Consider the following 144,179-nt stretch of genomic DNA (forward strand, 5'->3'; position numbering starts at 1 on the left):
GTGAATGGTTTTAAATGCGGTATAAAAAATTTACGCAATAGTACACTTGCGAATTTTACCGTAACAATTTTAGGTTTCTAAAAATTCTGAATCGTTAGATATTCGTTGAGGAGTTAACGGTACCACAAAGCCAGAATCGCCAACGCTATGCAAAGTCGCGAAGATTCCTAAAAATCTGGGGTTGTTTGTCGAAAATAATATGCTAATCCTATGGCAAGTAATTGGAAAGCTTGAAAAGCAATTGGAACGGTATTCATAAAATACTCGCATGAGAACAGTGTACATGTGTAGCATTTTTATGGATATATATACCTTTACTTTTTAATTTAAGTGCATTTTATACTTCTATCAGAAAAAGTGTCTTTTAATCACTTTATTTCTCCCTCTAGTGATGACACTAGCTATTATTTTGAAAATTTCAGGATGTATAGAGTTGACCAATTTCAGGGGGAGTGAACTCTACCACAACAGCTGTGGAATTTTCCGACCGTTGCGCAGCAGATTACAGGGAGCGCTCAGTAATTTCTCGGACGTGTCTTTTCGGACGCCACTTGCCAGAGCACTTTTGGCTGATTGGTGGGAGATGAACTATTAGCTCTAGTAACCCAACGGTGTGTTCCCAGATAGTTCAAAAGGCCCTAAGCAGTACCCACTCAACTTTTCCCATCAGGGGAGGCGGTAAATATGCTACGTAATGGTCCGTTTCCATGGTGAGCAATAGCTATGAGCACTCACACCTCCTAATTGCGTCGACTGTCGACATTTTTCTGTATCTCAAATATGAAAACTTTACATTTGAGAAAAGGCTCAGTAAAAATTTTCAGATTTTAGATATGGCCAAATGTTGATGTCGATAAATTCTATGCGCCCTGAAAATGCCAAGATGATAGTTTAAGTTTGGAGGAAAAAAATAGTCACGATTAAACATGAAAGATCTGGAGGAATGCGCTTCATCCTCACAGATTTCTGCAGCGGATTTATACACGGGAATTGGGATCCAGAGCCAACCTCGGCTATCCAGCCTACCTGCAAGCATGTTGTTTTAGTTAAAATTTTAACGCATGTAGTTTCAAGTGCCGCGAACCTATATGTCGGCCTTCACTTTTCAGCCGATAAGTGCCACGAGCCGAAATTATGCCTTTGTGGCATTTAATTGCTCGAATTAATAATTTTGTAGCTGCTAAATCCTTGAATACAAAATCAGAATTAATTGTTTCTATCTGTACTTAAATACCTTTTGCATTTCTCGCCAGTGCAAAAAAAGAAAAAGTATTTTCAATGTTTGATTTGATTAGAAAAAAATCACATTTTTAGCATACGTTGCATGTCATTCGATCTAATTTTAATTAAATTGTAAGCAATATCATAATAGAAATGATTTAGGGTTGGATATCTGTATTTTGAACGTTAATTTTGAAGAATTGGAATTTTCTATACTCACAGTTAGCAACAAACCTGCACCTGCAATAGAAATAGGAAAAATATCAGCATTGAGCGATTACAATGTGGCTATAGGGTTGAAATTCAATGGAATGGTTTATTTTTAGCTATGTTTAAGACGAATGTCGTTTTCCAGGTATTACATTTGGCTCTAAGAAAAGAACTTCACATTGTATTTATGGGAAATAGCACTAGAAATGGCAATTTGGAGCATATTGAAACTTATTACCTCTAGGTAACTCTGAAATAGGTTAACCATCAGAAATTCTTAAAAAATACCAAAGTTTTCATCAAGTTTTTAAGCGAGAAAATCCGGAGGCTTTTAGATTTTTTTCTTGCCGCCACGTTGCTGGGCCGGAAAATCTGGTGTATAACTTTAGCGTCGACTATATTGACTGCCCCTTTCTCTAACGCCCAAAATATTATTTGTAATTTCCAATGATGTCAGCTGTATGGTTATCCTTAAAATTACGAATACTGCACCATTTAATTCAAAGATTTTTTTCGTTTACCGTTTTGGCTTATTTATAGGGTGGCACAATATTCAATTACGACCATTTTGACTGAAAGGAGCGGATAGTACACTTTAAATTTAAGAATTGGGAAATGAATCTATCTTCACCTGTAAATGAATTTAATTTTGAACTGATGATACAACTGAAAGCAGAATATCAAACAAATGGTACACCTTCATAAATTATACTTGAATTCGAATAGAAGGTAGCAATTATTAGGAAAGGATGCTTCTTACTTCGGAAGCCATATCGATGGCTAAGTTCTAATAACACGTATCTCAAAATTTAGCCGCTCTGAGTAAATACTCCTAATACTGTTAATAAAAAATAAAGTTCAAGCAAAAAACAACTCTCTGTTGGCAAATGTATACTTTTTTCCAGTTTTGTGCATTTTTGGTTTTTAATTTCACTTATTATTTCATTCAATTAAAACAATAACGTCGTGTTTTTTGCTCTCCTAAAAAGTTGCTATTTTTGAGATACATGTTGTTAGCTTAGCCATCGATATAGACGTGGGAACTTTAAATGTTTGGAACCTTTTTCTGAGCCACCTCTCGTTGTAAGGGCTTTCTTTGCGTAAGAATTTCATGGTTTCAGCTGGATTAGAACCCCAGACACAGTGCGTTCCAGGTACCAGCTATGATCTAAATACTTCCTGTTTTGCGGTTCCTTTCAGCGTCCTATCAATGTTAAGCAGAGTTACGACAGTTAATCGTGAGGTTTTTAAATGCGTTTTGGAATAAAATCTAGAGGTTCTCATCTTATTCTTAGGGAAGCATTCTCTGGGGAATCTGGAATCTAGTTCTGTTTTCATGGCAATGACAATTTTTTGATCTCCTACAATCGTTGAATAGAAAGATAAGGAATGGTGAGGGAATTGAGGAATAAAATAAATAGGAAGGAATAATATTCTTTCATTATGTTACTTTAAAAGTGATTTTAGAGAAGAGTTATTGAGGTTAGCGAGGAAGAGTGAAGAAAGGGAATGCTAGATGGCGTAATGATTTTATGAATTATATGCTAATAATAGACGATATTCGGGACTTAGTGATATGGAAGGGATTAACCCCTTGCAAAATACAGGTTCGCCTTGCACTACGATTCCTGGAATTTTTTCCTGCCTTGAATTACTACGGTGTGCTATTTGAGGAGATTACTTTAGCCCGCAGTAATTTTTGTACCATGCCGATTTTTTCGCGTTCCGAGATTGAAGTTGGAATTGACTGCACGGTCATGTTTCAATTTACAGTTTTAATCCATGACAGTAATGAAAATGTGCATGCTATCCTACGTGCTTCACGGGAATAAAGTTTTTTTTTAAATAACAATATCATCAAATCGAACCTTGAAGCTTGTACGAGGTGGAAGGGCTCCATATTAGCAATAAAGGACACTTTGTTACTTCCACGATATATTTTAAAAATTCTGACCGGTTTCGGCTGTTACACCATTATAAATTACATTCAAGTACAGTTTACATTTAATACTTAAATGTACTTTATGTACTTGATAATGGCGTAAAAGCAGTAACGGGTCGGAATTTCTCAAATATATTGTGGAAGTAACAGAGTGCCTTTTATTTATAACCATACTATCAATTAGCACCACAAAATAATAATTTTTGGATAGTTTCAATGTACTACATATTTCTTTAACAAAAGCATAAGGGCACTTTCGGTTTACAAAACCTTAGAATTACACTTGTATGACACGTAATTGGGAAACTAATTTACTCATTGGTTGGCTGTCAATGAGATATTAAAGAAGGCTACCTTCGGAAATCTATGTAAGTTCTTAAAAAAGAGGTAAATTAATTCAAATGAGATCACATTTAATCGTATTGTGTTAATGCATTCTTAAGGAGATAATATTTCTCGTAAGTATTTTTGCTTTAAGCCGTGAAAGAAAAATTAATCAAAAATAAGCATCCGAGAAGAATACGTCGGGAATTCCAATGCTAAATAGATAAAAATAAATGTGTCATCAATTCTTTGGTTATAATTATTCGCAGTTCTATGACTTTCTGTTGTTTATAGTATTTGCGTATGAATTTTATACTCTGTAATGATTGCAAGTCATTCAGCTTGCTTTAACAAGATTTTTATCATTACTATTGCTTTATATAAAAAACTATAGTCATAGCTTCATATATGAATTAACAAGAATTAGCAGAAGTCAATAAGTATTTACTCACCATTGCAGCTGCTGATGGCGACCATCACGCCTGTAATAGACAATAATAATTAATGTCTTCCCTGTTTTTGAAAGTTAGTCATCAAGGAAAATGAAAAATTGATGTACATGTAGCAAATTAATTTTGGCCACTTATTATCCTCACGATCATAGTATCTATTAGAGTTCGGCTATTAATTAACATTTATAAACATGAATTATTCTCCAATCACTATGTGTTTTCCACAAAGTATTGATTATATATTCAAATATTTTTTTGAACTCCAATTTTTCCTATATTTTTCCTATTTCATTAACGTATGATAAGAATCGTAAAGAAGGCTTTTGGTAGGGCTATTTTTTACACGCCGGTGTATTATTGTTTCATGGTTAATTATATTTTGCAATGACTATTTTAACAATACCAATTACATTTTGATATTAACAGAATGTGAGTTGAAAGGTCGTATATTTCATTAAACCGGTTTCGATCCGTAATATATCACTTTCAGGCCGATTGGATGTTTTAAATAATATTTTAACTGTAATTGAGGCTTATATTCAGCATTGTCTTCTATTATTTCACGAATAAAGCAGTCGCGGTGAAAGCATGAGACTGATTTATCGTGGCTAGCGGTGGGCTAAGTATGAAATCTTAATATGGACGGGTTGATGTAGAGGAGTAAATGCAAGGAGAAATCTGTTAGCAGTTACCAGTGGCCTCATTTGCTTCTTGATTGCAAGGAAAGAGAAACAAATTCTCAATAATGTCCGCTTATTGTAGTTTATGTCCCATTTATTCTCTAGAGCAAAAACAATCCGATGCTCCCTGAATAAAGTCGAGTGCACTTACCGAAAATGACTGCTAAGGTGAAGGTTTTCATTGTGCTGGCTTTACTTTCTTCAGTGAGCGTATGGTAAATTGCCCCCAAGCGTCTTTCCTATATATACTGTCCGAGATAGGATTCAATCGGTCGAATTTTTTCATTGATCATTGTTCGTAATTTTCTTATCTCTTGACACAGTAAATGAGGGAACGGGTCACTCCTTACTGAGAATTCAATTTTCTTTCATATATCAAGGTGAATATTGATCAGTATCATGACTCTTGCGCCTTTATCATCAACAAAGAATCTCTCAATGAAGTGGGCTGGCTTAATTTATCCCTTAAGTCAAGAATAAAACTCTTGCGCTCTAATGATCATTCATTCTTTTAGTACTGTTAAACGATCATTATCATTCTGGTGAGCTTAATGACATATTTTGGGTAATTTCGAACGCCTTGTACCTTTATCTCCCTTAGCATTCTGTCAAGATGCCACCACGATTTTGTTTTATTATCCTTTCACCCACGGGCCAATCGTTAGACGCCAACGCCGGGAAAGCCCCAACTGAACGTCATTGTGAACTCTGTGATCCGATATTAATACGCCATCTGCAACGTAGGTGATACTAATGCCACCGCTCAGTAGCTAGGCGACGGCACCCCGAAATAATGATAGTATAGTGTAAATATCGAATTAGCATCTCAGAAGCTGCTTTTACCTGTTGTTTCTTCACAACTATTCAAATAGACATCACTATGTTCCTTAAATATTTAACTTTTAAATTTTTTTCTCGCATTTCTATTTTATGTACCTCCGATAGGAGATGAATTATATTGAAAATGATTTTAATTGTGCCTTTCAGTCATGTTCTTGGCAATGATAATGAATTTTACTTCTCTTAAAAAAAAAACACCGGTGAAGATGTTCTCCTAGAATACATACTTAGGTACCTAAATATCGTAATAATCTGCACATTACTTGCGTGAAAATCGTCCTTAAAAAAATGCTTCGTTGAATTTTGAATTAATTATCTTCTACTTAGAGCATAACTCTTAATAAAGTTGAAACTATGGCAACCATGATAAAATATTAGATTAAAACGTCTACGGGTGATTTAAAATGTGTTGAACATGTAGGCATACATATTTTCTGAAAGGGAAACAAGCTAGAGAAAGGAATAAAAACCTACGTGGTTTTCCTGCATATTTTCAGCCGCCACATTTTCCGAAAAGGAAACTAGCCAGAATAAGAAGAAAACCTGAGTGTCTTGACGCATATTTTTACCCATCAAATAACATCACATTATATATATATCCGTGTATATACCTCCGCCAAAATTGTGGTATATCAATGCGTTTTGGTGGCGCAACTAATGGAGCACCCGGCCGGTATCCGGGAGGTTCTGGTTTCTAGTCCATCATGCATGCAGTCAGCCGTCATTTTTGCCCTCTGATTTCCGGATTTTTTCATCTACCATAGCACCATTGCCCTCGTTCTTTTTCCGTTACATGTTCCAATACCTTTCTTCCCTCCTATCCCTTTTACTTTTATATATACATATAAAAACTATATGTGCACTATTATAGAGCCCTGTCTCACTCATTGACAATAGTGGGCCTCCGTAATGTCTGCAAAACATTTTGTGAGTGTCCATTTTTCTATGTTTCTATTTGTAGTAACACAGAAAAATGGAAAATATTTTTGCGTATTTATATTTTTATAAATGCTACATAAAGATTATTATATATTCATAAAGTTATATTGATATTTTATACAATGAACTTGATCTTCAGGAAAACGCCTCTTGCGGTAGTACTTAAAGTTAAATAAATAAATACTTATACGACCACACATAGATACACAGAAAAAGGGACACTCCCAAAATGTTTTTCACATATGTTTTATACATATACTAGCTGAACCGGCAAAGGCTGTTTTGCCGTATAAATTATTTCTAGAGAATTTTTTGCTAGTCAAATAAAAAATAAGTCACTTATTTTTATGAGTAAGCTTGTGGGGATGTGGTATATAACTGAAAGAGGAATGGCACGCTGTGAATGATGACGACCTATAAAAATAACAATGCACCAAAAATTCATTTTTTGAATTCATCATATTTTTATTATATTCATCAATAAATTTTAAATTACATCTCTATAACAGATTATGAAAACAAAAAAATAAATATTATCCGTCTCCTTGTGGAATGTAGTGTGCGATATTTTCTGTGAGTCCATCCTTAGCCTTCACCACCAAAGTGGATATTTTAGCGCGAGAACATGGAATTTGTAATTGTCCGTGTGAAAATAATGTTTTCTTTAAATCTAGGCTTCAAAAAGTAATCGTTTGGCCTTTAGAATTACTGATTGTCATTGCGAATGTCAATTAAATTAGAAATTGAACCCGTTTGAATTCAATTGGCATATTTTTCGGAATAATTTGGGTTCATATTAGTAATACATCTTCTCTTTGGAACGCTCTCATTCAAAATGATGGCTTCGACAACGTTTTTCATCAATATTTTAATGACTAATCGCGTGGTATTGCATAGCCGTGATGGGTTCAATATATGAAGCAAAATTGAAGGTAGTTAAATAGCATAGCGTAGTATTTCTAACTATAAATTACATGTATATATTATAGGTAAAAATTATAAATTAAATGATTAAAGTAAATTTTTATATAAAGAATTTTCAATGATAATTTTTTGTTGGTAAAAAATTCCAGGCATTGTATTGCAAGGTGAACCTATATTTAAAAATTCCGGTAATTCAATGGGCTACCAACAATGCGTGTTATTTCGTAATTATTGAGGGCTACATGTGCTCTTTCAAGGAAAATAGCTGCATAAAACTGCCAATTGATATCGACTCATATTATTGCACTCCAACAATAATATCGGTTAGGTAGTAGATACTCGGGAAAATTATGAAGTACTTTAAAAATGCTTAATCCTCTGAGTTTAACTTTGGCCTTCCTTTAATTTTAGACCCTGACTAAAGTAAGCGATGACGTGTATAGCAGAATGGACGTGGAAAACGGTTTCAATTAGAAATATGCAGATTGAAAATCAAAGAGTGAAAGCTATGGTAAATAACAAAAACTGATAATCATCACAAAGGGAGAATTTTTTATGGTGAATAAGCTATGATTGAGAAATTTACACCACATATTGAGGGCTACATGTGCTCTTTCAAGGAAAATAGCTGCATAAAACTGCCAATTGATATCGACTAATATTATTGCACTCCAACAATAACATCGGCTAGATAGTAGAAACTCGGGAAAATTATGGAGTACTTTAAAAATGCGTAATCCTCTGAATTTGATTTTGGCCTTCCTTTAATTTTAGACCCTGACTAAAGTAAGCGATGACGTGTATAGCAGAAAGGACGAGGAAAATAGTTTCAGTTAGAAATATGCAGATTGAAAATAACAGAGTGAAAGCTATGGTAAATGACAAAAACTGATAATCATCATAAAAGGAGAATTTTTTATTGTGAATAAGCTATGATTGAGAAATTTACACCACATATTGAGGGCTACATGTGCTCTTTCAAGGAAAATAGCTGCATAAAACTGCCAATAGATATATAGCTGCCTAAAACTGCCACATAAAGCACACGGAACTGTTAGATGCCCCTGCGATGACGTAGCACGCATGGCGCACAGTGAGCTGAAATCGAAAAAATATGGCCAAAAATCGCTGCAGCCTTAAGTATTGATACTCGTAAATTCATGAAACTTTTTGCGATTTGTGTATTGTAAAGATACAAAGAAATTTATTTATGATTATTCAAACCACAACAACAATTAAAAATAAGGAAAAGTGAAACGAGAAACATAGGAGTAAAAAAATACCACAGGAGGTTGAAAATCTTCTGGCATAAGGAGGAAATATTTTGAAAAATTAGGAGTCTTCAACTAGGTAGTGACTCAGATTAGGAATTAAAGTGGCACGCCTCGGGGGGAAAGTCGAAATTTTGATACTGGAACATCAAGGGAAAGATAGAATTTCATCTAATGTTAGCAATTTTAGAGCTATCAAATAACTGCGTATAAGGTAAATGATGATTAAAATCGGTATTAAGTCTTTAAACTTGAAGTTTTAGTCATTGAAGCATAATAGTATAAAAATACCATTACCAAATATTTTTATTGCTAATTGCTCAAAAACTGATGCGTGCCACTTTAATTCCTATTCTGAGTCAAAATATGAAGGCTCATCATATTCCAAAATATTTTTTACTTAAGCCAGATAATTTTTCACCTCCTCAGGTAATGTTTTTGCTTTCAGGGGAACCCCCGCAGAACTAAAAATAAATGGGTCTCATGTAAGCAGAAGTCTATTGAAAATATCATGACTCGTGGCAATACTAGACATTTTTCTGATATGTTTTTCACGATATCTTCTTTTATCCAAGTGCCAGGATTCCAACGCATCATCGGGAAGCTGTCCAATAGGAAGAAGAGATTGTTTAAAAATTCGCGCTCCATTTATTAAAAAATTGCGAATAGTTAGAGGCAGGGGCGGATACAGGATGTTTTTAAGGGGGCACAAGGGTCTGACAGGTTAACGATCTCTTCCTACCTGAGATTTAAAACAAGATTCCACTATTACTGTATGAAATACTCTCGTTATTTTAATAATGAAAGATATTAATATAAAATTAACAAATTGGTTCTCCGTAATACACAAAACAAAACGAGCGTAATGATAACCATGTGAAAAATTTTGTCTATTTTTTATGCGTCTGGGGGGCACGTGCCCCACTCCCCTAAATCCGCCAATGGTTGGTGGCATGTAATACCATGGATGAAGGTTTACGTAAAGTTTATCTGTTTTCAGGCATATAGCTAACGATACCATTTAATTGAAGTCCAGTGGATACAGCTCTCAAAATTACTGAGAAGTTGGTTATCCGGAATTCCTCGAAAAGGATTTTACTCTCTCGTAGGATTGTTGGAGTATATATCATTTACCAATTCGAAGATATGTGGGAGATATTTCAACACAGAGGCAGGAAGTGTAATTGGCAGTTTAACCAAATTTTATTCAACTTCAGAAATTTAAAATTCACTCTGAGGCACTCGTCCCTTTTTCGAAAATATTGATGAAAAAGCACTTTTACAGTGAAGGCCGCAAGCGAATTTTTTTATTCCTCGCCTCCTGTCAATTAACGTTTTTTGTGTAAAAACTCGAATACAAATTTATTTATTTAATCCGGTCCAAAAACAGCACGAGGCCAATTACAGAGGACTACAATAGCAGGAGAAACAATTCAATAATATTAAGCAACGTAACCAATAATGAACAAAAAATATTCAACAGTAATTACAAATAAATAACAAAGAATAGTAAGTTTCATCGGATGGTGTGAGGAATAGGGGGAACATTACGATAGTGATGGTGCAAGATGGATGATGGATGAAAAAAAGGATTTCATCTGCTTCATTGACCCCTATCTAATTGCTAAGACCATACTGTATAAATCTTTTCGAGTCACTTTTGTTGTATGCACGACTGGATAACTAAACTGTGAGTGTCCTATAGCACATACTTCGACCACGAACACTGAAGGGAGACTGATGATAAGCACTCGGCTAGAAATGAACGAGATAATCGCTTATACGGAATATTTTGGGAAAACCCTATTTTTAGAATGGAAAATTTTTCACATGCTCAAAGTAAAAGAACAAATAAGGGTGCATAAAGGGGAAGCCGAAGATGATGAAGGGCTTGGGAGGGGCGCGAACCCTTAGCTTCATTTCCGTGCTTCCGCGCGAAGACCCTAGGATAAAACTGTCAGCAGAGAATACGTATCATAATGGCACCGCAAATAATAAGTTATACTGAGTTCAATGCCCTCAAGATTCGAGAAAATCGAGTCTGCCAAACGGACTGCTACATATATCACGCTAATTATATGTTCACGAGTGCCTTCCCAGTGTATTGCGGGTCACGGGGCACGAGAACCCCCCGAAATTATTTCGATTTACCACGAAAAAATCGTATGGGTGCAAGTTAGAGCAAGATTTTTCGTTTCTCTCTAATAATTTAGACTTCAGTCTAACTTTTGGTGACAATATCTCAGGAGCGGCAAGCGGCGTTAACTACTTTCATTCTAGCATTAGGCTAAAACATTAGCGAAAAATGGTGATATTTTAAACAAATCATAAAGTTAATAAAAATAAGGGATTGATTATTACTAAATCTTGCTCATAATTAATGAATCGGACAGTGATATCATTAAATGTCCTTTATTAATTATATTCCATTGCTTCGGGAACTAACATTGAAGTATTTCGCGTCGGGCGGTTGGATCACTCACGCACTTAACTTGATAGGAGAGGTGGGATGGCAGATTTGGGCAGGATTTTTCTTTTGAGAATTAAAATTGCCATTTTTTTTATTGTGATGTATAACGATTTGCGTAGGAAAGGAAATAAACAAAAGTTTTTCGGTACACTATGTTAAAAACACGTGAAAAATAGGACATTTCAATGGTTTAATAAAAAGTAGTTAAAACTATGAATAAAACAGAATTTTTCAGTGTAACATATTTTTAAAATGATCGTTTATTATCATGGTATGTTTTAACTTTAGGCGTTTCAAAATAAAACGCAGCTTCAGCAAAATACTTCATTCAATTTGCTCAAAAAATAATGAATAAAATTTTTAAATCATTTCATAGTACTTGAGAGACGTCTCTTTCTCTAAAAATCTGACTTGGATACACAACTATTTCAGTAATGTATATAATATATTATATACATTACTGAACATATTATCGTATTTTCCTAAATTAAAAGTGAAAAAAAATCAATTTTGACCAGCTTTTTAAGATTTCAGCCCACTGTGAGGCGCCTCCTTAAAACGAGACCACATACATATAGCGAAGTCATGATTTTTCCAGTTCCAACTAATTCGCTGTATGGAGGTTTCACTGTAAGTGGAAAACCAACTCCTAAATCCCTTAATTGTACTGAAATGTTTCTACTGTCTAATTGAAAAGTGAGGTATTGAGGGATTTGACATGCGTGGTGCATTAGAATGTTTTTGCATGCTGCTACAGCAGCATTTTTCTGTGCAGCTTTCAAAATGATTTTAGTTTCTAGCCTGACATCCAGTTTGGAAAGGATTTGGATGCCCATTTGTGCTCTTTTGTATGATTATAAAATATTTATTCCAGCTAGATATTTGCCATAGGTAAATATGATAAATGCCTATTGATAATACCAGAGTTTTGAAAGTGAAAAGCTTCTACTCCTTGACATTGGCATCTTTCATAACAATTACATAGCATTGAAGTTCATTTGCACTGTAAAAATCATACTATATCATTCAATAATAGCTTTATGAGGATAGAGTTATTGATGATTGATAGAGTAAAAAGAATGAGTGGTAACATATTATGCATTGCATTTTGTGTCTGACAAGATAGAACTCTTGAATATTCATATTTTACTCCAGATATTTCTCTTAAGAGAGGAGGAGGGGTGGTCTGGCCAGGTTGGCTGTTTGGCAATCACGGAGGGCCCTAAGCTAAGGGGATCCCCCACAGTGTTCGCATCTATCCTGAAGCGTGTATGAAAGGTGCAATTGAAAAAGACTGATTTCTTGAACCTAAGTTTTTCTGCAATTATAAAATTTTACGTTTTCATTAATTGCTTCATTAGCAACGTACTCAGCATAAAAAATAAATAAATAAAATGTTTTCAATACAAGGTATATTGTACCTATGTATGTAATTGTTATGTGTTTGTAGAAGTAAGTTAGTTACCATGTGCAGTGGCCCAGCAAGGGGAGGTTTTGGGGGATAAAACCCCCCCAGATCTCAGAAATTTTTTTAAGTTTAATCCATTTCACTAAATTGGATTAAAATTACTTATAGAATAGTGTAAATATTAATAAAATATCCCTCAGAAGGCCGTAAAACTCACCATTTTGGACTATTTATCTGAAAAACTTTCTAGGGGAGGGCCCCCGCACCTCCTGCTTACCCTGGTGGGTATTCCACACCCTCAGACACTCCAGTGTTTTGCGCCTAAAACCCCCCCTAGCCTTAATTCCTAGCTGCACCCCTGACCATGTATATTAGTATTGTTTGCATGTATATTACTGGAATATCACAATTGAATGGAAATGATAAGAAAAAATATATCACTGAATTCAACGAAAGAATTTTACTTGTCATGTATTGATATCACCAATCCTGTACAAACAGTGTATGATGGGAGCCCCAAAACGATTTTACAAGGGGTACCTTTCCACCATTCTTCAAGGGTTTTCGGTTGTAATGTAATTTCATACAAGTGGAATAAAGTTAAATGTATAATTATAAAAAAAAGATGACATAAAAATAAATTAAAGGTGTTAATAGATAAAGAAGAACCAGATACTTTATTGAAAGGGTTATTCGAAAAATTTATTTTAGAGGTATTTAAGATTTTAGTGTAGTTTCAAGGACCAATTCACCATACAGATAATAGAACCATAATACATTATTAAATTTTTATAATTATTTTTAAAATTCCTTTTTTATTAACTTTTATATAGTTTTTAAGAGCCAGAATAACGTCGAAATCCATTTCCAGGCATGTATATCCCAAAAATTCTGGGGGAGGGCCCCATCATCCTATCCAAGGGCCCCCAATCATCCCAGACCACCGCTGCTTGAGGGGCCTTAAACGTCATCCTCTTCCTCAGGACACTCCATCCACTTCTGCGCCGACAACTTCTGTGCCCTATGCCGTACACGCATTTTGCGGTTATCAAATGCCCAGTACCCTATGCCCTTGAAGAAGTAGGTGATTCCTGCAAGGAATTTTCAAAAGTTAGGCAAGCATTAAACCATGAGGAAAGAAAGATACAAATGCTACCATCCCAAGGAGAAGGCAATAGAAGGGGATAGGATGAGTAGGAGTGATGTTTAGTGGTGGAGATTCGTTCCCTCATATCTCACTGTAAGATGAGTTTTTAGAGATAACTAGCCAAAAAAAAATGGTTAAACGGAGAAAACTTTCTGCTCTGATTTTTTTCTTGTTAAATTGTGCTGTGGATTTGTTGTTTTAACTTCTTTTTATGTTTTTAATTTTTTAATAGTTTTGTAATATTTTAAGAATTTGAAATAAATTTTAATATTGTTTATCTAATTTTTGCCCGGTATAAGAGATAACATATTCACCGCATTGGGTTCCTTATGATAATAATAATCCACTAAGAGCCTGATTACATGATCAAATTGCAAGTAATAAATTTCAATTTAATGGGTAATTATTTGTACGTTTGTTAAAGAAAAAATATTTATGTTTTCAATGCCAAGATATCTTCTTGAACCAACGAATGCCAATGGAAAGTGTTTCGCTGGCAAGATTGAAGGGATCAACCCTACTATCAATACTACAGAGAGTCGATAAACATATGTATTATCAAGGGACTGTTTCCCAGCCTCAAATGGGTCTTTAAGTTCTAGTGATGACGTTCGCCCCTCTCATTCTCTGTACCGTGTACCCAAATACAGCAAAAATTAAATGCCAAGCAAAAACGTGATATGAATCTTGATTGATGATATCCAATAAACTGTATTTGTAGTATCAGAGAGAGGATTTGTAATAAAAGAGTTGGGGTTGGAACAACAAAACCCATTGGGCCCTTTGCAAGGCCAATAGCTTTGGTTTTATCTGACTTCTGCTAAGTTGAACATCAAATTCAGCTTGCAATAATCAGTTCTCTCAACAATCTAAGCAAACCTTCACACAACAACAAATATGCTTTGACAATGTGTGGCAAAAAGGGTATTCCCCTGTTTTAGAAAAATGTGTTGCAATTGATGGTTTCAAGCGTAACTTTGTGAAAGCGTTTCATTTTAAAGAATGAAAAAGAAGAAACTATGTGATTCCACATGAAATATTTATTCACGCATTTACACAACCATGGTGTCAACGTAAGATGTCATCATCCGGTGATCAGGTGATGATGACGTCTTGCGTTGAAACCATGCTCGTGTAATTGCGTGAATGAATATTTCATGTGGAAGCACAAAGTTTCTTCTTTTTCATTCTTTAAAAGGTTTTGCATAACTTATTGAACTCCACTCTTACATTAATGATGAAAGAAAAAGAGAAAATGCATTACTTACCATCAGTGTACTTAAAGACGCTATCTATATTATAGTCGACTCCCCTCCACATTTTCATATCCCTAGGGTAGTCAAGTTCCACCTTTTTCGTTGTTTCATTAAGCCTGCAATGCAGAAGAGTTCCACATAAAATATTAGCCCTTAAAAACAATCTAATTGATTGGATAAAAGATATGGATTGCTCAAGTGAAAAATGTTTATCGTTCGATATTAAAATAATAAAGCAACCAGAGAGTTCCAATCGGAGATGTAATTTTTTGATTGATGAAATTAATTTATTTCACCATTGGCAGTACACACATCTGCAAGGCTAAAGTCAAGTATAAAATTTACAAACGATTACATTCATACATGAATATTGAAATTACCAGGATAAGATTCTTGGGAATTCCCAAGATAATCATTTAACTATGAAATGTACAACATTAAAACAGAGTCCAGAGGGTTAATAAATACTAACAGATGCATGGAAAAAATAGGCAATTTTAGTTGCCATCTAGGAAATTACCTTACAATACATCCTCCAGATATTCATTAACACTGTAGTAGCATTTTTCAGCTAGGAGAAGTTTTAGTTTCTTTTTAAGTACGGAGAGTGAGTTGCTATTTTTTATTTCTTCGGGAACTTTATTGTAAAGGATCAAGGCAGAGTGGTTGGTACCTTTAAGACAGAGAGAGCTGGAATACTGGTTTTAATGGATGTTATTTCTTGAACAGGTGAGGTGATCATGGTAGGTAGAATTTGGAAGAAAATGGGAAGGATTTGCTTTAACAAAGCAGACACATATAAGGATATACAAAGAAGGGAGGGTGAGGATTTTAGATTGAGCAAAGAAGATTTTACCTGGAGTGCAGATAGGGTCATGGTACATAGCTTTAATAGCTTGTTTTTGGGCTGAAAAGGCTCTTTTAGCCACAAGTGAGTTTCCCCAAAACAGAATGCCATAAGAAATATGAGAATGGATTTTATCATAGTATACCATTTTTAAAGTATCCAATGATACAATCGGAAACAACCTTATAATCATGAATATACCCACAGAGATTTTTTTCAGTACAACCTGTAAATTTATATGAAGCTCATGGAAGGAAAAGTTGGAGTGAGGCTCCAGCACAGCAAAGGTTCTCAGGCAGAAATTAAAACTATTTATAAGGCTATATAAAGAGAGGAATTAACTTGTTGTGAAGACCAAATGAAATGACAAAATTTTTGAAATGTCAAAAATTGAATTTTTCATGATTTTAAGTGTCTTGACAGATTTCTTATCAATATGGAGCTGGATGAAGTCTATAAGAGGATTTGTCTTATTGTAAATTTCTGACTCCGGGGAATTTTGCATCTGCAGGATTCCCCAAAGAGGCATGAAATATCTTTGACAAGAAAGATACGACCATTCAAGAAGTCAAGAGCAGGAAATGAGAGACTATTGACAGGAAACTAATTTTGCAAAAATGAAGGTATTTCGCAAGTACATAGAGGAGGCTTTACAATACCTCCACTGCACAAGCACTCAGCAATCGCCCACTTAATCAAATCCGCTCATCTAGCAGCCCAACAGTATGAATGCACTCAGCTGGCAGTAGCCGGAGCATAAGCCTCCAATGCTCGAAGCTTTGAAGGTGAGCGTTTGTGCTCCGGCTAATGTCAGCTGAGCGGATTTGATTAGGTGGGTGATTGCTGAGCGTTTGTGTGGTGGAGGTATTGTTTAGTCTAGCCAGTAGAGAAGTGAATGCCACCGTAGAGAATGTGTTGCCACTTTGTGCTCATATATGTAAACGGTTTTCAAAAGTATCCAGTGTGGCAACAGGGGCAAATCGGTCTATTTCTTCCCAACTTTCAAAAATATTCTGCACACATGACGAATAGCATTGATAAGTTAGGAATTTGATATATCATGGCAAATATGAATTTTGGTTAGCAGACCTAAACAGGAGCAATCGCTGAGAGCCCCAAACTTTGGGGTCCCCAGCAAAGTTGGCATCTATTGTGAAGAGTATACGTTATAAAAAAGTATATGTGTTAGTATAAGGTGTTATAAAAAAAGGCAGCTTACCTGAGACAATTTATTTTCATTTACTATAGAAGTCTATGTTTTCATTTATTTTTATTTATTTACAATATACTCAGTGTAAAAAGATTCCATAAAAAAAATATAGGTATCAGAAGAATAAAAAGAGCCTGATTATTTCTTGATTGGTTATTAGAAAAGGTAATTTTAGTGATATTTTTAGATTTAAGTGCAGTTTCAAGGAACAAATTCACTTAATACATAATGGAACCACAATACATTATTAACCCTTAGAGTGTGGGAACGTTTTTATATGTTTTGCATGCTAACTGCGGCATTTACTGAAAATTTTTATTGCTACCTGGATATCTTGCACTTGGGCACTTTCCCTCACTTTAAGGATTGCTAAGAAGCTTAACTCTACTAGACCAGCCCTTGTGGCAGGGGGTGCCTTCTGTACAGGCCTCCTCTTCTCCATTGGCTGGCAGCTAAAATCGCAACCTCCCACAGACCAAGGGTTAAATTTTAATTCTCACTTTTTACACAATTTTTCTCATGATTTTGCTCTTTTTTTATTAAATGTTATCTTGCTTTCAATAGACAGAATAGCATCAAAATCACTTTTCAATCATGCAATTTCCTGATATTTTTCGATGGAAGGACTCCCCCAATCCCTTGTAAGGAGGGCCCCATCATGAGCTGCAGCCGAGGGCTCCTAATCACCCCAGACCACCCCTGGTCCTAATTATATACATAGCTTATTTCCCCATGTTATTTGAATCACTATGGTAGTGGAAACTTTTGTAAATATGTACATTAAAATTCATGTTCAGTAACAGTATATTGGACCATTGAATTTAGAATCCTTAAATGTAATATTCATGGCTATGGGAGAGGAAAAAATAGGAAATATGAAATTGAATTACATATAATGAATTCAAGTCTTGAAAATGGCCTAACAGCTGAAACTGGATGTGAGTAATAAATCTGTGGAAAATAATTAATTGAAGCTTTTGCGGACCATTGAAAATAAATAAACTTCGTTTATGGATGTATGTTATTCCAGAGAAGCCTCCAGCATGCAAGAGGAAAAATCTGTGGATGGGATACAATAATCCACTGTAAACACCCAAAAATAAATTTTATTAAAATCTGTGGAAGCTAGCAACTGGTTCCCTTATTATTATGGATTGCTTCCACCTAACAATAATTTCAAGCATTGATTTAAATATGAATTTAATTACAAATGAGAGATGCATAGAGCAAGTGGGTGGGTATAGGTTCTTGGCTTGGTGTTAGGGGATCATAAGAGTAAGTTAGTTATAGGAAAGCATGCTTCCAGCAGAAATAGAAATGCAGTGTTTAGAATCTACATCTGTGGAACAGACTATACTATGTATGTATTCATTTCTGTTTACTGTCAATTATAGGGAGATCAATTAGGCATCTCTCTCAATAGAGACACATTTGCCATCACCACTTCAACCACATCAAAAACTGAGCATCTATGGATTTTAGATAGTGTACAACAGATTTAATTCTTCAATATCCAAAACTATACATATATGTATCTTCCTTCTGACAGGTAATAATTTTGTGAGAAAATTTTCATATGCATCTCCATATCATGGGAAACAGCACACAATGGCCATTTACTTTAGGGTGTTCAACAGGATATCAATTACATGTGAACGAACAACCATAGGCTTTTCATAATTAATGACTTTGGTTGTGAGTTATGAATGCCATTTAAAAGTTGTATCAAGCCAACAGATGATTTTTATGAGTTCTCAGTTCCATAATTATGCCAATTTAGAGGTTTAATCGGTTGTAAACATCTGTACAAACATGTAAACAAACTCAATAATTTTTTCATGGTATGACTTACTTCCAATACATTTTGCACCTGAATAAGTAAGTCTTAGAGTTATGACCCCAAACCATGGCACCATCGATTTTGTCCAGAGAAGACGGCAGGCCCATATCAGTCAATGGTTTAGGAAAATCAGGCATAATGTTGGGGCCATTATACAAGTAATATTTATCACCTTTAATAAAAAAGATTGCAAGATTAAGTTTCACCATATGAAATATTACTGTCACCAACATTCCACTTTGTAACAACATCAGATATCGAGAAAAGTATTAATAACATATTGTACTATGTACGTATGCATATGAGAGCAGCCTTATCAATTATTTCATACTTAAATATTTCTTTTTTTAAGTTGATTATTGGAATGGATTGGAAAATATTTTTTTATCTATTCTGTTAAAGTAATAATGTTTGCTTGTCATCATGTAAATTATAAGCTGCATATTTTAACTTTAATTTTCCTTAATAATACGTAAATTATTCCGAATAATTAAAATATTACCAATAAAAAATACGATCTTCTGGTCACTCCTCTCATAAACTGCATCGATGTGTGAAAAATTCTCAGGCAGGTTATGGAAGAAAGACTTTGTCTGGATTAGTTGAATTTTAGGGTCAGCATGGTCATTGATTCTCCAGAAATACTGTAAAGAAGTAAGAGATATTTTACTGCTTGCCTGTTGACTGAACAAGTACTATTGTAGCCTTATTAATCATGTACATGATTACCAATCTCTATTATTCCTGTTCTGAAGGCAAAACTTATAAGAACAGCCATTACAACTTGAGAAGCATCAGTAAATGTGAGTTTCTTCCCATGGTAACAAAAATTCATTTTGTACGGTGAAACCTCTCTTAACCCTTTCGAGGCAGCAGAGTTTTCGTCTTAGCATGACTGCTGTACTGAGCCCCAAGAGACTCTTCTTCCTCGTGGTATAGAGCATTTTTGGAGGACATTTGTTAAGAAGGGTCTCGCTGAACCTTTTTCGACCCCTCCTCGCTGAAACTCCACATTATCTTGCACTCCGAGAGTAGTTGTGCTCCCTCATTTCCGGGTTTACAACCATACCTGCGGCATTGGTTCGCGGTCAACTTATGTATTGCTTATATGTATTTAGCAAATGGATAATTGTTAATTGTACGTTAATTGCAGACTTTGAATTGAATTCCTCATTTTTTTCTTAGCATTGTCAAATATTAAGGTCAATTTTAACGCAGTTAATGCAGCAACAACTTCCATGTTGATGTTTATACATAACTTGAGATATAAGTTAATATTTGTCGTAGAATTTAGTTTGAAAATTGTAAATGCTGCTCAAAAGACAAATAATTCAATTCTGAGTTTATTTTTTATGAGAAATGAACAAATATTTATTTCGAAAACTGACTGGATAAACAATTGTACGACCACTGTCCCTTACCGTTAATAGGGGTTATACCTGCTCCCGGATTCCGAGGGTAAATCCTAAACCCCGCAGGGTTGGGTCCCAAGACAAAGACGACGTAAACCCGTGACCGTCCTAAAAGGGGGAGAGCTAGAAAAAATATATATACGGCTTTCGTTATCCTGGCCAGAAAAATCTCACACGTAAATATACGGCCGTCGTCTCCTGGGCCAGGAAACGTCCACACGTATATATACATTTATAGTAGGGAAAAGGTTAACCACCTCTCCTATTAAATATCACCCATAATAAAGACCAATATCTCATGGAACCAATTATAGTATCTATTAGATATGGCATTCAAAGGCTCTGTCCAATGACTACCACTTTGAACAATATTTCTCCTTTTCAGCAAAAAAAAACAGCTACAAAAACATTTGAAGGACAGGTTTTTTTGTGTAATTTTGTCTGTGGACTGAGTGGGACAAAGATATAAAAATTTTCCATCCGCACCTGCACGTTCATCAACAACTACATAATATCTTGCGATCTCTTTCATCATTTCAGCATTTCTCACCAGTAGGTAAGGAAGAAGGATAGCACTAAGAGGGTTAAAAGTATAGGTGTGGTATAATATAATATAATTACAGTGAATTTCAAAGTAAAAATTTTGCTAGTAAATTTTTTGGATCATTTTTTTTTCAGTCTATTTCAGACTATTCTTAAAATCTACAGAGGCTTAGTGACCAACTGCTCAACATGTAACAGCCTTATCAAATTTTATTACATTCACATAGCCTACTGGCAGTACACGTGCTGACTTATGAAAGATATTGGGGGCATTGGCGCGGTGAGGGAGGGGGGGTTTGGGGAATTATGTGTTTAGTTTTTTAATATCCAAAACTACATACCTTCCTTCTGACGGGCTTCATTTTGTGAGAAAATTTTTACATGTATCTCCATATCACGGGAAACTGCATATAATGGCCTTTTACTTTAGGTTGTTCAACAAGATATCAATTACATGTGAACGAATAACCATAGGCTTTTCGTAATTAATGACTTTGCTTGTGAGTTATGAATGCCATTTAAAAGTTATTTCAAACCAACAGGTGATTTTTCTGAGTTCCAATTTCCATAATTATGCCAATTTAGAGGTTTAATTGGTTGTAAACATAATTTGTAAGAAGCTCCACCCCCCCAGAGCTCACAGAAATTTTTCACATTAATCCATTTTACTTAATTGGATTGATATCGCTAATAGAATAGTGTAAGGATTAATGAAATATCCCTCAGAAAGTCGTAAAATTCACCATTTTAAACCATATATCATAAAATTCTGCAATTCATTAATCTCGTACCTACCGCCTATCCTGGTGGGTATTCCATACCCCCACACACCCCAGTATTAGTTGCACCTAAACCTCCCCCAGCCTTAATTCCTAGCTGTGCCCCTGATTGGGGGGGCCCACATGGGAGTCCTGCCCTGGGAAATTTTATAAATAGTGAGTTTTCAAGTTTTTGTAGCATTTTAGAAGAGTCACATTATCAACATTAGAACCCTGAAAACTCAACTCTCCCTAACATGACACTCCAGGGAAAATCAAAAAGTCTGACAAATCTTTAATTCCTCCCCCCATATCGAATTTTTGGGGGGCTTAGCCCCCCCTCAGGCCCCATGGAGTCGGCGCCACTGCCTACTGGTGAGAAATCTCCAAGGGAAGAGAACTGGGGACATAGGTTTAACAGAAAAAGTGATTTACTAAGCTGAAAAATTTAACTCTGTACCCAGGTGTCATTTCAAGATCACAAAAAGAATATGAATCCCTTGCAGAGACCCACTTTTTGGGCACACCAACAACATTCTTTTGATAATACAAAATTTGCAACTAGAGCCTTGAGTCCTTAGCGTATCTCATTAGCAAAGTACCCAATAATGTTTTGCAAAACATCATCAGGTACTTTGCATGCATATTGTCTCAACTATTTTGAGCCTCATCCCTGTTCCCTACTCCATTGATAAATGAATTTATGTATATTTAAAACTGAGAATCCTCCTTCCATGACTCGTGTTTTAATTGATAAACACAGGAGAAGAGTAATTAGAAGAAATGAGTAAGACATCACAATTTCCAAAATTGTTATGCTAATTCATAATTTCGACCTCACTCCCAGGTCAATTTTCCTGTTATTTTAACTAGGATCTACTAATTAGTAAATAGGGTGATTTTCTTTGACCTTTTTTATCTGGAATCTGATGCCAATTAATTGCTCCCTTAAATTAATTTACAGTTATATTTTCTATAAAATGTCTTTAATATGATGACCATCTCAATTGGAGCATATTTGGGACAACCCCTGCCATTATTAGCTTTTAATGAGAAAATATGTTGTCAATCATTAACACTTGAATTCAACTCACCCTATCCTTGAATATATATAGCTCTCCTCTTATCATTGAAATGGCATCATAGTTTGTGTTACATCTGTCAGGTATTTCATCCGAAGGCTCTTCTATGCATCCATGACCCCAAACCATGACACCATCTATTTTATCCAGGGAAAAAGGCAGGCCAAGTCAATGGCCCAGGATAATTTATAACTTTAAGCTAAAAGTATACACATACAACTGATAATACATCTATTAATGCCTTGTAGTAAAATAAAAGACAATTGTGAAGTACCTAACTCAATATAAATTTGCATATTCAAATTGAACATAGGTGTGGATAGGAGAAGAGGAATCTTACTTTGGAAGTCAGAGATGTGCAAATTTGTCATATTCATGTTTGGAAAATTTATCTGAGCCACATTACATAACAAAGACTCGTGTGAATACATGTTTCACCCCACTTTGAACTCATAGCGTGCTCAGTATTCTACCTACTGGATCACCTATAGGTTCTAAATATTTCTTATTCTGCAATCCCTTTCAGACAAAGTTCAATATTATGCAAAAAGGAATACCACAGTTACCAACAAGGTTTTCACATATGTTTGAGAACTGACCCAGGAGATTCTTGCATCATCTTACAGAAACCGTCTCTTGAAAATCTAAAATATTGTTCTATTACATTTGATTATCTTGCGTTGTAATTTCCGAGAAGATTCATGGAAGTAAATGAGGAAGAAGATGGAGAATTAGAAATATGAGTGAATAAGTGATTTCATCAATTATTGGCCAATAATAAAAGATATTCTGGATTTAGTGGGAATGAAGAGTTTGGCCACTTGCAAATAAAGGTTCACATATCACTACAATGCCTTGAGTTTTTACTTACCTTTAATTACAAAGGTTAGGTATTTTACTACCCCCATTTTAGTTGGTAATTATTGTTATTTCCCCCTGTGTGACTTTAAAATTGCAATGAACAGTCACATTTAAAATTTCTAGTTTAAAATATATCACAGAAATTAAATTGTGTAATCTTTCTTTCTTTCTTTATGGGAATAACGATACCTCCACTGCAAAAATGCTCAACAACTGCCCACCAAATAATATCCGCTCATCTAGTAGCCCAACAATATGAATCCGCTCAGCTGGCAGTGTCTGGAGCATAACCGGTCATCTCCTATTCTCCAAACAAACGCTCACCTCCAAGTTTTACCAATTACCAACTAACATTGTTGACCGTTTTTGCAGTGGAGGTATGGAAAAGGAACTTTATAAAAGAACCTTAGTGCCAATGAGCAGCAAAAATCATCATAGTTAAATAGTAAAAAGTCACTACATACATATGTACTTGTTGTAAATGTGCATTTGGCCAATTTTTCGGTCTCAAAACTTTGCAATTAATTTTTCGTGATACACAATTGAACAATTAGTGGCATCGTGGATCTCAAGGAATTATTTAAAAAAAGACTACAATTGGCATCCTGGGTAAATTCTTTAAAATAAGGTAAAACAATTCATGTCAACTAATATTTAACTGCATTAAGTTGTTACGCTCTTAAGGAAATAAAAATTCACCAAAGTCATTACCTTATATGTCTGAATATAGTCCCTCTTTTTTTCCAAAAAAGCCTGTGGTAAAAGTAAAGGGGGGGACAATATTGTAACACATTTTTTTCACTTTTCCCAAAACTGAAGCCTCAAAATTAGGGGGGGGGGACTATATTCGGAGGGGGACTATGTTCGGAGATTTAAACTAAACTAAAACCCTAAACTTTTATCACGGGCATTTTTGAAAAAAAAGGGGGGACTATATTCAGATTTATATGGTATGTAATAAGAGAAAATTTTAGCCGTGTAAGAAAAAACCAAATCAGCTGTACATAACCGAAAAGAATACTTTGGGCATTCTAAAGTGAAGGAAATGATAATAAATCTATCCCAGTTCTTTTGATATCCTTCACTATCACTAATCGCTAAATCAAATTGCTATCAAAACCAGATACTTATGTTTCATAAATATACTTCATGATGTATTCGTTTTTATTCCCCTTCGTAATTATATATCGTTTAGAGTAAAGAGTAGTTGAATGGCAAAGTTCTATTTTACATTTTCTAAGTTAAATTTATACATGTCATTTTAGATATTTTTTACTTTATTGGCATTTCAAAAAATGAATACCGTGACCTTTAATTGGAAAATTAGGAGGGATGATGTTCAAAATGTGATTGTCCCATCAAAAGATACCTATGATTCTCATGCCAGTGGCACAGCGAGCGAGGGGGTATTGGGGGATAAAACCCCCACCCCAGAGCTCAAAGAAGTTTTTAAGTTGCTTTTGCTTAATTGGATTGATATTATGTACATATAGAATAGTGTAAGGATCAATAAAATTTGCCTCAGAAAGCCGTAAAACTCACCATTTTGATCCATTTATTTTAAAATTCCTCAGTTTATTAATCTCGCAACTACCACTTATCCTGGTGGGTATTCCATACCCCACACACCCCGGTATTGGTTGCATCTAAACCCCCCTAGCTTTAATTCCTAGCTGCACCCCTGCCTCATGCTGGTGAAAGCTTAAGCAAAGAAGATTTGGAATCTGAGATACCTGATGACTTCGAGAGTGCTTAAGAAAGTTTTTCTAAAGCTTACAAAATGCAATGTACTCTTGTGTTTGGATAAGAATTCCAGCTGTTTCATTAAATTTCATGAAAAATAACTCGGTTTGTTGTTATTTATACCAAAAATCTATGGAAATTCTTCTAATACTTCCCCTTCATTTTAATGTTTTGCTGAAATGATTACAGTACACGGTGCATCCTTTTTATAAGTGTTCGATAAATACTTCTCTCCAAAGTGCTGTAACTCTATCCAAATTTATTTCACTTTACATTTTTGTTTGCTTTTGGAAAAATAACTTTTTTTCCTAGCATATTCTTTTCATGCTGCTAACTGATGTTTTATTGTAATGGAGTTATTAATGATTTCCACATAGTGCATTGACATAGATTATGGAAGGTATAATTTTAACAGGGATGTTCCAATATGTTTTGTTGGTAAGACTGACTATTGTAAGTAGGCAGTTTATTAAGATATATTTCTTTTTAATCTAACAATTATGTGGCAAGTTGTCTACCTACAGGTAAAGCCTAACTGTGACGGAAATACCCAATGTACCGACTTTGACACATACCTTAATTTTAATCAGCTTTGAGTAAAAAGTTTTTAAAAATGGGTGGATGTTCTTCCTATGGACTAGCTTGAGTGAACTTTGGAAGGAAAATATTTTTTCCTTAGGTAAAAAAATTGTTGTCCAGAATGGGTTTTTTTATTACTATGGAGGCACATCAGAAGCCATGAATTAGCAGAGTTAATAAGAATATACTCACAGTTGCAGCTGGTTATGGCAATCACCACACCTGTAATAAACAATATAATAATGTATATTTTCAATGCTTTTGAAAGAGTGTCAACATGAGTGGTAGATCCAGAGTAGGGGATAAGTGGGGGGGTAACCTCCCAGCAGTATTGGAGTTTGAACTAAATTACTATTTTATCTAGTGTAAATTGTATACCCAAGGGAGCGATTATAGCCCCCCAATGCCCCTCTCTGGATCTGCCACTGGATTGTAACATACCAAAAGTGTATAAAAGGGCCCTAAATTTAGATGTAATTATGTACTTTTATAATTATTAAAGAAATATAATTTTTAATGCAAGAATTAATTATAATTTGTATTTCAATTCGTTTAAGTAGGTATATATATTGCAAAATATAAATAAATACTTTTGTACAAAGTGGCAACCTCCAAAAACTTTGATTTCATCTAGTGTGTGTTTTGACCATGGGCGTCGCAACCATAGGAGACATGGGGGACACGTCCCCCCCAATATTTGAAAAGCCAGTTTTGTCCCCCCCCCCCTAAATTGTATAAAAACATTAAACATAACCCCATTTGTCCCCCCCAAAGTGTTGATGCTGACAACGCCAATGGTTTTGACCCAATGGTGAGGGGAGGCTAGCTCCCATAGATCCCCCCCAATTATGCAGCGAGCGTATGGGATCCGGTGCAGAAAGACTTAATCCGGGAACTGAATAAAATACAAAGGAAGGCTGCGCGTTTCCTCAAAAACTGCTACCGGCATACAGACAGTGTTACCCAGATGTTAAGCGAATCAGGCTGGGAGCCACTGGAGACTCTGGCGCTGCGCGCTAGCCTTAGATTGCTTGAACAATTGAGAATGGATACCTTTAAGAGGAACACAGAGAACATAATATTAGAGCCACACTATATTTCAAGGTCCGATAGAAGCGATAAATTAAGAGAGATGTTTTGCCGAATGGATAGATATGGTAATTCGTTTTTCCCCCGACCATAAAGGACTTAAATAAATGCTAGTCCCAACCTCTTTAGAGTCTTTCATTTTTTTAGCTGTAAACGGCTGGTGTCCTAACACCAGGCGCCTTTTAGGCGGCTTGCGGGGTATTATGTAGATATAGATGTAGATGTAGAATAGATCTGCCACTGGTCAACATGATTAAAAAGGGAAATGAATGACTCCAGTATTTAGCAGGTACCTTACTCATGCATATAGCATGTTAATTTTGGCCACCATTTCTTATGTATTAATTTACCCATCATAATATATCATTGAGCTTTCATATTATTGACTATACTCACATGAAGTATTTTACATTGCAATATGCTTTTGCAACAAAATATGGATTTACAATACACCAATGTGTATAATTTCCATCAATTATTTCTATTTGCTCACATGAAGGTGCAAGTAGAATCTAGAGGTGGGCTATAGATATTTTTTCACGTACCTACGATTTAATTGTAAATTAAATTGTCTAGCTATTAGTTTAAAATTGCTGATTAAGTTCCGATTACGAACGTAGAATATGATTTCAGGGGCCTGCTATTTGAAAAAATTGGTGTTGGTCAGTAATTTATCACTTTTTGGCAATTTAATATTTTAAATATTATTCAAATTGCCAAAGAGGCTTTTTCGACATTTCTGGTGCAATGTCATCGTACTTCGTACATCGTATTAGGTGCAGCAGCACAAAAACCAGTAAAAAGTTTCTTTTTCGGCAAAAATGGTTTTATTTTCCGCGAAAGTCGTTTTTGGTTTCAGAAATTTAAAATAAAAACGTTTTCCAGAGTTACTCCTTCCAAGGAAAAAGTTTTTCTCAAACACGATTTTAGTTTCTTTTATCACGTTTTGAAATACGTTGCTATAGATGGCTTGCTCTCCTTGCTCTGCTTGCTCCATATGAAACAATGACATAACGTTATTTGCATTTCGATCCACGAATTTAAAAAAAAGAGGATCCTCAAGATGTTCTTCAAATGCCTTTTCAACCACCGCGCATTTAAATAAGTTTACGAAAATCGTCACTCGCGTCGCTGACGGTCAAATTTATCGTGAGTTTCACGGGGTAATAAAATATAATTAGGCTGGTGAGCAAAAAAACTTTTCTGCCCCAGACATGTTTTTGGGTGATCGTAAAGGTTTTTTTCTTGCTGATTACGAATCTGTCTTCAGAATTTTTCTATCACGTCTAGTTTCCATAGGACAACCGATTTAATTAAGAATTCAAGGAAGTTTCTACTAATAAATCGTGATTTTTGAAACTGAAAAATGGGTACTTTTTAGGATTTTATCGCATATTTATCATCTGACAAGTACCCATTCAATATTCAGTAGTAATCTGCTGACATGTTGCTGATCATTCCTTGGTGCCATTTTCCATTAGTAAAATATCCTGGTGGAAATGGTCACTGTGTTCATTAGGAACAGCGCCAAGGATTGGTGGAAAAAAAGTTAAGGCGTGAGTCGAGAAAGTGAAGTTTCAAATACATATTGCAGCCCATTATTTGGTACAATTAAATTAGATTAGCCACCAGATCGCAATAATTTTGAGCCATGACATTTCCTTAAAAATATACAGATACATTTTTGAATACGTTCCACGCGCTTATTTTCCGTTGAACTCAAGTGATCTTGAAATTCCGAATCCTTCAGCACTTCCCTAATCTATCGTTCAATACAATTCCTTTTTTTATCTTTGCCTCACTGATTTTAGGGAATTTTTGTTTCAAACAAGTAAAATCATTACCATTTTTGTGCATGGCTTTCACAAAATTTAAGAAAGTCCTCATTTTATACGTATTGGTGGATAAAGAATATTTTCGGAGCGACCAAAGGCTGAAAAAGGACATTTTTGGATCCGGGAACGAGTCCCTTACGTTACGACCAATTTTTTTTAAGCAATGATTTTTTTCTGTCTCTGCTATCCCACTCGCAGATGAAGCAACAATATTTCGTGTAGCTAAGCTGTAAGCGTAGTAAAATCGTAATTACTTATGAGTCGCCACAATTTTTCCACTTATATTTTTCTTAGTGATTCTTTTTAAAAGTAACTGCATATTCTCGTAAGATTCTTTTATGTCACTTCCATGAGCTATCAGTATTGAGAGGAGCTCATAGTCATTATGCACGATATTAGCCTTTAAAATAACCTTGGGGGAATCAATGAACAAACGCCAATTATTTATGTTGAATTCAAAAGTACGAGTACTCATAAAAGAGAGAACATCATTGCAAAAATTAAAGTTGTTTTCTTGAGAAAAAAAACTAATTTAAATTCGTCATGGCAAGATCGATACATAAAAATTTTCGTATTTGGATCCAGCCATGTCCAACCCTTTAATCGTGATCCTAAGATTGCACTCTGCTTTTTGGACAAATACAAATCGTATACTAGGCCATTTAAATCCTCTTTCGTAATAAAATACGTTCCACCAGATGAACTACAAAATTCTCAAACCATCTTCGGAGAAAAAAACAATCATCTTCACGCACCGACAGTTGGTCATATACTGGTGCGAAGTGGCAGCTGATTCACCATTGCTTTAAAACAAATGATGCGATAGTGCAAGTTAAAACATTTTTTGACAGTATATAGGAAGACACGACATCGTAAGACAACATGTGTTGGCAGGAAATATTTATTTTCACCTGCTCATGCTATGATGATATTTAAATGAATTAAACTATAACTCTCGTAAAAGCAAAATGACACATTAAGCTGTCCTAAGAAAACTGGACGTGATAGAAAGAATCTAACCACAGATTACGAATCAGCGCGAAAAATACATCTAAGATCACCCAACAATGTCTCTAGGACAAAATCTATGTCGACCAGTGTAATCGAAAAAACTTCTTTTTAAATTCAATAAAATTTCTTTTCTTTAAAAAATTAATTAAAATAAAAAATTTCTACAATAAAAATTCTGTATACATTAAATAAATCTCTCGTAAATTATAATTTTTCTATATTTTGTTCTCTATTATGAAGGGAAGTAATTGTGTTTTTATATTTCGGGGGTTGGGGGCGGACCTCCCGTACTTCTCCCCTAGCAACGCCACAGATTTGAACAAAACGATAGGATAGTGCAAGTTAAACCCTTTCTAACCCGGAGCAGCTCCTGAGAAAAATTAATTCTAAAGACTCCTGACTTTAATATAGCAAAAATTTTCACTCTATCATAAATATTGTAGTATCTACATATTTCACCATTAAACTTTGCAGCACAAAATAGCACGTAGTTCAAATCTTTCCTGAATAGAGCTGAAAATGCATACATTTTTCATGTTAATTAAGGCCGGTTTTACACGGGGCACGGATTTGCGCAGGTTAGAGCTGCCTGAATTTCTAAAATGGCGTGGAATTGCGCGAATGCATAAATGAAATTAGAACAGGGGCTATTTTGCCGTCTCGCATCCACGCATTCTCGCATGTGTTCTAGCAATTCACTGCCTTACACGACGCAATTTTGAATGCGCCTTCGCACGCACGCCAGATTACGTAATTCCGTGTACCGTGTAAAACGGCCTTTAGAAGCAACATTGGGCATGGGCGTACCCAGCAAGGGGCAGGAGGGGGCATCTGTCCCCCCCTAGAAGCAAAAATCGCAAATGCCTTTAAGGAAAATAATATTTTTTCAAGCAAATAATTTAAAAACTAATAAAGAGCTGTTACAGCTTCCTTAAAATGTTGATTTCATTCACCTTTTCCATGCTTAAATCTTACCTACAACTTGAACAACAATGGCTTGACCCCCCCTAGTTTTGATATCCTGGGTACGCCCTTGACAATGGGTTACATTGTGATACACATGCTTCGACAAAATAATGTAGGACAACATGTTTTGGCAGGTAAGTTTTATTTTCACCTGGTCATGCTATCACTATATGTAAATGAATTAAATTATCAATAAATTATTATTGTTTGAGCAAAAACTTACATTAGGCTGTACTAAGGAAACTGAAAGGAAACGTGGTAGAAAGAATGTAAGCACAATTAGCGTAAGCGTAATTCGGAATTAGCGCGAAAAATGCGTCTCAGATCGCCCAACAACGTCTCTGGGGCAAAATTTATGTAGACCAGCGATACCGGTTTTCACCGAAATTTATATACGAGATGGTGTGATCTATCAAATCATAATTTTTTGCAATGCTATTCTTCAGAATTATAAGCATTATATTTAAAAATATTGGATAATATCGGATCGCATGCACTCATTCCCGCGCCGCGGACATTTTTTAAAACAGATTAAAATGCGACCGAAGTGGAGGCAGGAATCACCCTTCAATGGCATGTAATTGGTCCTTATTTATGCAGTCTCTTTGGTTCGAGCCATGAGGAAACGGATATTACAAAAGAGGACCCGCAAGTCTGCCTCTAAATGTGTCGTCACCCACCGCGCACTTAAATGGGTTTACAGAAGACGCCACTCGCGTCGCTGGCGGACAAATTGATCCGAGTTTCACGGGGAAATAGGTATTATATGTCTATCGAAATATAATTCATGATGATGTGATTTATCAAATTTATAACTCTTCAATGCCATTCGTTACACTTGATATATCCTTGCTGCCAGTGATTTAATGGTGCCGGAACGTTCCGGAATGCCGTTACGGAGGACATAATGGTCAAATAACACTTTTTGAGATATGCAATTTTGCTGCCTCAAATTTTCTAATATATAAATTCGTTACCATAACAAAAGAAATTGTAATAAAATGTAAATATAATAACTTGTAATAAAAAACAGACAGTAATATTTCACTTCTGAGAAACGTTACGGAAAGTGCGTTCCGGCGTCGGCAACAAATTTTAATATTTTCCATGACGTCACTGCTTTTTGCAAAATATTGGAAAAATGTGGATCGCATTTCTCTCATTACCGCGCCGCGGACAGTTTTGAAAACCGATTAAAATGCGACCGAAGTGGCAACAGAAATCAGCCTCCTATGGGATGGAATCGGGCCTCATCTATGCACTTCCCTTGCATGAGGAGCTGTCAGCGTCCAGTTCTCCGTTCCTTTGCCGTGTGACTGTTCGCGTGCAGTATTTGCCTCACATTAAGTCATTTTTCTTTTGCCTCATTTGCCATGCGCTTTGAGAACATTACCTATCATATTCCATTAGCCTTTCATTCATTAATTTCATACACAACTTTTTTTCCTTTACTAAAAAAATATTTTCAACGAGTTTCTTCATTAGTGTCGGTTTGTAGAGGCGAAGACAACGGTTTTACTGGCACTACTGCCAACCTATGCAGGCCGAACATTTACTACTATTACTCCTAAGAATTACTAAGCTACTATTCATTCCTCGACCTGAAAAAGCCCACAGTAGTGCCAGCGAAAATTTTGTCTTCTTCATTGGCGTACCCAGCGAGAGGCATGAGGGGGCAGCTGCCCCTCCCCCTCCCCTAGCAAAAATCGCAAATGTCTTTAAGGAAAATCATACTTTTTCAAGCAAATAATTTAAAAAACTAATAAAGAGCTCCTACAGTTTCCTTAAATGTTGATTTCATTGACCTTTTCCATGCTTGCATCTTACGTACAACTTGAACAACCATGGCTTCCCCCCCTTCCCTAGTTTTGATCCTGGGTACGCCCTTGGTCTTCTCCTCTACAACGTAACGGAAATTTAAGAATTTCATCGTGCACAGCGGAAATCTCCGTTCTCACATATTCGCGGGGTCTATAAAATGCTTTATTTTTTATTTAACGTACCTTTTCCCGTTTCTTACGTTTGCTTTGTTTTATTTTACCGTCATGAGGGCAGAGAAAACGTTATTATAATAAAAATAACGATGTTTGGGGCATAAAAAGGCGTTTTTTAGGACTGAAAAATGGCGTTTTTATGACTGCATGAAAACGTTTTAGACGCAATGGAAAGACGTGTTCAGTGTCGAGAAAAAAACCTTTTTTCGGACGGACTGATGTAATGTTTCAGTACGTTTTCCGCCGTTTTTTAAATGCCTTAAAAATGGAATGAAACGCTTTCATGACGTTGTTGTGCTGTCTGGGGTACTAAAGAGGAAAATCACGCAAAATGCACGAGACTGATATAACGTGGCCAATGTCGGTTCAAATAAAATCATTATGAGGACGTGTTGATTGAAGGCAGTAAATACGAGGAGAAATGTGTAAGGGGTCACTAATGAGCTCAATTGCTTCTGATTACCAAGGAAAAAGAAAAAAATACCTTCTCAATGATGGCCGATCATTACCATTATGATCAATATATATTCGGGAGCATAACCAGTTCAATCTATCCTGAATATAGGTGTGTCCACTTACCGAATAAAACAGCTGAGGTGAAGACTGTCATTCTGCGAGATTTACTATCCTTACTGAGCGTGTTGTAAAGCTTACCCGAGCATCCTTTTTCTAGATAGTTTTCTATCAGTTAAATTTACCTTTGATAACTGCTCCTCAATTTCTTATCTCATTACACGGTTAATTCAAAGAGTAGGTTACACCTCAGTGAGAACTCAGTTTACCTTTATATCAAAGCATGTTTGATCAATTTCATGACTTATGTGCCTTTATCACAGTCTTAGCGGTTTAAGCAAATAGTCTGATTGCTTCCGTAGAGCCTTTGGGAAACTAGTGACTGCAGGAGCTCGCCGGCGAGCGTAAGCCCTAGCGGTGCTCTCAATCAGTGGTACCAAATGTAAAGTGTTTGGCAGCACATGTTGGCAGTACCGTGGAGCGGAAATTTTAAAATGTTAGTCTGAATGGAATTTGAATGCATCCAAAGGAAGATAATATATTCCGAATCCAAACATCATGTGCTTTACCTTTGACAAGTATTACAGTTGTTGATTTTAATAGAGAAAAGGGAGACTATTCACAAGACTGATGATGCCTGCGACTTAACTGTTACAGGAATGCGAACTAACTTTTTATTCCTTTTCTACACTGCAGCTCAACTGAAAGTAATTTAGGGATGTAGAAGGAAAAGAAAGAAGTTTTTTTCATTTATTACTCCCTTATTTTAGGTAATTTATATTTACATTTCACATTGATGCAAGATAAATCCTCGGTAGAATTATGATCAGGGGTATAAAGTTAACACTTCATAGCACAAGAATATATTAATCGTAAAAGCCTTTATCATTATCATTGAATCTCTCCGTGAAGTGGGTTGGTTTTGTTTATCCCCATTTGGAAAAAATACGTGTAAATTGAGGGGTTGAGAAGCCAAGGGGTACAAGTGATTTTTTTCTCAACAGAGTTAGGTAAAGTTAATTCTTAGAAGAAATACACAAAAACTTGGTTGCCAAGAGATACGAGTGAGTCTCTGTTCTCTGCTGACATCTAGTGGAAAATAAAATGCACTACGAAACATCTAATTGATCTCGCTTGTTTTCTATACTCAATTTCCGTACCTAACTCTGTATAGAAAAAATAAATCACTTATACCCCTTGGCTTCTCATCCACTCAATCGATAAGTGCCCAAATTTCATCCCTGAAAATGACATTTTCACTCTAACCAAAGACACAACTTCCAAATTTCACTAGGAGGTGAAACAATCTAGATCAGGGATCTCCAATTTACTAAGCCACGAGGGCCACATTCCAAGTTCCGAATCGCCCCGCGGGCCGGATAGCAAATTTCCGATAACTGAAGTATTCGATACCAACGTCTACTGAAGAATCCGGTGGCGTATTTCTTATTTACGAACAGTTGAAGGCGACTTTGACAGCAATTCTCCTAGCGGCGTCTCACAGAGTTAAACTAGCGAGAATCGCGCGCTACTTGAAGCGAGTGCGCGGGCCGGATGAAAGCCCTCCGCGGGCCAAATCCGGCCCGCGAGCCGTACTTCGGAGACCCCTGATCTGGATGAACGCCTCTTCTCCCAGTTTAAACGGGCTTCGTGGACTGCCTACACAAGAAAATCATACCTATTCGGCCTGTTGTTTCCGAAATGTCTTCGCATCTCCATCTTTCGTCTCGTGAATGAAATGTGTTGCTCCGTGAATTAAAAAAAAATTTTGGACAAAACATGGCGTCAAAAACTCGTTTGATCTTTCAAATAATTGAAAAGGCTAGTTAAATCTTTCATAAAATGCTAGAGTAGTTTGTTTTGGTATTAAAACGTATTTACCATTGGGACAGGTTAGAGAACAAAAGACCATGAATGACGCCACGTTGAGCAGCAATGGGGGGGGGGAGGTTTGGGGGATTAACCTCCCCCTCCCCAGAGCTCAGAGAAATTTTTAAGTTTAATCCATTTTAATTAATTGGATTGATATAGAATAGAGCAAGGATCAATAAAATATCCCTCAGAAAGCCGTAAAACACACCATTTTGAGCCATTTATCTTGAAACTCCGCAATTTACTAATTTCGCACATACCGCTTATCCTGGTGGGTATTCCATCCCTCCACACGCCCCGGTATTAGTTTTACCTAAACCCACCCCCAACCTTAATTCCTAATTGCGTCTCTGATGACGCCAACATAGACCAAAACATTGCTGTAGAAATTATCTCCCTCATGAAAAATACAGTTGCGCAAAACTATTGTATTTTCAGCAACTGATTTCATGGCCAATTAGAAGGACAAGCCATATTTTTTACACTTTACCCCCTTCTTGCTGAGCTCTTATTAAATTCCACAGGCACGATCCTTGTCCACCGAGAAAACAAGCACTGTAAAAGTTTGAATTATTGGTTCGGTAATGACGATGATATTTTATGCTTTTTACGCTTTCCCGGCGAACAGTATAAATAAAATTTTCTCGGATTTCGCGCGGGTAAGACATTTAAAAAGCGCAAACGTTTCGAGTTCCGTCTCTTCACCCAATCTCAATCATTATCAATCGAAACGTCGCACAATGGGCTGAAATCGAAACGAGCAGGACAAAACCTCAAAATCGAATTTTTTGAGTGCGGAAATTGACACTTTGCTCAGTTGTTTTCAATACATTAGTGCATTATTTTACGCAATCCATTTTTCTTAGGTAAATTTTTTAAGCAAATTACTTGACCTCAAAGTTGAACAAATTTCGCAAAAATTGCTCTCATTGAATTGTTTTCGAAATTCAGCACGTCAAAACTATTTGCACACCGTCTGTGGCAAATCGATGGAAACAAAAATTTACGACATTATTATGCGGTTTAATATTGTTAATTCTTGGCAAATTTTACGACTCAGTCATGGTATTATTTGTGGCCGATAAGATACAAAATGGCGGACCCTGTTTTTCATCAAAAGTTTGCGTTCATGTAGGATTATAAAAAAAGATCATCGAGTTACCTTGAGATATTTACACCACATATACAGCAGAACCTATAAAGTATGATGTTAAAAGGAGAATTGCGACCACCTGCGAATCCGAAATTAAGATCGATTTTTCGAACCAGCTTGTTTTGATTTCAGCCCACTGTGCGTCGCGTCGGCGCTCTTAAAATTTCTTACCCGCGTGGAAACCCGATAAAATTTTAATGATGATGGCATTCTTTGCCCGTGGGCAGGGACTAACCGCCAAGCTGGTTCTTTTCTAAATGAAAATGGACGTCATGGGACAAATTGGAATTAAATGATTATTTTTACACCCAAAAACAGCCCTCAGCAACAAATATTTATTTCGGTGACCATCACCTCTATTTTATGAGTCTCTACATTCACATCAAACCAAAATTAAAAGTAAACCTCCAATGCCATTCATATCCTACCCTTGATTCAGGCACGCACTTCGTCCAATATTTTTTTTCAATTTTTATGTAACTAATTTTGCAAAAATCCTAGTATTATTATTATTATTGTAAACTCATCATTTGAAAGTCTATCGCATGGTATTTTAAATATAGTTCTTCTCACCCAGTTAGTCAAATTAAAAATCTATGCCTATCAATGGTCACACAATAATGTAACAAAAACAAACAAGATTTCTGTAATTTAGATGTGACTGATTACGCCGATAAACATGCGTGCTTTAGAAATTTTAAGTTTAGTGGAGAATTATTACAGTAATCATATATTCATCCATAAAAATAGTATCATCGGGCCAGATAACATTCAATTCAAAGATTTATGCTGAGCGAAATGTAAAGCATATGATGAACATTCCATCAATTTAAACTTTGACGATTATTTCATCAGAGGTATGCCATAATGTATGTCTCTTTTGATCTCCAAATGTCACAACCGCCACTGAAGACAAAATGATAGTCAAGCATGCTTTAAAGAGATTTTATTGAGGTCAAAGGGTGATTGAAAAACACAGACATGAAAACTTTTCCTTCGTGTGCGGCTTTTGATGAAAATACGTCTCACTGAAATGGGGTCCAGGTGTTGCCTTCCCGTTGCTCGGTATGCTGTTCCAACTCATCAATGCATTCAATAACCTTGTCTGAAATTAATAGACAAAAAAGTTAATGATAGAAATAAGCGCTCTTAATATTAATATTTTAATTACATAAATTCATTTGATTACCTTATAAATATGATTATTTTATGGGGAAACATTTTTCATTGCATTCAACCTGAGCCATTGGCACGCACTGCTGGGACTTTATGTCAAAATACTGCTGCAAAGGACAGTTTTCAATGGCAATATTGCCTCCTTCGCATAGAATATATCTTGCACAGTCAAATGGGTATGAGAAGATGCCGTGTGCGCATGGACACTGTAGGAAGTAATGAGTTATCGATTAGAAAATTCATATTATCACCGCTCCACATGACCATTTATTTACCGCTCAGAGTTATAGCAAAAATTTCAAGTCAAATATTTAAGCATGATGAGTGAAGAATGATGTAGCTCTTTCCCCGCGAATTATTTGCATTAAGTCTTCTCGGTATTTCCACCATTTTAATTCGGTGAATATCACCCACCTACTTTTTTTGCCAAATAAATTCTTGTAAATCGCCTTGAGGTGTGCGTTGTATACCCGAAGGTGATTTACAGCCAATTAAAACCCGTGGAAATCCCGAGAACAATTCACGTAAATGATGAGTTAATCTTGTCTTTTAGATTTTCTGTTTCTCCATTTCAAAAATTTTGATATCGTATGTGTTGAATGCTCGTATAGTAAGACCCTGGTAATCGTGAATTGCATTTTTAGATGCATTCCGTAACTTATCAAAATTCTCCAGTGCGCATGATCTTAATTCTGCATAAAATATTCCGCGCAAAAAGTGCGCCGATTGAAACTGCAGATCATTGAAAATGCTTTGAAGAATATACAGTCAAACCTCGCTAAGCTAGGACTGGGTAAGTGGGAAATCTCGTAACAGGAGACTTATTGCCAAATCCCATCATTTTTACTCATGAAAGTAGCTTTTATAAGTGAGAATCTAGGAACCTCCATAAGTGAGAAATTTTTGTAAGTATGTGTTCGCCAAGGAGGTTGCAAATATACTGGAGGGGGTAATACTAGTTCCGTGCGTTGAGCGCAGTGTGGCAGGAATGGGGGTGCTTGGGTAGGATAGCCACGCCTACTTTGACCAGAACATTGATAACCCCATAAGAGTCAATGCTAACTATTTGGTGAAATGTTCGGTCAAAATCGATGTTAGCTAAAATAAACTATCGCAAGCGAACACTGTAAACCTTTTTTATCATTATGGGAAGGCTTCGTGAAAACATGCGTCGAATATCTTTTCCCAAGGAAAGATTATTGCCAGTCTCCACGGTTCCGCTGTGTAACTAGCTAGCCGAAATTAACGTTTTACAAGTGTAAAATATCCATTCCCCTGCCCTTCTACTCGTAATTAATAAGATTACAGCCAATGAAAATCTTACGATAGCGGACCGGTTGCAACAATAGTACGAAAGTATGTTCACGACGATATATTATTACCACGATATGACAATATGTACAGTTTAATTATGTACTCAGTAGTATGACGAACGATCGGAAAACTCAGACGACAATCAAGAAGTAATTGTTGTATTTTCATTTTATAAATCAGAGATCAGATAACAATATATGGGGGATAGAATACTTAATTATATACGCAGTGGCGCAGCGAGGGGAGGGATTTGGGGGATAACCCATCCCACCCCCAAGAGCTCGAAGAAGCTTTTAAGTTTTATCCATTTTACTTAATTGGATTGATATCGCTAATAGAATAGTGTAAGGATTAATAAAGTATCCCTCTGAAAACCGTAAAACTCACCATTTTGAACCATTTATCTTAAAATGTTGCAATTTATTAATCTCGCACATACCTCTTATCCTGGTGGGTATTCCATACCTCCACACACCCCGGTATTGGTTGCTCCTAAACCCCCCCCCCCACCAGCCTTAATTCCTAGCTGCGCCCCTGTATGTACGTACAGTATTTGAGACTAAGTCCGAAAATTGTCAAAGCAAGATGGCGGAATTCTGATCACGCTTAAAACTCGACTACAGCGCCCCCAGATGTTTGCAACCCCCTTGGTGCACGCTGCCCAACTCAATATGGAATGATGGAAAACCTATCCCGCACTCAAAGTTGAGATTTGTATACATTTTACTTTACTTTGGTTTGAAGGAAACATTCTTCACGACTCTATCAATTCCTAACACACACTTTGAAGGAAGTTGAGGAAGAATGAAAGCGACATTTTTTTCGAAGAAAATTTCAAATGTTCACATTGTTGCATCTTCGAATCCAGCGAATCGAGACATGCTGTGGTGAGGTTTCCAACGGTAACAATCTATTTATGACAAGAGGAACGAGTTTTAAAAAACATATTAATAATATCACAATGGAATTTCAAAAGACATCAACTGATTTCTCTAATTAAACACTGTAAATAATATAAAGTATATAGATAATTACACATCATTAATGTGTAATTGTGAATTCCCTGCAATCTACTCCCCCTACTTCCTTATTTGCACCTGCATAAGTGAGAGAGGTCATTCCCGTACCTTATGAAGAAACAAGGGTAAGTCATAATAAGCGAAAACGAAAAAAAATACCGGTGCCTTGAAATCTCACTTATCAAGGTTGGACTATATACCTATGCAAATTTTACAGTTAAATTGACTGACAATGAGAACCGATTTATTGAGTTTCTGAAAATTCTGTATCTTTGCCTTTTCATAGAGGAGTTAGCCATTATGATTTGGTTATAATGAAACTAACTTTCGGCATTATCATGTCTTCCTTTTACTTTTAATCAATTGATTAGCAATATCATAATGAAATGATATAGGTTTGGCTATCTGTACTTTAAACGTTGATTATTGTACAACCAATTTTCAATACTTACAGTTACATTCAAGCCTGCGCCTGCAATAGAAATAGGAAATATATTATCACTAAGCGATTAACAGATGGCTATAGGGATAATATTCAGGGGAACTGTTGGTTTTTATTTAATTCTAAGACGAATTTCGTTTTCAGGCATTATATTTGGCTCTAACATACGAATTTCAAATTCTATTTCCGGCGAACGGTACTAGGAATGGCAAGTAGGTACTAGGAATCGACACTTGGAATTACCCTGGAATTGAATCCCCACTCTAAATGTACCAAATTGTCAAATTTACTTTTTTAGCGAAAAAATCTATAGGTTATTAGATTTTTCTCTTGCCGCCACAAGTTGCTATCCCTGGGCGGCAAAAATCATCTGATTACATAACATTTGCGTCGCCTAAATTGAATGTCATTTTATCCATCCACCGTAGTATCATTCATGTTTACCGGAGTCGTCAGCTGTATGAAAAGTTTTTAAAATTACTACTATTGCATTATAAGACTTACGTGTTTTCTAGTTCAATTTTTCGGATTCCTTATAGGGTAACCCGACATTACGACTATTTTCACTTAGTGAAGCAGCTATTGTAATTATGATTGTTAGAATTGGGAAATGAATTTATGCCTCTAATTGTAATTACAAACCATTTTGAAGTGATGATACACCTATTGACACTTTATATTACGGCAAAAAACAATTGTGAAATCACACACTATACGTTAATACGAATTGAAAATTGTTGTGGAAAGGGTAAGACGAATCTTACATTCTAGCGAAATAAAAACATATGATGAACATTCCATTAACATAAACCTAAGTGATTATCCATCAGAGGTACTTCTATGCCATAAGTATGTCTCTTTTGATCTCCACCTTTACCCACCACAAATTATACTCGTTGAATAGTTTAAATGAGCTCTATATTTGTTTTAAAAATGCATAATGGAAATTTCGGGTCTTAAAACCTTACAATTAGACTTGTGTGAAACACAATTGGATAATTAGTGGCACGTTGGATCTCAAGGAGGTATTGAAGAAGACTACCTCATGCAATTCATGTAAGTTCTTAACAATAAGGTAAATATATTCAGTGAGTTAGTGTTTAACAGCATCGTGATAACTCACTCTTAAGGAAATAAAAATACACGAACGTATTTTTGCTTAAAATTAGAGAGAAAATTGTAGCCATGAGTAATGCAACTCTATCTAAAGTAGGTAGCCAAAAAGAATACACTGGGAAATTAGTGCTACGGAAGTAATGATAAATATTCCCTCCATTCTTTGTATATCCTTCGATGTCCTAAAGGCTGTTTTATAGGGGGCACGTACTTGCACAATGTGACTTGTGTACGAAGGCGCAATCAAAATTGCGTCGTGTAAAGCGGTGAATTGCTAGAACACTTGGCGAGAATGCTTGGATGTGAGACGGCAAAATAGTTCCTGTTCTAATTTCGGTCATGCATTCGCGCAATAAGTTATTCCTACCTGAAGTTATTTTTAAGATCTTCCCTGCAAATGCGAAAATTTTTAGGAAGAAGTGTGCATCACTAATTGACTAATTACATAATGGTTTAAAAGGGAGAGTGTGAAATTGGGTCAATGTTCATTTTTTAGTTGTATTATATTAGAATTAATGTATTTAATGGATTGTTTGAAATTGGTTTATTTGGGCAATGTTAAATTCTTAGTTGTATTAGATTGGAATTAGTGTATTATTTTTTCCATGGATATCTATTCTGTTTCTATGTATTGTTCAGAATTTGTTATTCATGCACATGTAATGCTGACACCAGGCAATAGCCTACTTGCAGCAATGTACAATAATAATAATAATAATAATAATAATAATAAATTCCACGCCATTTTAGAAATTAATGCAATCGAAACCTGCGCATTTCCGTGCCCCGTGTATAATGGACTGCCGTTATTAATTATGTTTACGTATCGATTTTATGCTCTTCAACCATTTCAAGTTCGCCTTCACCATGATTTTTATCATTATTATGGCACCACATTAAAAGACATGAATTAGTATGAGTCAATAAGAATATACTTACCATTGCAGCTGCTGATGGCGATCACCACCCCTGCAATAAATCACAATAATTAATATTTTCCTGCTCTCGAAAGTGCGTCATTAAGGGGAATGGAAAACTCATGAACGTTTAACAGGCTAATTTTGGCCACTTATTATTTCAACCATACAGATGTGTCATTGATTTTTCGTATTATAGGCTAAATATGGATTATATCTCATATACCTCCTTTTTATCCTGTTTATTCCTATTTATTCCTATAAAGTTTTTCTTTAAAAATCAATTTTATGCATACTTTCCATGAATTAATCCTATATGCCATCATAAACGTGAATGAAAAATCCTAAGGAGGGCTAGAGATATTTATGTTCTCACTCCAATGCATTAGCAGTTTCATTTTAACCTAAACCTCCGTTGGTCTATCAGTCGCCACTCCATTTTCTTTTCCTTTCCCACATCGTGTTTTCAAAGTAAGGAAACTTTCCTTACTCGTATCATATTATTTAATTCTTCTGAATTAGTCAACAGTATGATTTTATGTTTCGTCGCATTTCTGGAATTAATACGAATATTTTGCTGCTTTTGGCGTCTGGTAGGTAACTTGAGCCACAATAATTTATATGCTAATTCCTTTAAGATATCTATTGCAAAGTTTTTAAATGCGTTTAATTATTTAAAAAAAACATTATGCACAACTATTTAAAGCATTAAATTTGGGTTAAACGCGACTTTTTGCATCACATTTATGATTGTAATCAATGTATCACATGAATGAAACTATTATTGCTGTAAAAATAAACGTGTAATGAGTATTTTATTAATATGTACATCTCCATTATTATCATTCATATATTTGATGCCCATGCATGAAATTAAATATTATATGAATGATTTTTTGTAGTTAAAACAGTTATTTCTACTGGCATGTATTTTCTTTAACCATTACTAAGTGGCGTCTGTGAGACGCCGCGCGACAAATTGCGTTCCAAAATAAGACGCGACTGACGTGGGGTTAAATTGTGCGATCATTTTATTAAAACTACTGAGCATATTGTGATAGAAATAGAGTATGATCTCAGGAGTCTGACATATGACTATACCGACGTCGGCCCGTAATGTATCACTTTTTGCCATTTGAATGATTTAAATATTACTATTACTTGCATAGAGCTTTTTTCGACTTTGTTTTCATTGCGTACTATAGAAATTAATCAGGCAAAAATCCACGAGACTGATATAACGTGCCTATTTGTTGGTTAAGGTAAAACTCTAATGAGGGCAGATTTATTCAATGAAGCAGTAAATACGAGGAGAACTCTGTTCATGATCACATGGAAAGGATAAAATGCTCAATGACGAATGATTATTACATTTTATGTCCCAATATATTCGAGAGCAAAACCGATCAAACAAATCCTGAATTAAAATCGTGTTCACTTACCGAATAAAACTGCCAAGGTGAAGGTTTTCATTGTGCTTGCTTTACTTTCTTAGTGAGCGTATTGTAAATTGCGCCCGAGGATCCTTCCTATATATACTCTACGAGAGGGGATTCAATCGGTCAAATTTTTTAATTGATCATTGTTCGTAAGTTTTTTTTATCAATTGACACAGTGAATTGAGAGAGTCGGTTGCACCTTAGTGAGAATTCGGTTTACCTTAATATCAAAATATGTGCGATAAATATCATGACTTACGGACGTTTATCATTATCATTGAATCTCTAAATGGAGTGGGGTGACTTGGTGAATCCCTCGGATCCAGAATAAAATTTTGGGACCGTAATAATCATTTAGTCTTTTATTAGAGTTAAACGATCTTTATAATTTTGATGAGCTTAAAGACATATATTTCGAGTACTTTCGAAAGTTCCGCGATGTCTTTGTCTCTCTCTTGGCATTCCGTCAAGATTGCGTCGCAATTTTATTTCATTTTCTGCCCAGCGACGGGGGCCACATATCTTAAGTCGCCATCGCCGGGAAAAACCGCCCCAGAACACCAAAACAGACGAGAATTTCAACCTGGTGATTCGACCTCAAGACGTCATTTCAAAAATTGGTGATACTGTTGCCAATAATTAACAGCATCGCGACGGTAACCCCAAAGAAAGTCAACAGAGATATAAATGTCAAATTAACATTTAATAAGCTGCGTTTAACTATTCAAATGGAATAAAATGAAAAAAATTATACTGTACGACTTAGGTTACGACGTGGCACGTCATTGCCTTTTGCCACCACCAGCTTTGATAAGGTATGCAAGGGAATGAACCAGTTTCCTAGTGTCACTAAATCAAACTGAATTTCAACGCGTATTGGCATTATTTGCGGTGACATTGCGGCGGATATTTTATTTACATGTTATTTTCGCTCTCATTTAAAAACTTCAGCGTTGATTATAAGAAAATATACTTCGACGGATCGGCCAATTTACGAGAGAAAGTAAATTGAAGTTCTGGAGTTGGATTTATTATCTAGCATGAGCTGCACAATTTAAATGGTATTAAGGTCTGGTTACACGATACATTAACACGTATGGGTTAATGTCTAAGTGTATGAACGCCAAAATGCTCCGTGTAACCACCCTACTTGTGCGAATGCATTCACAGAAAATAGAGCCTGTTTTAATTTGGTTCATACATTCGTACATGATCCGTTCCGGTCCAACAAAATCAGTCACGCCAACGTACATTAACATTTACAAGTTAATGTACCGTGTACCCGGGCCTTTAAATATTGCACATATCCCTCATACATAGTATCTCTTTAATGATGTTGTAATAAAAATATTGCGGGAGTTGGGAGTGTCGTTCAATTTCCCTCCTACTGATTAAATAGAAAAAACCGAAACTCAATCTCCAATCTGCGGCGGAAGTGGCGCCGCTTCATTCGTTGCAATACTTTTGAATCCGACTGTACATTTGCATTCAAGTCACAGAATAAATGGTCACACACAAATTCTTGTTAAAAATTTCAAAAAACAACAACGATCATAGCTGTGCTTTAAAGTTGGGGATGGGAACCCTAAGGAGCCTTTTAGATTCCATGAAGTTACGCCAGAAACAACGTATTACTGATTAGAGATTTGTATGTCACCACTCACTATCTAGGTTACGACATCCCGAAATAATGTCAGGAGAGAGTAAATATCAATTTAACATCTCATAAGCTGCTTTTAACTGTTGTTTCTTCATATATATTCAAAACGTCATTGCGATGCCCCTTAAATATATAATGTAGGCATTTTTTCTCGCAATTTTATTAAACTCTAAGCAATATATTGATTTGTGTAAATTTTGAGACGAATCAATTTATATATTTAGTGGCATAAGAAAACGTTGGTATATTTTCACCATGAGAATTAACGTACGTACATCAGAATCTTTATTCTAAATAAGCATTGTTAGATAAAAAATTGAGGAATCCTTCAAATAAAGTTAAAGATTATGATATCATTTGTCATGCTTCGTAACCGTTGTGCAGATTTTGAGAACTGAGAGACCGGAAATCTAAGTTTAGCATTTCCTAAGAAAATGTTCCAATTAAGGAACGAGATGAATGCTAATTTGAAATTACGTCCGTGTTTTCGTTATTTTCATTCGCTACTTGTAAATATTCAAAAGGGTTTAAAGAAAAAGCCACAAAATGTCAGCTGCGAATGCGCGTATACAAAATCTGTACCTGTGAGTCAAAACGCACCCCAACCAGCCAGATTACAAAATGATAATTAAAACAATGGCGCATGTGTATCTTTGGCAATGTTAATGTTGTTTGCGTGAAAAAGGAAACTTAAAACTAATGCCAGAGACTATATGGCAAAAATTATTTTGAACAACTGTGAGCAGTTTGGTTTCTTAATATTCAATGTAACTGATATGCCTTTCCTGCTAAAAGGAACATTTCCAAAAATTTTGACATTGATAATTCCAAATTTAATGTAACTATAACGTGTTTTTCACCGGGTGAGTTGTTTTAGGCCGACAAGAAATTCACCCGGTGGAAAACCCGAGAATATTTCCAGTATCATACGCCGTGAAAGAATAAAATCATATAATTCCGTAATACTCTTCCTATGGAATACCCTCTTGAGCATGGTCCCTGCCCTATGTAGGAGCCCCTGGGCTTGGTCAAAACATTATTCGTTTAAAACCAGTAAAAAAATCTTCATTCCGTCATGCAGGGAACACACGGCGAAGATCGAAAATAAAACTATTGACTCTTCGTTACTAACTGTAAATTTTTATATGCACCTTCGTGTTCCCCGAATAATTATCCTTAGATTAAATTTTGGCATTAATCTTGCAAGGTTCCGATAAATAACAGGAGATTATTATTAAGTCTTTTCTTAAAATAAAAAAAATTATTGATAATTGAGAGATCGAGAAATCTACGTTTAGAATTTCGTAAGAAAATGGTCCAATTATGGAACGAGGTGAATGCTAATTTTAAATTACGTACGTGTTTTCTTTATTTTCATTCGCTGCTTGTAAATATTCAAAAGAAAAAAAAAGCCACTAAATGTCAGCTGCGGAAGCGCGTATACAGAGGCTGTACCGGTGAGTCAAAACTCACCCCAACTCACTCAATTAATTTATTTATTTTCTTTAAATTTTTCGTGAGAATATCTAAATTATGGAAACTAATACTATAAAAGCGAAACAAAGTCTCTCGGTGAGTAATAGCTGCCAATCAGGATACGGCAAAGGATGCAGGTAAGCAAAAGAATTTATTTCTTTCGTGAAATCCGAATCACTGACACACTAATCATCTATCACTAGCATCTAGCTGATTATTTGACCTTAAATCATTATGTTTGAAGTGGGATGTAATGGATGTTAATTGTTGCCAAGGCTGACGTGTTCTTGGAAACGGTAATGAATTAAACTCTTTATAAATTAAAAACACCGGTGTTGATGCTCAGCTGGGACTCAATCAGCTCAAGTGGAGAATATGCACATTAATTGCGTGTATGTTGTCGTTGGAAAATTTCTCTATTGAATTAATTTTTGTCTACTCAGAGAAGTATTATAAATAAAACCAATATAATGCCATCCAACGTAATATATTGGGTAAAAAGGTCTAGCGGTGGCTTAAAATGTGTTGGCTATGTAGGAATTTTTCTTTACTGAAAGGGAGAAAAGCAAGAAAAAGAAATAAAAGCCAGAGGGGTTTTCATGCATATTTCTTACCCACAAAATAACATGTGCCTAGTGATAATTCTTGTGTAAAGATTCTGATTGGCTTCATTGAAATTAGTAATTACGAGGCATAAATTTTCTTTTTCAATCTCCTTCTCTGCATCAACTGATTAACAAATAATTGGCTCTATTTTGATGATAAGTGAATTGGTCTACTTCACCACCGTTACTTTGATTGTTTAACTAAACGTATTTCACAAAAATTATTTGCAGCACCTGAAATGCATGTCATGCATCGCATAGTAACCACTCACTGAGAAAAACAGAACTATCTTTCGGAATTCAGCGAAATGGGGCACATTTTCGTATGACACACATTGCTGAAGCAAAAACCTGTGTTAAGAAATAATAGAGGCAAAAAAGCTTAGTGTAAGTACATTTATTTTTGTACAACCGACTTAAAGATCTTTAATGTCGTGCTTGGCATCTGTTTTGGCAATTTATTATTTGAAATATTTGATGTTGTTTGGTTTCTTTATGAGTGTTTTCACTGTCCGTTGAACGACTCATAATGGAGAAGTGAGGGTCGTCGTCGTAGTTACAATTTGGTAATTTATTCGATCACGCGTGTTTGGTTGGATGAGCTTTGCAGTCAACATTTCCCTTGAAGTCGCATAGATTCTTCTCGGGGTTGAACAACAATTTTCCGGGACATTTCTGCGCCCATGCAGTCAGCTCCTGGTTTTCATCCATGATGCAGACGAAGTATTTGCTGCAGTCATAAGGGTTAGGGAAAGTTCCAGCTGACGGGCACTGTAATTGATGAATTATTTCCAATAAGTGTTGTGACAAGTTGAAGAAAGTCGGGAACACTTTAATACCTTCTTACTCCGTTATATTTCTTTAAATCTTATTAAGTGAAAGTTTAACTTACCCGAAACCATGGTGATGGAGTTGCTATAAAGTAAAAAAATCTATTAGTCAGAGTTTAACTTGGTTTACATCATGATTTGCTGGGGTATTTTTATTTATAAACACATTCAGTAGTTAAATATCATGAATGGACGTTGACTTAACATACAAGTGGAAGGAAGGAAGGAAGCCAGAAAATTTTTCTATCTAAGTTATTGGTTTAATAAATAATTATCTGTAATTATGTCATAGATATTGTTCATAACTTCCTAGTTTTATGATATTCAAGCTCAGAATTGTGAAAAAATGATTTCTGATGTTGCCACTGCAGTACATTCTTTCATTCATTTAGTAGGTATTTTTATATCCGCCGTTTGAGCCAAAAACGTTATTTTCCCCCATAATATTTTACACCGGCAAAGGTTTTCCATTATGATTTTTAAGACTAGAAATAATAGGCTGTGAATGTAAGGCTGTTGTTGTCTTTTCAGGCTATATTTATCGCATTCCTCTCTTTATTGGGTTGCTTTTAGAGTTTGTATTACTCCGATCTTGTACTTGAAATTAGTGTATTAGATTCGAGCTATCATTCGATAATTCATAATTTTGTAAATAAAAGAATCTATATATTCTAAAGAAATGATTCATCCTTATAGTTATTACGTTTATTTTTTTCTATTCTTATAAATAAAGACGTCAAATCATTGCATGATAAATTCGCAGTCAGCGAACTAAGGGGGCAATTATGTAGCATGTTTTCTACAAATTTCATCGTGCAGATTCAGAAACCGTTCATCGAAGAAATGGATTTCTATCGTGCCTTGTAAGAAAATATGTGAAACATTTAAAGTAGTTTTATTTCATTAGCAAAGATTGAAACCACATCGAAAGCAATAATGTTACATTTTCGCCCAAATATTTTACATAAGCCAAGATTTTTCATTCTGATTTTAAAATTAGAGCGAAAATTCTTTTAGTCTCTGTTACGGCCAAAATAATTAATAGCATTATTTTTATATTATTAATGTAAAAAATATCATGGTAAAAATTGTTCATCCCTTCATGAATCATTTTTTGTAGCCATTATTTATGTCCCTAATAATATAAGAAAATTTCAATTCACTGACCAATACTCTAAGACTATATCAAATACTATATAAATTGATGTAACATAACGCTGGCCTCGCCATTTTTCTTTTTCCACCTCATGGTTTAAAATAACAATAAGGGACCCACCATATTGGGAAAAGATCAAACCGTCGCGTCGGAGTGTACGGATGTGAAAAGAGTTTTTTTTTGCAGAGGGAAGTTCCAGAGTGTGGCATCGGGTGAGACACAGCCCACGTAAAGAAGGAGAATTTTAAAATGAGCTGGAATTTAGAGGGGAATGGGAGATTTTACAACAGGACGAGACCCACAAAGCTGAGGGCCCGCCAAGGACGAACACCACGCAGGCTGAGAGGATTTTCCAGACCGCAGATCGAATTTCCAAGGCGAAATAGTCATAAATGGAAACCTTGTTAACGACATAACCTTTCCCAACCATTATTACTCATCACCCTCACAAATCCTCCACCCCAACAACCCACCTGACAAACTGTTTCCTTCCCCCCCCCTCAACGAATTACCAATCCCAGCTTGAATCCAAACCTTTTCCCCCACCCCCACATTAACAACCACTATATATATATTTATAACGCAAAAAAACCCTATGATGGGCACTGGGCAGTATCACAGAACACACAAGATAAAGATTAAAAACTCACATTAATAACTAAATTTTCGGTGGCATTACCACCTTCCTCGGAGTTAGGATATATATATACCTGCCCCCACCATATATTGTATGTATTTGAAAATGGTGTAATAGCCTAAACCGGTATTAAGACAGAAACTCTGTGAATTTTGTGGAAGTAACAAAGTGTTTTTCATTATTAATATGGAGCCCTTCCACCACGTAAAAGCTTCAAGTTTCGATTTGAATAAATAGATTTTCGTGTTAAATACTTACCCTACGACGTGGGGCATAATAACACGAAGTGGAATAACAACTAAATTCTTGTTACATTGAGGTCATGGAGAAGAAATCGATTGAAAGCAAGTGCCCATATTTAGACAAAATGGTAAATTAACTGGCTTATCATTTTCTTGGTGGTTCTTGTTTTTTTCAAATACCTAATTTTGGGACTCGGCATTAAGGAACAAGGAACACTTACGCTTTGGCGTCGTTAGACCGGCAGCCACAAACACTGAAAGAGAAAAACGTAACTAAGTCGGGTGCTGATTGTTCAGGTTTTCAAGGTGTTGACATCTACAATTGTAGAGTGTACTTCAAATGGATTTTCCTCATACCTGTGGCGACACATCCCAGGGCCAGCACTGAAAAATAGAAGCAAGAATATTATTCCTGTTACATAAGAAGAGCTGCGCATATTTTTTTTATTTAAGCAGCCTTAGCAGCCACAAATTGAATTAAAATACTTTTTATCGAATGATCTCTCAGTCATAACGGGGTTTGAAAATTTCCTAACTCGGTGGCGTTCGTCAGCTTCATTAAAAAAATCCCTTTCGATGCACCTATCAATTGCCAAAAATTTCATCACAAATTAAGAGAATACCTATCTCAACGGTAAATCAAGTCACGTACACTGCTCTTTTTATATTTCCATATGGGGTACAAACAATATTGAGATGAACCTAACAATCTCCAAAAATTCATTACTGCCTATTATGTCACGTCTTACGTTATCGTCGAAGTGGCCTGATCTGCGATAAGATAAGAAAAATCTGTGTACCGTGTTGCGGTATCTAAATGATACCTAAGTTCTCTACAGACCTCTTGACCAGTGCTGATTAAAGGGATTCCGCTGACCAGTTGATTGGGGCCAGGACAATATTTCACAAATAGTTCACTCGTCCGAATGTTACCAAGGCATGCATGTCATTATAAATACGACTCAAGAATAACGAAGGGGAAGAATTATTATTTCAAAACGCTTATATGTCCCTAAATAAGACCGCGAGGACGGCGTGGTGTGCGATACGATGCACAGTCATAACAAAACAAAAGTTCGCGGGTTCGAATCTCGCCTGGGTAGGTTTCCACTGTCCAGGGAATTGTTTTTAGTGTACGTTCGTGTACTTGTTTTTGTTGAATACCCCGATGTAAAATGGCCAAAATGAGCTGTATTCGGTGGTTTGAGAATAAAATAAAAAATTACCTTTTTTCGATTTTGTTAGGTTAGAGACTACCGGAGACTGCTATCCTAACATCGGTGCGCTGCAGCTCTGCAATTCACACTATTCCATGCCATTTCTTTTACTTCACTTAATTCTCAGTGGTTTATTTTAGTATTAGCGCTGATGTTTCCGACAATTAACTGATTATTGCTGACATTTCATCACCAAAAAATCAATTAAAGCGCGCGTATCTTTATGGTAGTGAGGCAGGAGAAATCAAGTCTGGAAGCTTCCAACGTGTATGTTACAGAAGTATTACGAAGTTCAAAACGATATATCGAGTGCGCAGTGATTAGTGATTGGATGAAATACATCGAATAGTTTATGAAGAACGTAAAATAGAAGAATTATGAAGGTGTTAGGAGATTAACAGATATAAGAATTGAGTGGAGAGCTGATTCAAACCAATTATAACTGTTGATGATGTAGGGTCGAGAAAGCACATGACGAAAGAGAATGATATTTTTAAGTACATACCAAGCAAAATTAAGATAATTTTGACTTTTTATTTACAGATTTCTCTGCCTTCCTGCATCTGCTGAGTCCTACTAATTCAGAATTCTTTGTATTTTTGTTTTTTTTTTATTGCTCATGTTTCATAGCCTGCACAGCCGTAATAGTAATTGCCTCTGAATTTTGCCCATTGTGTTTACGGTTCGTGTTGGGGGTGGCTGTAGCTGGTATGGGTCTTATTTGCAGTGGTGTGGTTGTGGGCATGGGATTTGAGGGATGTGAACGTAAAGAAACATGTCATCGAACAGACAGAACGTTTAATTGATCACTAAACTGTTGGTGCAAAAAATTTCTCAAATCTTTGCGAAAATCAGCAAATTACAGTGGTTATTGCACCCTTTCTGCACGTCTTACTTCTCTGACTTGTCCTCTGCTTTTGACAGATAAAACTTGTGGTGGACGTATTGGCTACTTTTCACATCTGTACGTCCATGTTATATATGTTAGTCACAACAAAGTTGTGTTCTCCTCCAAAACGAATACCTGTCCGCTTTGTCCATATCCGTCTTGCCCAAAGCCACAATATTTTAAATATTCAAAAACATTTTACATTTTTTGCGGCTAGTGGAAGATTACAGTTACAAATCAAACTTAAAGAAACGTATTATCTAAATAAATAGAACGTATGATTGGTCACTTGGCAATCAGTGCAAAAAACATACGTACAAACTTTTGCGAAAATCGTAAGAAAAGAGCAGCAATGGATCTTATTCACTTTCACGAAAACGCGCGCAGGTTTCTTTTTAACTGTTCCGTCATCGCCTTGCCGATCAGCAGACTACGCGGATTGCGACGCCATCTATTAGCGAGTTTTGGAAAAACCGTTATCTTTCCTGCCCGCACTACGCTTCTTGCCCGGGCCTCCCCCGCTTGCAAACGGAATTGAGAATCCAATTGAAAATAAGTGTAAGCTACGAATTCGTGGTCATAGTAGCCATGGGTGGCGTCATTTTTGCGCTAAAGTCTGTTTGGCAACTGGAGCTAACTAAATATGACATCAAACGAGTTCAACAGGATACGATTTCACTTTTGTCAAAATTTCAAAAAATGTTCTTGTCATATCTCTGCAAAATGTATTTTTTTCAACTAGTCCTTTCCACGATGATTATTTTGAAAAATTCATTTATAAATCCACTCGCCCCCTAAGGCTATGCTTTTCAATGCAAATATAATATACACACACTTTGTAGTCAGATGAGAATTCAGGCAAAAACTAATACAAGGTGCATGGTAGTAAAAAAATAAAACGATAACAATAAATTTAGGGATGGAACGGAGGATTTTTTGAAGTTATTGGAAAAAAGTGCTGTATATTAGATAAATATATTATAATTAAATATAATATTATATTATAATATATATTTATAATTAAAATTACAGTACTGGAAAGTATTTAATTTAAAAGTTATTGGTTGACCTCTTTGCTTGATGAGCTGACTCATTTTCCTTGTACTAATTTCTGCATGAGATTGTAACTATCTCAACATCCGAGAGGGGTGTCCCGTAAGACCGAAGAGTCCCAGATCTCGAGCAAAAGACACCCAACGAAAACTCACAACGCCTCTCACAGACACCATTTTGGAATGGTCAAACAATATGCATGTAAGTAGAAATAACCGATTTAACTACAAAAAATCTTTCGTATAATATTTAATTTCTTGCGAGGGCATCAAATATATGCAAAATAATGATGGAGATATACGTATTAATATAATACTTATTATACGTTTTTTTACGGCAGTAATAGTTTCATTCATGCGATATATTGATTACAATCATAAACGTGTAGCAAAAAGTCACGAACCCCAAATTCAATGCTTTAAATAGTTGCTAATAATGTTTTTTTTTACCATTAAACGCATTTAAAAACTTAGCGATGAATATCGCAAAGGAATAATCATATACATAATTGTGCCTCAAGGTATCGCGTAGTAACAAAATATTCGTAATAATTCCAGAAATGAGACGAAACAATGAATCATATTGGTGACTAATTCAGAAGCATTAAATAATAAGATACATGAATGCACATTTTCTTAACTTTGAAAAAACGATGTGGGCAAAGAAAAGAAATTGGTTTGGAGTCTAGTAGACGTAGACGCCACATTACGTAAATCGCATACGCTACGAATTACCTACGCCATAGGATTGGCCTTTTGGGTCCACGGTGTACCTACGGGATTTCACTTGGTGATTTCCATACGCTGGTTCTCCTGTGGCAAGCGTGCAGCACACGTGCCCCACGTTGCTTAAGAAGAAAATATTTAATCTGGCGGAGCTGGGAATTTGTAATTGGTGATTGTACGGTGTAGTTAGAGTGCAGATTCAAAGTCGGACCATTTTATCAAAGAGATGCGAGAATTTGGCGCTTCATTGCAGAAGACACCAAACTTAGCTCTTGAAAGATCTCTTCCGTGACCTCCAAAGCGTTTCGTCTCTTATGTTTTCAGTATAATCCCTAAAGTCTAAGTGCATAAGGGATAAGACCTCGTATAAGAGGGTGCATAAGTAGGAGTTAGGAAGGTATACAAACTTAAGTGTTGAACTTTTCTCATGAAATTCTATTCGTGCGTTGTCCAGAAGTAGAGTTAATATTCATGGTAAGATATTGTACGAACATTCCACAAAATCATAGAATATGAATGGTATGAAAGTGTTTTCCTACATCTAATTGCAAGAATCAATGGTATTGCGTTCTTAGTTTTCATAGTTTTCCATCCGATTCACTTGTTTTAAAAAGCAAATCAATGTTTTGGTGTGCAAGTCTTGTCAATCAATTACCATCTTCATCAAAATATTCCATGAAGATTTATTTCGCTGTTAGTTTAATTTGTTAATTGCGCAGCAACATGAAAGAATTTATGACCCTAGAAATTGATTATTTTACAATAGTATGTGGGAATGAACGTGAATTCGATTAATAATCCAATTTTACTGATATGATCAAATAAGGCGCCGATGTATAATTTCTATTTCATTTGCTGTCCGTATGAAAGGATAAATTAAATTGTAAAGGTATTAGCGTTATATACTTACGGAGTACAAGTGATGCCTTCATCTTTAGTTGCTCGTGGACTCCACTCTGAATTGCAAGTTATAGCCACCTCTATGGCCGTATTTATAGGTGCATCACCTATTTCGTGTCTTATCTATTAAATTGAGTGCAGTCAGTTGCGCATCATTTCTCGGGATCCGTTGTGAAAACTCTATTCCTATTATCTATGACTATTAAATGATAACCCAGCGCTTTGAAATACCATGGGAGATGCAATACTTGTTAGTGACCTTATCTGCGAACGAAATTTTTGTTCGCCCTAATTACTGCTCACTCATCGATTAGAGACTGCAGTAATGGAACTTCCCTGTTAATCACGGAGTTGAAAACCTTACGGTGGTAGGTATGTGCGGGGAATGATAGGAGATCCAGGGAGCTATTTCGCAACAATAAGTGAGAGCCGAAAACTCGATCTAGGATGACGAGGAGAAAATTCAGATTTTTTTAAAATAAAGCTCTGAAATAAACTTGTATAAATGAAAATTATATTGTGATATATGACGGAATTGCGGCAGCTGACAGATTATACTGGAGCTAACAACAAAGCTATATATTAAAGCTATTCAAAAATAAATTCTTGTCAGAAAGAACAACAATTAGGATTTATAAAACAATAATTCTGCCGTTACTATTAAATGGCTTGGAAGTATGGAATTTTACATAAAAGTCACAAAAGAAGCTCATGAAATTGACATATTTAAATACACAGATTTAATTGGTTGGGAATTTCGGAAAAGGATATTGTGACATTTGAATAGGATCCGAAATAAAAATTCAGAATTTTCATCACATATTATGAGTTTTCAGAAAGCATTATGTTTTTATATTGAGTTAATCCATTATAAATAAGGATGAATTTGTTTGATTAGGTATTATTGTATTAAAACCTCTACCGACTCATATTTGTTTGTCTATTTGAATTAAACTTCATTCAGTTAACTTTTTCAATAAATTCTTTTCATTATCATGGCTATCATATTTTGACGATCTCCATCTTCGATTATTTTACCAGATTTGTCATAAGCATTATAAAAAAAGTCAATAAGGCGTAAAATTTTATAGAGCCATTCTCCATAACATCCAATAGTGTAAATCCTTGATCGCAGCAAATTTAAAGCCCAGGTTCGATTTTTATTACCGAATGAAATTGATTTCCAGTGTTTGCAATTGACTTTCTTCTGTAACTTAATTTCAACTCGGCGGTCTTACGATATAACCTTGAATTATTTTCATTTCAGATCGATCGCCAATGTTTTTAAAGAGTTTCAGGAGGTTTGGTAAGATGTATGACAACAATGTAGGTATTTATGTCAGTTATCAGATTATGAAAATTTCCCAATATATACTCATTTTAAGATTCATTTTTACCAAAACAAGACGCATCCTAAGGCTAAATAATTGTTTTATCTTTTCTCAAAGTAAGGTAAGGTTGCCATCAGAACTTTGAATTCAAGGCCATGCATACTACTTAATGGAATCGAGTATTTCTCACGGATATTCACCGTATCCTTGTCAACTTGCATACCTTGGAACACGAAAATTTTGAAATAATATATTTTATTTCCACAATAATCATCTTTTCTCATGCAAAATATTATCATGGTCCCACAATTTCAAGGCGGTGCAATATCAATAGTAAAAAACTGTGTGGCATGAAAATCTACTAGCCAGACTCAGGGGCATTCAATGCAATACTTACACTTGTCATTGTAAACGCGTAGATTTTTATGCATGAAATATGCAGTTTAATGTTGCAGGCCAGCAATTAGGTACATAAAAATCTTTTCAGCAACCGTAAACCGTAAGTAAATCTTGCTTTAAAATTACCTATGTTAATTATCAGATAAAATTTTTGGATCGAGAGAACGCAACGGCACCCATTTAAACCTTATTATTAGCAACGCCTAGAACTATTTCTGTAATTGAGGTAATACGCACACTAATTTCGCAATCACATTCATTTAGTTAAGAGCAAAGTTGTGTCTCCAGTAGGTATCCTCCACCTCCACACGGAAATTATCAATCCTCAAGCTCTTAATTCATACTTCTCAGAAGTTATCCTTCCAATCGCAGCATATTACTCTCCCATATGGTCCATCACAACTCCCTCCAACCTCACCTCTTTTAACAGTTTTCTTAGCCAGGACTGTAAAACACAGAGTTCCCCAGTTCTATTAAATGCCTATTAGCTCGATACTATCTTCTCTGTCAATTCCTCATCTCTGTCTTAAAAAGAATTAAAACGGATTTAAATTTTGTTTGCAATGTTCTAAGCTCACACATTGATTGACCTGATTTGATTACCTCTATTAATTTCAGAGTCCCTCGTCGGTCCACACGAACGCATTTCTTACTTCATATGTTTTACCTTCGACTATCCCTCGCTAGGTGCTCACTCCATCACCGCCTTTACTCCCGGCTCAATTCGTTAACCAGATAATAGTAATCCGTTTGTTCTGGCTTTCAAATAATTTATCAATCTCGCCATGCCCCATTCCCAGGTGAATAAATAAACCTCTTTCTATAAATAAACCTCTCTTTTATTTGTGTTCTTTACTATAGTTAGCCTGCACTCTTTGTTTTTATTGTTTGCGTTTATATTTCACGTTTGTTGCTGCACCCATGGGTGCAGCTAGGAATTAACGCACTACTACTACCGGGATGTGTGAGGGTATGGAATACCCACCAGGGTAAGCGGTATGTTCGAAATTTATAAATTGCGGAATTTTAAGATAAATGGTTCAAAATGGTGAGTTCTACGACATTTTGAGGCATATTTCATTAATCCTTACACTATTCTATTAGCGATATCAATCCAATTAAGTAAAATGAATTAAACTTAAAAATTTCTTCAAGCTCTTGTGGGGGTGGGGAGGGGTTAAAACCCAAAAACTCCCCCTCGCTGCGTCACTAGTTGCACCACTGTAAATTTACAGAAATATTGAATGTGAGATATTAAATGCATACAAAAACTTCGCGTTTCGCATCATTTAAACTCAAAATAATGAACAAGTGGTCAATTTCATTTTCGATTTAGTTTCTTCTCTGAACAGTTTAAATATAAACTGTTAAAACCAAACACCTTACCACTACTCTTCCTACGGAAATACTCTAACTGAGCTACTTATGCATAGATAATTGGTTATATCCAATTATATTTAAAGCCTCTTCTATCTTTTCATGTTACAAAAGTAGTCAAAAATTCTCATTTCAGGAACGCTGAAAGGATTACTCATCCGATGCTGATCCGACTCTATAAATATTATCCAACGGCCGCTGCTATCCAACAATCCACCGCTGAGTACGTGAATGTAAGGTTGAAGAAAATGGAACTCTCATCTCAGTGAGTCACCCTGGCTGAGGTTATGCTCATTAATCTCCAGTAAAAGTGCCAAAGCTTAATCCAATTTCAATTCCGTTCAGTAAAATTAGACCTCCTTTTTGCAGACAGAATATGAAAGGTTCCGAAAAAGGCAAGTGAGGTTAGGCGGAGGAAGGAATCAAGGAATTCAAATCCCCATACTGAGCAGAGTTTTAAGTGGACCCCACCAAATGAACTCTTCTTTGAAAAACGGAATACCTTAAACTGGCACGTGGCTTCATAATACCTGTCAAATCAGTTGTTTAGGAAGTTTATGCTTGAAAATTTTACGAAATTATTGTCATGAGTATAGCTCAAGATCTAAAAGAATTGATAATTCAATTGCTAAACCATTCCTCCCCCTAAAAAAATATATCCTGATAACTGAATTTGTACCAAGGAAATAATACGAATGAAACTTTGAATCTATCTGATTTTGATCTGAAACCATGTACCCCAAAGAGATTTAGTGAGTTCAATGAATATACTCGAAGGGGCCATATGCAATATGAGCAGTTAGCTTCCCTTCGTTTTAGAGCCAACGTATTTAGGTAAAATGGACGAAATAGAATCATGGAGTATAAATAAAAAGCCATTTTGTGGAGGTTGACTTTATTTTAGAATTCATAAGCAGAATTATTCCATGGTGTCACAGGTGCTGTCGCTCTCCTGGAAATAAATAGGCTGGTGTTAGAATTATTTGCTTTCATTTGGTAAACCATAGAATAAAACTTTATTAACAAATGTGAAAGGTAACCAGAAACTATGATTAGGGAGAAAATGCGCTCTATTCAATGGATAAAGTGATTTCGGAATACTTTCGAATGAAATGTAATGTACTTAATGTAATTTGAAATAATATCTGATAATTTATCAGAATGGAATGGTGAAAAAGAATATATAGATGTAAATACAATTAAGAATACAATGCGGAGATACATCTTCGCAGATATTAATCTTTTATTATATGTTTACCACCCATAAACATTTTTTGATCATTTACTAATAACCGAACATAATTATAATAAAAATACATGGTAAAAAAAGATATTACTCATGCAATAAATTTGAGGCACACAGAAATGTACCACATTCCAAAAACGTACACCAACTGCGGAGGCAAAATAGTACGAGTAGCCATACCAAAATCACTCACTTATATAATTTGTAAAACGCCAAACAAAACTACAATTTTGGAACTAAAAAGAAAATGTACAAAGCTCCTGCTACAAAATCAAGTATAAACTAATGAAATTGATACAGATTGTAATGCTTGAGTATCATATATTTGTTATGGTTATGTGTTATCTTAATGCGTATTCCTTTACTTATACCTATACCTTTTCAAGTTAGCACCTCCTGACGATCCGTTTGGTTCCGGAGGAAAAATATTGCTAACATTTATAAATTACTAGCAGGCCACCTGGCGTTGCTCAGAAAGGTTAGTGCTCAGGTGAGTGGGAAACTTGGAGCTTGGATTTCATGATTAAATAGGATTTTTATGTTTTCTTTTTGAATATGTCAAGAGGTGTGCTTACCTGGCAGTATGTCCTACCGCAGAAGTTGTGTGATATGGCGTAACAAACGTAAATGAAAAAACGATGCACAGGACGTGTCGGACGCAAGTGAAGGTAGTAATACGGGGTAAGGAAGCATGAGACGCACCTATGTTACAACTTTGGTCGCAAATCGTGCAGCCGTATGGAAACGCATAGCGGACAGACAAACAGACCCCCTTTATACATTTGGATAATTTCTATGCAATCGAATTGAACAATTAACCCTATTGTTACAGAAACGTTTCTCGAGTTTTCCACCGGTTGATGTCGTCCATGTCTCTTGGAAAACCCAAGAAACTTTTCTGCAACTGATACGCCGGGAAAACCTAAGATCATACAAACCTATTGTTATATTGTAAAATCCATAAAAGTTTTGTGCAAAGAGAGTTGTGTTAAGATTGTTATGATTTTTTTGTTCAGTTGTATGACAAAAATATATATTAAAAAAGTATTTTAGTTTTGAAAGATGATAAATAGTGTCCAGTTGAGAGGTTAACGGGGAATGCACTGCGTGTGCACGTGTGTCCATCAGTATAGTCTAGTTTCGCCGCCATTGCAGCTTTCTTCTTCTGGTCTATGAAGTGCAGAAAGGTGGTTTCTGATGACCACCATATTCATCGGTCTGAGTCAGCCATCTGCAGTGCCGGCGACAACGTTGCCTACGCACGCGGTGCATGTCCTGCATGCAGTACAACGCACATTGGGCTGAAATCGAAAAACCTTGCCGAAAATCAAATCATCAACTTTTTCATTTCGCCCCGGGAGTATTATATCTTGATTGTGTTGTGTAGCTAAAATATTGAGAAATAACATGGTGCGTTTGAACGCTGAAAAAATTAACCCCTGTTTCTGGATAAAACGTGTATCATTGCTAGGGATGTGCGAGTAGTACTTTTTTTATCTCAAGTCGAGTTGAATACTATTCGCGAGTCGAGTCGAGTATGGTAATTTCTGGATCAGGCAATACAGCAATGCATGCTCCTGGATATTATCTTTTTTTCAATCTCCTAGCACACATTCTATTCTGAACGCTTATCCTGATGTAGAAAGAAAAAAAATAATGAGGAACGTTGATGATACTTGTGCCAGCATTAGCAGATGAATGGATATTATGTGTTCTAAATAGTTTTAGCAGAGTCTGAATAAATTAACCCCTAGTAATATGTCCAAAATTTAATTAATATATGTATCCAAACGGCTTGCAAGAGCCCTGAGTAAAGGCATTTGCACAATAGTAATAACGATTACATACACTCGATATACTACTCGAAACGCTCTAGTGGAGTACCAACTACTGGACTCGACAATTCGAGTATTCGCACATACCTAATCATTACTTAATAAGGTGGTTTCCTAATATTTTTTTATTGCCTAAACAGGAAGATTATTACTCCTGGAGTGCGCATCTCACGCTTTTATATTTTTAAATGGCGATGTCTAATTTCCGCGATTAAATGAAAAGTGAAAGTTTTCAAGCGCGCGATAACGCGACAGCTAAGTATGAATGCTGGGAAAACCCCGTGTGACGCCGTTCCGCCACTGCCGCCTAGTGAGGTGACCTTGGAGCGAGGCTTGAGCGCTGATACGACGTAGGATGCTAGCAGGTAGCGCTTGGCTTAAATTAGGATTATTAATACCTTATCAAACGAAGGAAACTTTCCGACCATAGGCAGTTTTAATAGGTGATTAATTAAGAGACGTTTCCCATAGCTCTGTGCCTCATGCATGCATTGGTAATCTCAGACGATGTATAACTCCTATCTACTCGTATGGAAACTACCTGTAGGTCCACGTGGATTGGCATCGCATGGGCGCCAATCTGGCCTTTTTCAAATGAGGATAAAATTGACCATTGCCATTCGTCTAAACTGGGATTTCTAAAACAAACCAAATAATTTGTACCCTCGTAATTACATCTCAACGGTTTTTGTTCAGTCACACTTATTCATTCACCCTGATTGAGAGTGACGAGTCGTTCTGTTGAATCGTTGGTTATATACAACTAATAAAACCGGTCGAAATATTGAGATGACTTCACGCAAACATTTACTCGCACATTTGCTTTTCATCTCATTAGATGAAGGGATTACGATACCAAATTCCTTTTGTGCCATACCTTTTTGTGTTAGATGTGTGAATACCCCGTTGAACTTATGGGCTGGGTGTGGACTGAGCTTGACAGTCCACGTTCGACTTAAAGTCGCAAAGGCCCTTCGCTGGGTTGTACCACAATCCACCGGGGCAGTGCTGTCCCCAAGCGACCAGCGTGTCGTCATTTGGTCTCCTCTGGCACACGAAGTACTTGGAGCAGTCGTATGGGTTGGGGAAATATCCTTCTCCAGGGCACTGTCAGAGAGATAGATGAATAAACATTTATTTTATTCCATGTTCTCGAGGTTTCAAGTATTCTGTCCATGCAGTCAGTTAAATTTCAAAATGCAACTCACCTGAAACCATGGTGATGGTGTGGCTGAAGTGGTTCAAGGAAAAGATTTATTAGTGTGATGAACTTTAAGTGCAAAATGGCTTAAATGAAATTCAAAACTGATACTTATCACATCATTGACACATTCAATCAAGTTTACTTACGAGGTGGATTTTTCGTCGTATCTTGTCCAAAGACTGCAAGAAAAAGTACGCCCTCAGTGAGTATATATTCTTAGCAACGCCAAAGTATATTTATTTCATTCTGTTTCTAAGATAACTAGAACCAGTTTTAAAACTTACCGACTGCGATGCAGCCTAGGGCAAACACTGAAACAAAAAAAGATACGTAATAAAAGCACTAGTTACAATCAACATCTTCGAAATACATGTTGAATAAATGAATCGTGAAATTCTGATTCATACATCAATAAGTTATGTAAATTTGTTTAGCATCTTAAGAAACAAAATTTTCATTTTAATAACCAGTATATTAAAATTACTATTTTTTCCGCTTGTTACGTGTGTAAGAGTAATTTATTACTTGTTGCAAAATTTTAAGAGCAATCAAATTTAAAATTAATTGACACATCTGCATAAGCTTGGATTCGGGAGCTTATAAAATTGTTCGCAATATATTTATGTTACATTTTTATGACCTCAATTAATGCTATTTTTCAATGAGAATTATCTAGAGTTATTCCTCCTCAAGCCGATGACTTTACTTTGAAGAGATTATCACTAAAACTGTGATAATTTTCTCAAATATTACTTTCACGTTGTTGATGAACAAGGGCATCTTGAATTTTTAAAAATTGAATAATATAATAGTAGCATATTTTCATTGTGGTTATCATTATCTTGAAGTTAACAGTCTACATTCCTATTCTTTAAGTTAGTTTCGTTTCTCTGTGAGCGAGATACAATGGAAAATTCTAAATTTTCCATCCCAAATAAATGCATTGACCTCCTGAATTCGGGTAGGTACTTCAAATAGGTAATTCATGTTTAGTCTAGCCATGCCTGAATTCAGTTTAAACCTTATCTGCTTGTTTTTAAATCACCTACTCTGGCCGTATATTTCAGGAAGATATTGGACCAAATTTCGGTGAAGCATACGGAAGCGAGTATAGTTTTCCATCGCGGCCTGAACTATAATATGGCATAAATAACCTTCATCACTATGATAGAAACCATGATGAAAATCTCTAATAAAGGAATGGCTCTAATTAGGACTATTTTGATTATTAATAATTAATTTTATTATAAACCAAATATTTTAATATTCGATTCTCAGCTACATTTTCGATATTATTATCTCTCTTCATACTAGTACTCGAAATAAACAACTTATCAGGGAAAAGAGTTTGTTTAGCTCAATGGAAATTGGAGGAGAAAGCGTGGTCATTCCCTGTATATCTTGGCATATCCGTCATTTGCATTCCGTCAGGAGCCTCGTAGAAGATTATTGCACGGTTATTTTTTTATTCTGACTCTCAGACCACGGTAAACCCATAATTTTCCTCTTTTTAGCAAACACCACCACGCTTAAGCCTTTTGCTACTCAGCAAGGTCACCAGCTCATTCATTTCTTTCCTTATTTTATCATTTTTAATCTGCCCCCTATGTTTTCCTTCACCAAAATTTCATGCATTTCATCCTTTCCATTCTCAGTTAGTTTTATATTTTTAAATTCCTTTGACTGGTGTGGATGAAAGAGATAAGCCCCGATAAATCAGCAATGGGTGAGTGTCAAGGGCTGTGACCAGATTTTCAAATTGGTATATATAGGTGGGACGCGGATACTCGCGTTTTTTCAACATCTTTTCAAATAAAATACCAGTGCTCTGAATTAAGCTATACATTATCTCACGATCACTGTCTAGATCTTGAGCGATTAAATAATTACTGGTTGCGTGAACTGCTTGAAACTCTTCCTGGGGCTTACTACGGACCTCGGAAATTAAAAAGGGACGTTCAGAATTAATTTTTTGGTAAGTAATAGCAAAATTGCACTAGCAAAAAAACGGATTTTACTTTAAAGAAAATTTTGAGATAAGACACTTTGCAACAGACCCCTATATTTCCCCCAATTGTAATTCATATAAATTCAAATATTCCTTGCTACGACAGCTAATCGTATGGCAGCGCGCACTTGGCGGGTTTTTTTGTCGAGGTATTTCACAGAAGCTGATACTTCGACGAGAGTTTCGGTACTAACGAAGGTCGTTGGTGCCCGTTGTGTTCAGAAACTACCCCGACTGCCACTCAGTATTGCCAGCAATTGAAAACATAATATCACGCGGCGATAGCTCTTTTTTTCTCATACACTAAAGAGGACTTAGACATTCCCATAGCTGTAGCAAAGCAAACATTATCCGGTGATACCCTTTGCGAAAGCCTAAAAGTATGGCACCAAAAAAACATGCATAACACCTGACTGTATGCTACGCAATTATCTTCATCTGCGTCAACATATTGTCGTGCGAACCTCATCTTGGGTGTTTTGATGCGGGTGATTAATCGCCAGTACGCCACATATACGTACACAACGGTTACCAAACAAAATAATAATTATTATTTTAATAGCAGTAATAATAGTCACATGAATTTGATTTCTCCCAGAAGCAGCTCTGGGTTAGAAATGGTTATTTACAGAACCCTTTATCATAAAAACTATGACAATCACCTTAGAATTGCACTATATTTCCAGGTCCGACGGAAATGATAAATTATGAGAGAGAGAAAATATTTTGCTGCACGGATGGGTATGGGAATTCCTTTTCCCCCGAGAAATCAAGCACTCATAAATCAGGCCGCAGTCAAATTACCATACTAACGCAGGCTTCAATTGAGGGGGTTAGAAGCCAAGGGGCACAAGTGATTGAATCTCTTAAGAGAGTAGGATACAGAAATTGATAGAAGAAGTATGCAAAAACGTGGTAGCTAAGGGATATGAGTGATATGTTATGTTCTGACATCTAGTGGAAAATTAAATGTACTACTGAATTTCTAGTCTATCTCGTTTGTTTTCTTCACCTTCACCTTTCCTTCACCTTCAATTTCTGCACCTAACTTTCTTCTTCTTTCTCTCATCCCCTTTTTCTGTTAGGCGTCGGGTTCCACCAGCCACTTTTTAAACTCCCTCCTATTCTGAGCGAGCCGCTTCATATCGTTTACACTCAGCCCGCGCTGGGCTGCCAGTCTCTCCACATAGCCTTCCCACTCCAGCCTTCGCCGTCCTCTTCCTTGCCTTCCCTCCGGTCTTGCTTCCATCACCTCTCTTGGCTTCCTATCCTCCTCCATCCTAACCATATGTCCATACCATCCTAGTGCTTTCCTTTCCATTTCTTCCGTGAAGTTTTTTTCCGGTTAGTAGCAGTATCAAAAATGTAGCACATGTTTTTTTTCATAAGTTTATAAAACGGCAAAATTTCTCCTCTAGTTTAAAAGGTCCGATTCTCTTAAATCATTGCGTCTCTTGAGAGGAGAATGTCTTGAATGAAGTCTCCCAAAGGGCTTATGTCGTGTCTTAGCTTCGTATTTATCGTTGAGTTACAATCTCATGAGCTCTTTTCCTTCTGACAATGAGCCCAAGATGTAGGCCATCCCAAAAATAATGACTTGATTTCAGTCGTTCACCTTTTTTAAAATTAACCTCAAACCTAAATTTGTTTAGATATAAAAATCACATATGCCCATTTGCTTCCCTTCCCTCAATTGTTACAGTACATATACTCGCAGATAACGGCTTGTGTTTCTAGTCCTTTGACCACACGTCTGTATTGGGGGATTGCGGGAAATTTGTAGATGTTGACGTGACTGTTTGAAAAACTGTGGAACTTAATTAACGTATAAAATCAGTAGAAACATTCACCACGTATACAGTTTGACGCTGATATACTCACCGAGAGAAAAGAGCGCCACCTTCATGTTGATTCGTTTTCCACACAAAGTTAACCACAAACGGCTTTACCCTTGAGGCGTGGTATTTATATCAAGATGCTTTCTGTTGCCAAGTGTGTCGCCATCCACTGTTACACCGAAAATTGATTTTTTCCCCTCACTTCTCCGGATTTTAATCGGCTCCATGCGTCAACGATAGGAATGTCAAATGGCTACCGTCGATTTTTTTTCAGCCGCGCCTGAGCATAAAAAATTCTAATCTTAATTCTAAAATCGTGTTTGTCCTCGATAATACTAATCCTGGCCGGACGAAGATTAATTCCCGAAAGTATGATAAAAGATTTTGATCGGTGGATTTTCCCATGGAAAAAATGCCTTTACTCCCCTCACGATAATTTTACTCGCAAAAATCTTTAATGCGATGCCAATATTTTCGATGTCCATGTGAGATCATGGCCATTACCTCAGGGTGAGCTGAAGTTTCAATCCTGGATAGGCACATCGTTGTCCAGCGTACCTAATGACAATAAATAGACTCATTTGCAAAGTGTGAAACTAAATATTACCGGAAAAAAATTCATCCCTTTTATCGCCAAAATATAAGTTGAACCAAAGAATCCGATCCGTCAATTTTAGAGCGAACTTAAAAATATGCAGAGGAAAAGGTAAAATTTATTCGCAGTAGTTTTTATTATGTCCATTGTAATTTATTCAAATAGAGAAAACAACCGTTACACGCTATATTACGCCCAAAATTATCCTAGCTTAGATTCTAGCAAAAGTTTATTTTGAACGAAGGAAATATTGATACAGAGAGAGAATTTTTATTGAAATGCGGTAAGCATAGTAGATACAATTTTTGGCGACGAGCCCAGGTTATATTATACCAAATTTACATTCATTTACTTTATTCTACCAACGTCCTACATCATATTGGTTTGGGGCCAATCATTTACAAGTGTTTAAAAAAGAAAAGTTTTCAAAATTTCTGCATGCCGCTTTTAACGGACCAGTTCTCCTCCGTGGCCATATTTAAGAAATACATAATACATGAAAGGGCTCAATATTAACTAAATATTCCAATTCTGCTTTGCCGATATTTCTCAATAATGATGGTTGTGTTGGAGACATTCCATTTAATAATCAAGGGTTTTGGGAAACTGATCAAACCTTTTTCTTTATTTTTTCGGCTAAACCTTCAATGTTATTTTCCTGCCAGTAGCAAAATCAAAAATGTAACACATTTTTTTTCATAAGTTTATAAAACTGCAAAATTTCTTCTCTCGTTAAAAAGGTCCGATTCACTTAAATCATTGCGTCTCTTGGGAGGAGAATGTCTTGAAAGCACTCTCCCAAAAGCCTTGAGTCGTGTCTTAGCTTCGTATTTATCGTTGATTTATAATCTTATGGGCTATTTACCTTCTGACAATGAGCCTAAAAAGTAGGGCATCCCAAAAATAATGACCTGGTTTCAGTTGTTCACATTTTCAAAAACATTTTCTTTCATACCAGGCAATGTATATTTTAAGCTAAAGATAAATGAATGAAGTTTTTAATTATTGGTTCCCGAGAGTGTGATGAAATTTTTTATACGAACATTTTTTATATTATTAATTATTGTTAGTATTATTAGGGTACATATACGTGCGCATTCATTCCAATAAATCACATCATTTCGGAAAATATCTTTAAGAAATCGTGTAACACAGCAATTGCCTTATGCTGAATGTAAGAATATCTTTTTCACTCCTCGTATGCTTCGAGTTTAGATGCTATCAATATTCAGTTATTTTGAAACTAATTAATCTGAAATCAATGCGTATTGGGTGCAAGTGCACCGGCCACGGCATATCCGCATGCCCATACAATAGGGTCATTCTCCGTCAACTCAGTGCCAATATACCAACACCTTCAAGCCATCCCCATCGAATTCCTTTCAAAAATAGAATATTTAATAGCCCTCGGAATAGGTGTTATCCAATAATTATTTCTTAAGTTTTACTCCAGCTAATTAAAAGACTTTTTTAAGATCAAAGATTAATTAACAGATTTACTAGATTCCAAAGTTGAGACTTTGAGTGAAATTTTTTCATGCCTGCCTATGGGTTAGCGACCATGAATCCTTCCACTTACGTAATTATAGATCATTTAATCTAGAATTTTTATGAGGGAATAAAGAGAGCTTAAACAGTTATGGAGCGTGGCCTGGAAAATGGAATTCACAGTCGTGACTGCAGGCTATTTGTTCTGTGGACTAATCATAGTCCTATGCGTTGATTCCGCTTAAAGAGAACCTATTTCAAATGCAAAATTGTGGTTTTTGTGATTTCTGTTAAACATTTTATGAATTCTAAAGACTAAAGCTTTTATAAGTAAAGAAAATTTCAGAGTTAGTCTCTGAAAAAATGCAGGTGATGTTTAAAAATAAATCTCGTAGTTCATCTGCGTTACTCCGGCAACCGCCATTGCTTTGAGGATGACGCTGAGGTTGAGCGTGGCCTCAATTTATGCCCAGCGCTTTCACCACCTGCCTTTATTTGATGCTCTTTATTACGTTACATTTAATACTTTGATTGACAACTTGTAAGATACTTCAAATCGATATTGAAGGTAGGGACATAGATACTTGCCTGTTCTCGGAATATATTTAAAAGTAAATAACCAGAGCATCAAATTTAGCACAAATATTGTTTTTGCCGATTTATGGTTTGTTTAAATTATAAGAATTTTTAACAAAAATGCATAATGCTGTTGCGTGACTCTAATTTATTTTCCTCTCTCATGTTCCCTGGTGATCAGTAGCGATCGCAATTTTCCTCCGCTCACTGAAACCGGTGGCTGGCCATCGCCGTGACGTCACGTAACACTGTACCATGGAGTTTTACCGCTACATTGCTCACTGATCTAAGCTGAACACTCAGTGAGGTGAATGCGCTCATTGCTTTCCAGCCATTTTCAAAATTAGAAGCAATCCTACTGCTTTCCTGTTTTTTTACTATTCTGATAGTCCTTCAGTCTATTTATAGGAAAAGAAAAAGTAACGAAATATATCCATTCATACACCTCAAATGTTGGTAATACTCCTATAGCCTGAATATGTTACCTTAAAACTAAACCATGTAAATATAAGAGGAATAGTGGAATTGATAGTATACTAGCAGGCCACCTGTCGTTGCTCGGGAAGGAAAGTACAAGAAAAAGGGCTCAGGGGAGCCCTGAGAGGATGCAACGCACCGGAGCCGGGGCCCAGCATTTGTGTTGATTCGCCCGATCACCCGGGGAGGGGGTTGGAAGGGAAGAAGCAAGGAAAGAGGAGCAGCCGCGATTGGAGCCCGACGACGCCTCTGGGGTAGGGAAAGGGTTGGAAGGGATGGGACGGGGTAGAACACCTTAGCGCTCTAAATCGGAAAGGGCCCACTGACTAGCGAAACCAGGCATCAGCAATAGGGTAGTTTCTTTCATCAAAGAAAACGAAAGGCATTGATTGCGATTCGTTGCCCACCATTAGTGTATTCATAATATACAAATTATTTGGTTTTATAAATACCGGTTCAGACGAATGGCAATGGCCAATTTTATCCTCATTTGAAAAAGGCCAGATTGGCGCCCATGCGATGCCACTCCACGTGACGTCACAGGGACCTAGTTTCTATACGACTAGATAGGAGTTTTACATCGTGTGAGATAACCAATGCATGCATGAGGCACAGAGCTCAAGGAAACATGCCTTAATAATCACCTATTAAAACTGCCTATGGTCGGAAAGTTTCCTTAGTTTGATAGGGTATTAATAATCCTTATTTAATCCAAGCGCCACCTGCTAGCAGCCTGCATCGCAGCAGCGCACATATTCTCGCCCCAAAGTCACCTCACACGGCGACAGCGGGAACCAGAATGACGTCACACGGGGTTTTCCCAGCATTCATACTTAGCTGTTGCGTTTTCGCGCGCTTGAAATTTTTCACCTTTCATTTAATCGCGAAAAATAGATATCGTCATTTAAAAATCTCATAGCATGAAATGCGCACTCCAGGAGCGATAATCTTTCGATTTAGGCAATGAAATAATGAGAAAACGAACTTAATGATAATCGTATTAAAAATCTTGTCTATTTTTAAGCGTCTGGGGGGCGTGCCCCCGTGCCCTCCCTCTAGATCCGCCTATGATCACGTATGATTTTTGTTGTCTCTTTGATCGTATCAATGTGTGTGCCCACCCGCCAGCATGTCCAACAGCAAAAGTTTTATGACGTGACGTAGCAAACAGTAATGAGTAAAAGACGCAAAGGTCCCGTCGGACAAAACCAGAAGTAGCACTAGGGGGTTTGAGAGTATGAGACGCACATATGCACTAACTTTGGTCGCAATCCACGCAACCGTATGGAAACACATAGTAGACAGACAATCAGACATCCTCTTAAATCATATACGCATAGATTTGCTCCACATGATAAACTTCAGCTCCAATGCTTGTGCTCTTAAAAATGATGCTTTCCGTTGTTTACTTGAAATGAATTTCATCTGTCACATTGCCATTATTTTGCGTTTCAGTCACCTATAAACTGGATGGATTTAAACTGAACTTTTTTCAAACATTCTTACTAGAGATTTTTCGTGCATATCTCAACTTTAGTCATATATTCTCAGTCAAAACGTAGGATTACACAATTTTTAGCCCTACGGGTTAATTTAAATGACTATATTTTGTGTTTTTTCTCCTTAATAAGTTATTGCGGAGATTATTTTCACAGTGTATTACATTTAATTGCAGTTTTCGTACTTACCTTACTTATCTCATTTTTTTATCGTTATAAATAGGGTATATGATCTATTTGTGAGAGATATGGCGTTCCATCCACTGTTAATTCATGTGCTTCGAGGTGAGGAGTCACCTATTAGTTAAATGATGCAGTGAAGTTGTTCCAATGATTTAATTTTACCATCAATTGCTTTATCTTAATAGCTTTGGGATCAAATGGCACTCCATTATTGATACACGCTTATCAGTTTCCACTAGTTATTAATTTTCGTCTATCTTGAAATAGCAATTGAAAAAAACCAGTCATCATTTCTATGTGAGATCGTTTCATAGATGAAAGAATAAGCCTCAAGTGTCCATAAATGGTTAGTACGCCATTAAATGGCATATCTGTATGGGTGATTGTGACTTAATTGTGCGTACTTAGGTATAGGTAATGTTTAAAATGATATTTTTAACGAGCCAAATAGATGGTCAGGTGGCCTTAAGATATTCGTATTTTAAGTATTCATTATCAATGAAAAATTTGCATTTTATTTTTAATTTTTTTTTAACTCAATGATGTTATGCGAGATTTTTTTTTCTTTTATATGAGGCATCATTCATTGACCGATGTTTGTTACTTATAATGTATTGCAGTCGTATCAAGACACATCTCAGCCGTAAGAAATTGGATTTTTACGGTTTGGCTGATGACTTATTTATGATTTACTTGGAGAGTCCTATGATCAATTTTTTTATTGTGTTGGTGTGCATGCCCCTGAAGTAAGATAAAATTTTTTGCTGTGTTCATCATTTACCTTCCGCGTCAGTCGCTAAGGTTAGAGGTATTTTTTATGAGCTAGGCGATTTTCGGATTACATTTCACCACTTGTTTGTGAATTTTTGGCCAAAAGCAACACTATATTCATTCCCCAGCCTCCATATTCACGATACTTGGCTTCGTGTGACTTTTTATATTTTAAAAAAATTAAGAGAACCTTAATGAGTCAACGTTTTGTAAGCTTAGATGGCATTGATAGAAATCGCTGACGTTGCTAAAGGCTGTCCCAAAGAACGAGTTTCAGGAGTGCTTTGGTAAATGGAAGAAGTGCTACCACAAGTAAATGATATATAATGGGGACAATTTTGAGGAAAAACAATCAATAGAATTACCCCTATTTTCACGTATTCCTGTTTACTAGGCAGGATAAATCGTACCCCACCTTTCAAAAGAGCTGTCACCCATAGGGTATAAAGATATCGAAATTTTATATAAGTTGTCGATTTCAGTTTTACCATATTGATTATCGGTTCACTATTAATTATTCAACATCAAGGGCTGGTATAGAATTAAAAAAAATAACTCTAGCGTATCCGTCGCTATGCTAAATGGTTTATGTCGAGCACCGAAAAAACTAAGTGGATTTATGATCTATCAAAAGAGCCAAAATTTTATTTTTTTTAGTCTCCAAGCGTTTTTTTTTACGTGGTATCCGATCCTCCCCTCCCCCCACAGTGCTATCTCGCACCTAGGTGCCAAAGAGATAACAATCCGTTGGGGATGGTGCTTCCGATATATCGTCATTTGGTACGTCCCTCGTGGTCGAGAAAGAAGGTTATATAAATTAGCCATATTTGCTCTCATTTTTACCGTAGATTGGAGTTAAAAATACAATTAATTAATGAGTGTACTCAGATTCGCAGTAAGTTATATCTAACGGTTCAATCTGCGACCACGATAATCCCTCATGGAATTGTGAAATTGGGTAAATATAATTATTGTCGAGTATTTTGTACCAGGGAAGAGCCCTCTCTCGAACTCTTAATCTTAATCAATTTCTTTATTTAAAATGGAGGAGAGCAACGAGATTTTGACATGATGGAATTCTAGTGCCTGACAGGAGGGACCCGTTAAGAGTCATATTCCAGTATTGAAATGATCTTGGCACTATAGTGCTTATAAATTCCTAAAGGTATCTTGGAGGTGATCTTCTCTAATTAAGATAAGCTCTTTAGCTTGAGCGAGGAGACAATATTTCAAACACGAAGACCGTTCGAACCTTGTTGCCGGCAAATACTGCATGTGAACTGAATTTCTAGTGAAACGATTTTGCGACGCATGTCCTCCCCTCTTGCGGTAGCTTATCAGGAAGATATTATCAGCCATCAAGCTGATCGCGTTGACATAGCGACAGATATATAACATTTTTTTCTTCGAAAAGAGATATCAATCCGTTGGCCGAATGGAAAACTTGAAAAAAAAACTTTGCTATCTAGAGTAGCTTATTACGAGCTTATTTGATTGTGTCATTGAGGTATCATTCGTCGCTCTTGAGATGACATGATTTTTAAGTCTGGCGATAAATTTATAGGTGTCGTCACCTTCGTCTCCTTGTGATAATTATTTTGCTGCGCGATAACCTCCAGGTGGATCAGGAGGTGGTATGACGATTACGGAATGCCCAAGCAACTTTTCGTGCTAAAGTTTCGATTTCCAAAATTTCACGCGGCATATTCCAAGTATTTTGACGCACACAAATCATCGTAATATCATTAGCCTTTCACAACAGTTTTACGTAACAGCACAGAGCTTGCTATCACAGAGTGGCATTGTTCATTGATTGCTCTGATGGATTCGATCGTACATTTAACAGGTCTACTCTAGCACTCATCCGCCATTCAACATCATGACCAGTGGTTTGTGACCTCACCTAAATGCTAGTCACCAAGTTTCCGATTATTTATTAGTTTACGCAGCAAGTTTTGCCTGGAGCATTTTTTTTGCTTTTTCAGTGCATGAAAGTCTGGTTACGCGACACACTTACCCCGTGCAACACACAGTCACTTTCAAATTTTTTTTGGAACATAGTTTGTGGCGCCGCCTCTGCTTCTCTAGGAAATTTAGTTTCAACTAGTCCTTTAGCGGTACTTGGTTACGCACCGCAAATATTTAGTTTGTGCATGACCATTTCCTCTATGGGAGAAGATACTTACCTATGGCAAATGTATTATTTCTGTTGGATTTAATTATTATTCTGTGCACATTTTTTTGCCCGGCTTTCAGTGTTGGCTTTTATTTTAAGAATAGTAAGACGCTAAGTGCATAATTATGTTGCTGCCAGGTGGACAACGTGTGCTCCCGAGATTGTGACAGTTGAAGGGTTGGGTCCCCGTCGAAGAATGACTTAATCTCATATTTTTCATCTCGTGCAATCGTGTTTTAATTGTTTACAGTTTTATACTCGAGTCTTTTTTAATGGTAATGAGTGATATACAAGTTAGTAATAGGGCGAGGGATGAAGTATCCTTTTAAAAATGGCTGCATTTGGAAGATTAGAGATTTTCAAAAGAGAGTAACTCGGCGGTAAATGGTGGATAAAAACGCGGCGTTGGCGTTAATTTAGGGTGTAAAGATGGATGGATCTAACCTGTATGGACGGAAAAGCTTCATCTTTTAGGCACTGAGTCTCGTATATTGCTCATATCTTATATATAGGCTACTTAACACTAGAACCGCTGAACTTTCCAACCCCACCAAAACCGCGGCATGGGACTTGTTTGTCCCATTGACAAAATACGTTGATCCTGTCATGTTTCATTATAATTGACGGTATTTTTGTGGTTTGTGTGAACAAAACACGTGTTTAGGTAATGTTTAAAACGTTTTATTAAGTATAACTAGGAATACAGTAAACTTATTTTGACAGCAAAAGTGTTGTGGGCAGAGGTGACGCGGCCGGCGCAGTGCACAGATTATTCCCTTCTGCGCTTCTAACTGGAAGAATAACGGTATCTGTGCATCGATCCCCTTCTTAATAAACTGTTATTATGCGAAATACCAAATAAGTGTACAAAAAAAACTGAAATTGTATGTTTTCCCCATATGGGACAAAAAAGTCCCATCCCGCGGTTCTAGGTAAATCGTCGTTTTTCTCGCGAACCAAACATCGTACAATATATTCGATATAACCATTCGAAAGAACATAAAAAATGAGTAAAAGTCGGTAAATTTCAAAGGGATCAAACCACTAGTACATGAATGGCAAACATTTACAACGGGCGATGGGACAAAAAAGTCCTGTCCGCGGTTCTAGTGTTAAGGCAGGACTAAAACAAATAGCACGTGAGCAAATTAAGGCTAAATACGACCGTACCAGCGGGTTAGAGGCGTCATCTTCGAGGGCGCCCTTATCGCACTGGTAAAACCCAATCCACACTTTCAATAGGGGTTGCGGCTGGTCCTGCAGCAGAAAGAATTATCGCTGTTTCGATAGATAATGGGAGGGGTAGATTAGACGTGGGGACTCAGTCTTCCATGAAATTATGTAGTTGCAATATTTTTTTAGAAAATAATTTGTGAGCAAATCAAGACCATAATTTTACTTTTACATAATAACTTCCTTCTTATGAAAATGCAATATTCAATAATCAAATAATAGAAATGTAGTTCCATTGATCTCTACTTAATTAGCTAAATTTACTTATGGATTTTTTTTTTCCTAATAGATGACGTTAGTTTCTTCTAGAGCTTTTGAACATGGTCCCCATGCTTTTGACACTGAAAGTTGCCACAGGACACGAGGTCAAGCTCGTTGCATTTCTAAACTTTTTTTTGTGTGCTATAAGCTTATTTTATGATTCACAATCAGCTATTGGTAAAAATAATGACATATAGTAATACTCTGATGATATGGTTGTTTTGAGTTTCAATATTTTCAGATTCAATGCTAAAAACCAAACGAGTAATAAATAAGACATTCAATTGTCGGTCTCGATGGCGGCGGGGTAACGCCCTCGCCTGCGAAACAAAAGGTCGCGAGTTCGAGTCCCACCTGGGTACTGTGCCCCTATCGAGGTAAATATTCGTGCACTTGTTATTGTCGAAATTTTATTGAAGCCCGATGTAAAAGGCGAATAAATGCTGTTTTCAATGGAATGTAAATAAGTAAAACTTTAAAAGTACCCAGTAGGGATGAGCGGAATAGGGTAGTTTCCTTCATCAAAGAAAACGAAAGGCATTGATTGCGATTTGTTACCCACCATTAGTGTATTCGTTATACACAAATTATTTGGTTTTTGAAATACCGGTTTAGACGAATGGCAAGGGTCAAATTTTATCCTCATTTGAAAAAGGCCAGATTGGCGCCCATGCGATTCCACTCCGCATGACGTCACAGGGACCTAGTTTCTACACGAGAGGATAGGAGTTATACATCGTCTGAGGTTGCCAATGCATGCATGAGGCACAGAGCTCAGGGAGACATGTCTTAATAATCTCCTATTAAAATTGGCTAAGTTCGGAAAGTTTTCTTCGTTTGATAAGGTGTTAATAAACCTTTTTTAAGCCAAGCGCTACCATCCAGCAAGGTACTCAGCTATCTGCTAGCATCCTGCGACGTATCAGCGCTAAGCCTCGCCTCAAGGTCACCTCACCGGGCGGGAAGGGGAACCAGAAATACGACGTACGGAGATATTTCCCGGCATTCATACTTAAGCGTCGCGTTTTCGCGCGCTTGAAAATTTTCACTTTTCATTTAATCGCGAAAAATAGATGTTGTCATTTAAAAATCTAAAAGCGTGAAATACGTACTCCAGGAGTAATAATCTTTCGATTAAAGCAATAAAAAAATAATAGGAAACCACCCTATTGTGACTTTCCAATCACTTCGTTACCTGTGACTGCAACTCACCAGTGACGGTGTTTCTTAACTGTGACGATCACGGACGAGAATCACTCATAAAAGTCAACCGTGATTTGTGGCGCTGCTATTCCTGCTATTTTGTCCAATTCCAACGAATGAGCCTTTTGCAAGAGGAAGGAAAAAACTTGTGAAAATTGGAAAATTAGGCATACTATTTTTTCAGGGAATAGTTCCGATTCTGAGTTTATATTACGATACTTAGTAAATTTGATATGGTGAAGGAATTGATTAGTGACAATCAATAAATTCCCGTCGGCATGTTTTAACACGTTTTATATTCAAATCGTTGGCAGTATACTACCTAATGGATATCTTAACAGATGAATAAGACACCTTTCACTATATTTAACATTGCCGCAGTTGGTAGCAGCCGAAGCTATCCATACCGTACCTATTCACAGTCGCATTGATTTCGGGTATTTAGTGATTTAGTCGCTGACAGTGATGGCTACTTCTCTTAATCACAGGAAGCGATGTATCGCAAATGACTTGCTAGAAGCCTGTTCGCCGAATCCACAATCACAGTGATTTCGAGTATTAAGTCACCGACAGTGACTGCTACTTTTCGTAACCGTGATTCAAGCACAGCGATATATCGCTCATCGCTAGTACCAGTCTACATCTACTTCTACATAGTACCCTGCGAGCCACCTCTAGGGTGTTTGGCAGGGGGTGATCAATCACCAGCATGCAGCATGCAATTGGATTCCCACATGCACAACTTAATATTATAGGCAACTCAAGATATCTTTTGGCGTCCCCCTTAAGTGTTTTCTATATCCGCTACTGGTCTGTGGTGCAATAACGAATCCATACTTCATCACCATGTATCGACGCAGAAAGTCCTCAATATTGTGACAGAAAAGTGCCGAAACTACCTCAGAGTTGATCACGCCATTGCGTTTGTTCTACACGATGTATAAACGCGGCACTTATCTTGCCGAGACATTTTGTTATAACCAATTTTATGAGCAAAATTAAAGCGACTGTGGCCTCAAATATATCGCGCGCTTTGATTCGTTTGTCACTTAAAACCATATCGTGACTTTGGTCAATCATTTCGGGGGTAGACACTTCTTGAAGGCGTCCGAAACGATGTTCATTATTCTACATGTACGGCCACGTTTAAATTTATTCAGTTATTTGTCAATAGTTGAAAACACAGGACAAGATCTTCCATAAACTTCATTTTCAAATTAGCTTTCATTTCTTTCGGCGTAAATCTTTGTAAAAACCTCACCACCTCAGGAAACCCACTTTTATCCATTTTTACAAAAAAAATGAAAGTTGTCCACTACAATCGGAAACAAAAATAAAATTTTGGGGTGGATACAGCTGGAACTGTAGCAGCTGACTAGTCAGAAGTGCTGCTTACTGTGAAAAATTATTTTTTGGTACTAATAGAGCGATCCCTCGGAAATTATAAGGACTTATTGAACTACTCTCGTGTTAGTAACCCGATGAAAAATATAAGATTCGGATGATGGTAAGTTTTGGCGATAAATATTGCTGATAAAGAAATCTGTAACGCGATTTTGAACACTGATAAATCGCATGTAGATTATTTTCATTTTAATTAAATTGCTTAAAATTAAGGCTCCATTTTATAACTATGTCAAGTGATTATTTGTAATACTTCTTAACGTTTATATTGATTTCGGTTTGTGTGTTGCGTTTTGAAGGCATACCATTTACGGCATAATAACAACATCACTACTGAGACGTCACACATTGCCTTACGACGTCATATATTACCTTATCACATATAGGTAGTTATGAAATTTTTACTGTCAAAATGTAATTAAAATTTCATTACCTCGTTGGTGTTAAGGTAGATAACTATAATGGGCGATGCTTTGTAAACTACGGCTAAGGGAAATAAATAAGAGAATATCACAGGAAATAGAGTGGAAAAGCCACACATTTTTATTTCTCTCTCACAGCAAAACTTACCATTTGTCACATGAATTATTTTTCGGAAATTTGAAGAACTCATTGCCGGTTTATTGCTAAATGTGTAGGACAGCGTTAATTTCGGTTCCATACATCCCTGAGATATGCTTTTCCGATGTTTTTCTTGTACCTTTAATCTCCATAATTAGTCTAGACAAGAATTATTAACATCATTTTTTGATCAATGGATGCAGATGATAAAAATCGTTGCATGTATTAAAAAAAATACTCTGGAGTTTTCGTTTCCTAATGAAATGAGAAGGATCTATCAAATCTAAATCCGACCAAGTTGCTTCTTTGGTCAACGATTCATTTATTTCAATTTTTGATTATTATTTATATAATATTAAAAACTACAAAATAGATATCAAATAATTAAATTTTTTTGAATAAATAAATAAATCGGTGTCTCAGGGTACGTTTTCTGGGAAAAAGTGAAATAAATTAAAATTTGTAAAAAAATTGCAAAGAAATTATTTTCGAAAACGGAAATAAAATTAAATAATTTTTATTATAATATAAGAGATAAAATTGCTAAAAAATGTGAATTTTAATCTATTGTTTATCTTAAGAGAAAAGATTTGTGATAATTAAATAATGAGTTATTATTTATTAATAATACTACAGTAATTCTGAGTAATCTATAAAATATAAAGTACATTAATCGATAATTTAATCTTATAAGTATTGCTATAATTATTCATCCAATGGCAAGTGAATTTAAATAAATATGTGAATAAAATAAACAAATTGGTGGCCAAAGAAGCAGCCTGGTCGAATTTGATGGAATGACTTGTGTACATTTGTCTCAAATAAAATACATCGAGAACGTTTTTGAAAGTATTTTTTTCGCGAAATTTTTACACATTTGACTTTATTTCACTTCCTTCCAGAAAACGTGCCCTGGAAAATAAATTTCCTTTTAACTCTCTAATCAATTATTCTCTGCCGATGATCTTATTTCAATCTAAATCTATTTTGCTTGAGATACAAATAAGCAGTAAAATGTATTTAATTCCATGTCCCGTTATATGTCAATTTTAGTGCTAAAAAATTGGTAACTAACCTTTCTCAAGGCCTCCATCTCATAACCAATCGAAGGTTATATTTCAAAATAAAAGCTTATCTACCTTCACATTGAGAAAATAAAATGACTTAAACCTCAGAATTGCTAAACGTTTACATTTTTCTTCTGCACTGTGCTAAGGCTTCTACTTTACAATATTGTAAATACGTTATCACATAAGTGTATGGATGTACCAATTGTCCCAGACCAAGGTAATATGGCCAATAAATTCAATAGTAAGCCATCAATTCCGCCAATTTTGTTTATTTATATTATTAACAAAATTCTTTTGACGAAATTGATGCTAGAGCTAAATTAAAGGTTTGGCATGGAGATCAACTGGTTTTCAAGATGACTAATGCGATAAAAACATATTATATTAAATTAGACTATAACGTTATTTATCGATGCTATTTAACTAGGCCGATGATTTCCACTACAACAGTATAATCGTGATCTCAAGTTAAAAAAATAGGCACAAGACGTGAGAAATCGTGAATCTAAAAGCACCGCTTACCAATCCGCAATGGAGTCATTCACTCAAACCCCAAATAGCAATTTGTTAAAAAACTTTTGAAGATGGAAGGGAAAGATACGTTCAATCGCTAAAATATTTTCGTCCGGCAGCCATTTCCTCGTAAAGTAAGAGAGAAAAAAAACAATAGTTTCCGCCCATTTTTGATGAATTGGTGACGTCATCAGAGTTCCGATTCATTGATTCGTTCAGGGAGAACCGAACCTATCGAGGGAAGTAATCGCTCATTGAAGTGAGAACAACAATGAACCATGTGAAGTCGCATCTAGGAGCTTCATTATGGCTGATAAGCGGTATAAGCTCGTGACGTCATCAACTTATCTGTGAAAGGGTTAAGGCTGTGTATGTTTTTCGTCGTAAATGGCTTGATAAGTGGGCGATAGAGTGGAAAACGGAAAAATTCACGCCTAACTATGTTTTAAACTCTATCATAATCTACAGAAAACAAAAATTGGAGCTCACCATGTACTCAAAATCGCAGTGAGTATTCTCAACGTGACCACTAGTGGTATGCTAGTTGAGTGTCAATCAAATTCTACGCATACCATGATGAAGTGCTACTCGGAGAGCAAGTTCAAATCTAGTCGTCAGAATATCAAGCTCGGTCGCGAGGCAGGAAATATAGACACCAGAGCCAGCAGGAAGCGGAAACCACTGGCCGAAGAAAGGGCATTTCGCTGTGAGGTAATCTCCTGGAAGGCAGTTCCCTCCAGAAAACATCGGCCATTGTGTCTCCGATTACCTACACGCAAGATGTGCGTCGATAATGCAGGTATGTAGTGCACTAACTTTAAAACATTTCAATTTCTATATAATAATTTTCGTCTTGGTCTATTCTAGACCATGCTATGGTATTTTCTGTAGGGGTGCAGCATATTTAAACTCTTTCAAACCAGGCGTGTTCCTCCATAAAAGAATAATCAGAGAACTTTGGAAAAGAGTCCTTTTTGAAGAACCTCACTTATTCTTCAACTATGGTTGCTATTGTAGGGACATTGATTCACTTACAAGGTACTGATTTCTTTTATAGCATAAGTGCATACACTGGGTTTTAATGTGTTTGCCATTTCCCTTTAACCCAAGAAAAAGTCGTGTGACCTTGCGAAAAGCTTTATTCATTATTTTTAAACGATATATTTTGCATATAAGACGCAAAGTGTTTTATTTACTTCCTACATTGTGTCTTAACTCCAATTTTGCGACGACAATATTCACTAATATGCATAGCTAACTATTTACTAAATGAAGTATAGTAAATACCTTTTAAAAATCCCCTGAGATATTCTACATAATTCTGCTTAAGTGCTGACAATTATATGTAAAGTTTTGACCTATTTCGACGTTTAATTATGTGAGTGAAGTCATGACTACTTATCAAATGATGATCGTCTAAGAACAGAATCTCCTTTAAGGCTACATCAAGTTTACATCTACATTTAGGATGGATTAATTTATGCTAGATTCTAGTTTCTGAGTAATAATGTATGCTATTTATTGTCTATAAATGTGCGCACTAATTAGTAATGGGAAAAGATATCTGCATAAACGCCACTGTGATCGGCAGCGAGCATTGTGAACTGTTCCGCAAACTACACTCCTTGAAGTTAGGCAATAGAGGTTGCTCTGTTTTGTTTAAACGTGACGCGGACATCCCGACAGTGGGAAGGCGAGCCTTTTTGCATTTGATGAGATGCTTCGATTACAGTGAGGAAAAAAATGAAAGCTTTTATAAAACGAGCAATAGATTCTCACCAATGATCTTTACTTCTCAAGCGAGGTACATAATGAATCCATTTTCATTATCCAATAAAAAAATACTTTGAAGTGTTGCCGTATTTCTAAAGTAAAAATAATCCCTCTTAACATAAATATGACCGGCAAAATTTCTCTTGATTCTGCAAAGTATAATTTCTGACCCGCTGACAGCTGTAAAAAAGGGGTAAACTAATTTTTATTCCGCATGAAAAATGTTTCGTAAATTGCACAGTAATTCATAATATTCATGACTTGTTTTTGACCGCAAAAAGATGTTTCTCCAAATGAAACTCTTTGATTTTGAATTTTAATACTTTTCTACAGGAATTAGGTATACTTTGTACTTCGTAGGTCCCAGTATGATTTTTGAAAGCTCTGCCAGCATTAAGGAGATGCAGTTTCATGTCAACCAACAACTGCATGTTTTTTGGTACTCTCGCCGCTGGTAACTAGTTACATGATATCACATGCAATGACGATATATGATATTTTAGATACATTCCCAAATTGTTTTGCCGGTAGTGACAATTTTCCGAGCATTACAGGTCTCAGAAATGTGTCCCAAAAATGGACCATGCAATCCGGGAGAGAACCCGACATAACAGGTATAGTAAAAAACCAGTCCGCTGAAGCTTACTGTCTGCATTATTGCGATAATATTTACTTTCCTCACTTTTTACCCTAAATCTCTTATCATTCCGATTTTGAGATGAGAAAAAGACATAAAACACTGTCTCCTATATACTAAATTAAATTATCAATTGCAATTATCGATCACCCCTCACATTTCAGACAAGCATGAGCCGTGCGTGATAACGTCACGGAGAAACAGTCCGAAATTAGCAAGAGAAATGCTGCTAGCAAAATTTATCATTTTCTTAGCAGCTCCAAGCTCTCTCAATCAAGAAAGTTTAATTTTGGACCTACGAACAACTGCATACTTTTGGTTCTCTCGTCGCTTGTAACATTTAATTTATCTTTAAGAGTGTGCAATCTAAGACATTCTTGAGGATGATGTTCGTGTTTTCACAAATTCTACTGTTTGCTGTCACGATTATTACTATACCTGCAATTAATGGAATGATTCATATGCTGAGGCAGTTATAAGAGACCAAATACAAAAGTTTATAATTTTTACCAATGAGGAATTTGTACGGCATTTGCCATGCCCAAGGAAATCGGTCTGCCTCTAGTACTGAGAGGAAAACGAATTTAAATAGAATTTTGAGTTTTTCTCGGCGCATGATGTGCACTCGACCCGTAGTGATCTCATGGTGTAAAAAATACCGTCATATATGAATCTTCAAGGCTTTCCTAAAAATCTTACGAATAACCTTTCATATTTTCAATTCTTAGATATGTGTGTTTGCTACGTGATCAGATTGTTGTTGCTTGAGTGGTCAGCTGCGTACACCGATGCCGACGTCAATGCTCACCGTAGGAAGTCATGTCCTTCGAGCTGACTCACCGACTCACGGGAAAGAACATCCCGTGATAAAGCTTCACCACGGGCACTGAACGCTACCCATAGATAGCTGTAATCTGAATCACTGGAAAAAAAAGTCCCCGACCATTTTTGTCTCGAGTAAAACATGGGAACGTGACCTGTCGAAATAAGGACTGGATGTTGTATTCAGTAGCGGATACAAGAAAAACTCAAGGGGGGGGGGGGGGGTAAAAGGTATCTTGAGCTACCTTTACTTTTATTGTAATCAAAAAATGATCAAGTCGCATGCAAAATTTAAGAAATTTTATCTAAAGTGATAATACGCATATACAAGACGATGCCATCTTATGATATAAAAAAAATTGCAGTTGTGATTCAGAAACTTTCAGGAATGGCGGACCCGCAAGGATTGCAAGTGGAAGTCTATAAAATATAAGCATCAGATCAGGGGAGGGTATATGGTCTATGGAATGACATTAGACAATTTTTATCACATTTATCACGCATGATTTGAGCCAGTGAGCTATATTTGGCGATATTTTGCATAGAAAATACTTGCAGATGTAAAAAGACTATCAACAAAAGGTTATTTTAAATTGTTGATTCAGAAATGACCACACATTTTGCATTTGACAAAATTTTGGGAGAAAATACTTAAGAAATAAACAAGTGCTCATGGAATTTTTGCCAAAAACGGTTCCGTATGGTTAATATACTCTGGCAAAAGTATTTTCGCTAAAATGAAGTTAAATATAACGTAACGTTTCCAAATATCAAATTATCTGGCAATCATAATTTTTCACAAATATTACGGGGAAGAATAACTCTTACTTTACCGCAATGTTTCCCGAAGAGAGTTGTGCGACAATAACAACTTTAATACACAATCTGCTATAAAAATCTTTTGAAAATGTTCTCTGAACAAAATATAGTGTAAAGTAAAACTGAGAGCTTTCATCTAGCCATGCAACATTAGATAACCTGCTTTGTCTGACGTCGCATTCCAGAGAAGTCGTACCTGACAGCATACGCTACAAAGCTACAGAAGTGCATACTATTAACTTTCTTCCATTCTATCTCCCATCTCGACTCAACAAACATGAAGTATTTTACTTCAGTCTCTTAAAAACCAATTTTAATGGCATTGGATAGGATTCTTTCAGAGCAATGCATTGAGTTAAATTTGAAACTGATGAACAAATTGTGAATACTGAATGAAGCTCATCTAAAATATCTACTTTTTAATAAACTTCTTTTTTGTCTCCGTTCTGCCGCCAAAATAGTTATTATCTCCTTTTCCCCTCTCCCGAGGTCTTTCCTTAACTACCGCATATTCAGAACGTTTTGTCTTCCGAGAAACTGGACCATTGAGTCATTTCTACTCTCTTTCGCGTTTACTACAAGAACCTACATCACCACCAGCTTTGCAACCTAATAGCTGCAATTTTATACGAGCTGATTTAATGGAATTTACTCATGGTCAATTCATTAACTTCATAACTTTGTCAAAAGCAGTGTGACTATCGCCATGAGAAACTTCGTACCTGCAATTATCTAACGTAAAAAACAAGCTTTCTGTTAGTGTTCGTTGTGTTTCCGTGCGATTATTTTTACATTCTAGCTTAAAAACTCATTACAATACATTCTTACGCCATTTCTAGTTCTTCAGAGGTAGTACGAGCCTTTATTTTTTACAATTAGCATTTATTTGGTACAATTTGACCAGTTTCAGCACTTTCTTGTCATTTTCTAAAGGAAATACTATATTACTATATTTCCTCAAAAATTTATTCGCGAAAGATGGTCAAGGTGTACCAAATAAATTGTGTGGAATAGACTTAATCAACTTATATAATTTATCAACTTATATAATTTATCCCTGCATCATATCTTTTTAAAGTAATGCTAAACCACTAGATCAAATGCTAAAGAAGAAAATGATAGATTTAAATGCACCAAAAAATAAGCACCAGTGCCACATATTTCAATATTTAATCCCATATTTTATAGCCTAGAATGAAATAAAACCATCTTACGATTATCCTTTAAAGAAATGCTTTGATTCGTCTTGAGACATACGATGATTCATGGATTCTACGGAATTGCCTCGGTTTTGTCACAATTCGGTTTTCGAGTGCTCGATTTCAATGACGTGTTAGCTGTTAAAGAGGTCATTTCGAAAATATTGAGTAAATACAAAAGTTTCACATGCGCCCCGATTCGCCACTGTCGATTACAGCACTTAGATATCTCATGGGTTGCGAAGTTCCACAGCCGTTGATAAGATCAGCATTCAATGAAAAAACTGAATTCACTCCTCCAGAGGCGCAGTAAGGGGATATCCCGTAGTGCGTTTAAAGTTTCCGCTTTGATTTCGCGACCTCTGGGTAACTCTTAGAAGAAAATTCCTCCACCGTAGGTTTTTTTTACTATTTTGAAATATGCTCAATGGGTGTCTCCCAATGACGTGTGAGGCTTGGTTTATTAGATTAAAATTTAAAACAAGTTTCTTAGTTGCAAAATTTTCACAGAATTAAAACCATGATTCCATAATCGATGGGTGCCTGATGTGAACATTTCCTATTTATCATTAATGCAAAAAGATAAAATCATGAAAGCTCAACCAACAATTAACCTCACAACAGTAATAACGTAATAAATGTAAGCGGCATTTGATAATTATTTTCCCTGATACTTTCTTATTTTTTCCCTTAGCGGAAAGTTAACGCTGGAGAATTATGAGCCACTGAGTGGAATTTCCCACATAATGACGAAATCAGAATACATTAACAGTTTGTAGAGCAAGTAAATACAATCCGATAGGGTTTGGTTTATTGGTTTCGTGCTTTCTAGATTTTTTTTCTAGAAACTTTCATTTTATTTAGAATAACTGTAAGGAGGGAAAATAAGGATTTTATTAATTACTGTTTGAAATTAGCGTTTTTCCACAATCACTGAATGGTCTCAGCGCTTAGGAAATAGGCAAGGCCTTTTTTTTCTCTCCCAACTTCCATTAAAGGTGATTAGGTCTAAAATAACCGTAGCACTAAAGGGGAAAGACTCGCAGTGTCTGGCTCTACTAAGAGGATTTGTAATAAATTTATATGCACGTGCCGTTCAAATTCGTGTTAAAATGAGTCATAGTAGACTCCTTTATCTATATTGACTTTACCCATCACATGATGTGATATATGAGTCATTTGAATTCTGAATCAACATTTAGCTCTTATTTTTTTTTTACCATATATTACACAAATACTCTCCAGAATCTGTGTTCCTAGAAGAGAATCACTTGATCAAGAATTGATTATTGTGTTTTTTCTTGCCTAATGGTATATGTCTATCAGAATTATTTACCAGATATCTTCAGGTAACATGAACTATCAAGCACGAGAAGGTGATTAGCCCAGATAATTTCTTTAAATAATAATAGGGTGCCTGTGAATGAAAAATTGAAAATGACATAAAATCTATATTCAATAAAGCCCCATAACGACCACTCACTCACTCATTCACTCAAACACTCACTCACTCATACAAATGTTTGGGGTGAACAAGACGAGATACGACAAAAAGTCTTATGAAGACCCCCTCTAAAATTGTCTGAAACCCCAGGAAAAATTATGAGAACACTAAATTTCCAATTGTTTAACTGTCTATTCCATTAAAATTGAGTATGAGGATTAGTTCAAAAAATAGCCACCAAAATGCAATGGCGGCACGGCGATCATAGAAACAAATAATCATAGTAACACCTTTGTTTATGCAAGCAAGAGAATCTTAATTGGAAAAGAAGATAAAGGAATTAAAACGAAAAAATGATAAGGATAAGGTAGGAAATTTAGAAAGTAATTTTTGAAATGTCTATTTCTTTACGTCTTCTTTCCACATGAACAAACATTTGTTTACATCAAAGCGTATTCAACTGAAAAGCGGAGAAATATAAGGTAGGAAATTACTTATTGTTTTTAGTATATTACAACGAAAGTGTGGTTGTTATTAATTTCATAGTTAACAAGTGTACATAATGCCATTTTTAAAAGATGATTCGTGTTGTTGACTGTAGTTCGCGTCTTGTTGGCGATACACGATTGTAAGAGAAAGACTTTTAATCAACACTTCCATAAAATATATGTAGCTAAAAATGATTTTATTTTCATTTTTATGATGGCGATAACTTTTATTTTTTTTACGTTCTTTTTTCCGCTAATGTCCTTTTTTATGTGCATTGTTATCCGTGAGCTGGTGCATCAAAGGCAGTGAATAATGCAATATGGAGGATAAGTGCAAATAAAGGTATTTCTTATCAAAAATCTTACTCTTATCGAAAATCACGTTTCCTTGAGTGACTAAGTTATTCAACTGTGAAAATTATTGAAATCTTGCCATTCACAATGTCTTGTACACCAAAGGCTGTGATCTGTTACTCACCAGATTTATTGCGCATTGCGTTTGACATTAAAGCTGAGATATTTGTGTATCCCGATTCATTAAAGCTTAAAATAGAGGTTTTTCTGAAGTTAAATCATTCGCGATCATGACAAGTATTATTTAGATAAAATTCGTTATACTAGCCCCAATTGTTGCTAAGGCGCATTTGCTCCAGATATTGATATTCAGTTCCTACGTAATTCTATTGTGTGTACCATCTCTCTCTAAAGCTTACGAAGGGGAACAGCTGTTACATCTTATTCGTATATCAACATTTTGGTTGAGTTTTGTGAAAAATAATTAATAAACGTGTTTTTAATTGTAATACGTAAAGTCGTTAAGTTATGATATTACGTATGCATTGGGTGTTACAGTGGAACGTGGTCTCATCGTTTTTTGTATTTGAATTGAATAAGTTCGAGAAACTCGTAGAAATTTATTTTACTTTTTTAGCCCCTCAGAAAAACGTTTCTCTTTATAAATATTTATATTCATATAGTAGCCTACGTACCATGCGCTCGTTTTACGTGAAAGTGGAAGTACTGCTTATACCTAAGCTAGCCAGCTTAAAAGTAAACGATCCTTAAGTAGCAAGTCGCAAACAAAAAGTGTAAGACCTCCCACAGTGAGCATAACAGGCCGCGGCCTTTTTCGGGAGGGACCTGGGGGGGGCAGCCCCCCCAGCGAGCAAAGCGAGTCTATATATATAAAAGAAAGTCGAAAATCGTGTTAGTTAGAACACTTATAACTCGAGAACGGCTGCACCGATTTTAATGATACTATGCTCTTTGGATTTGTCTCAGACCCAGATAACATATAGGACATTAAAAAAAGGATAATTTCACAAAAAATCATCTCTTTCTTAGTGATATGTTTTTTGGAGTTAGTAACGCTACAACAATTGAAAAGTCGGTCACAACTACAAATTAAATTATTTTTTTTGTTTTTACCAATTTAATAACTGAACTTCGTAGCATTATAACATTTTAATTACTAAATAGATTCAAAATATTGAAATTGCATTTAAAAAATTCAATTCGAGCTAATTGTAAGCACAGCTCGAGTTGACTCTTCACTACCGTGTTTGTAAACAAAATTTCCAAGCAACTGTTGACAAACGGTAATGTCCGTGTTCCTGTCAAGGAATCGAGGAGTTCGATTTCACTTCGTCGGAATGTTTGCAAATCAGTTTCATCGGAAGGTGAGCTCATCAACAAAGTGTTCCAGAATATGAGTGATCACCACAAAAATCAAATTTGGTTGATTGAGCGAACAATTTTGACGGCCTAGAACGAAGATGTGGATTACTCAATCGAGGTAAATCAGGATCAAATAGTTGGTACTCTGCATGAATTCAAATCTTTTAACTGTGTAAAAAACGAAGACGCAATCACCAACTATCTATCTGAATATTTTAAGTCCTTTGACGTACCTGGCTTGCCAAGGCACGATTTACAGCTAAATGTAGGCTCTGCGTTCATGATCTTTCGAAACCTAAACCAACCATAACTATCCAACGGAACATGTTTGGTGATTAAAAAAAAATGATAATGAATGTGATTCACGCGACTTTACTCACAGGAAAATTCAAAGATGAGGAAGTTCTCATTCCGAAGATTCCATGATCCCAATTTATGTGCCCTTTTGAGCTTAAACGTATTCCATTTCCAATTTGTATTGCATTCGTGATAACGATTAACAAATCGCATGGTCAGTCTTTTAGTTTTTGTGATGTTTGTGCTCATGGGCTAATGAAAACCCATGATTTTCTCATGGTCAATTAAACGTGGTATGTTAACGAGTCGGTAAACCATCCGCTGTATTTCTTCCTTCACTTCAAGAGCGCAGCTAGGAATTAAGGATAGGGGAGTTTTAGGCGTAGCTAATAATACGAGTCTGTAGGGTATAGAAAACTCGCTAAGGTAAGCGAGAAGTGGGGGGGCCCTCCCCCAGACATTTTTTAAGATAAATGGTTCAAAATAGTGGGTTTTTCGGCTGTGTGAATAGTTAAATATGTTTTGTTTGTGACTCATCCGTCCCTCTAATATTAGTAACAAAAGTTTTTATAAAAAAACTCTCTGAGCTCTTGGGGGGGGGGGTTTATCCCCCGAAAAACTCCCCTTGCTTCGTCACTGTTTCGCTTTGCTATATTTATTTAGCTTCATCCGCTTTATCTTACGCCTGATAACAAAACAAAAACTGTAGTTAATCAGAAGGTGCTTGACGCAAGACATTAAACCCGAATGTTTTGGGCACACCGTGGTGCGTTTACGCATGCAGTACGTTTACGCAGTGCACTTTTACCAAACGGAGATACTATAACTGGCGCGTCTAAAGTCATTTGATACGAATGCTGATTCATAGGGACTTTTCTTACACGATTTTGAGCATCAGTCAAGCGTCGGTCTAGCGGTGAGTTAACTTGCCACATGAAAGTTGCCAAGTTTAAGCAACAGACTTAGACCTAAAAATATTTTTTATGGTTAATAGCACAAATAGCCATCAACTGAATGCGTATAATTTTTATTTCATTAACTGCTTTATAAAACCACAATGCCCAAAATTCCTTAAGTTAAAACGTAAGAAAATTCATTGAAAAATATCCGCGTAAACGTGCTCCGATCCACCCTATGTAGATTCAATAAAGGAAATGTAAAAACTCTACTCGGGATACCGCGTGGGAAACATTATATGAGAGCGCCGACGTTTCGGGTACCGACTTCAGGTACCGACTCAGCCGTGAGAATGGGTAGCGAGTCGGTACACGAAACGTCGGCGCTCTCATATAATCTTGCCCGCGCGGTATCCCGAGAAGAGTTTTTACATGTTGTTCGCCGGGAAAGTGTAAAATCTTACATAAAAGAAATGTCTTTCTGACAAGCAATTTTGATACTCATTTACGTAGTTTTATTTAATTTGTATCCTTATTTTATTATAATAAATTAAACATGATTAAAAACGATAAAGCCGCTCTTGATTTATAAATGGTGTAACTAAACTGTAATTTCATTGATTGTTAGGCGGTATGAAGTTCGCCTGGTCAGCTAGTAAAAAATATTTGCAAACCCACCTTTATTCGAACTAAAAATAAAAAAATAAACCACTCTGCATTGGCCCGAGGCCTTACGTTTAAATTTTATATATAAGTATACATAATTTTTATATTTCATATTATTTTTAATTTAATATGATATTATATATTATTAAAATTTTATCATCATAATTAGACAGCAATCCTAGGATCGGTTTGACGCAGCTCACCATTCCTCTCTCTCCTTTCCTAACCTTTTCATAGCGATGTATTTCTTCTCTTTTGCATCCTTTATAACCTGTCCTATGTAACTCATACGGGGCCGTCCCTTGCCCTTTTTCCCTTACACTTTTTCTTCAACGATAGTCTATAAAGATTATACGTTCAAAGCCAAAAACGTGATACGCATTCGCTTTACATTTGAGACTGGAGTGATATAAATTCATCATCATGAATTTGAGATCTTACAATTAGTACTAGTGTCGTAATGAATATTTGCGGAGTAAGTATTTGATTTAAGGTGTCTAAACTTATGCGCACCACATTTATGATTTTGAAAATGTAGTCTTTTATGTGTAAAATGTAAACAAGGAGCCTTGGGCAAAGGAAAGGTGATTTATTTTATTCTTTTTAGTTCGAAGAGAAACGTAGGTTTAAAAATTAATTCTCTAATTTATTGCAATATTTTTATCTTCTATTTAAAATAAAAATTTGGTTTTCAGTTATTTTTTTAATGCTAATCGTCGAAAATAAAGGCTCGAACTACCTCTGAAGAACTAAAAATGGCGTAAGAATGAATTGTAATGAGTTTTAAACTCGCAAGCAAAAATATTCACACGGAAACACAACTTGCACTAACAGTAAGCTTGTTTTTTTACGTTAGACAATTGCAGGTAGGCAGTTTGTCATGGCGATAGTCACACAGCTTTTGGATATAACTTTGCTTTGATAGCTTTTTAAAAACTAACAAAGGATTAAGAATTTCCGAGGAAACTTATTATTTTAACTAATAGGTATCGCAGTCTTATTTATTAATATTAATGTTCTAACGTGCTACTTAGCGATATTGAAGTTAACTGCCAGCAATTTTACACGTTTTGACGCGGAGGTAAAAAACTGATGTCTTATCTTAGCGCAAAAATATAAATTAAGTCCGCAAAAAAATTGACTTCGATTATCTAGGGTAAAACAAAACAAGTTATCGATTATTTGAAGTTTCGTCTTCGTAAAATAGTTTTTATATAGCTTTCAAAATATTTAATTTGGAATTGATTTAACTTTCAAATAAGAATTTTCAATATATTTAATTTGAAATAGATTTAATTTTCTGACACGATTCGACTACACTTTCAAATGAGCAGGAAAAATGTACAACAAAACAAGATAACGGTCGATGTAAGGTTCGTCTCAGTAAAAAAAAGTTTCGTAGGTAGCTCTGAAATACGTTTCGATTACATTTTCAAATGGGCTGAAACCCGGAAATCATTCATTCACCTTTTTTTTAGCTAAGGGAAGAGCATTATTGCAGGAGAACCAAAATTTGATGTAATTTGAGCACAAAAATTAGCAATTCCTTTCCTTTCTGTGAACTAATAATGTATATGACTGGGTTGGAAGCCAAGGGGTACAACTGATATTTTTCTCAACAGAGTTAGGTTAAGGTAACTGTTAGAACAAATACACAAAAACCTGGTTGCCAAGGGATACGAGGGAGACTCTGTTCTGTGCTGACATCGAGTGGAAAATCAAGTGTACTACTAAGTATCTAATTGATCTCGTTTGTTTTCTATACTTTTCGTACCTAACTCTGTATATAAAAGAGAAATCACTTGTACCCCTTGGCTTCCAACCCACTCATATGTAATGTTCGGCCGATTGTATTACGATTTCCTTTTGCTTTCACCAGGTGCTCGCGATCCCCACAACCCGTCGAACGACCGGCGCCTGACCGTGTACTGGATTGGCTGGGTGTTCTTCGGGATAACCATCACGTCCATATTCATCGCCGGAATCATGGTCTCAATGTACAAGATGAACATCCAGGACTCGAAGATGAGGTCGAACGGAATGGATTACTACGACGACGTCGAGTACGACAGCGGTCCCGGTGACGTCAACAGGTCGATGCCGGCAGGAGGAGGAGGAGGAGGTGGCCTGGGCCCCAGGAGGTTGTATCCGACGAGAAGACCGCACTCGCGCCGGCAACCTCCGAGGGCAAACCGACGACCGATCCGGCCCCCACCCAACGACCACACCATCACCTACATGGAGGACCCGGTCGAAGTGCAGCCCCTCCACCTGGCGAAACACGAATCTTCCGTCGGCGTCGCGGCGTCGCCGGGACACGAACCGCACCCTTCGACGCCGGGAGTGGAAGAGACTAAGCCGACAAATAGGAGCCACGGGACGCACTTTGAAGCAGACCACAAGCCGACGAATCGGAGCCAAGGTAGCTGACTCCGTGGGAGAGGGAAGCAGGGACCTGTCCAACAAACCAAGGATTCACACGATTGACCGCTTCCACGGAAACGATTCGTAATTTATTTATTGCAGAATTTTTCGAACGCATCGGGACATCGAGTGATGATGGGGGTCCCTGCATCAACTCAGGTTTTTCCATCATGAAAACTTCTTAAGTTTCTAACCGTGAGAAAATAATGAACTGCAAAGACACTTTGGTGACATTGTGTCCCACCATTCACGGAAAATAATGAATCGTTCGTTTAATAATTTCGGAGTTGATGATAAATTTGAATAATTAAATAAATTATTCATGCACTCTGAAAAGTTAACCTAATTTCATCTCCTTAACATGAGTGATATATCACACGCTTGAAAGCCAGAGAGGACTTCTCCGCACGGAAATACTATGTTGCGTCATCGCGGACCAGCATCAGCATCGGCGGTAAGAGTCTGTCAACTGGTTCGTTAACAAAAAGAAGTAATTCACTGACGATTGCTATAAAATTCTGGAAAATATAGAATATCTGACTTATCTTTTTTTCTTCAATCCAATTTTCCACTTACCTTCAGTGAGATGCCAAAGGGTGTACTATAGGAGATTGTACTTTATTTGACGATTCCCCTCCCTTGACTACCCTCGGCACTTAAAAAAACTTAAAAGAAAACTTGGTAAGTCAGAGGAGATATCAGAAATTTTTGTTTAAAAAGTAACTACTATACGATACGATTTATAAGTTTGTTTTCATCCCATAGATATTTGAACACACGCCGCTTGAGTGCATTATTAAAATCCTAATTTCCGTTACCATGGACGTAAGCTTCCGACATAATGCACTGGTATTCAAGTCTGACAAAATCAATGCTCTATTTTCGTAGACAGGATGACGAAAATTTCGTTTTCCAACATTAAATTCCTTTCTTAATGGCTCTTGTGTATGAATCTATTGCGATTTGAGAGCTGAAAATGGTAGATGGACAAAGATGTCGATGATCAAGGATAGCTTTTGAATATCTATGTAAGTAGGTTCTTGGATTGAATCAATCTGTTGAACCAACTATTGACATTAAGGGTGACCATCTGATCGCCAATGACCATAATAATATCATTGGAACCAGTGGCGGATCCAGAATAGGGACAAGGGGGGAAGGGCTAAGTGTGGGTTAACCTACCAGCGGTAGTGGGGGTCCGAAAAAAAATTACAATTTTATATGGTGTAAATTGGATTGGATTTCATTTTTTCCTACTGGGTTTGGAACCCCCTCGAACAAAATTCCTGGCTATGCCGCTGTCAACTTGCCTTAAACTTTGGGAAATTAAATGACACATAATACAAGAATATATAAATATATTCTCGCAAGTCCTGATAAAATTTTTATTTTTCATGGCCACAAAAATGCTATCCTCATTTTCGGTATAAAAATATTTGGCTTTCAATATTGGAGGGAGGGAAAGATAAAGTGCTTCGAGTTTAGTGCAAAACAAGTGTGAAAAATTTATAGGAGTAATAATGAAATCAATTTATACCTGGAATAAAGGGGAAAAAATGCACAATTTATCCTATTAATAAAAACCGCGAGAAAGGCATTGGAAGGCATGGGAAATTAATCTCGATTTTTACATTTCTATGAACATGTAATCTGTCATTAGGTTGCAATCTGGAAGGTCAATCTATGGGGCATATCACTACAATATGCATTGTAAAAACCATTGTATCTACCAATAAATTTCTTGACCATTGAATTTTCCACATTTTCGCCTCTAAATGTTTGGGCCGAGGATCTTTCCAATTTGACTGACATCGGTTCAGCTGATACCGTGCAAAAAATATGGAAAGCATTATTTTCCATTGATTTAAAAGGTCTTTGAGCAAGAACTGGTTAATTCAGCGAATTGCATATACGCCGGCTTGGTGGTGGAAGGGAGTCATGGATGCGAGGCTGACACTCAACAGGTAAGGTCTGGTCATCGGTCTGATGCTAATTTGTTCATTACCAAGAGACTAATAGAGAGGATAATAAAAATAAAATAAAAAATAGAATAATGCGCTTTTTCCAAAATTAATACAGAATTCGTAAAAAAAGAAAAAAATGAGGTTTTCATCACTCAGAAAATAAAGGGTGGGTGCTAATTATGTTTATTAGACATGACTGTAGATGAGCCTGATACATATGAGGATGGATTAGCACCCATGATTCATTTTTCGACTGATGAAAAGCTTAATGTTTACTCTTTAGTGTTTTTTACATTGTTTCTGGAAACAGCTTGGTTTTTTAAAGCATATTATTTAATTTTACTGGGTTGATTAACCAGTGGCATAGCCAGGAATTTCGTTCAGGGTGGGTCCAAAACCAGGGGGGAAAATTAAAAAAAATCAGGGTACTAAGTAGAGGGATTTAAACTAATTATAACAATTTTTATTATCGAAAAAACTTCATTTATTAATGAAATATTTTGTTTGCATGAATTTTCAATATTTTGTTGCTTGGATTTCTTTCTTTGCTGGTTATGTCATTTATTAAATAATGATAAATTTTGCTAAGGTAAGTAATGTCTGTTCTTTTATTGCAGCTTTTTTTATTTCTGGATATGTGGTACATTTCTTTGAATAACCAACAAAGAAAGAAATCCAAGCAACCAAATTGTAAATAAATAAATAAAAACAACATCAGACTTAAAGGTAAATTTTGAATATGTATTTCCATGTATTTTAATGTATAACAACTGTAAAGTTGCCTGTATTTAACTAATTTTGTATCATACATTATCATTTTTATAGCCCTGAGGATGGAAAAATATAATGTCCGAAACGTAGGCAAAGTTTGAAAAATAAATAATATTTACATTTGACCCACATCTCGTGATATAAAAAAAATATATATATATAATTATTTTTCTGTGAAATTAAAAAAGGAACATTTTTGGCAAAAATAAGCCATTACTTCCTGTAGGTATATCCAAGAATATACTATCAAACAAATGAGATCAAATGGTACGAGACTTAAAAAGAGCAATGCCTAATACATTATTTTGAAATCTTGAAAAAGTCATGAATTTAGCCATCTTATGATATTTTGATTTTAAAATCATTTGAAATAATTTTTCAATATTATTTTGCTACTTGGGATGGCGACTTTTTCCTAAAAAAAAATGAATCCCTTTTTCGAAAGTACTTATGTTCGGATTTTGCATTTTTTGGGACCTTTTCAAATCCACGGAAAGGCCTGTTTTGGTTATCCTTATCATCTTGGGCTCAACTTTGTGGAAGTTCATTTAAATTATAAAATGAAAAAAAAACTTATTTTGGTAGTTTTCCATCAGATTTCCAGAAATGTTAAGTTATGGATTTGCGGAGAAAAATTCGGAAACGAAGATATTTCACTGGGAAATGTATGCCAAATGATCCCACCCAAATGCATTTATGAAGTTCATAGCGTAAAAATTCCAAGGTGGCTAATTCGAAATATCTATAGCACTACTAATCAACTATTATCTGCCCCTTTATCCTCTTCTAGCATGAGCAGAAATCTATTTTCTTGGGTTTGAGAAAAAGCTTTTCTTTGAATGACAGCAGGAAGAGATAATGTCATGAGCTATCCATATATTACACGAAATGGTTTGTATAAATAGGAAGAAGAAGGATTTCGAGATTTTTAAACTCTAGACTCAGCTTCAATGTGAAATGCAAACATGCATTAACATATCGCATAAATAGATTTCCCAGGAACCTTACCAACACATTCATTTTTTTATAAAGCTTTTATGTTGGACAGAAATCAAAAAGGCCCAGTAGGGTAGCCAGGAATTTTGTTCAGGGGGTCAAAAACCAGGGGGGGGAACTTTTTTAAAAATTGCATGGTTCCCAATGACAAAACTATTCATCTGGCAACATCAAATATTGCGTGTCTATAGACTAAGGGAATACAAGTTACCAAAAAATTTACAAAATCAAGCTGAAATTCTTATTTTTGTGTCACCAATCGAAGAAATTTGAGCGCTTCCAGCTATTGGTTATAATATTTGGCAATAATATTTTAAAGAATTTATCATGGCATAAATAAATTCTGGCCATTGTTCATAAAGTCCAGATATGAAGCAGACTTTAACACGTTGCGTACGGACGGTAAGAATTCTCGTCATTTTTTTCCCGAACGTTCCGGACGGATGACGAAGATTCTCGTCATTTTGGCGCATCAACCTAAACAATTTTAAATCGTACAATACGTATTAGTTAGTACGTTTTCAGTTGTTGTTCGTTATTCATAATGAATTGATGCATCATAACGTTTGATTGGATAAAGTTTTATTCTAAAAATTAGCTTTTTGACCGTGTTAAAAACAAAGGCATCACACCTTAATAGGCATGTATTTACAATCTCGGCGTTCCTAGGAATGTAAATACCCCGGTATGCAACTTGTTAAATTTCATTTACACAAAATACCAAAATATGTCAGTGTTTCAACAAAAGATTTCAGAACACAGTTTGTGAACTTTTTGTGGATTATTATCCGGTCAGAGCCTCTCATAGGTTTTCTATGTTATTTAAAGACTTGCCATATAGTCTAAGTACAAACCCTGGCAAATCTATTTCAAGAATATATCTGAAACTTCTTAAATAATTGCAAAGTAATGTGATCCTGCTTGTATCAAGGGAGAAGACGTAGGTGAGATGCAAATCCTTGGGTGAAATAATAAGGTTGGTGATAATACTTTCTTATGAAGTAAGGATATAAATGGCAAGGAGAGTCAGAATTGGAATGAGGCGGTCATATGAGAAAATTGTGTCCTTCAGGTAAGAGGCATACCAGCTCTTCACTTGGGACAATCATCATCATCATTGTGTCTACAGATACACACCTGGTGTGGTATTTGGAGGAGGCGACCGACAGCTGAGGTCATATAGGCCATGAGGAAATGGGTTGGTAAGGAAGGGTGGAGAGAAATCCGGCATCGGCATTAGCCTGCTCTTAACGAAAGGCACCAAGGGGATCACGGCTTAACGTCCCATCCGACGGACAGAGTGTTGCACTTGAAATGTCCTCCACACAACACTCAAGCAGGGATCGGGCAGTCTCTAAAAATTCTCTGCCACTGCCGGGATTTGATACCCAGTAAACCCTAAAGATAGGTACATAATAAGTTTTTTTTGAGATTGAAATGCTATGCCCCTTAATTTACCCAATTACATATGTTTTTCTCAGCTCTTAATTTTCTCAATTTAGTGTATTTTTTTGGTATAAGACAAAACATACTGAAGAAATCTTAAGCACCTCTTCAAAACTTGTTTCCTGATTATTTTGAGTTTGTAAATTCAAATAATTATGATGTATAAATGCTTAAATATGTGAATATTTCTTAAAATTAATCTTTTTAAGGAAAGAAAATTTGCTCACTCATTCACTGACTTAGTGATGCAACCTGCAAGTTGTTTTGAATTATATTAGAGTAGAGCTCACCCCAAACTAAGTCACTGGCATGTGAATTTCAAATATTCTGGGTAGGAGGACCTGTTCCTTTCTATGGATCACCTTGCACTTTGAGGATTTGTTTGAGGAGGTCAGAAGGTTCCAGCTGCAGCTCGAACATAGGATCGCTCAATCAGTAGCCATTACCTAGGCTACCATTCTCTCCACTGGACACCATCATTTCCATAAGTCTGTGTACACCTATACCCCACTGATAAACAACACTGACAACTTATGAGTGGTATGAAGACACTGTAGTGAGTGTTTTGTTGCAAAAATATTTTTTTAAATGTTAGTGCAGAGAATAAAATCATCCATTTCACACACACCCATTGAAGAATACAGGAAATACGGGAAAAAGCTTTCATTTTGACTTGAACATGATTTTACTATCCCTTACCAATCGACAATGATTTTTTCCCTGTCTGTGACGTAAGTCACATATTCTGCGACACTTTGGTAGTACTGGTGAGGTAGATTTGGAGATAGTTTAGAGGAAGAGAGGGCCATCGGGACTGAAAAATCTGTGCAAGCGTGGACTCAAAATTTCCCAGTGCTTTGGCTTTCCTTATATGCTTGGGCACAACTAGCCTATAGGTAATGGCTACTGTTCCAGCGATCCTGGGTTCAAACCGCAGGTGGAACTTTCTGACACCCCCAAAAAAATACTCAAAGTGCAAGGTGATCCACAGAAAGGAGCTGGCCCCCCTTACCCAGAATGTGTGAAATTCACATGCCTGTGATTTAGTTTAAGGTGAGCTCTACTATGGTTTTTGACTACAGTGATTCTTGCTGTATCACATGCTGCCCCTCAATATCTCTATAGGGGCACATTTCTTATGCATAGTGTGCCAGCACTCGACAGTTTCTCCAGAATTTTGCCCCATTCATTCAATTGGTGAGTGGAACATATAAATACACACAGACTTTTAGAAATTATCGTACATGTTTAAAATCTAAACGTTGGAGTTATCTATGAAAGGATGTTAATCATTGCTCTTATTTTTTTGCCAGGCCCTGAAGGTGTACTTCCCTCCAATAGATTTGCATTGGCTCATGCTGATCATACTCATCCCGATAATGCTGTCAGCGTGGATTCGAAATCTCACTCAAAAGCCCCCCTTTCCACGGCAGCTGGAATTGTCATCACTATTTACTATGCTTCGCTAGACCTTCCTAACATATCAGCCAGGAGACTTGGCCCGGAGTCAATGCTCAAATTGCCTCTCTTCTTGGGGACAACTATATTTGCTTTTGAAGGCATTGGATTGGTGAGTTATAATTTTTTTACAGAGGGATATCAATCAAATCTGATTCTTACTTGACCATATCCTAAATTTCCTGCTTTTACTCAGCTACGTGAGGAATTGACGATGTACCCAAGGGCATGGCTTATATTTTTAACCACTTTGCTCTCATGACAATTTTATTTTCACTCCCAGAAAGCTCAAACCCTATTCAAGACCATGTCAGCCATTATATAAACAAATCTTTATGTACATTAACTCTTTAGTTTATATAGATCATAAAATACTGTGGAAGAAATACCATTTTATGTATGTAAGTGGTGATTGATAAACATTTATAATTTATAATCTCATTCGTAACAAGGTTTTTGGGTTGACTATCACCTCAGGGAAAGTAATGCTTGCATCTCCACGAGCATTACTTTCAGCGACTCTTACAAGAGGATATCGAAATAGCGAAAACATCCACATTCAAGAGGGAGGACAGCTATTGGCTCTCAAACGTCTGGAAGTGACTCTTACCCAAATGGATCAATCAGAACGCACCTAGCCATAACCAAGGCCTATATGAGACGGGCAAAAACCTGCATCAAACCCTTCAAACCTTAAGACGACAGCTGCAATGCCAGCGACACTGTTTTCATGAACCTGAATCGATGTGGAGGTCAACCTGAAAACCATGCTATACATGTTGCACCACTCTGCAAAAGTCTCCATCAACATTTATAATCTCAGTGTATAAAAGTGAGAGTAGCTCAATTTTGTAAACAAGCACACCCTATCACACCAAACCACTGACAGAGAGCAGGAATTCCTGTGACAGCAGTGAGATATGAATGAGTATCTGTGATAGAGTCATAACATTTACTAATAAGTATTCACCGTCTACCCTTTGTCTTCATTTCTGGGGACAAGAGAAATGGAGCTTTTATTTCGCTGCATTTCAACCAAACATGCTATTGTCTGTTCTTTCCCAGTGAGAAATGGGTGGTGGAACCCACGTGGAATCCACGTTGACTCGTGGATATATGGTGGTGGTGGATATTGAGTGATTGGACCCACATGGAATCCACGTTGATTTCAAGTGGATCTATGTAGATTAGTATAAAATATTTAACAAATTTTCTAATTTGTGGAACCTAACTCACTGGTGGCATTGCGCCAATTATCATCCTGAAATCACACTATTTATGTGAAATTGCATCACACATTTTATATATGTATAAGTAATTCATGGAAAAGGCAGCCATGAGAGCACACGAAAAATCATAGACATGAAATCTGTCTATTTCGAGTCTACATAGGTAACTTAAACCGATGAAAGTGTGATGTTGACCATGAATAAACACGATCCCAGTGAGAAATGGGAGGTGGCATCATCATGGAATCCACCACAAATCAACGTGGAATCCATGTTGATTTCAAGTGGATCTATGGTGATTAGTTTAAAATATTTAACAGAATTTCTAGCTCGTGGAACTTTTAACTCTCTGTTGACATTGCGTCATTTATCATCCTGAAACCATATATGCTTGTTGTGTGAAAATGCACCGCACATTTTATTTATGTATATGTAATTCATGGAGAGGCAGGATTAGAATGATGTGTAATATAGAATCAGCGGGTTTTAGCAATTGCATAAAAGGTGGGTTTTATTTGTATACTACACACTCCTGCTGGAAATTCAGCATTAAATTATACATTCATTTTATTCTTCTAATTTTAAAATATTTTGAATTTCCTTCCGCCTAATATAATCACTCATATAGCACAAATATCTTCTAAATATCTGGAGCATGTCTGCATTGTCTTTGGTATCTTAAATATCTATTAGATGTCTAGAAAATGCCTACAATGTCTTGGTTATTTTAAATATCTAATAAATGTCTAGAATATGTCTATTCTATGAAAGTATGACTACTGCTTAGCCTTAAAAAAATACTGAAATTTTAGATAGGTACTGAAAGTAATTTCATAAAAAGATTATTTAAAGAAATTATGCATATTTCATAGAACAAAAACTTTGAAAAAAAAGAGTAGACATCCACAATTTAAGCAAAATACCATCTCCTCCTGTTCCACCAGCTGGCTGTTAATTGAAAAATAAACTCTTGTTATTCCAAAACATATAAGTCATTTATCCTGAATTTTCCCAGAAGGTAAATTTGGAATGTGAATGTCCAGAAAATATTGTCTCAAGATATCTTCTAGATACCAGAAAAGGTATCTACAAAATGTCTATTGGCATGTGGTTGGCCAGGACAGGGGAAGTGGGATCGACATTACCTCTGTTCATTTTAATGTTATTTATCGCAAAATGATTTGTAAAAAAAACTTGTCAATTGTATTCATAAACAAGAAAAAGTTATATTTAATGGAGTTGTCAATTAATTTTAACATAACCAAAGAAATATTTACGATAATTATGTACTAGGTACCCGCAGTGGTGGCGACTCCATGGGTCCTGAGGGGGCCTGAACCCCCTTGAAAATTTTATATTAGGTGGAAGAAAAGATGTGTCAGGCTTGTCGATTTTCTCCGGAGTGTAGAGTTATCGAGAGACGAGTTTTCTAGGTTCCAATGTTTACCATATGACTCTTCTCAAATTAAAAAAAAAACTTTAAAACTCACTACATATTTATAAAATTTCCTGGTGCAAGACCCTTAGTATTTTTTATATGTCGGTACCCCTGGCTACCCATCAAAATGATGGATAATGGTCCCTCTAGGCAGCCATACAACCCTAGTCCTTCTAGTGTGAATGAGCTCATCAGGCTTAACTGAGAGGAATTTGTTCATTGTATTCATGTCTAAATCCACATAGATTTAATAAATTGACTGACCAAATTCCTGTGTGCATTAATAATTTATTTTCACGCAGTCAAAAAAGCTATTTTCAGTTAAGTGCACATACATTACATAAAGTTGACTTATAGACTTATTGACTTATACATATTTGTAATTTTTCCTTTCTTTCATCTGCAGCTTGGCCCAGTGTTTGAAAATGGCTCTATCTTTTGGAGTAATGTGCTCTTATGCCCTGCAGTTTTTTGTACCTATAGATATTTTATGGCCTCCAGTGATGAAGAAATATGGCCCTTTTAAGCACAAGGTTTTGTATGAAATACTCTTCAGGACAGGATTCGTTCTGTTGACTTGTAAGTGATGACATTATTTCATTAATATTTGACGTAGTATATATGTATTCTTACCTGCTTCTAACTTATAGAATAAAATCATAATGCTCAGTAATGTGATAAGCATGACAAAGGCATATAATTCCATGTTGCCTCCAGGAGACAGAAAGTTTTGAAAGCATGAAAAACCTCATTTTTTTTACATTGAGTCAGCATTCAAAGCCCATGAAAGCCTACATTCTTGCATGTCACTTCTGATTTCTTTTATGCAATAAATTTGTAACTCCAGAATACAATGTCACCTCAGTAGAATGACTCTCAGTTGTACTCTTGTGCTTGTATGATAAAATTGGGTTTCCGAGTGTAAATGCTTGCATTTCTATGTGAAGACACTCTCAGATGTAGCACAATTTTTCCAGTTGTATGATCTAAAAGCCTAATCACGGTAATCTAATTACATAGGTGTAAATCAATCTTAGTTGAACGAAACCACTGACCTGCTGACAGAAATGTTGCACTTACCATTAAGTTGACCTGCAATGAATAGTATCAATATTATTTTCAAGCCAGCAGTCTTCAACAGGAATTAGTTTTAGCAGACTACACCCAGCCTTATGTTAAAATTAAATCCACTAATTGTATTTAATTATGTTTTCCCAGCCAGCACAGACCACAAGCATATGCCGTTCACATACATATGCCCTCTTAACGTAGTTACTCCCATCAAAAGGAGGCCCTCTGCATGTGAGGCAGTCTGTAAAGATCGTAGGTGCTGCCCACTTGTGGACCAAAGCGAGCACCAAACAAGCTGAATTCATACTCCATTGGTTGAAATCTCTATTCTATAAAAATCTCATAAAAATGCCTTACTGCATGAAGTTCACCTCCTATAATATTTCATTCCTAAAAAATCTTGGAAAAATACTGAGGAATAAAATAATGGTATAAATAAATAAAGTGATAGTTAGTACTAAGAACTAAAATCCTGACTCTCCACACTGTCATCTTAAACAGAAAAATATCCCCCTGATTATCTGGAGCAATTTTCTGTGGAAGATCATAATGATTTACATTAGGTTTGCATTCTCCATCATTGCTGATGCTTCTTAACCTTTTTTCGGATTATGTTGATATTCAATGACAGGGATTTTTTTGTGCTCATATTGTATATTATTTATTAGGGTCAATCTCCAAAAAACGTACATTTTCTGCAGGCAAAATTAAAAAAAATTTTGTTTATTGAGAACCAAAATTGTGTAATTACAGTTCGTCAATCATACAACCTAAGTGACAGAGATCTTTAGTAATATTCACACTTTTTTATTTTTACTTTTGTTCTGTCTACGGACATGGTATATATATGAATATTGTGTTTACTCACTAGAAATTTTTTAACAAATTGGCATTGGACATTCTGTAACTAGTCATAGTGTAGGTATCATCATGTCCGTTACTATCTGTCATGTCCATGGGCAGTAGATTTCACGAACATGACATCCACAGAGATGACGATTTCCTCTAAATTAAGTTATAGTTGGGACAATTTACAATAAACACCTCTTTGAAAATCTATGTGGTACTGTCCACTGATATGATGAATCATAGTCTGTGGACATTAAATTTGGGGAATATAATTTTTTTCTTTGCTAATTTGTCACTAAAATCCGTAAAAGGGTACATAAAATAATATGCCACCTTATTTTTGATGTACCAATTTTTGATTTTTTATGGCACTCCATAATTTTGTACGATTGTGGGAGAATGATCCATAAAGAAAATATGTGGGTATATGCTGGGGATAAAAGTGCAGCAGTGTTAGTAATGCCAATGTGTTCAAAATAACATCGTTCTACTAGCCAGAGAAGAAGCCATCACATGAAGCAACCATATTGAACATCAGCTCAACATGGTTCTGCTTCCGCTGGAATTGGAATTCCTATTGATTTGGTCATTGCAGTGGAGATAAGCCAAAAAGCACTGAAAAAACTTACATTTGTACATACCGTACTTACATTGTCTTCATTAAATGTGGGTAGGTAGTGGCACGTGGGTCGGGTGAAAGGCAAGAGGGAAATATCTACCAGTGCATCCATGAGAACATCGGCATCTGAGGTGTTTGTTTTCTTTTAGGAGTGTGAGAAAGGAAGGTCCAGAAGGGAGGCGTGAGAAGGAATAGAAATTTTGTTCGCAAAATGTTCCTAATTTTTGACACTTCTTAAAACTTCAAATTGCGCTAAGGTGTCAAGTGAGGTGCCTTCTATGCATTTGTACCAGATGATGATGGTTCACATAAAAACCTAGGTCCTAGTTCAAATATTTATGTGGAATTACAAAGTTTTATTTACTTTTCATTATTCATCTTGCTGCTATCCCCATGGTTCTCAAGGTAGATTCCTACTGGATCCTTTCTCCTAGGATTATGATCCCATATTGCAGATGGCTGTCCATGTGTTCCATATTAGTATGTATTCTGGCATTTTTGGATAGCTCACATCTTATGCTGACTGGGCTCCTTAATGATCCCTCCTCTTTGAGAGGTTTCACAGTAATGGGCCCTCATTTTTAATTGACATCAGTTTTCATGTATTTTCTTATGTTGTGATTGGCTTTTGTATCAAACATTTCATTGTTTTGTTTTCGCAGTCATATTGGCGGAAGCCATTCCCAAACTCGGCCTCTTCATCTCCCTGGTGGGTGCCATCAGCAGCACTGCCCTGGTGCTCATGTTCCCGCCGTTGGCTGAAATTGCGTGCATCATGAGCCGACCTCAAGCGTCTGAACATAAAGTCCCACTGGAGATGGAAGTTGTGGCTGATTTAGATGGGCGTGGTGGCACCGAGATAAGGAATGCCTACCCAAGCTCCTACATAAAAAGTGATTCAGGTGGACACAAGTATGTTGCTCTCTCAAGATCTCATTTTTGGATAGTGATGTTAAAGGACATCTTTTTGATATTGGTCGGTGCTTTTGGTTTTGTGTCCGGAACATATGCCAGTATTGTTGAAATTGTTCATGCATTTGAGGAAGGCACTGATTGACGTGTGTTGAAACGTTTGGATTCTCACCAGAGTGCCATGCCGTGTTACTGTGGTAGATTCACAACGGTTGTTACTTTACTTATATCATTCCTTTATAATTTTAGGAAAGTATTAAAAATAAATTTAACATATCTATGTCTGATTCTTCATTAGTTAAATGTGTTATTCACCATTTTTTCAATGTATTTATGTGCCTGTATTGGAAAATTTAAAAATTTAGAGGGCTTCAAACTTTATTAACCTGAACAGGTTGTTAAGTTATTCATGTAGTTACAAAATCTTATTCCATCATCTTTAACCTTTTCCTGCCGGTGCCTACAGTAGAAAAACGTTTTGGTACTACGAGTAACATAAGAATATTTTAAACCTTTCTGTACGGAGCTCTTTTTTGGGGGTGAGATGCCTGGGTGTTTTCGTCCCTCACATTTGAGGCCCAGCTCAACAGGGTGCCCGTCCCTTACCCTGGCCACCCTCTTGCCCTATCATAGCACGAAACCACGGACAACTCATTGCGTTACCACTGTTTTTTTCAACCAAACATTGTAGTTAATTTTAAATGATTTACTCTTCTAAAAGAATTACTAACATTTCTAAGCATTGTGAAATTTTAAACGGGTTTCTAGCGTTAATAACAACAAAGTTAATAAATATAAGGTAATACGACTATAAGTCAGGAAGTATATTATTTTTAACGCTAAAATTCCATTTAAAAATTGCTTGGGCACAGAACAAAACAAAGAACTCATTTTAAAGTATAAAAACATAGTGGTATGCAATAAAACATGCTACTAAAAAATTATTGAAAACGAAACTACTATGCAACGGATTTCTGCGGTGAGGATGGTCATAAATGAGTGGAAGGGTCGGGCTTTTTTGCCTTAGAGTGGCCTTAAGGACTCACTAAGCTGGGTCTCAGGCCGGGCCTGAATGCATCAGACAATTGCTACCGCAGCGGTCACTTCCCTTCTCTCTTGACGGCCAGAAACGACGTCCGGTCGTCTGCGTTGAAATCCACGACAGCTATACCCGACGTCAGGTGTTCTGTGTATGAAAATTCCCGTCGGCTCCACCCGATGTCCGGCACGAAAGGGTTAAGGTCAATAAAACCTCCATGTATTGAATTTGATGTTACCAATGGGAAATCATTATAAGAGGGCTCATTGTACGGTGATGCCATCTGCATTGCGTTGTCTAGGGTAGAGTTCGTGTAGATTGGAGACTTGAATCATCAGTGTAGCAGCTACAGTTGACTGACCGATCGTTCTACTGACTTTGCTACCTTGATCTCTTAATGATAGCACTATGTGGAGACTATCTAGCGATTTGATCGATGGATTTTTCTTCCTCATAGGAAAATCCACTAAAATCGCTGGCACATTAATGGCTTTGACTGGTTTCGCTGATGGTAGGACCCACCCGCCTTTGTAACGGTGCGGGACTCCTCGCCCCTTTCCCTTCCTTCACTATCCCCTCCCAGGAGGCATCGTCGGGCTTCTATTGCGGTGGCGCCTCCTTCCTTTTTTCCTTCCAGTCCTCCCCCTTCTGAGGCGCAGAGGTGATAAGCTAACGCTTCCAGACGTAGGTATGATGCTTGACGGCTGACACTTGGTATGAAAACTATCCGGAAATGTTTTGAAACACATCAGTGCAACGGAGAAAATGCATGATGTTTGTACAAGCTGTTTTGATGCGTTTTGGTCTCCAGATGCCCGAGTTAGACCTTGAGGTTGACGCATGAGGATTAATTATGGTCGGACGGCTGATTTAATAGACTCGAGCGCCGCGTAAACGAACGCCATTCAACTCCTGGATGCGATACTATAGCCGGATTTAAGTCATGGCATCTTTGAGTCCCGCGGTTGCGCGACTGTTATCGCAGCACAGTCCCTGAGAAAGTTCACCAGTTAGTACATGGCCTCAGTTCACGACTTTTTAATGTCTCAAAAATAACAAAAAAACGAGCGGTCGAACGGGGATGTTGCGTCTTGTCTACCGCACGTGTTTTCCTGAGTTCTAGGCATAGAGTTAACATTACTATAGAGTGTAAAGTATTTATGGTTCTAAGAAAGGGAAGGAAGGGGGGGGAATGAAGTGTTTTTTACGAAGAGAGAGAGTGAAGGGAGGATGAAGAGACCCTAACAACACATGGACATCCGGCGGATGTCCGTCGGATATCCAAGGCGGACGTTGCGGATGGTCCACGGATATCCGAAGGAAATCCGGCGATATCCGTCGGACATCCGTCGGATATCCATAAGTCCCAAAATCCGATATCCATAGGACGTCCGCTGCCGGATATTAATACAATGTTTTGCATATTGTTGCAAGAATATACACCAAAAAGATTCCTGCACATGATAGACAACCTTAACAAGGTGGAAGGAGTCTTCATGTCCCAAATCCGATATTCTTGCAACAATATGCAAAAAATTGTATTAATATCCGGCAGCGGACGTCCTATGGATATCGGATTTTGGGACTTATGGATATCCGACGGATGTCCGACGGATATCGCCGGATTTCCTTCGGATATCCGTGGCCCATCCGCATGTCCCAAAATCCGATATCCATAGGACGTCCCCTTCCGGATATTAATACCATTTTTTGCATATTGTAGCAAGAATATACACCAAATAGATTCCTTCATTCGAATGATTAATGCTTTAACTAGTGACTACTGATTAAATAAAAAGAAACAAAATTGCATTAAAAAACTATTTAATATTTCTTATTTTGTCATTTTTAAGGCCTTTTTACATGATTTGAGTTATTGCATTCAAGCAAACTGACTTTCAAAATTAATGTTACCTCTTGGGAATTGGATCAATTTAAATTTAGTGATTCCAAGAGTTCGAATGGAACAGGTCATACCCTGAAAGTTCCGAAAAATGATTTCCAAGGAAGATCATAACATCTCATGCTTTGAGATTTCAATGGTTTGAAGAATCACATCAACAATGGCATTGTTTATAGGTAAAATGTATATACCCAAGCTTCCAACTATGCCTACTAATAAATCTGAGATGATAAAATTTCTGGGTTTGCATTTCCGTATCAATTAATAAATTCAACCTTGTAAAGTGACCTTAATGAAAAATTGTAGCAAACAATAGTTAAGAATGATTACCACTTGGTTACAGTTGAATATTGACAAGAACCAGATAAAACAATCTTTTGATTCATCATATAAATTTCAGCTTATAAAATTAACAAAAATGGCACTTCTCTGTGAACAAATACAATATGCATGGCTTTAAAATACAAAATTATTAAACATACATAAGTTATAACATGGAAACAAATGTCATGCTTACATTGGCACAAAATAAACTGTCCATATAGATAAGACCAATGAATTCACTTAATCTCTGAACTCCAAAACACTTATGACTAAGTAAATACAGTGCAAAAACATGTGAGCAGAGCAATGCTCTGTAGATTATTTTCACGGAATGCACAATAGTCTAAAATGAGATAAACAACGAAATAATAAACACCTGAGTAAGAGGAATGACAAAGTATTTCTATTCCAACGTTAACTTTTTTTAACACACAATGGTTAGGCACACAACTTCACACAAGTTGGGTGCCTATAACATGGTGCATTTTCGTGTAAATTGATGCATTCATACATTTAGACAATGACTCCTACGAGTTAATGTACAGTGTAAACATGCCTTCAGGAAGAATGTGGATCAATAGATACGAATTATCTTCATCAACCTCCTCGTTACCATTTCCGGGGATTACATGGTACATTTGCACCTCCTTGGGCTCTTCATGCTCCTGCAGTAGCTATAGAATTTTTCTCTTCCTAGTTACGGGGCGGTCTGGAGAGACTGGAATGTTCTGATCCCGGCATTTACACTGTTGTTTTTATCCTCGAAGGACCTCACGTCATTTTCCAGAAGATGTATTTTTCTGCATCCTCTTCTAACTGTAAGGCATTAGCGAATATTTTACTAAAGACACAAATCAATACCTAAATGATAATGATCGGAGAGAGTTAATTGATGGCTATGTCCTGCACCTTGATTATGTAAATGTGACAGCGACGACGGCGATAGATGACCATCACGTTCTCCTATCACGTTCCGCTGTATCACGCGATCATGTAAGCCACCGTCATCGCGCGTATCATACAGGTACGAGAGCGTGAGGTTGGTATCATTGAGAAATCTGAAGAGCCAATGAAATCCTTCGACACATCATTGTCCGAGAATGCGTCGTCTGCGGAGAGTTTGAAATAACAATAACAAACTAAAACATAAAATGGAGGCAGTTCAAAGCTAAGTACTTCGCTTCGCCAATAGATAATATTATCATTACGTACCCGTATTATGGTAAAGTTATGGGGAAAGTGTAGTATTACTTTTCGATGTGTGATAACGTAATCTATTATGCTAATGCTCGCCGGGAGATGCTGCAAATTATTTGCTATATCGTAGAGAATGGTCGAAAAGTCGTGACCTTGGATTGAAACTAATTAATTTTGAAATGATAATGGACGTGTAATCGCGCTAGCGATTTGAATGTAAGTAGTTAATAGTTGATTTATGATGATTAAAAATCGAAAAGGAGTTTAACGATGTTGATATGTTGGAGAACGTACTTGGCAAATGTTGATAATTTAACTTCGATATAAAGTAATTGACGTTTGAATCACGGATGTACTTCAATTAGCAGTACTTTTCAATTTGCCGTGTGAAAATAAAGCTGCTCAATCGAATTCACCACCATGCGCATATAACAATTGAACAACGTGGACAACTATAAAGTCAACAGAGCACTCCAGTTGAAATAATTAAGAATTATATTGGTTTTTAATCGATTATAGGGCATTTTGAAATTAAATAAACAATAAATGTTTGCTAACATATGCATTTAGTGCTCGTTTTTATGTCAGCATATGCTTGTCACCATGGGTTTCGAACGTGATAGGCCGATGACGCTCGCAGCGTGATAAAGAGAGCAATCACGGTTTCATAATCGCTGATATCACCTTCCGTCGTGGGAATCGCGTTGCCCCTGGCAACGACATCGCTCTCACCCTTCTCACAGTTACATAATCAGGGTGCTGAACTGCTCATTAATTACTATAATTCTTCGACATATTCTCAATAGTTATTCATTTGTGAGAAAAACCCTTCATATACGAGTTCATTGAGATAGAGAATAATAATTAAATGCCATAAAGAACAGCTAAAAAATGGATTCTACTGCGAGAACTGATATTTAAACTTAATCGGTCTGAATGGATTGTATTTTATCACGCAAAGATTACAAAATATTAATTACACTGAGAAATAAATTAGTCCTGAAAGGCTAGATACACACAAGTTCGTTGGTTTACTATCGAATAGAGAAAAATTTTCCGTTTACTTACATTTAAATGGTCAGTAAACAGTAGATGGGTCAATGATGCTGACAAACTGTATTCTTCTAATCCCTTTTTGCCAGTCTCCACTGCAAAAAAGGGATCATTTTCCTCTTCCATGGCGTACGTCAACGTAAATTTGCTTGTAAAATAAGATTTTACTGCACAGCTTAAGTCACAAAGTCAAAAATACAGTACCTACGAATGTGTACACAACCGCACACAACTTTAGTGGCGATGGCTGTGGGCGCTGTAAGTCACATGTTATATAAGATGGCCGCCGGTCGTTATGGCGCAAGTTTCGAAATACGATTTTCCAAGTCCAAGTATATTTCTCGTTGTTGTTTTCCGCAGTTCCCAGCTTTGCAGCTGTCTCATGGGGGGTTCGTTTAGTAATAATGCAGGCAGATTAGTTTATCACGTTTTACAGATTAAAAGAGTCATGGCATAATAAGACAGGGAATTAGGGGATAGGGTTATGGGAAGGGTTGAGGGCACATCTGGGGAGGCGGTGTTTTGGTTTCAGCGGAGGTTCGTAGTCCCAAAGATTTTTTAACAGTGCATTATTTGTTTCATCAAATGTAAGGGCAAATTTTTCTAGAGCAAATTTTAGTTTCGCTAGAATAGAAATACGATTTTTAATCTGTTATTATTAGATAAGTACGTAATATAATGGTTCCAACGAAAAATATAATAATTATCATTGTGGAGGAAATTTGTAAATGCTATAATCACCAATTCCAAACTATAGGTGCTTGTATTCGACAGAAAACCCATATTAATAATGAGCGAAAACCAAAACTTGCAGGAAAAACTTCGAATGCCAATTCGAATAATTTTTGCATTCAGAGTTGCTATTTGTATTCAGTTAGTTTTCATCAATGAATTTGCTGTAACTGCATTGGTATTGTGCAAATCTGAATTCAATAATGGTTACAATTGTATATTATTGTTATTAAAGCTCTGTAACAGAATATCCTATGATCATCCCATTCGGACATTTTTCGGATCATCCGACTTCGGATATCCGTGGGAGATCCGACGGATATCCTGATTGCCGGCAGACCTAGATAGGACATAGCGGACCTGAAACGGATATTCTGCTTGCATTGCTATATGCTTGCATTCGACAGAAATCCCGTATTAAAAATGAGCGAAAACCAAAAATTGCAGGAAAAACTCCAGATGTTAACTCGAATATTTTTTTGCAGTCAGAGTTGTTATTTAATTGTATTCATTTAGTTTTCTTCAATGAATATGGTACAACTGCATTGGTATTGTGCAAATCTGAATGCAATAATGGTAACAATAGTATATTATTACGCTATTTAAAGCTGGAAAGTAATTCATTGATTGGGTGATTCATCAAAATTAGCAGCCCAAACTGTGATATGTGTGGGTATATGGAATATTGGACGTAAAAGTAAAAAAATATTCATCGGGAGGAAAAATCTGAAAAGTTGAAAAAGTCGATAACTTTTCGAGATATATCGACTTGAATTAACATGGGAGCCTTATGGGACTAAAACTTTTTCGCTTTTTTAATGTATTTTTAAATATGTGAGGAACATGAGATTCCCTTGAAGTAAACTAGATTTTTTGGTTGATTTTTTGGTGTGGTTGTCAATGCGATGAATTAATATTTAGTATTTTTTATGATTTTTTGAAAGTGCCCCATGCTTTTCTTATGGCACTACGTAAAGAATTTTTTTGACCAACTTGCAATCATCGCAGGACAAATTCCTTGAAACGCAAGATACTAGATTTTTTGGTTGATTTTTTGGCTATCTCGCAATTTTCATATGTCGAAACAATTCCGAGGAATAAACGATTTTGATTTTCCATTGTAGAGGTGGTCGAATTTTCAATCTTGGATTTCGGCGTTGAGACATGTGCCATATGAAAATTTGGAATCTCCAAGAAAATCCGTTAGAGGGTTCTCCGAACCCTCACGTTTGAGCTTACTTTCACCGTATCCCTCTTGGTTAATTAATAATTAAATTCCGAAAAAAGTCCTGCAAGCGAAAAATCATTGTCGCCATTTTTTTGTGGAGCATGCAATCTTGAATATCTTAGCAACCGTTTAAGCGAGAGGAATGAAATTTTCAGATAAATAATATTATTAAAATAGTCAACCTTTGCAATGATGACCATTCCGCTCGATCGATTCATGTGCGAGTTATATCGATACGAATCTCCTTGGATACGCTTTAATCGCTAATAACTTTTTTATTAATCAAGTTTTGAACATGAATGTCATACAAAATACGACTGAAAATGTCATTCATCCGACAAAAGTTAAATCAGGCGAATCGATTGATTAGACTCGAAGTTATGATCGATACAAGGTTGTATTCGATTGAGCCATTTTTTGGGCTTATTTACATAGTTACGGAAATAAAAATTTTAACAATATGTAGGGAAAAAAATGAATTATGCGCACACATAAATTATTTAGATGAATTATGTTTCCTAATGAAGATACATCGATTTGAATTCATATCTTTTTGTATTAGGCCCCCGTAAGAAATACACGCATCCCGTCTGTCTACGTCACCAATATAAGAACATAGGCTAAAGCGGGGATATTAGAGAAGGCAGGGATAAGGGAGTGACCATAGAAGGGATATCAATAGGATTGCGGATTTTACAGTACAGATGTCAGCAGTGTCTAAAGTACGATTCGATTAGTATAGCAAATACGCAAATTGGCATAACTTGATAAGTGTGTACGTTGGACCAATGAAACTTGGTAAACAGGTACATCTTGGTATTCCTCACGATACTCTATGGTAGTATGTTTTGTATTCAGTCTCACGTTCGATATATATCGAATCTACTTTTTCTTAAAATATATCGAAATGCTATAACATGTAGGATTTAACATTCAAGGACATAGTTTACTAGGGATTAAATAGTAGATACCCATAGACTGGATTTAAAACCAATAGCATTGCGGATTTTACAGTACAGATGTCAGTATGATCGAAAAATCGATTCGATTATTATAGCAAATACGTAAATGGGCATAACTTCCATAGATTTACCGTTGGATCAATGAAAATTGGTGATTGGGTACATATTGGTATTCCTCACGATGCCCAATGAAAATTTGTTTTGTACGTAGTCTCACATTCGATATATATCGAATCTACTTTTTCTTAAAATGTATCGAATTGCTATAACATGTAGGATTTTACATCCAAGGACATAGTTTACTAGGGATTAAATAGTAGATACCCATTGACTGGATTTTAAACCAATAGCCTTGCGGATTTTACAGTACAGATATCAGTATGATCGAAAAATCGATTCGATTATTATAGCAAATACGTAAATGGGCATAACTTCAATAGATTTACCGTTGGATCAATGAAATTTGGTGATTGGGTACATATTGGTATTCCTCACGATGCCCATCGAAAATTTGTTTTGTACGTAGTCTCACATTCGATATATATCGAATCTACTTTTTCTTAAAATGTATCGAATTGCTATAACATGTAGGATTTTACATCCAAGGACATAGTTTACTAGGGATTAAATAGTAGATACCCATAGAATGGATTTTAAACCAATAGCCTTGCGGATTTTACAGTACAGATGTCAGTATGATCGAAAAATCGATTCGATTATTATAGCAAATACGTAAATGGGCATAACTTCAATAGATTTACCGTTGGATCAATGAAATTTGGTGAATGGGTACATATTGGTATTCCTCACGATGCCCAATGAAAATTTGTTTTGTACGTAGTCTCACATTCGATATATATCGAATCAACTTTTTCTTCAAATGTATCGAATTGCTATAACATGTAGGATTTTACATCCAAGGACATAGTTTACTAGGGATTAAATAGTAGATACCCATTGACTGGATTTTAAACCAATAGCCTTGCGGATTTTACAGTACAGATATAAGTATGATCGAAAAATCGATTCGATTATTATAGCAAATACGTAAATGGGCATAACTTCAATAGTGTTTCCGTTTGACCAATGAAATTTGGTGAATGGGTACATCTTTTTATTCCTCACAATGCCCAATGAAAATATGTTTTGCATGTAGTCTCACATTCGATATATATCGAATCTGCTTTTTCACAATTTATATCGAATAGCTATAACATATAGGATTTTACACCCACGGGCATTCTTGACCAGGAATTATATAGTAGATGACCATAGACTGGATATTAAAAAAATGTCATTGCGGATTATACATTACAGATGTCAGTATAATCGAAAGATCGAATCGATTATTGTAGCAAATACGCAAATTGGCATAACTGGATTAGTATATACGTTGGACCAATGAAAATTGGTGAATGGGTACATCTTCGTATTCCTCACATTGCCCAATGGAAATATGTTTTGCATGTAGTCTCACATTCGATACATATCGAATCTGCTTTTTCACAAATTATATCGAATAGCTATGACATTTAGGATTTTACACCCATGGGCATTCTTGACCAGGAATTATATAGTAGATGACCATAGACTGGATATAAAAAAAATGTCATTGCGGATTTTACATTACAGATGTCAGTATAATCGAAAGATCTTATCGATTATTGTAGCAAATACGCAAATTGGCATAACTGGATTAGTATATACGTTGGACCAATGAAAATTGGTGAATGGGTACATCTTGGTATTCCTCACATTGCCCAATGGAAATATGTTTTGCATGTAGTCTCACATTCGATACCTATCGAATCTGCTTTTTCACAAATTATATCGAATAGCTATAACATTTAGGATCCTACACCCACGGGCATTGTTGACCAGCAATTATATAGAAGATGACCATAGCGTGGAAATAAAATCAATATCGTTACGGATTTTACAGTGCAGATGTCAGTATAATCGAAAGATCGATTCGATAGTTATAGCAAATGCTGAAATTAGCATATTTTTATTAGTATATACGTTGCACCAATGAAATTTTGTGAATGTATACATCTTGGGATTCCTCACAATGACCAATTGAAATATTGTTTGCGTTTAGTCTCACGCTCGATATATATCGAATCTACTTTTTCTTAAAATATGTCGAATTGCTCTAACATATAGGATTTTACATCCAAGGACATAGTTGACCAGGAAATATAGAGAAGATTTATATTAACTGGAATTAAAATCTACGGCATTGCGGATATTACAGTGCAGATAGCAGTTTTATCGAAAGATCGATTCGATAATTGTAGCAAATACGCGAATTGGCATAACATGATTAGTATTTACGTTGGACCAATGAAATTTGGTGAATGGGTACATCTTGGTCTTCCTCACAATGCCCAATGGAAATATGATTTGCGTGCAGTCTCACGATCTATATATATTGAATATGCTTTTTCTTTAAATATATCGAATCGTTATTACATACAGGATTTTCTATCCACGTACATAGTTGACCAGGAATTTTAGGGTTGATGATCGAAGACTGGAACAGGATTGCGAATTTTCAATACACGTGTCAGTGTACTTGATATTTCGATACGATAATGATAGCAAATATGCCAAAGCTATTTTTTTCAAATTGGAATATCTTGAGAATAACTATTTTTTAGTACCAAAGAAATTTGGGTAATCGTTACAATTTAGTATTTTACACACTGCATTATGGACATATGTTTTGCGAGTGGTACATCTTTATATATTTATCTAAGGAATCTGCGTTTCATTTTCAAGTTTCGCTTATCACAACGCTTTTGGACTTTAAGAGTTGAAAAATAACCACAAAATCATCACTGTCTTGAAATTTTAAAAACCTTATTCCAATTATGTCTCAGTGCTAAACTTAGCCTATTCAAATAATGAACTATCCGTCAAATGAAATCATATTGAAAATAACAAATAATTTTAAAAGTAAACAATAAAGTTCCTTACCCTTTCAAAAACCGGCAGGGAAATTTTTGAATATTTTTAACACTTATGGACACAATGCTCGACAACACGTGACACAACAATGTTCCCACCCTCCTAATTACCCGCTTGAAGAATTCAAGCACCCAATCGACTCGTTGTTATTATAGCTCTGTAACAGAATATCCTATGATCATCCCATTCGGACATTTTTCGGATCATCCGGCTTCGGATATCAAATTAAATCAAAAATTAAATTAAAATTTTTAAATGTAATTTAATTTTAAATTTAAAATTAATTTAATTAAAAAAATAATTAAATTAAATAATTTGATTTAAAAATTTAATAAATATTTCAAATATGTAATTAAATTCTTTCTTATAGCTTCAACGACTGTAGCTATAAACAGAAAGATCGCGTACCCTGCCTTGCCTTGTATTTATTCAACGACGGGTGGAGGGGATGGTGAAGTGGGATTAAGAGAAAGGTCAAAGGGAGGTTAAAGGGGGGGGGGCAAAGCATAAAAGTATAAGTGTAAGTCGGGGAGCAGAGAGAAACAAAGGTAGTGATGAGGTTAAGAGGGAGAGAAATGATTAGCTAGGAAAAAGACTGATTTAAAAACAGTCGACAAAAATTGGGAATATTTAAATTCAGTCATGCCATTTAAAATTTTAAACATAAGTGCAAGAAAACAGTAGGTGATTTCCAAAAATTCTAAAACAACAGCAAGTTTCACACTTTTGTCAAATTTATGTAAAAATTAAATGTTGAAATTACATTTCTATGGAAAGTTTAGATAAATATGATTTGAAATCTCAATCTTGCCTCTAAATATTCCCTTGCACCTAACATTAATACTTTAAATGGCTTGTTTTAAAGTTCCCAATCCTTGGTCACTGTTTAAAAAATCTGACTGTTTCCTTTCCTCTCTGCTCCACACCCCCTTTAGCCTTATCACCACCTGACCGTATCTCTGCTCCCCTTTACCCGTTGTCGGTAATATAGTGCTCTGTAATGAATGTGATATGTCTGTTTATCTTGAAAATGAAGATAAGCCGTTGAAAAAGTGGACAGCGTTAAATTATTTGGGGAACAGGACTTTTTTTTGCTTTGCTGTTCCATGAACATAACTATGTTCCATCACGTAACGCCAAAATCAGTTGATTTGATTCGTATCGTCGTGTCATGGAGAGAAATTAGCTGATTAGGCTGCCGCTCCGTCACAATGCGGGGCTTGAGGGAAAGAGGTTCCCACAGTCCGTTTTAAAAGGTGTTCCACATACCAGTAAAAAGCGGCTTCTGCCTATGGCTCCAATTCGGCCTTAAGGAATGTCTGAGCAGAAGTGGAAGCAGGGGGGGCTATGGAATGATTACATTCTGACGTCATGTGCTCCTTCTAAAAGACAGCAGCCCTTACATTAGGCCTCTCTCTCGGTTTCCGTGAATAATAATAATCAATTCAGTCATTAGAAAAGTCGAATGTCACGGATTGTTGCCACTCGCTTCTACAGCTTTCAAATTCTTATAGCTAGAGGTAAAAACTAGAGACTCCATGTTTAGCATAACTATAAATTAAACATGAATATTTAATCAACACTAAAAACATGTATAACTCTTCCCTACACGAAGGATTAAGGATTATTATTGTTAAAGAGAGAAGAAAATGATATTTTTAATTGACATAGGCACTGGAGGCGAAAGGGGAAATTACGCCTCAGCACATGCGGTACAACATTGCTTCGACTCGGCTTCTGCTCCGCAGTTGGAGGCTCGGGGCTGCACCGGCTCCGTAGTACTCAGGAAGCTTCTTATAACTTGGGTGAATTCTTCTCGGGATTCCCACAGGGTTAAATTCTCTATATAAGCCAACGTTTGGAGTCCCTAGTCGTAGCTCTAAACTTTGTCTCATATGGATTAATCAACCCGGTGGGAATCCCGAGAAGATTTTATCCACATTATTCGCTGGGAAAACATCAAATCATATTCCCATAACAATGATTCTGTATAACTTTTGTTTTATTTCTTCCGAGTTTTTCTTACTACAGAAAACTTTTTTCAGAGAGTATTATTTGTTCTTCAATTAAATTGATGCTTGAAAATGTTTCCACATAGAGGAGACCCCAGTGTGTATCGTAGACGTTACGTTCATAGTGGTACTTGGGGTGCGTTGAAAAATGTTTTCAAAAACTGTATCCCACTTCCTTCTACCTCCTTCCCTTCCATCTCCTTCCTCCACTAACTTCTCCCTCCTCCCCTTCCTTCTCTTTCCTCTTCTTCCTACTCCCTCCTCCCCTTACTACTTCATCCTCCACTTCCTTCTCTCTCCTCCACTATCTTCTCCCTCCTCTACTTCCTTCTCTCTCCTCAACTTCCTTCCACCTCATCCACTTTGATCTACCTTCTCCACTTCCTTCTACCTCCTCCACTTCCTTCTACCCCCTCCACTTCCTTCTACCTCCTCCACTTCCTTCTAATTCCTTTACTTCCTTCTACCTCCTCCACTTACTTCTACGTCCTCCAATTCCTTCTACCTCCTCCACATCCTTCTACATACTCCACTTCCTTCTACCTCCTCCCCTTCCTTTTACCTCCTCCCCTTCCTTTTTCCTCCTCCCCTTCCTTCTATCTCCTACCCTTCCTTCTCCCTCCTCCCTATCCTTCTCCGACCTCCCCTTCTTCTCCCTCCTCCCCTTCCTTCTCTTTCCTCCACTTCCGTCTACCTCCTATACATCCTTCTACCTCCTCCACTTCCTCCTACCTTCTTCACTTCCTTCTACGTCCTCCACTTCCTTCTACCTCCTACACTACTCCCTACCTCCTCCACTTCCTTCTACCTTCTCCACTTCCTTCTAACTCCTCCACTTCCTTCTACCTCCTCCACTTCCTTGCACTCCACATTTCCTTCTCATTCCTCTTCTTCCTTATCCCTCCTCCCCTTCCTTCTCTTTCCTCTTCATCTTCTCCCTCCTCCCCCTCCTTCTCAATCCTCCACTTCCATCTCTCTCCTCCACTTCCATCTCCCACTTCAACTTCCTTCTCCCTCCTCCACTTCCTTCTACCTCCTTCACTTCTTTCTATCTCCTCCACTTCATTCTATCTCATCAACTTCCTTCTACTTCCTCCACTTCCTTCTACGTCCTCCACTTCCTTATACCTCCTCCACTTCCCTCTACATCCTCCACTTCCTTCTACCTTCTCCACTTCCTCCTACCCCCTCCACTTGCTTCTACCTCCTTTACTTCCTACTACCTCCTCCACTCCCTTCTGCGTACTCCCCTTCCTACTATTTCCTTCACTTCCTACTACCTCCTTTACTTCCTACTACCTCCTCTTCTTCCTTCTCCCTCCTCCCCTTCCTTCTCTTTCCTCTTCATCTTCTCCCTCCTCCCCTTCCTACTCAATCCTCCGCTTCCACCTCTCTCCTCCACTTTTATCTCCCTCTTCAACTTCCTTCTCCCTCCTCCACTTCCTTCTACGTCCTCCACTTCCTTATACCTCCTCCACTTCCATTTACGTCCTCCACTTCCTCTACCTCCTAATTTTCCTTCTACCTCCCACACTTCCTTCTACCTGTTCCACTTCCTTCTACCTCCTCCATTTCCTTCTACCTCCTCTTCTTCCTTCTCCTTCCTCCACTTGCTTCTACCTCCTTTACTTCGTACTACCTCCTCTCCTTCCTCCTACCTCCTCTACTTCCTTCTGCCTACTGCCCTTTCTTCTACCTCCTCCACTTCCTTCTACGTCCTCCACTTCCTTCTACCTCCACACTTTCCTTCTACCTCTTCACCTTCCTGCTACCTCTTCCCATTCCTTCTCTCTCCTCCACATATTTCTCCCTCCTCCCCTTCCTTCCCTTTCCTAAATATCCTTCTACCTCCTCCACTTCCTTCTACCTCCTCCACTTCCTTCTGCCTCCTCCCCTTCCTTCTCCCTCCTCCACTCCCTCCTACCTCCTCCACATCCTTCTACCTCCTCTACTTCCTTCTACCTCCTCCACTTCCTTCTACGTCCTCCATTTCCTTCTCCCTCCTCCCCTTCCTTCCCTTTCCTAAATATCCTTCTACCTCCTCCACTTCCTTCTACCTCCTCCACTTCCTTCTGCCTCCTCCCCTTCCTTCTCCCTCCTCCACTCCCTCCTACCTCCTCCACATCCTTCTACCTCCTCTACTCCCTCCTACCTCCTCCACATCCTTCTACCTCCTCTACTTCCTTCTACCTCCTCCACTTCCTTCTACATACTCCACTTCCTTCTACCTCCTCCCCTTCCTTCTATCTCCTACCCTTCCTTCTCCCTCTGCCCCTTCCTTCTCTTTCCTCCACTTCCATCTACCTCCTCCACATCCTTCTACCTCCTCCACTTCCTCCTACCTCCTTCACTTCCTTCTACGTCCTCCACTTCCTTCTACCTCCTACACTACTTCCTACCTCCTCCACTTCCTTCTACCTTCTCCACATCCTTCTACCTCCTCCACTTCCTTCTACCTCCTCCACTTCCTTGTGACTCCTCCCCTTCCTTCTCTTTCCTCTTCTTCCTTCTCCCTTCTCCCCTTCCTTCTCTTTCCTCTTCATCTTCTCCGTCCTCCCCTTCCTACTCAATCCTCCACTTCCATCTCTCTCCTCCACTTTTATCTCCCTCTTCAACTTCCTTCTCCCTCCTCCGCTTCCTTCTACGTCCTCCACTTCCTTATACCTCCTCCACTTCCCTCTACCTCCTCCACTTGCTTCTACCTCCTTTACTTCGTACTACCTCTTCCACTTCCTTCTGCTTTACCCCTTCCTTCTACTTCTTCCACTTTTTTTCTGCCTCCTCCCTTATCTTCTACTTCCTCCACTTCCTTCTACGTCCTCAACTTCCTTCACCCTCCTCCCCTTCCTTCTCCCTCCTGCCCTTCCTTCTCCCTCCACCCCTTCCTTCTCATTCCTCTTCTTCCTTCTCCCTCCGACCCTTCGTACTCCATCCTGCACTTCTTTCTCACTCCTCCACTTCCTTCTATCTCCTAAACTTCCTTCTACCTCCTTCACTTCCTTCTACCTCATCCACTTCCTTTAACCTCCTTCACTTCGTTCTACCTCCCCCACTTCCTTCTACGTCCTCCACTTCCTTCTACCGCCTCCACTTCCTTCTACCTCCTCCACTTCCTTCTACGTCCTCAACTTCCTTCTACCTCCTCCACATCCTCTTACCTCCTCCACTTCCTTCTACCTCCTCAACTTCCTTCTACCTCCTTTACTTCCTACTACCTCCTCCACTTCCTTCTGCCTCCTCCCCTTCCTTCTACAACCTCCACTTCCTTCTGCCTTCTCCTTTTCCTTCTACCTCCTCCGCTTCCTTCTACCTCCTCTATTTCCTTCTCCCACCTCAACTTCCATCTTCCATCTCCATTTCCTTCTTCCTCCTCAACTTCCTTCACCTCCTCCACTTTGTTTTACCTCCTCCACTTCCTTCTACCTCCTCCACTTCCCTAATCCTCTTCCACTTCCTTCTGCTTCCTCCACTTCCTTCTGCCTCCTCCACTTATTTCTACCTCCTCCACTTCCTTCTGACTCATCCACTTCCTTCTACCTCCTCCACTTCCTTCTGACTCATCCACTTCCTTCTACGTCCTCCACTTCCTTCTGCCTTCACCAATTCCTTCTGCCTCCTCAAATTCCTTCTACCTCCTCCACTCCCTTCTACCTCCTCCACTACACTATACCTCCTCCACTATCTTCTACCTCCTCCACTTCCTTCTACCTCCTCCCCCTCCTTCTCCGTCCTGCCCTTCCTTTTCCCTCTTCCCCTTCCTTCTCCCTCTTCCATTTCCTACTGCCTCCTCCCCTTCCTTTCTTTTCCTTTTCTTCCTCCTCCCTCCTTCCCTTCCTACTCCATCCTCCACTTCCTTCTACCTCCTTCACTTCCTTCTACATACTCAATTTCCTTCTACCTCCTCCCCTTCTTTCTTTTTTCTTTACTTCCTACTACCTCCTCCACTTCCTTCTCCCTCCTCTCCTTTCTTCTCCCTCCTCCACTTCCTTCTACCTCCTCCACTTCCTTCTTCCTCCTCTCCTTTCTTCTCCCTCCTCCACTTCCTTCTACCTCCTCGAATTCCTTCGATTTCCTCCACTTCCTTCTACCTCCTCCACTTCCTTCTTCCGCCTCCACTTCCTTCTAGTTGCTACACTTCCTTCTACCTCTTCCATTTCCTTCTACTTCCTACACTTCCTTCTACCTGTTCCACTTCCTTCTACCTCCTCCACTTTATTCTACCTCCTCCACTTCCTTCTCTCTCCTCCATTTCCTTCTCCCTCCTCAACTTCTTTCTCCCTCTTCCACTTCCTTCTACCTCCTTCACTTCCTTCTACATCCTAAACTTCCTTCTACCTCCTCCCCTTCTTTCTACTTTCTTTACTTCCTACTACCTCCTCCACTTCCTTCTCCCTCCTCTCCTTTCCTCTCCCTCCTCCACTTCCTTCTACCTCCTCGAATTCCTTCGATTTCCTCCACTTCCTTCTCCCTCCTCAACTTCCTTCTCCCTCCTCCACTTCCTTCTACGTTCTCCACTTCCTTCTACCTCCACCACTGCCATCTACCTCCTCCACTTCCTTCTACCTCCTTCACTTCCTTCTATCTCTTCCACTTCCTTCTACCTCCTCCACTTCCTCCTACCTCCTCCACTTCCTTCTACGTCCTCCACTTCCTTCTACTTCCTCCACTTCCTTCTACCTCCTCCACTTACTTCTCCCTCCCCCCTTCCTACTCCATCCTTCACTTCCTTCTCCCTCCTCCACTTCCTTCTACCTCCTTCACTTCCTTCAACCTACTCCACTTCCTTCTACCTCCTCCACTTCCTTCTACCTCCTCCACTTCCTTCTACGTCCTCCACTTCTCTCTACCTCCTCCACTTCGTTCTACGTCCTCTACTTCCTTCTACCTCCTCTAATTCCTCCTACCTCCTCCACTTCATTCTACCTCCTCCACTTCCTTCTACCTCCTCCACTTCCTTCTACAACCTCCACTTGCTTCTACCTCCTTTACTTCCTACTGCCTCCTCCACTTATTTTCTTCCTCCTCCCCTTCCTCCTACCACCTCTACTTCCTTCTGCCTACTGCCCTTTCTTCTACCTCCTCCACTTCTTTCTACGTCCTCCACTTCCTTCTACCTCCACAGTTTCCTTCTACCTCTTCACCTTCCTTCTACCTCTTCCACTTATTTCTTCCTCCTCCCCTTCCTTCTCCGACTTCCCCTTTTTCTCCCTCCTCCCCTTCCTTCCCTTTCCTAAATATCCTTCTACCTCCTCCACTTCATTCTACCTCCTCCACTTCCTTCTCCCTCCTCCCCTTCCTTCTCCCTCCTCCACTCCCTCTTACCTCCTCCACATCCTTCTACCTCCTCCACTTCCTTCTACCTCCTCCATTTCCTTCTACCTCCTCCACTTCCTTCTACATCCTCCACTTCCTTCTACCTCCTCCCCTTCCCTCTACCTCCTTCCCTTCCTTCTCCATCTCGTGGTGATAAGACGTGTTTTTCGTCGCTCCACCATTAAGAGTGATTTTGAGTGTTTCTTAGGCAATTAACCGCCTCTAGTTGTGTTTGTCCAATCCGTGAAGTGCTACCGTCTCGTTTGGTGCAATCATCGTCGAAATCCGTCGGTTTTTGGTTTTTTTCCAAGCCTTTAAGTGTTTCGTCAACACCCCGGTGAAGTGACCCACCCTACAAGCCCCCCTGTGGCCTGGGGGTGGCTTTAGCCCCCTTTTGGGGGAATGATTTCTACAGTGCTGGTTTTGGTGCACCCGTGCTGAAAATCTCACGTTTCTGTGTCCTTATGTTGAGTTTTTTACAAGTGTTTTTCCTTTGTGCCAATCGGTTTTCCTTTTTCGTTAATTTTGTGTTTCCCTGAGGGATATCTGACCTGATCGAGGTCGATCAGTGCATCGGAGGTCGTTTACTATCCTCCAAAGTGTTATTTTCTGTATTCTAGGCTTTATTTTTGATTATTTTTGGTATTTTGATACTTTCGATCGCAAGCACATGTTGACGATCGGTCAATGTAAAATTTGAGCTAAAAACCGGAGTATTCAATTCATTCCCTCTATATTTAAAATAGATAATCATCCATCAAGAGGATTAGCCTGAAAAGGAAATGATTTTGATAGATTATCATCTCGAATATGAATTTCGGTTAACACCCCTAATGTTATCTTATTTCCCCGTGAAATTCGGATTCTTTTGTAAAGCCATTTAAATTCGCGGGGCGTAGCCTCTGAATTTAAAGTACTCTCTTATGTAATATTCGTTATATTAATCAGCATTTGCCGAATCTTTCCTGTTTAAAATAAATGTGCCGATGTCCTGCCCAAGTGTAGTGCACAGTCCCCGTGATACGTCTCGTGGGGGACATCTATGCTCCAGCCGTTGGAGAAATATGGTGATCGTTATATTATTGTGTGGATTTATGAATCCCCGTCTCACCTTACGCTTTTAATATTCAGTCGAATCTATCGTATGGCACGGTGAGAGTTGGTCTTTTATTCCTCGCTTCATACTGAATCAGGCAATGCCCTCGAAGCGGAGATTTACTCTGGATTCCATGCGAATCCACCGTGAGTAATAACTAGAATTTGCACGTGCGGTAGACAAGACGCATCACTGCCGTTCTACCGGTCGTACTTTTTCAATTTTTTTAGGGACTAAAATTTGTGGGGTCATGTACTGACTGGTTGAGGTGATCGTGGCTTTAGGCATTCGGCATGACTCAATTTTGATTTGAGGATGGAGAAAATTTCCGATCTGTGCGAAGCCACTCAGAATATAGTTCAGTTGCTGGAGAGCCGTGTGATGAGAATGTGGATTTTTTCCGAATGGCGTGCCTTTTCCGTCTTGTGAAGTTATTATTCCATTTTTCAATAAATTTAAGGAAGTGATTTATGCATCTAAAAAACGTTTACTGTTCGTTGCGCATTGTGAACAAGTGCATTGGTCTATGTGGAATGGGATAAAATCGGAATTTGGAAATCACTGGGTCAGCCCATGGTATAGTGATAATTGTGTTCGGTGGTGTGTGTGTGTGGAATCACATGTGGTGATTGTATTACATTGTGTTTAGCATTGTGTGATACAATGAGAGTTACAGAAGAGAAATAACACATCAAGCGATACTGGGGCCTTAGGATTAAACTTCATTCCTGTTGAAAGAGTCGAGGCTACTAATCCAAGGAAACAAACAAGTAAGAATGATTTAAACTTTTTTAAACTAATTATTAACTTTATCTAATAATATCCCCATGAAGTTCGGATCACTCTCTTTTGTAAACCAGTTGACATGCGTGGTGAGTGGCAGCTGAATGGAGAATACCCTATTTTGTGATATTCGTGCCACCTTAAATAGATTTACCACCCAGAACATAGTTCAGTCGCTGGATAACCGTGTGATGGGAGTGTTGATTTTATTTCTCAGTGGTGTGCCTATCCCGCCTTGTGAAGTAATAATTACAAAATTTCCAATGACACGTAAAATTTCCACGTAAATTCAATTCCACGCATGTGAGAAAATTATTATGTCGGACAATTTACAATAATTAAATTTGAAATGATTTATCAATCTTTGTGTAGTTAGAATTCTTTACCTTAAAGGCGCAGCATTAGTATAGTCTCTGAGACAAAAACCTTACCACCCAGGAGCCGACTTTTTTTCGAGAATGAACGCCGAATTGGCGACGACGCTAAACCAACCTTTCGACATCGCAGAGCAACAAACCCTCTTGAGTTTGAAGGGAGGGTCAATTGTTTTGACTCAAGCGTACCCATGTCAGCGTCCCGAGCGTCACAAAAATCACTCCATTGGTCAAATTCCATTACTCGATAACTAATCACTCCATTTCGACCTCACCGAAGAAAAGTAAAGTCCCTCCCTCCCAACTCAAGAGGGTTTCTTGTGCTCCCACGAGGAGGCGTGGTTCATCTTATGGTCTCCCACCTAGTGTGAATTCCTCGCCGCGTTGACTTACGAAGTAGACTGAAGCTCTCATTTCCTCCGCGGCTACAATTTCCATAATTTTAGTGCGCTTTGCTGGGAACCCAGACGGCACAGAACCCTCCGTATCTAATTCGTATGTACTGACTACGTACGTATTGACTACGGGGATACTATGCCGCTCCGTCGCTTTTCGTCAATGGATAATTTCCATTCGCGGCCTGTCGACGAAGCGCGTACGCAGCATGTGAATGTCCGCTATGAAGCACGTACGATAGGATACGAAGCGCGCAGGAACACAGCACTCAGGCTAATCTCAATCGATTGGGTCGAAAATTAGATATATCGTAACTCGCACGATCGAAAAATGTATCGAACGCAACACAATCGATAGCTACCAACCGTAGCGAGAATGTTATGAATCATTATGAATTGTAAGTTCTCAATAGGTAAATATAATACTATATCATGAATTCTAATTACCATGATACAGTACTATTTACCTATTGAGAACTTACAAAACTTATTCGGCCACTTAAATAACTGCGAAAAATGAGATTCTCAAGGCTAATTCATAGTGTTGCCGCGAGACTCGAGACTTTCTCGTCTCGTCTCGAGTCTCGTCTCGAAAACGAGACGAGACTCGAGACGAGACCGTAGGGTAGAATTCGAGACGAGACTCGAGACGAGACCACCTTTTGACGAGACGAGACGATACCACTTCCACGAGACTCTCGAAAGTCTCGAAATTTAGATGGACGTCCTCAATTGATATTTGGTATAGTTTTATGCCTAGAGGTTTATAGGTTTATTCTTAAAAATATATCCTTCAGTTAGAACGAAACACATTTTACGTTTTTCTTAAGCATTATATTTTAAATACAGCTGAATAATAACTTTTCGATAGATGATCAAATTATAAACTGGAAGATTTGCTGAAAAACCAATTTCTGAATGCATGAGCGACACTTATGGAGCCAAGTAAGGGAGTGTTAATGGCTTACTACTTTTCCTTGTTTCCCGGGATAATTAATTTGGAAAATTGGAGCCTTATTTTAATGTAAAAAAGTTCTGGCTAAACTTTCGAGAGCCACAGCATTGTGTTACAAAAATGTGTTACGTTGGGTGGTCAGCCCCTCGCTCGGTATCTTTTGCTTTGGGTATTTCCTGCGTTTATTTCCTCTTGATTTCTTCAGGGTTCCAAGGTCTTTCTTCATTCTGCACTTGTGAAAGCATCGAAGTATCGTAAACAAAAGACTGCCTTATACAAATATAAAATTAGGACGCATGACGAGACTTATTCCGCGTCGGTAAGCAATACTGCACAACATAATAGATCGTTACGAGAACGCCAGAAGTCGTGTATGACTTTCGTAAATTGCTGTTTCCTTTTTCTTTCTACCGTTTTTTTAGCAATCCATCACAAAATTCACGTTTATATTACTTCAGTAATACATATTACTGCGCCCTTCATTTCTAAATTTTTCCTAAGATGGCAACGACAATATAATTTTTATTGCAGCTGAGAGGAATCCTAAATTACCTCTATTTCGATCGCTTCAACTCCATTCCAACTCAACACAATTGGTGAAAGGTTTTCACACGCCGTGCTAACTTCAAGTTATGCATTAAGCAAGAAAAATATATTAAAATTCTAAAATTTTTACAATTAGTGAATTTCATGAGAGACATAAACGTGTTTAAAATTATATTCATTAAAATTCATATATAGTTATTCAAGCTGAACTCCTCTGAGATCCTGCCAACTTCATTTTTTTCTTAACTATGAAGTCTGTGGTGCTGTTATCGGCACTAAAATCTCAGTAAGCTGAAGAGTCAAGGTATCCTCAATTTTTTATCTCACTCATTTGAAGATACTCGGAGAAAATGAAAGTCGTTCCTCAGCATTTTATCTTTTCTGGGAGAAAAAATTCGAATCGGTTCATAATTGGTAGAGGGTATTTTGAGGTGGTATTCGTATCTTCGTGTATTGCTATCTCATTACCCTATTGGAGTCCCATCTCTAAGGCCATGTCCGGAAACATTTGATCCGCATGTAATTGCAAAACAATGTGGCTAGCGCGGCTGTTAGCTAATAATTATTTCAATGTATTGCATATTGTAAGAACTTATGGAGAGAAAGTCGTACTTAAATTTTTTACAATTTTAATAAATTTTTAAAATTGGCGGTGGAAAAATGTGTCGTACACAGTTATGCCACAGTTGCCGGGAAAAGCCTATGGCGGGGGGCAGGAGGCTGCTGTTGGCCGCACCGCGATGTACAGGGATAAATATAGTATAAATTATAAATGAAAATATTCGAATTAAATATGACTTGCAAAGTGATTTTACGAGAATTTCAGCCAAATATCCTGTTCAAATTTGTTACGTGTTTTGACTATGGCTACATGCTTGACTGTTTATCACTATGGCCATAAAAGATTTTTTTAGCCACAGAAGGCAAGAAAATCAATGTTATTGAACCGTACAATGTATACCTATATTTTTCTAAACTAAATAGAAATGTGACCTACACATCTAATTTTATTCGATCGCAGTATTTTAGGCATAACTAATTCCGATTCTAGAAATGTAAAAACTACTATGTCTTTACATGAGACAAGTGAAAAAATATTTTTACACACATAAATACAGCAGAAATTAAAATGACAAAAGCTTTCTCGGGCACCAAGTGAGTGGTTGTTTTATAAGTAGCCAAAGTTTGTGTCGGATTGCCACCGTCGGGTGTTTGAATAAGAAGACGTTCTGCTGACAGTGTCTTACTCCTGTCTGAGAGAACTTCAAATTTATCATTCGCTAGGAAAACACCAAAAATTAAAACGTATGCCCCGAAATCGTTTGTATAACGTTGCCTTTGACAACTACATCGCTATCACCGTTCAACAATTCGATAATCGAGCCTCTGATGAAGTTTTCCGTTGGGTTTTCGTATAAATGCCTGTGAATGACTTTTTCAGTGTAATTGTCCTGTATAATAATCTAATTTTCGGAAACACCGGATAATTTTAATAGATTAATACGAACGTTTATTTTCAACTTATTAACAAATTTTATAAATTATGAATGTACCAGTATACTGGTATTTTTTCGCCGGTACAAACGAGGGAGTACTATTATTGCTATTTAACCCCTCAAGCGTGACTTTCCCGTGGTCGTTCCCTTGCGTGGTCGTTCCTAAGCGTGAAAGACACACTGTATGAGTTTGAAAGTTTCATTAGGTATTCCTATCTCTTAATCTTCCATATATGTACTTTCAGTTAGTATATATGTGAGACATATCTGCCTGATTTCGTTCTGTGCCTCTTAATTGCCTCTGTTTGTGTGGTCGACTTTTTTTAGAATATTTTTTCCAGCTGATGCCAGGATGCTTCCTCTAGGAGCGGCGACTGGTGGAAGCCCATGGAAGATAGTCTACCACTTACGCTCCGATTTATGTGCTTTCTTAGCGATTGTATGTTCAATGTGGGGACGCTGAATGCCTTCCTCTGTGGTTCATTATCATCTCATCTTCTGTCTCATCTTTTCCTTTCTCTTTCATCGTGGCAATGATAGTGAAGGCTTGGACCGTCCAGGCATTGTCACTCAATAGTTCTCGGAACCTCGAAGACCTGCCAGCATCTGGTATCTTATTTATGACGTTGGAAGCTGAGGGTTGGAGTTTTTTTCGCGCTTGCGTTTGCTTTGGTGGTTTTATTTTTTTCGGCCTTGGGCCCCTTCCGTATCTGAACCCCTTCTTAGTTGACCATGCCTTCTAGCTCTCGTGAGTGGTCCGATCACAGTGTGCTTGACTTTCTGGAATAAAAGAGTGCAGAATGTTCTGATACGATTTCGTAAATTACAATTGGATACTCCCTTGAGTCCAGGTTCGAAGATTTATAGCATCTAATTTTTCCGTGAATTTTCAAGAAAATAATTGGGAAGAGATCGGCCGTGAAGACGCGCCTCTAACATTTGCGTGTGATTTAGTTGAAAAGAAATATCGCCTATTTGTGTGAAAAGGATCCTTGGAATTGGAGTTATTTTTCGATGATGAAATAATTACAATTATAGTGACTGAGACAAACCGCTACGTGGCATAGTTTCTTTAAAATTTACAAAGAAAATTCCAAAAAAATGCGCTTTCACTATAACCTTTCGCCCATTAGTGAATATTTGAATCTTAGTGAACAAAATTATAGCAGGACAGAATTTAGAACAGCACAAAGGACGGTTCTCGGATCTCGGATACCGATACGGAATGTGCTCGATCGACCAGACGGCATATTTTGTTCAACAAAACCCATAAATTGAAACATATAGGGTTGAAATAAGAAAGTGTGCAGTGAGTGAGATAAACATAAAGAGATACGAGACAAGATACAGATGTAAAACTGCCCAGGAACCTGTGTTTTGAGAAACCCCACAGACTTTTGAACTACTAGACACGGCATACAGGGAGCAGGCAAAAGTAAACGGCGGTGAAAATTGTAAGTACGTATTAATAATAATCAAGTTCAAACAATGTTTAAGATAATATAATTTTTTGAATTTTTTTCGGTGATCGATTAGGATTATGTCTACATTCCATTTTTAGACATTTTTAGTTTCATGTTATTATTTTATTCATTGATTATCAATAAAATCAATGATTTTAGCACCAGTTTGATGCAATTGGTGTCCGGATAAATATGTGCTTGCAATTTATATTAATGGCTCTCCTATTTTTAAGACTATCGATTAAGCGATTCAGCACGCTTACGCATGGAAACGACGCTAAATTTACTGTGGGGGGAACGAGACGAGACGAGAGTCTCGTCCGAGACTCGAGACCAAGACGAGACGGGTTCACGAGACGAGACTCGAGACGATACCAGAGGTCAGGAAACGAGACTGAGACGAGACTGGCGAAAGTCTCGTCTCGTCTCGTCTCGCGGCAACACTACTAATTCACGCATCCCCAGCATCCAGCATTCTTAAGTGGCTCGTACTTACTTGGAAACCTTGAGATGTTAATAAGAGTAAATTCTTATTAATTTTGACACTAAATAAGACATCACATAGCCCACGAGCATTAAAAAGCTTACCCTAAAGCCTGACGAAATAAAATTTTTAAATAAAAATTGCCGATGAAACAGGATTGCTGACACATCTGCTATTAGTATGATCGAATTCATCAAAATGCAAGCAAAAATTAACGTATAGTTGAGTCTCAGCTACTAAAACTTACCCATATCAGGCGCTAAAGTATTTGAAAAATTATTTGGGATGAGTAAAAGTCTCTAGGTCACTGCAGTAAATGTATCAACCTATTAAAATATGAAAGTCCTGCCAAATCACCAGCATAAACACTTGTAAAATAAAACATGTTATCTCTTAGATCACACCTCCGATTTTATACTTACTTTGCATGAAGTCACCACCACAAGAAATTTTAAAGAGGCAGGAAAGAAAAAACCCACAGAAATACAATACATACATATACTATGTATTTTCTATTGTCAACCACAATAATATTTCCAATTTTCTCTTCTATCCCACATCTAATTTAGCGAAACAATTACTCTTATTCTCTTTCGAATAAAAAATTATTTAAAAGAGGATCGACTGGTCGATACATAAAAACTATCTTCAATACTTTCTCCGATGAACGTCCACTATCACAGCATCAACTTGCACAAATCAAATCCACATCCACAAATATGTCACTTCTGCCACAATGTCTGTCTTCTTGGCGACAGGTAACAGTGAAGCAATGGTACCTTCCTCCAATCTGGGCACCTTCAATTCAGCAAGAATTTTCTCCTCGTCTTCTCGTCCAAGGCCACAGATTATTTTCTGATATCACAAGGTACGATGTGAAGCTCACACACCTAAAATTAATAAATAATAAAATACCATGTAACTTATTAGGTCAAATCATTTCCAATTTTTGGTATTTCTGCATGAGAAATCAAATTACTAGGCTCGTAAATATAGTAAACATTTGTATGCCTGATATTTTTATTGTTTTAAACTATAGCATAAGATAATTTGAAATGATGAAAGCCGACGTGTAATACACCATAGGGCAAGCTAAGAAACAATATTCGATCCTATAAACTTGGCAGCTTATTCCTAGTTTCTCCTTTAACCACACGTTTACCGAATGAATTAATACAAAAAAGACAACTAAAATGCAAGAATTTTCAAAAGAATTGCTGCTACAATATTTTGAATCACCATTTTTAGTACTGAATAGTACTATAGTACTTCAGTACTGAATAGTTCGGGATGTTGATGCATCAACATCCCGAAGCCACTTCTAACTTAAAATTACATCCAAATAATTACAGCGAGAAAGAGTAGCTGTCTTACCTCACAGTTTTTCGTAGGGGTGAAATGTTTTCTTCTTATCGCCCAAATGCACTTCTTCTTCAACTCAGGATCTTTTGGAAAGCTAAAAACTTGAACCATGTCCCGGAGTTTCCATTACATCCCGACAATACACACACGAAAGGCATTTTTAACAAAAATATCTCACAAACACGTTTCTGAAGCCCAGTGAATGAAATTAAAGAATAAGGGAAACTTCACCATTACCAGACACTCTATTTTTCACAAACTTAGCCACAAAAATCCCTGAAATGTGGTGAGACGTGACGTAAACCATGCCATCTCCAACGGCTTGTGCCAGCTTGTGAAGGCATGTGATCTTTCTAGGAGGATATGGCACGATGGCACCACCCGCGAAAGAAAATAGTCCCAGACCGAATACAGTTTTATCGATGAGATACAATTTTATCGATGCATATGAATTTGCCAGTCCTCTTGCATCTTTTTTCGTCATTAAAGGAAATAAAGAAACAAAACCTTTTTAGTAACTTCCTAAGCGCGATTTTTGTATCTTGATGGTCCACCCTCGTATTCAGGTACGAAAACTTCCTGTGCCGTCTGGGAAGGATGTGTGAGAATACAATTGAAATTGCAACATGTCTTATCCATTAAATATGTCGCATTTAATAAATGGAAATGCCAACGTGATCGGGGTTATGTGGGATTTCTGACGGTGGCCTTTCACAGCATTACATTTTGGCAAAAGCGTCCCCCCCCTGGAAATGACTTACTATGAGGTCATACACGGGTGTTAAAGGTTCAGCAAAGAATTTTCAACTTTTAAAGCAGAAGTCTAATCTTTTCCTTCGGGAAAATATTCCCTTATATCGTTCCTATTAACATGTAGGTACTTAGGTAAGTAATATAAGTTTGTACTTACGCATGACAAATGCATAAGTTAAATCGTATTATGAGAAATATATAATAATATTTTTTACATTTATAGTAACAAATGTCTACACAATTAACGTAAAATCTATTAACGCAACTAAATATCTTGAAGTTGATCCGTCCCCCATTTTTTTCAATTACTAACTCCAGTCTGTTTAAATGGATCCTACAATTCTGGAGCATAATTATTGAGATATATTTCCCCATTCATCAACAATGGCGGTCCAAAGCTGCTCATGATATCATGGCCTAGGGTCCATTTTCTCTATGATGCTTCACCTTTCATTGCAGTTTGCGCTCGCGACGATCTTAATTACTTATTATATATTCATCGTTTTTTTATTGGTGGAATGCCGATTTAAATAAGCTCCCTAACGTCATATTCGGTAAATACGCATGCCCATCATATGTATCACGTGACGTGGGAAATTCAGATATCAATGAACCCAGGGATGGTGGAAAATTAGGTACATATCAAAATGAAATACAATGTATTAAAATACTTCAAAACTGAATAACCAACGTAAGGCCACTAGGCTTCCCTCGAATGATTTTTCATGTCACTCAAACGCGCGACAATTCGCTAATCGTACGTATATATGTCACGTGATGCAATACCACATTACCATTGACGCTCTGAGGCATGTTGGGACCAAAGTAGTGACGTCACCCGCCCTCTACCTATCCTTAATATAAGCTTCATAGGTTTGTACCGGCATTTTTCTAGTAAATACATGGTTAAGCAGTCATCACTAAGACATCCACGCATACAAAGTGTTCACAAGACTTTGGAAGTTAAAACTCTTTTCCCAGATACATTTTACGTAGAGCTACTCCACCGGCTAAAATAGGTTCAAATGGAATATTTTGCGTACCATCCCGGCGTACTCCCCTTCCCAAATTGAACATAATATGGAATGAAATTCTTCAAGAGGGTATGTTGGATCACACCATTCAAAAATTCTATAACTCTGCTAAGGATGACCATTCCCTGATACTGGCTAAAATTTCTCTTGCTATTATCCGGTCAAGTCAGGTAGTTATATCTACCAACCAAAAACAAGCGTAATGAACTCAAATCTTCTGATATTCATTTCAGAATTGATGCGCGATTTGTTCTGTGATTGAAAGATTGTCGTTTATTGTTCTGATCCACCATTAATCAAGTGATGAATTTATTTGTGAACAAGGCTTTGGCATTACTGCACAGTTACGTGCGTCGAAAATTCGGATTCATATTTAGCGCAACACAAGTCGAAGTGAATATAATTTACCTACACCAACGTAATGTTATGTCCGTTTGAAACCCTATGTGATAAATTTATGGAAATTGATGCCTATGGTGTACGCGCGCATAGACATTTCGTGTATAGAGTAGCTGACATCCGCAAACACCCTTAGTATCCTGAGTAAACGTCAGACCCACTCTCCAAGAAATAATAAATTAGGTACTATTCGAAGTGGGTAGGGTAAGTGTGAGGAAGGAGTATGGAGGTGGGGGCTCAAACGGTTCCTCAAAAATGTGCGAAAAACTGAAGGTCGTGGGAGGAAGCAAATCGGTCCGATAGCCACTTGTTGCCTCCAATGAATTTAATTTAAATTTCGGTCTTTTTCTTCCATTACACACAAGAGCCGCGCAATTTTCATAACCTGAGACCAATATTGAGATCCCAACCTTAGTATTAATATGATAAATGGCGAAGGTTAGCAAGGAAAATACTCGTAGTCACAAGTAGAATTTTTCCGAAGATAAATTCCCTCCCAAAGAGGGAACTCTCTAGATGTATGTTCGTATAAAATTACTCTTTTACCCCGTCCTCCCATCCACTGATATATCCAGCGGTCCAGACGAATTTTAGGATCATCACCCAACAATGTGGATATCACTTAGGATGGCGATGAGGGGCGCTTGTGATAAAAAGTAGGCTTATTGATATAAAAATTAAAGGTCGCGGGGGTAGGAGGCGAGTCATTGGTTTAGGAATATTTAAACGTCAGGTTTGTGATGGTGAGCCGTGGAGGGAGTTGGCACCCCTGTATAGATTGCAATATCACTTGCAAGGTACATGAAAATTAATTTTTTCACTCACGATTATTCCGTTGCATTTCTGCTCCGCAAACATGCACGTAACAGGTGCCCACACCATATTTTCTTCTCACTTCATTGTCATAGGCGTGACAGCTGTCCCGACGAACACCAGGATCAATTTGCAGGAGAACTCTGAGTTCAGCAACTGCAAAATGGAACAAAAGAGATTGACGTTAGAAATATTACTGGAAGTCGGGGCAGTTGGTAATCATCATAAATGAATCCTATGCTTTAAAAAATTTCTAAGCATTATCTTTATCTGCAGCACTTCTCGGGAATATATAGATAAGCTGATTAAATGAACAAATGGCACCAGAAAATGTCAAAAACTACCCAAATTTTTGTTTGCTAGTTGAATCTTGCTTAGACACGAGTAGGGAACCTGAGGAATTGAAAAAAAATAACTTTTATGGGACTGAATATTGAACAACAATGCCAATAATCCGTTAAAATTCACCCCATAAGTTTAGGGAATATTAATTGGGGTGCCAATTGAAGTGACGATACACAGTGCGCGACTGAAATTTTGGGTTGGGGCGTAGAAGTTTAATTGAGTGGGATCACAAAAAATATAACCAATGCCATCGCTCAATCAATTCCTCAAACCAAGTGATGATTTGTATAGACGCAAATATGGAAATGATAGCTGAAAGGAGAGCAGTATTGAGAGCTGCGTGAAACGGTTTTCCGAATTTCCGATCAATGATGACGGCGCATAATAGATAGTACTTGTACTTCAACACTCACGTAATAATCACGATCACTCCATTGGATTTTGACTCTGTGCGCACGTCCGTTCCAAATCTTCCCCTATCACTCGTGTGAAAGTAGTGGTGTGCTATTTTACAAGTGATGTTTCTTGGAATCCTTCAACATCGTGAGGAATGAAAGGTAAGTAATTTTCTTTTTTCAACATTTTATTATGTTACAAGCCAAAAAGTTTCCATTGGTATGCTAATCTTCAGTGTTTACTAGAAATAGAAGGATTTTTTTAAATGACGGGCATGATATACTTAAGCGCAATTACACAGAATTTTATTTTTGTTTGGCTTCTTCCTCCGTGATTTCTTAAAAACTTTCAAATACCAGATAAGATACGAGATGATTTTTGGGTTCAGGTTTTTTTGAAGCTGTTCTCGAGATGGAGTTGACGGATTCTTGTACTCATGATCCCATTCATAGTTTACTTGTTTGGCTAAACGTATCATTAGACCTCATACAATTAGAGGTATCTAAAATATTACCTACACTTCGTTATGAATATAAGCGTCTTCTGAATACACTTGACGATTGATCTTCTCATCACATTGACACTTGGTGTTTAGTTGATCTGATTCATTTCGCAGCTGTTACTTTTTGGGGGACTAGATTGGTTCTTATGTAATTTTAACACGTTTACGTCTCATTATTATTTTCTATCGATTATCCTGCTGTTATTCGATATTATTTTAACTTGATAAATTAATATTCTATCGTAGATATTTTCTGAAAATCTATTCGCCTTCAATACACTCTCTTCTTTGCAACGGCAGCAGTTTTTGATAAGTTCTTGCGCTTGTATCTACATTTGATAAAGCGTATGGCAAAGGCTTCTTACTTAATCGTTCACTTCTTTCAAACGCATTTAGTTATAAAGCCAGTTAAGAATTCCGTGCAATTATGAAATCCTTGCGATAGTTACTCGCGTGTAACTTTTAAATAACCTATCCTGCTGTTTTTTACCATTGGGGACACCTATCACCGTCCCTTTATTGGTTTCCAACGTTATTTATGTGGGAAGTTTTGAGTCACACATTTCCATTGGAGTATTTGCCTCCGCAATAAGAAAAGAAAAAAAAATTATGAAATATACGGTTGAAAATACGATCTAATAATTGTAACATGGTTGCTTACTCCTGAACTCTGCTTGCTGAATTTTGCGGAAGAGTGACGTTTATCATTGGAGTAGTTGACATTAATTTTAGTCTTCCGCAAACTTTTGGGTGTTCCGAAGACTGATTTCTTTATGTCCTTCCTCTTTTAAAAGCTGCCCTCTCTTCTGCGGTCATGACTTCAACAATCTCCATCTTCGGCCATCCTTTTCATGTCGTTGTTAGAAATTCATCCCATTTCCATCGCCAAAACTTAAATACATCAAGGTCTTGGTCGTCCTTTCTTTATTTTCCAAAGAATATTTCCTTTTTTGAGATTCCGTTTGAAGTTGTGTTGCTGTTGGGTAACTGTTCTTATTTCCCTTTTTTACCATTTGTTCTTTATCTTCATTGACTTCATTTGGTGCGCGCTCAATTAGAATTCTCTCCACATAGTTCTTATACTCCTCCTCCTACCCTCATGTCTGCTTTTCTCAAGTTTGGTCACCTTCTTCCTTAGTGTTCATGTGTCACGTCCATGCGTCAGGGCACTACATTCAAAAAGTTTCAGGAATTTCTGCCTAGTCTCAATACTTAAACTGTTATTTACTGCGAGCCTTCTTAAATTGAATGGTTTTCTCAGCGAACGCTATACTTTTTTGACCTCAAAATATAGTTTTCTATTATCCCACAGTGCATCTCTCCTTGCAAATCGAATAATGATGCTTTTTGGCATTTTCAAAAGTTCTAAAGGAATATTCTCAAAGTTTATTTAAGCGGGGCTTTAATTAATGGATGCAATTTTATTACTAATGATTATAATATCCTCCTGCTCAATATTCGATTAGCCTTATTCGTTCGCTACTTCACGCCTTTCGCGTAATCTATGGTTTTATTATCAAGGATTGAAGTGGGGAAGTATTAGCAAAACCTACTCTGCATTTATATAAAATTCCGTACGGATTGAAAGGACAATTAATTTATTCTATGAAACAATATTTGATTGAGGGCAAAAGAGGTAATGGCCCTCTTAGCATGAAAACAATAAATATTTCTTGCTATGTGCCTGTTGCCTGTGGTATGCGATGGCCTTGGAAGAAATATGGTGAGCTGCATATCGCTCAATGCTCTTCCATTGGAGGTAAAAAAAAAACTTCGAAAACCTTTACCGCAGATTATTGAACCCTATGTTTTTATTTTTCTTCATTACAAAGCGTCAGAGTTTTTTCCGCTTTCTTCACATTTGCATTTTTACGAATTACTCAATCTTACCCAAAAAATGTCTTGTTCATATAATGAATATCTGAATATTGATCTTTGTTAAATGTCTTTGAAGAGCGCTAAAAATTGTGTAGCATTTTTATAAAATGAAATTATAATTTACATTATCTTTGAGAGTAAAAATAACGGAGTTAATAAGAGTGAAGGACTACAGTAAATTTTCGATTATCTTCATCAGGCCATCATTCCTGAGGGGTGGTAATTAAAGTTGTTCCGTCTTCTTCAAATGGTTTTTGAACTTCTCTATGCTTCTGCTCTTATTACCCCTTACTTATTACTTATTGAAGCGAACCTATTTATTTTCATTAGTTTTTGTCAGCACCACTTTACGAATCCTTTGACTTCTCTGCCGCTTTCGTCGTCCATGCTTAACTCTTATTAAGAAACATACTCCATATTGTAACCCCACCGTGCGGGGCACATTCGGGGAAGGGGGGATTGGAGGGCAAAAGGGGAGGGCAGAGGTGTAGCGAGGATATTCCGTGCACCTGGGGCGAGGGAATGGGATTTTGGGAAAGGGCAGGAGAGGGAAATTTGGGGTGATGAGACCTGAGACAGTAGCGTTCGGATAAAGAAAGCCGTTCGACTGCGTAGTTCGCTCAACACAAATTTAATGAGTTTTAAATATGATCATTTACAAATACAAGCAAATCAATAACAAAAGGAACAATTGACTTCTTCTCCTTGAATTCTATGAAATACAACGCATAATTCACTATGCTGCACAACAGAAAAACTTCAGTCTTTAACCTAAACCCAAAAAAAAGGAATCACGCTACACGATTTCACATTCATAACCCATACAAAAACCACAAGAAAAGGGGACAAATGAAAAAAAACATAAAGAAACGGGGGGAATGGAAATATGAAACAACGAAATAGATATTGCACTGAAGTTCACACGGTAATAGGGGGAAGTACTGTTCTCTTCTCTATTTGTGCGGGGGGAATTTTATAAACGTTTTTAATGAATTCTCTCCTTGACTTGGTGAAGTGGGAATTTTCTTGTTTCTTGAGGGGGGGGGGGGATTGGGATTTCGTGGCTTTTTCTCTTACAGTTTGTTGAATTTTCGGGGCTCTCGATCTGCTGATCGTGGCGATTCCGTTCCCCGGCGTAGGCTGCTCTGCGTCCTCTTCGGCAGTTTCACGAGTGGGAGATGGCCTCTATGCGACAGTTGGGAGATCCTTTCATCGGCACCACGAGTCTACCGTACAACTCCTACTCGCCTTAGGCACCCTCTCTCTCTCTCGGGATCTCTCCACCAACTTTGTCTTCTCTGCCTCCCCACACTCCGCCTACTCTTAGGAGCGTTTTTTGTTACTTGGAACCGCCAAAAAAATAGAAGCCTTTTTCCTCCGGTGCACCACGTTATATAGCCATCGAGGGGAGGAAACACCAGGGAGGGGGGGGTCAGGGGAGAAGGAGGGAACAAGATGATGCACTTGGGGACTGACGGTCACTTCACCAAGGACACGGGGGGGGGGGGGGGGAGAAACCACGTTATTATTCTTGATCGAACGATTTGCACACTTTAGGGGGGGGGGGGAAGGGGAGAGCATTACACATCTTTGTGGGGGGAAAATAGGGAAACATCAAATTGGGACTCAATGATTCATAACACACACTCAAAAACCCTCTTACACTTACTCACACATTCATATGAACACATATCTAAAGAAAAAACGGCTTTCCTTTACCTCGCACTCCCGTCTCATGCGTCACTATGTAAGCGGGCAGAAGGCACCGGTTACAATATGTAGCATGTGAAAACTTGTTTCCTTGCGATTAAGCTTGCATTCTTAACTGTGCGTAGATTATTTTTTGAGCAGAATACCTCCTTTCCTTAAGTTATTGTACTGACAGTTTCTTGCTTGCTTCGTCCTTAGCTGCTTTCTCTGATTTCCTGGGTAGTAAAATTCTTTCTAATCTTAAAGCTTTTTTTTCATTGGTTAAACATTTTTCCGTGTCTCCTCTCTTTTGACGCTAATATTTGAGATTTTTTGTGGAAGTTTGGCTGCGTATTACCCTTTTCATTTTTATCAGGGTCTTCTCTTCTATTTGTCCTTTTTCGTCAGCAAATCACTAATTCATGCTTATTCTTTCGTCACGGATGTCTTCTCCTGTAGCCTTCTCTATGATTTGTATGGTTGTTTTCTCGATTTAACATGAAAAATTTCGGGAAAAGGTTCACAACTTGTCTCGTTCCTTTTGCTATTTATGTTCTTTACGGTTTGGTTCACATTTCATCACGGATACTTGGCTTTTAAATAGGCTGTGGGGAATTCTTCGATCATTGTACGAAAAAAAAACATTTCTTTGAGAACTATGATAATTAAATTCAAATTAACCATGTGAAAACCCTCTCCAAGCCGACTAATTTTGGTTGGAACGTTGGTTTGTTCTTTTCATTGTTTTATTTATGGTCAGTCTAATAAACAGCATTGCTTCTCATGGGGCCTTATAAATTCTGAATCCGCATTGGTCCACTTCTAGGAATTATTCCGTTCTTCGTTATATTCTCCAGTAAATTAGGCTCTCGCTATCTCTGACGAATATTTCATTTGTTTCATTATTTTGATTTTCACACTAAGTATCTGCTCCCTTATTTTTTTGGAAGAAGAATAATGTTGTTACTTTGTATATATTCTGATATGTATATTTTGCATATGTTTTATAGAGCTGGTTTAAAGTCTCATTTGTTGGATTTTTAATTAGGCATATCGCAGGCCTCTGCAGGCATATCGTCCATTTATGAAGTATTATCTTTTCTCAGGTCTTACGTTGCTGCATCAAATTCCTACCATAAGATGCTAGCTCTCATTTCATTCTTTCCTGCTTCGCATTTCTCTTCGACCATTTTTTCCCATGAAGTCTAAGACTTCATCTGAGAGCCATGAATTTTCTCGACCACATTTCTTCCCCTCGAGACCTCGATTTTAAATTATTTTATTTTACGTTTTCCCAATAACCCAAGGGAAAACATTTCAAAAACTTATTACAAAACACTTTACAAATGATATGCCTAAAAATAAGGTATAAACACATGGTTGCATTGAACTATTACAATAATCTTCAAATAAAATATTAAATAAAATTCAACAATGCATACTTTGCAGGTTACAAAGACATATTATTCTTAACTATGATATTTATCTGAGATACAAATACATTTTCATCCCATGATAAATCTAACTGTTTACATATAGTATTGTAATCCGTACGTATTCTTATTAGGGGAGAGTTGCAACAATATTTTTATTTTTCACAAGCAATGACGGAGGTTTGCTGGTGTCTTTGGTTATATTGCGGAACATGAACATTTAATCTCTGAAGAATGGCTGTCTTTTCCATATTTTATTATTGCATATAAAAACTTAAGTCCTATAGTCTTCCTTCTTGCATTAACTGACATAATCCCATAATAATTTAGCAAATTTTTATATGATATATGATTTTTGTATATTGGGTGTACTTTATACTCCCTCCAGAGAAAATAACTCTAAGAAATCTCTTTTGTTGCCGTTCTATCAAGTCCATGTATTTCTTTACAAAAGGTGCCCACACTATAGCCCCTTATTCAATTTGCGATCTTATTAGGGTATTATATAATACGAGAGTGCTGCTCCCGCTCCCAGCGGGCTTCCCCGCTCTTTTCAATGCAGGTCCACAGAGGGATAGGCGCGTTTCTAATTTTAAAATGTAGAAAAAAGGCAGGGTCTTATGTACACATTTAATTGGAATGTTCATGTACAAATTGAGGTCAGAGGACCTCTTTAAACACCACATTGGAAGTAATTACACTATCCTCTGTTAAACGCACATGATGACTCATATTTACGTATCAACAGGAGACTTGAATGTGGAATCAGCCGCATTTTGATAAAAGTTATTTAAAGAATGCGAGATTGTTGCAAATGAACAAATGTATCAGTTTGTGCGCCGTTAACGGCAGGAATGTTTACAGGATTTTGTTTTTTGTTTTTATTTTAATTATTTAAA

The 144,179-nt window shown here is 36.9% G+C and overlaps 5 protein-coding genes and 1 long non-coding RNA gene across 6 annotated transcripts; 2 read left to right on the forward strand and 4 right to left on the reverse strand.

Annotated features, from left to right (window-relative positions):
* Window positions 1–13,511: 13,511 nt before the first annotated feature.
* Window positions 13,512–33,579, reverse strand: LOC124159468 (matrix metalloproteinase-2-like). Its single transcript, XM_046535292.1, has 7 exons — window positions 33,434–33,579; window positions 26,152–26,181; window positions 22,789–22,913; window positions 19,484–19,625; window positions 18,994–19,153; window positions 15,097–15,200; window positions 13,512–13,772 (listed from the first exon to the last, which is right to left on the reverse strand). Exons 1-7 carry the CDS (start codon window positions 33,462–33,464, stop codon window positions 13,642–13,644), a joined length of 723 nt encoding a protein of 240 aa, XP_046391248.1. The 5' UTR covers window positions 33,465–33,579; the 3' UTR covers window positions 13,512–13,641.
* Window positions 33,580–37,323: 3,744 nt separating this feature from the next.
* LOC124159875 lies at window positions 37,324–43,890 on the reverse strand. The gene is made up of 5 exons (XR_006865040.1): window positions 43,819–43,890; window positions 42,399–42,428; window positions 40,354–40,373; window positions 37,582–37,774; window positions 37,324–37,497 (listed from the first exon to the last, which is right to left on the reverse strand). It is a non-coding gene; the product is annotated as an uncharacterized LOC124159875 (long non-coding RNA).
* Window positions 43,891–47,938: 4,048 nt separating this feature from the next.
* Window positions 47,939–55,304, reverse strand: LOC124159469. Its single transcript, XM_046535294.1, has 5 exons — window positions 55,216–55,304; window positions 50,779–50,805; window positions 50,643–50,675; window positions 48,449–48,471; window positions 47,939–48,327 (listed from the first exon to the last, which is right to left on the reverse strand). The coding sequence occupies exons 1-5, from the start codon at window positions 55,235–55,237 to the stop codon at window positions 48,136–48,138; spliced, it is 297 nt and encodes a 98-aa protein (XP_046391250.1). The 5' UTR covers window positions 55,238–55,304; the 3' UTR covers window positions 47,939–48,135.
* A 3,886-nt stretch (window positions 55,305–59,190) lies between these two features.
* On the reverse strand, window positions 59,191–66,572 carry LOC124159471 (peritrophin-1-like). The gene is made up of 6 exons (XM_046535296.1): window positions 66,487–66,572; window positions 62,882–62,908; window positions 62,744–62,776; window positions 62,602–62,624; window positions 62,271–62,500; window positions 59,191–59,264 (listed from the first exon to the last, which is right to left on the reverse strand). The coding sequence occupies exons 1-5, from the start codon at window positions 66,509–66,511 to the stop codon at window positions 62,306–62,308; spliced, it is 303 nt and encodes a 100-aa protein (XP_046391252.1). The 5' UTR covers window positions 66,512–66,572; the 3' UTR covers window positions 59,191–59,264; window positions 62,271–62,305.
* A 14,575-nt stretch (window positions 66,573–81,147) lies between these two features.
* Window positions 81,148–95,348, forward strand: LOC124159472. Its single transcript, XM_046535297.1, has 2 exons — window positions 81,148–81,252; window positions 93,051–95,348. Exons 1-2 carry the CDS (start codon window positions 81,234–81,236, stop codon window positions 93,599–93,601), a joined length of 570 nt encoding a protein of 189 aa, XP_046391253.1. The 5' UTR covers window positions 81,148–81,233; the 3' UTR covers window positions 93,602–95,348.
* An 8,033-nt stretch (window positions 95,349–103,381) lies between these two features.
* On the forward strand, window positions 103,382–106,645 carry LOC124159876 (proton-coupled amino acid transporter 4-like). The gene is made up of 2 exons (XM_046535773.1): window positions 103,382–103,476; window positions 106,099–106,645. Exons 1-2 carry the CDS (start codon window positions 103,401–103,403, stop codon window positions 106,491–106,493), a joined length of 471 nt encoding a protein of 156 aa, XP_046391729.1. The 5' UTR covers window positions 103,382–103,400; the 3' UTR covers window positions 106,494–106,645.
* The last annotated feature ends 37,534 nt before the right edge of the window (window positions 106,646–144,179 follow it).

The sequence above is a fragment of the Ischnura elegans genome, chromosome 5 (assembly GCF_921293095.1).
Source record: "Ischnura elegans chromosome 5, ioIscEleg1.1, whole genome shotgun sequence".
Taxonomy (NCBI): Eukaryota; Metazoa; Arthropoda; class Insecta; order Odonata; family Coenagrionidae; genus Ischnura; species Ischnura elegans.

What these genes read in the sequence shown, in the direction of transcription:
- LOC124159469 (XM_046535294.1), bottom strand. Translation starts at nt 55,237, where the DNA reads ATGAAGGCATCACTTGTACTCC. An exon ending in CGGTCTAACGACGCCAAAGC is followed by an intron (nt 48,472 to 50,642) that starts GTAAGTGTTCCT and finishes TTTACTTTATAG; the next exon opens with CAACTCCATCACCATGGTTT. An exon ending in CTCCATCACCATGGTTTCGG is followed by an intron (nt 48,328 to 48,448) that starts GTAAGTTAAACT and finishes CATCAATTACAG; the next exon opens with TGCCCGTCAGCTGGAACTTT.
- LOC124159468 (XM_046535292.1), bottom strand. Translation starts at nt 33,464, where the DNA reads ATGACAGTCTTCACCTCAGCTGTTTTATTCG. An exon ending in CACCTCAGCTGTTTTATTCG is followed by an intron (nt 26,182 to 33,433) that starts GTAAGTGGACAC and finishes TGTTTATTACAG; the next exon opens with GTGTGGTGATTGCCATAACC. An exon ending in TGCCATAACCAGCTGCAACT is followed by an intron (nt 22,914 to 26,151) that starts GTGAGTATATTC and finishes TGGATAAAATAG; the next exon opens with ATGGTGTCATGGTTTGGGGT.
- LOC124159471 (XM_046535296.1), bottom strand. Translation starts at nt 66,511, where the DNA reads ATGAAGGTGGCGCTCTTTTCTCTCG. An exon ending in CCTAGGCTGCATCGCAGTCG is followed by an intron (nt 62,777 to 62,881) that starts GTAAGTTTTAAA and finishes TTTTTCTTGCAG; the next exon opens with TCTTTGGACAAGATACGACG. An exon ending in TACGACGAAAAATCCACCTC is followed by an intron (nt 62,625 to 62,743) that starts GTAAGTAAACTT and finishes GAACCACTTCAG; the next exon opens with CCACACCATCACCATGGTTT.
- LOC124159876 (XM_046535773.1), top strand. Translation starts at nt 103,401, where the DNA reads ATGAAGAAATATGGCCCTTTTAAGCACAAGGTTTTGTATGAAATACTC. An exon ending in AGGATTCGTTCTGTTGACTT is followed by an intron (nt 103,477 to 106,098) that starts GTAAGTGATGAC and finishes TTGTTTTCGCAG; the next exon opens with TCATATTGGCGGAAGCCATT.